This window comes from Rattus rattus, chromosome 2, assembly GCF_011064425.1.
Source record: "Rattus rattus isolate New Zealand chromosome 2, Rrattus_CSIRO_v1, whole genome shotgun sequence".
Classification (NCBI taxonomy): domain Eukaryota; kingdom Metazoa; phylum Chordata; class Mammalia; order Rodentia; family Muridae; genus Rattus; species Rattus rattus.
The window spans coordinates 43368252-43487564 of record NC_046155.1 but is presented as its reverse complement, the minus strand read 5'-3'; the positions used below and the strand labels follow the sequence as shown (position 1 = coordinate 43487564).

General features: G+C 47.8%; 1 protein-coding gene across 2 annotated transcripts; it reads left to right on the top strand.

The window, feature by feature from the left end:
- Positions 1-14868: 14868 nt before the first annotated feature.
- Dnmbp (dynamin binding protein) lies at positions 14869-108695 on the top strand. Of its 2 annotated transcripts, XM_032892025.1 has the most exons (17): positions 14869-14948; positions 44074-44229; positions 45871-45993; positions 53406-55394; positions 82812-83005; positions 83562-83661; positions 87565-87712; positions 88381-88398; positions 88970-89169; positions 90317-90447; positions 91193-91297; positions 99363-99491; positions 100775-101107; positions 101548-101727; positions 103196-103394; positions 105068-105618; positions 107247-108695. In XM_032892025.1, the coding sequence occupies exons 2-17, from the start codon at positions 44085-44087 to the stop codon at positions 107430-107432; spliced, it is 4731 nt and encodes a 1576-aa protein (XP_032747916.1). In that variant the 5' UTR covers positions 14869-14948; positions 44074-44084; the 3' UTR covers positions 107433-108695. The 2 variants fall into 2 exon arrangements, with proteins under 2 accessions (XP_032747916.1, XP_032747917.1); XM_032892026.1 differs by lacking the exons at positions 14869-14948; positions 44074-44229; positions 45871-45993; positions 53406-55394 and adding an exon at positions 66472-67795.
- The last annotated feature ends 10618 nt before the right edge of the window (positions 108696-119313 follow it).

The window sequence follows — 119313 nt, the reverse complement described above, 5'->3', positions numbered from 1 at the left end:
CTGAGTTCAATTCCCAGCAACCACATGGTGGCTCACAGCCATCTGTAATGGGATCTGATGCCCTTTTCTGATGGATCTGAAAACAGCTACAGTGTACTCATATACATTAAAAGAAACTAAATAAATAATTCTAAAAAAAAAAAAAAAAAAAAAAAAGAATGACTGCGGTGCTGAGGTGATCCAGAATGACCTAGGACCATTTCCACAGTGGCCAGTGGTTTCTAGCTTTACTGACCCTCAGGGCTCAGTTCCTCAATAGAAGCAGACCTCAGGCTTCTGCCAGGATGCAGGGGCCATGTTAGGATTCTCCAGCCACTGGAATCCCAAGTCAAACCTCTCTGCTTTATGGGTTATCCAGCCCCAGGGACTGTGTTATAACAACGTGAGACAGAGAAGGCTGGTGTGAAGTCATTAAGGGTGGGAGTGGTGGGCAGGGCTGACGTAGTAAGAAAGAAGACCTTCTGACTTGGCCTTGCATTTTCCTGACTGGTTTTATAACCTAGAGTTTTAGAGAGGAGATCTATATAGGACACTGCTGCCAGGTGCTGGAGGGCCATCACAGTGAAAGGCATGGGTTTTGAACTCTGACAGACCTGAGTCTTAATTGTAGCTCTGTTCTTTATTTTCTATGTGGCTATAAGTTAAAAAAAAAAAAAACACAAACAAGGAAACAAAAACCCACCTTGTCTTCCAAACAAGACAACAACAAAAACCACGACATATTGTCTGCCTAGCCCAGAGTTTGGGGAGACTAAAGGTGAGTCTCATAAAACATCAAGGAAGGGAGAGCAACCCCTGCCCGTCCTTCCTCAGAGGACGGTCCTTCAGGCAGGCCCAGTGCCTGGCACTTTGTCAGCACAAGCATCTGGACTCTGAGTGTGGTGATGAGTTTGGAAGAAGCAGTCTCCTGAGAGGCTACGCTGAGACCGCCCTGCCTAAGACAGTGGGTCAACCCTGTATGTGCTAGAGAGCCCGGGTTGATTTCTTGGTCTTGTGGCACTTTCCTCCTGAACGAATTGTTCATGGTTGAGTGATCTGCCTTCCCACTTGAGGTGGGAGGACGCCACATTTTAGACCAGGATAGCATCCCAATCCACGAGGGGTGATGAGCGGAGGGGGTGCCTTAGTGGGTCCATACTGAGGCATACCCCCCTCCAAGGTATCAAGGTTGTTCCTATACAACAGGTCTAGTATAAAATGAAGTTTATTTGGGACATGGGAAGGGGGTCTGGGAAGGGAGTAGATGCGGAGAAAGAAAGAGAAGGACAGAGACAGGAGAGAGAAGAGGAAAGGCCAGGCAGAACACATGGAGAGGAAAATGAGGGGGGGACCTAGTACCTGGCTATTGCTAAGCAACTGTTGGACAGAGCCTAGAGGAAATGCTAACAACCGCCATCCCCAAAATATCACAGAAATAAAATGCACAGATTGAAGAAAATATTTGGTTACCATTGTGCGTGCATATACCATGGCATGCATGTGGGGATCAGAGGACAGCTTGTAGGAGTTGATTCCCTATTTCCACCAAGTGGGTCCTGGGACTTGAACTCAGGGCCTCAGGCTTGTCAGCAAGCTGCCACCACCTCTGAGCCATCTCAACGGCACCATACAACAGGTTTTAAGAGATCAGGTGTAGTGAACTTTACCCAGAGGTTAGAGCGAGCAGGGGCGAGGTTAGAGCGAGCAGGGACGCCAGTGTTCCCATGTTTGCACTAAACTGTCAGTGGGCTGTGGAATGCCTTACGAGTGTGGATACTGAGTGTCCCAAGACTGGAAGGTCTTTAGTTCTGTCTTCCTCAGGGCTAAAGTCACTAACACAACCCTGAGAAGAAAATGTGAGCAGAAATCCTCCTGCCTCTGTCTCTAAGGTGCTTAGATTAAAGGCATGCACCACCATGCCTGGCCTGTTAACACATCTTAAAGGTTTTGCATGAAAGTTGAAAGGAAATTCTCTCTCTCTCTCTCTCTCTCTCTCTCTCTCTCTCTCTCTCTCTCTCTCTGTGTGTGTGTGTGTGTGTGTGTGTGTGTGTGTGTGTGTGTGTATGTGTGTGTGTGTGTGTGTGTGAATCCAAAGGACTCAGATACCCCAGAGGTGAAGTTACAGGCGGTTGTGAGCAACCTGCTGTGGGTGCTGGGAGCTGAATTCTGGTGACAGGTATGTGCTCTTTCCTGCTGAGCCATCTTTCCAACCCCCTAAGTGTGACCTTTCCCTCCAGGGTAGGGCAAGGGAAGAGTGTCTTAGCATATTTTCCTGTTGCTGTGATTAAAGAAGAGGGGGGAGGGGGCTGGAGAGATGGCTCTGGGGTTGAGCACTGGCTGCTCTTCCAGAGGTCCTGAGTTCAAATCCCAGCACCCACATGGTGGCTCACAACCATCTGTAATGGGATCTGACGCCCTCTTCTGGTGTGTCTTAAGACAGCAACAATGCATACTCATTGCATAAAATAAATTTAAAGAGTGGGGGAGACCTCTCACAGAAGCGATTTAGGGGAGAAGGGGTTTACTCTGCCTCACAGGGGAAGTCACAGCTGCTGAATTCCATAGCCGAGGAACAGAGTGCAATGAGAGCAAGCACTGGGCTCCCTTCCACTTCTCATTCAGTCCCCAAACAGAGAGATGGCTTAGTGATTAAGAGAGCTTGCTGCTCTTCCAGAGGACCCAAGTTCAGTTCCTAGAAAGAACTTAGTGTCCTAACAGAATCAAATTACTGGGGACCCAGTGTGTGTAGAGTATAGAGGGCTGAAGAACTGGTTGTTGGTGTGCAAAAAAAAAAAAAAAAACAAAAACCACAGATGACTCTGAGCCCTAAGAACACCTGGTGCTCGTCTAGGGGACTTGGGTTTGGTGCCTAGCGTCCACATGGTGGCTCACAGCCCTTGGTAGCTCCAGTTCCGGATGATCTGATACCCTCTGGTCTCCATGGATACCACACATGCACACGGTGTTCAGACATACACACCAGGAACACCATCCAGACACGTACAGAGAAGTCTGCTTTCAAAAGTGTTCTATGGATCGACAGGAACAGAGACTGTAGTACAACAGTGGCATTTGTTCATCTGGTGGACAGTCGAGCTGCGTGTGTAAACCACATCCTGTTTGCGTGGTGGAGAGAGAGACAAACCAGAGAGACACGGTTTCTACCTTTTTGGAGTCAGACAAATGTGGAGGAAACAACAAAAACTAAAACAATTTACTGTATAAAAACCTAAGAAGAGGGGTTGGGGATTTAGCTCAGCGGTAGAGCACTTGCCTAGCAAGCGCAAGGCCCTGGGTTCGGTCCCCAGCTCTGAAAAAAAAAAAAAAAAAGAAAGAAAGAAAAAAAAAAAACCTAAGAAGAAGAATCTTTATCTGAAATGTGAAGCCCAGAGCTCAGGAGCAGGAACCTGCAGAGTCTGGATGGTTAAGGAGGATTTATCAGAGCAGACGATATCATCCGGGCTGATATGGAAAGGAGAACATGGGAGGCTTACCAAGAACAGACCCGTAATCAACCCAGGCCAAAGGAGTCATGAGCCCAAGGATCCTGTAGCAGGGAGCAGCCTCTCTGTCTCTAGCATCTCTTGGATGCAAGGGCACATGGGTGACCCTGGTAGGTGAAATGGAAACTTCCGGTTTCTTTGGAAAGTCAGTTGTGTCAAATGATGTTTTGCTGGAGCTCCCAGAGGAAAGGATGTTTTGCTACAGCAAACACGTGAAAGAATGCACAGTGAAGGTATATAAATATGGGGCTGGAGAGATGGCTCAGGGGTTAAGAGCACTGACTGCTTTTCCAGAGGTCCTGAGTTCAATTCCCAGAAACCACATGGCGGCTCGCAGCCATCTGTAATGGGGTCCGATGCCCTCTTCTGATATATCTGAAGACAGCTACAGTGTACTCAGACACATTAAATAAATAAATAAATTTTTTTTAAAAATTAGGTACATAAATATGACCCCACGGACGCTGGGAGCTGGAGCTGTGGTTTGCTTGTTCCCAGCCTTGCTAACGGCACGCATATTGGTTCGCTTTTTACTGTGAGGTTCCCTGAGGCTTTTGCCTCTTCCTCAGACTCCAAGCCGGTTGTCAAGCCTTGTGGTTTCTTCAGGATTGACCTGAAGCTGCTGGTTCATGTGTGATGTCTTCCTGATGAGAGGACGGATGGCAGCTGCTGATTCGTATCTGGTGTTTGATACGGGACCGAACTGCTGTCTCGGGACATCGAAGATTGGACTCACCCCCAAAGAATTATTTCTAAAAAGGTCTACCTCCCTGTGCCCTTATTAACGGAGGTTGGGAAAAAAATGTGTGCCCACAGGTGGATGCTCTCACTTTCCCCCACACTACAAGTCTAACTCAGCATAGGATGACATAGCATCCAAACCACAGAGTCTGGTCAGCAATGAGCAGGAAGGACCCACTTTCCATGGCAACAGAACACCCAGGAGGACCTGGGTTCTATTCCCCAAAACAAGGTTCTATAAAGTGGGGCAACTTGTCTCTGGGCAAGTCTGGCATCAGACCTGGAGAAGCTGAAGTCTCTGTGTGGAGAGGGTCTTCCTCCATGATCTGTCCTACTGTGTTCCAGGCCCAGAGCCAGCATGCTAGGGGCCCACTCCCACCTGGAGCGTGACTTCAGGGCAGCTGCAACACTGGTTCATTCAGACTTTCAAACCTTGAAAAATGTTGCTGGGCAGATGCCTAAGCAAACGTGTGTCCTCTGCTCCTCCTAAAAGTTAAACTCCACCATTTGGAAAGGCCTCCCCTCACCTGTCATCTGCATAATGATCCTTACCCCTCCCCTTCCCTTCCCTACCACGCCCCTTCCCCCCTTCACCACGCCCCCTTCCCCACCCCCCCTTCCCTTCCCCCCCCACGCCCCTTTCCCCGCCTCACCACGCCCTTCCCTCACCAAGGGCGCCCTTTCCCATCTTGGGTCTTTCTCTACTTCTCTTTCCCTCACACTGGTTAAGCTTCTCCCTGACTGGGTACAGCTAGAGTTGGCAGAAACCCTGAACACCTGCAGAGAGCAGCTTCAGGGTGGGCTGTGGCTTGTCTCTCTGCTGGCCCTCTTCACACAGTCCTGGGAACAGACAAATAAAACTGCTTCTTGGCTCCATGTTCCCCTCATGGGGAGGGAAAAGACCTCTTTGACTTCCTTTAGTGTCTCCAGCCAGGCCTTAAGCCTGGAGAAACCATGCTGAGTTTGAGATCAAAGGAACTGATGAATCTCCTTAAATTGTCTCCAGAATCAGATCAAGCAAAAATAAGAAATAAGAGGACCACAATTCCATTCCTTTCCCAAAATACCTAAATGTTTATATGCTGTGGTTTATAGCTAACCAGTAAAGTTATTTTATTATTCCATAGACCAATAAAACATTTTAATGACAAGTTAAAAGATCCACTATTTTGGAGTAACTTACTAACTTTCTAATAAGGCCAATTAGAAGAAATATGTCTGCCATCCTCCACCTTCGTGAACTCATAACGGCTTTCATGTCCCAGGTTAGGAAATCTATCATTTAACATTAAAAGTCACGATCCGGGCTGGAGAGATGGCTCAGCAGTTAAGAGCACTGACTGCTCTTCCAGAGGTCCTGAGTTCAAATCCCAGCAACCACATGGTGGCTCACAACCACCTGTAATGAGATCTGATGCCCTCTTCTGGTGTGTCTTGAAGACAATGACAGTGTAGTCATATACATAAAATAAATAAATAAATCTAAAAAACAAACAAAAAAAACCCAGAAATAATTTAAAAAAAAAAAAAAAAAAAAGTCACGATCCAGGGCTGGAGAGATGTGTTAGCAGTTATGAGAGCTTACTGTTCTTCTAGAGAACCTGGGATCAGTTCCCCCAGAACTCATCTTGGGAAGCACTTACACACCTGTAACACACACACACACACACACACACACACACACACACACACACACACACACATACCATACAAACACATAAAACAAAAAGTTTGAGCTGGACATGGTGATACAGGCCTTTAATCCCAGCCATTGGGAGGCAGGAGGATCTCTGTGAGTTCAAGGCCAGCCTGGTCTATACGGTGAGATCCTGTCTCAAATGAAATAAACAGACTAATAAACAAAGTGCAATCTTTAAAAGTATACTAACCCGGGCTGGAGAGATGGCTCAGCGATTAAAAGCACTGACTGCTCTTCCAGAGGATCTGAGTTCAAGTCTCAGCAACCACATGGTGGCTCACAACTATCTGTAATGGGATCCAACACTCTCTTCTGGTGTATCTGAAGACAGCTACGGTGTACTCATATATATTAAATAAATAAATAAATAAATAAATCTTTTTTCAAAAAGTATACTAACTCCTTTTTCTCGTTACGCTACAGTAAAAGTTTCATTTCTGATTAGCACTAGTGTCTTAAATAGCTAAGTCTTTGTGCATGAGGACTTCACACACAGCTGGATCCTGCTACCCCACTCTGTATCCTAAAATCTCTCTACTTTTTATTTCATTGTCTGTGGTGATAGCCTCTTTCTCAAAGTCTCTCCCAAGAGGGGACAAGGTGACTGACAGGTCTCCAAGCTTGTGTTCTCCCAGCCTAGACGCAGCCTAGCTATAATTCTGTGTCATGGTGGCATACTCGTGGGAATGAGTCATTTGTTGGTCTGTGCTGCATGGCTGGTCCGTCCAGGTGTAGGTTCATCCTGCTTTCTCAAAACAAGTCAAATGCTGCTTCTCTACTGGAGTCTCCCAGAGCAAGGCACCATCTGAGTACCCTAGGTTTACACAAAATGGAGTAAAACCACAGGGCAGCCTCACGTCCAACAGTGAATAGCTTTGTGCTTTGTTTGTTCATGTGTTTGTTTGCTTAACACTTGAAAGAGCAGCCCTCACTCTCAGGAATGAGAGTGTAGTGTCAGCCTTGTGTCCTCTGCATTTATTCTGATGATAACTTGCTATGATTATCACGTATAGATGTAATATAGATATGTCCCTTCCTAACAAGTTGTCCCTTCCTAAACAAAGTGAGTGAATTTAAATAAACACATAAACAAAAAGTAGAAAGGCGAGTGTGCCACCTCGTAACAATTATTGTCTGGGGCCGTGAGTCACTTGGTAGAGTGCTTGCCTATTGTCTTAGTCAGGGTTTCTATTCCTGCACAAAACATCATGACCAAGAAACAAATTGTGGGGGAAAGGGTTTATTCAGCTTACACTTCCACATTGCTGTTCATCACAAAAGGAAGTCAGGCCAGGAACTCACACAGGGCAGGAACTTGGAGGCAGGAGCTGATGCAGAGGCCATGGAGGGATGCTGCTTCCCCTGGCTTGCTCAGCTTGCTTTCTTATAGAAGCCAGGACACCAGCCCAGGGATGGCACCACTCACAATGGGCCCTCCCACTCTTGGTCACTAGTTGAGAAAATGCCTTACAACTGGGTCTCATGGAGGCATTTCCTCAACGGAGGCTCCTTTGGCTGTGATAACTTTAGCTTGTGTCAAGTTTGACACACAAAACCAGCCAGGACAGGGGACTTGCAGGGCTTTCATTCTGCCATCTATCAAATCCCAGTGGGTGGGAGATGGGAACAAGAGGTTCGGAAGTTCTAGGACATCTTTAGCAACATGGTGTTCAAGGCCAGCCTGGCATGCAGGACTCCTTGCCGCATACATACCATGCTTTGCTGATACAAACCATATGAGTGGTTATGTCGTGGAGAGCTTAGGAAGACGAGAGGAGCCCACCTCATGGAGCCTCTGCTCCTCGTTTATAAACTAAGAGTGACAGTGACCACCTGTACGCTCATCATGGTGTGTGCCAAGGAGAGCAGCCGAGGTTATCTAGAGAGAAAAAGACGAACTTTATCATCGTGTCCCACTAATGTGAACAACCGCCACAGACAGTGGACCTGTAGTTGTCGTTGTTGCTGTTGCTGTTGTTTTTATTGAGACAGTGTCTCACTGGGTAGCCCAAGCTAGTCTTGAACTCAAGACCCTCTTGTCTCAGTCTTTCAAGTGTTACGGTTTCACTGCTGCGTCACCATGCCCAGCTACATTTTAAAATTTACCTCTAGGAGCCAGCAAGATGGGTATAGATGCCCCTGCCAGGTTTGATGACCAGAGCTCCGTTGTCAGACTCCACATGGTGGAGAGAGAGATCTGATTGACATTTCTTGCAAGCTGGTCTCTGTCCTCCATGGAGCCCTGAACATGCAGGCAAAAATTCACACACACACACACACACACACACACACACAACCATCAAGATTTTTTTTTTTACCAAAAAAAAAAAATAATTCTACTCAAATAAGGAATCCTGGTTCTGTTCCTCGGAGACTTTTTATATGCTGTGGTCCTTACAGAAGGCCAGGTTATAATAAATATTTTCTATAAAATTCTCTTCAGGGCCGGAAGAGATGGCTCCGTGATCACTGCCTGCTCTCTCAGAGGACCTGAGTCCATACCAGCACCCACACAGCAGCTCACAACCATCTCTAATGCCTAAGGGATCGAGCACCGTTTTCTGGCCTCCTTGGACACCAGGCACACAGGCATACGAGTGACGCACAGAGATACAAGCATATAAAACACTCATACACATAAAGTAAAAACACAGTTGTCCTTGGTATTTTAGCCTCTGTATTACCAGTTTCTGATTTCCTTCACTCTTCCAGAACCCAAATACCTTCTCCCTTTCCTATCTCTATGGAAATAGGAAGAAAGACCTCTTTTAAAAGGTACATAAAATGGATAGGTTTTAAAAGAAATCCTGCTTCTGGGACTGGATAGATGGCTTAGTTAAGGGCTCTGACCACCCTTCCAGGGGTCCTGGGTTCAATTCCCAGCACTCACATGGCAGCTCACAATTGTATAACTCAATTGTAGGGGATCTGATGTACTCTGTTGGCCTTCACAGGCATCAGACACATGTGTGGAACCCAGATGGACACGCAGGCAAAACACCGATACTCATAAAAATAAAATGAAAGCTAAATAAGTTTTAAGAATATTACTCGAGTTCAGCATCTGCACATTGAGGCGAGCTTCATGTGCTACGATGGGTGTTTGTGTTAATGCTTTAGTTTTGTCTACTTTTTAAAAAATGTCCTTTGTTTTCTCACTACATAGCTGAGTCTGCCTGGAACTCTCTATTTAGACCATGCTGGATTCAGACTCACAGAGATCCTCCTGCCTCTGCCTCTGCCTCTGCTGCCTCTGCCTCTGCCTCTGCCTCTCCGCCTCTGCCTCTGCCCCCTGCCCCTGCCCCCTGCCCCTGCCCCCCTGCCCCCTGCCCCTGCCCCCTGCCCCCTGCCCCTGCCCCTGCCCCTGCCCCCTGCCCCTGCCCCCTGCCCCTGCCCATGCCTCTGCCTCTGCCTGCCGGGAGAATAGGTCTGTGCCACCACCATTGCTGGCTTTGTTTTTATTTTTAACCGAGATGGACTCTGAAGCCACTTGGAACTTCCACAGGTAGATGAGAAGCGGGCCTTCTGCATAGCATCAAACACCCTACAAAGACACTGAGTACAGTTCTTGTGGTTGTTTGTTTGTTCCCACAGGGAACTTTCCTAAGAACAAAATAGGAAGTGCATTACTCTAGAGCCCCCAGTGGAGCCTGCTATCTTTCTCTAAGACAGTGATTCTTAACCCTCCTAATGTTGTGACCCCTTAACACAGTTCTCCTGACGTGGTGACCTGCAACTATGAAATTATTTTCGTTGCTACGTCATAGCTGTAATTTTGCTACTGTTATGAGTGGTGATGTAAATATCATTTTGCAGCTAGAGGTTTGTCGAGACCCTCAGGTTGAGAGTCCATGCTCAGAGCTGGCCCTGCCTTGGCACAAGTCCTCCAAACAGATGTGGCTCTGTGAAAACCATCCTCCTCCACCCTGTGAGGGAAAACTGCCCTCCCTGCCCACTTCCATCCCTGGTGTGCACTGGTCTTCCACTGTCTCTGCCCCTGGACCCGAGATGTGTTCTGACCCCTTTTAATGAATAGTTGAAAGCTCATCTTCCATATTGTACCACCAGGCTCTGGACAGCTTCTTCCTTAGTGAGAGTAAGCATGGGCGTCGGGCTGTACTGAGCAGAAGGAGTAAGCACGGGCATCGGTCTGTACTTCTCACCTTCGACGAGGCCCCTGGCTGCCCCCAGGATTATCATGGATCCTGTGTGAGGCCAGCTTCAGTCAGCAGCCTGATACTCTAATCAGCTTATGGCCGGGACATGGTACATTCAAGAGAAGCTCTGCTGTGGGCCTAGCCATGGACCAGCTGCCGTTTTTTGATGCTGTCCACGATGACAGTGAGAGTTCAGACCTAGACCCACAGGGCCCTGGCAGGTAGGGTTGCCCCCTGTCAGGAAGGGTTCCCTTTAGATCTGAGATCAAAGGCTGACACATCCGAATAGTTTAAACAGCTGAGATTCACCAAAACTGACAAGAATTCTGTGTTTGGGTTTATTGGAAATTACTGAAGACGGAAGGAAGCATATATTTATACAATTTAAAAATTTTTGTTTATCTTTTTATTTTATGTGTATGAGTGCTTTGCCTGAATGGATGTCATTGAGCCATGTATGTGCCTGGGTTGAGTAGGGGCCAGAAGATGTCTGATCCTACAGCACTGGAATTACAAATGGTCGTGAGCTATCACGTGGGCACTGGGAATCAAACCCAGGTCCTCTAGAAGAGCAGCCGGTGCTCTTACTTGCCAAGCCATCTCTCCAGTCTTTATTCACAAGTTTGTTTTTTTTTAAAATATTTATTTACTTATTTTATGTAGGTGAGTATATTTAGTTGTCTTCAGACACACCAGAAGAGGGCATCGGATCCCATTACAGATGGTCATGGGCCACCACGTGGTTACTGGGAACCGAACTCAGGACCTCTGGAGGAGCAGTCAGTGCTCTTAACCACTGAGCCATCTCTCCAGCTTTATTCCCAGGTTGTAATGTTACACTACTAATCTCATGTCTTACAAGGCAGGCCCCACCCTCTCTATCTTCTCTCCCCCTCTCTACCCCCACCTATCAGGATTGTCTGGTGTACACAAGGCTGAGTTTGAACCCATTATGCGGCCAACGGTAACCTTGAACTTTTGATCCTCCTGCCTCCTCCTCCCAAGTGCTGAGAGCACAGGTGTTTGCCACCTTGGCTCGTTTACCTGACGCTGGGACTTGTGTCCGAAGCTTCATGCAAAGTACTCCACCACTGAGCTGTACTCCCAGCCTCATCTAGATTTCTTTTGATCAGTTTTATGGCGGTCCTCTCAACTACAGATATTGATCCTAAACCTCGGTCCGTTTTTACTGGAGTCCAGATGATCCTCACGCCGGGGCGTTCACTTCCTCTTTGCTCTTTACGAGCTTCGTTATTTACTGTCTGTGTGCACGTGTGAGGTCAGAGGGCAGCTTTCTGGGGTGGATCCTCTCCTTCCCCCGACGTGAGTGCCCTACAGCGCACTCAGTTCCTCAGACTTGGTGGCCGGCGAGCACCTCCACGTGCTGAGACGCCTCGCTGGCCTCTGTGTGTTTTCTAGGCTCACAACTCTGTAGTTACTCGCTCACACGGTCCTCTCGGGATTAACGAGTTGCTTTTGCTTTCGAAGCCTTGCAGTTTCTTCTCCCTGAAATCACTGCCTTAGCTCTTTGCACCGCTACTCCTTTCTCCTCGTTTTGGTCTCGGAAAAACATTGGGTTCACAGAGAGGCCTCCCACCACCTTTCCAGTCAAAGAAATCGGTCATCCTTTATTTTGGCTGGAGTCCCTATGTGAGCTCCCAAACAGGACAAAGAAGGAGGTTGGGTGAGGGCTTTCTCCGTTCCTTCAAGGACCGTCCTACCCGTCAGCCCTGTTGTGTCTGAGAGAAGTGCCGGGGTGTTAGGGGTTAATCTGCTGTGTCCCTGGCTGGTTCTCTTCTTGCTCTCTACTCCATGCTGACCTGGCATATGATTTATCTCCTGACACAGGATTGTGGAGTACGACTTTCGGCAGGGAGCCGGTCGTCGGCTGGACAGGCTGAATCCCAAAGGCCCAGCAGTGCTCCATTTTGTGTCAAGAGTACGGTGAGTTTCCCTCGTTCAGAGGGTGTTTGAACATTCTCGGCCTCTTATCCGAAGGATTGAGAGCAAGGGCTCACACTGATTTGCAAAGGAAGGAGGATAACTTCACTTAGAGCCAAGAGTCACGATTTAGAGAGGGGTACACTGCCCAGATTGTCAGTGGGCCCCAGGAAAGATGGTCCCCAAGGGCCCCAGGCAGTAGCTGACTCCTAGTGGCCTAAAGGAAGGGAGGGTTGGCTACCAAAGGGTGTCGTTTGGGCTAGCTTCTATTTATTTTGACTGATAGGTTAGGTTATTAATTTTTCTTACTGCCCATGTCTGCCTCCTCCTGAATACACCCAATTTTAATCATTATGCTCACTTTAATCATTGTGCACAGGCACCAGTTAATAAATAGATTGATTCTGAAAAGGGAGGACCAGCTTTCCCTTACTGGAAATAGATACAAAACCAGTTCTGGCCAGATCAGCTGGTTTTTTTTGTTTGTTTTTTGTTTTTTTAATGTGGATACCTTGGGAATATACCATTTGATTGTTGCCAGTCTGGTTACCAGTTCCAGGTGTGGAAATGTATACTATTGTTGAGAGACAGAAGCAAGTGAATTATTACAAGAGGGTGCTGTGTAGCCCCCCAAGCTTAGCAGGAGTCTCAGGGCAGCAAACCATTCCTATGACTGTCTGGCTCAGAAGAATGGTATTATACCGTTCATGATTTATTTTAGACTCTCCATGATGCCCTCAGTCTCAAACTTTAGTGCAACCACCAAAGAGTGTGCCTCTGAGAGTCGGTGACCTGCTTATTCTGAACTGACTCTTACGTGAAAGGAAAATGTTTAGATTAGGGCTTGAGAAGTGGCCCAGAAAGACACGTGCTGTCAGGCCTGAAGGCCACATGCTAGGAGAGAATTGGCTCCCAGAAGTTGTTCTCTGACCTCCTCATGAGACCCCTGCCTCAAGTGCCCCCTACCGCGGCAAATAAATAAATAAATAAATAAATAAATAAATAAATAAATAAATGTTTGAAAAAAATAGAGGAGTTTAGACAGAGCTAAGTCATGGTAAACCGTTCCAATGTTGTTTTAATTTCAAAATGAAATCTTTGCTTCGGGCTCATCTTGCTTTCATAGGGACTCCTTGTCTGCAAACCACATTAGAAACGCATATACACAGAAAATAAACTTGTGCTTGGTTCATAATAACAACTGTTAGCACCGGGTGTGGCCGTGCACACCTCTCATCCCTCACTTGGAGGTGGAGGCAGAGGCAAAAGGATCTCCGGGAGTTTGTGGCCAGCCTGGTTTACATAGTGAGGTTTAGGACAGCCAGAGCCACGTAAGAGAAAGGAGACCCTGTCTCAAAACAGAAAAGAAAGAAGAAAAAGAAGAGAAAGAAAGAAAAACAACAATAATGGTCATTATCTCGGTAATAGATCATCAATTTACTTGAAAGGGGGGAGGAGAGCTCACTGCTTCACAGGCTACTGAAGCATTTACTAAATTTTGTAAAAAGCAAAATCTGCATTATTTATGTTTTACTAAGAGAATGCCTTCCTTCAGTGTTCAAACAGCAAAGGAGGAGAACCATGTAAGTGAGGCAGCTGTTTCGCCGCTAGGTACAGGCTCCAAAGAACTAGAAGCAATGACTCCAATAGACGTGTGCATACTTTGGGTCAGAGCCTCATCCACAGTAGCCAAAAGAGAAACTCCACCCAATGCCCACTGAAGGACAAACGCAGCAACACAACGTAGCATGTTTAGCAGTAAAAAGGAAGGAAATTCTGACACATTGAACAGCACAGACAGAGAGCATTATTCTAACCGAAATAAGGCAGACACCAAAAGAACAAGTATTGTGGTTTCCATTCATGAGGGTCTCCAGAGTAGAATTCTTTTTTTTTTTTTTTTTTCTTTTTTCCGGAGCTGGGGACTGAACCCCAGGGCCTTTTGCTTGCTAGGCAAGCGCTCTACCACTGAGCTAAATCCCCAACCCTCCAGAGTAGAATTCTTAAGGACACGGAGACGAGGAATCGCTGGGAGTGGAGTCCCTGTTCGAAGGGAGCAGTTTCAGTTTGGGAGGATTAAAAGGTCCTGGTGCCGGACAAGATGATGGTTCATCTACTCTGATGAACTCCACTCTTTACAACGATTCAAACGATACATATGCTATGTCTAGTTTACTACGATTTTTAAGTTGTTAAACAACTTAATGAGATTTTAAAATAAAGCTTTATCTCGGCTATGTGTGCATCGTGATATCAGATTCCTTCATTCTTCCAATCCGCTAGGTAGGTCCTCTGATCGGGAATCCCCAACACGTGCTCTAGCTCCTCAATGCACTTTTGAGCTTTAACAATCAGAAATCCTGGGGGACTTTCAGAAACCCAGGCGTCTGGTTCTTGTATTCTATGATTCCTTGCTTTTAAATTCTCACAGTTGTGCTGTTAGACTTTGCTCGGGAGGAAAAAAATCGAAGGGGAGTGGGCAGTGACCTGTTGGTGCTCCCCTGTAATCTGTAATCCAGCACTTGGAGGAGGGGGCAAGGATCGAGGCTAGCCTCTACCGCGAAGAATTCGCTCAACGGAGAATGTTGTTTTCTAGGTTGGCCGCAGCGCGGGTGCGTGGGGATCTGGATCCTAGCCTGAGCGAGGTGTATCGCTAAACGTCCCTAGCAGCCCGTGCCTCAGTTTCCCCCTAGAGGCCCTGGGAGCGCGAGCCCTGACGTGGCGGGGCGACGGGCTGGATGGCCACCAGGGGGCGCGAGTGCGGGAAGCGGAGCCCCGGGGGCCACGGGGCGGAAGAGGCGCGGAGGGAGGCGGGGCGGCGCGGAGTCACCCGGATCGGCCCGCCCGCCGCCGCCGAGGGGAGGTGACCGCGGCCCGGCTGGGCCACCAGTGGCCGTGCGCGGAGGGAACGCCGAGCGCAGAGAGCAGGTCGGTGCGGGGCCGGGCTCCGGCGGGGTGGCGGGGTGGTGGGCACGGTCGCCTGCGGAGTGCGCAGGGCTTACGGCGCTGCTCTGGGTCGCGCTGCGCTGCGCTCCGCGGGACGCGAGGCTGGGGCGGGAGGCCCTCGCTGTCCTCACGCACGACCGAGGGGTTCAGGGGGCCCCCCGCAGCCCTAGGAGCCGTCCCGGGGTGCGGACGCGGGGACGAGGTGCCCAGCCGGGACGCTGTCACTGCGCCGCCCTGCCTTTGGCTTTGAGCTGAAGAACTGAGCACCAGTCCTGCCTCTGGTCACCGCTGCAGCTGGTGGGCATGTGAGGCCGGGATTCCGTGACAGCCAGGCAGGGATGGTTTCCCAAATAACCCAGGACTATTTATATTTAGCCGGAGGTGCAGCTTTGGTTTACTGGAGTTTCTAGGTACCCAGGACGATTGCTCTGATGCCAGGCATGTGTGTGTGTCAAAGGAGGATGGTTGTCTGTCTTGTCACTCGAATAAAAGGATGTTGGGGTGACCAGATAGGCCGGCATCTGGTGTGTATTAAGAGCTGAGAAGAATGTTTGGGGCGCAGAGAACCAAGTTTAAAAACCAACTTGAAAAGCAAGGTCGTATGTGGAATTATGGACAGCAAATTTTGTAACCTGTCTTACAATACTTCTTTTATAGTCATGGGAGCACCTCGTGGAACCTCCTAATTAATAATGGTGACAAGCTAGTGATGACACCGATCATACGATATCGGGTTGGAGCGTAGTTTAGACTCCACTGGACTTAGTCGAGTTACATGACTCGGATAGAGCTGACTGATCAACAGTCGGTTTTTGCAGCGCACAGACCTAATTCCTCCCTCAGTTAGTGTTGCATTTATAAAACAGTCGAAGGAAAAGCAGAGCTGAGGTCTAATGTTCAAGTCAGTGTGTCCATCAGGACTCATTCCCCTAAACTACTGAGTCTCGTGGTCTCTCGGGCTCTCTCAGGCCCTTCCACCACCACTCAAGCCATTAATTTGTATGTCAAGTTACTTGAAACAGATCCCTCCTGGTGACAACGAAGTTCTAAGAAAACAAAATTAATTGTCCGTATGATATAGCTGATACTCAACTTCACTGTCGCTCCCAGCTCCCCCACTCACATGATGAGTTTCAGTCTGAAGTGAGTGAAACCTGTTCCCCTCCCCCTCGTGTGTGTGTGTGTGTGTGTGTGTGTGTGTGTGTGTGTGTATGTGTGTGTGACTGATGTTTCTGTGTTAATGTCACCCAATGGCGTGCCTGGCATGGAAGTGACGTACATGTCGTCACAGGTAATTTTTCCAATAAGCGGAGAACATTCTGACTCAAACTGCGCTGACTATTAAGCTAACATTGTGCATGGCTTGGGCTGACATGTGGTAGTTATCTTTATAGACGCTGTTCAAATATGTATGAGCTATTCGCCCTGTAACCCACAAAGCAGAGCCTCCTAACCTCTTCATCCCCCTCGCCTCCTCTTTTCTGGCCCCATGCTCCTCTGAGCACCCCCTTTGCCTGCTTGACCCACTGCACATTCCTCCTTCACCCACATGGCAGGGTAGGGTCTCCCCCAGACTGCCCACTGAGTTTGTACTGCCAAGGACGCTCCACTCCCGCCGAGGGCTCGGGCAGACTGCGTTCTGAACGTTTATCTCTGTGTCTGTAGAATCACGGGGGATGTCTCCAGAGCACAGCTCTTTCCCTCTGCCTTAGAAGGAAACTTTTTCTGCATGGTGCGTTCCAGCGCTTCGAATTCATCACCGTTCCCAGCCTTCTGGGCCATTTTGATTTGTACTGGGCTAAAATAAATGCAGAGTCATATTTTAAGCTGCAGATTGCTTTTGCTCAAACTGGGCAGGGTGGGAAGGCGGATTCTTAAAAAGGATTCAAATGGTTTACAAGCAGAGGCTTGCTACCTATGGGCAGGTACAAAGCCGGCTTACTTCCCCAGGTTTATTATTTTTCCCTTTGGGACAAAACACAAGTCAGTTAACGTAATTGCCTGTGACTTTGTCACTGTGACTCTGTCACTGTCACCTGGGAGGTTCTCAAGCTTTGCTGTTGTTAATAAGACATTCTTGAGATTCATTCAGAATACTCCTCAGAATTTTCCACACCAGTGAGCATGGAGTCGTTTCTTATACACCCAGCCGGGAAAGCCTCTGAATAAACTAATTTTCAAGACTAAATAACTCAGTCTTGCTTTTGGAAGTGCATTATGAGGTAGCTTCTCACCCGGAGAGCAGGGAGATGGACCGTCCCAGCCGTAACCAGACCATCTTCCATCCCCCACCCCCATGTCCCATCCCCATCCCCCACCTCATTCCCCACCCCACCCCCATCCTTCATCCATGAAAGAGCTATCCTATCCAGTGACTGCTAACTTAGGCGCTTCGTTCTTGATGCTAAAAAAGAAAGACGTACTGACTGGTACTGACTGGTGTGTGTGGTGGCTCACGACTTTAATCCTTTAAACTCAGGTAGATTTCTGTAGATTTCAGCCAAGGTTATATAGTGAGACCTTGTCTTAAAAAGAAAAGAGAAAAGAAAAAAAAAAAAGCGCAGGGTGGCCTAAAATGAATCATTTTATCTTTGACTTTGTAAGTCTTTTCTGTAGGCTGAAGATATGTGGCTACCGAGAACAGACAGCACAATAAAGTGTTGTTCAAGGAGTTGGAGTCTGAGGGTTGTGTTCTGAGGCCAAGTGGTTCGTCAGTTCATTCATTCATTCGTTCATTCATTCATTCCGCAAATACTTTTTGGAGCAGTTGCATGATCCAGGCAGTACTGTAGGAGTCAGGGCGGAAATGTGGGCAGAGTGGGCAAAGGCCTGACTCGTGCATACTCCAGTGGGAGCCTGAGCGACAGTGGGTGTGTGTGAGCATAGCGGATCCGGTCATCAGAATACAATGGAAAGTTCCAAGCAGTTAGATAGGAAAGAGAGTACAGTATGTGTGTGTGGGGTGGGGTGGGGGGTGATGTTACTGTTCACACAGGGCGATGGGGGAGACCTCTACTGAGATGTCTGCTGATCTCTGACTCGAGGGGAGAGTAGGACACAGAGAGAGGCTGGAGCAGGAGCATGCTTGTCAGCAAGAGGCCTGACAAGGTCACAGCAGCCAGGCAGGGCAGACATGGGAAAAGTGGCAGATGAAGTGGTCGGAGTCGGAAAGGACACCTCAGAATAGGCTGGATGTCAAAAATCCAGCTTCGACTCTGAGAAGTGGGGGGGCTTTTCAGGGTCTTTCTCTGTCTGTTAAAAATGATTAAGAGTGGATGCTGGGCAAGGGGGCATGTTGGGAGCAGGGGGACCATGGTGGGGTGGGCCAAGGGTAGAATTGGAGGCCTTCCTTTTTACATTAGTTGTGTGGCCCTAAACCAGAATTCTTCTCTGGCCTTTCATTTCCTCATCTGCAGAACAACTGGGTCTCCTCCAGCTCCAGAATTTTAAGATTTCAGGTCACGTGGAGTTCAGTTCTTGCCGTCCTTCTTCAGGGAGGCAAGAACAGGCAGCATGAGGTTCTCAGGTAAAAGCTTCAGAGGACCTAAAATCTTGACACCAGCCCACCAGGATCACTCCCAAACCAGAGATCACCCCAAATCCAGAGATCATCCCAAATCCGGAGAGATTGGGTCAGGTCTTTTCAGTCAGGCCACAAGAATGAGAACCAGAGCTGGACATGGTGGCACATACCTGCTTTAATCCCAGTGCTGGGGGCGGGGGTGCTGGGGAGCAGAGAGAGGTGGATGGATGAGTTTGAGACCAGCCTGGTCTACATAGTGAGTTCTAGGCTGGCCAGGGCTATGTAGCTAATTCCTGTCTCCAAAAGTAAAAAAAGAAAGGAAGGAAGGAGGGAAAGAAGAAAGGAAGGAAGGAAGGACAGTTCTCTCATTTCCCTTTCCGCTTGAGACAGGACCAGAGCCGTCATTCATCCACACATCTGGCAGCCAGAGCAGCTTTCGTGGTCAGGAAACCCTGGAACTTTCCAGAAGAAAACAGACCTACTCTCTGCCCACCACAGGCCATTCGAACCTCCTTGCTATTGTTTTTGAGGAGCCTACAGATTCACCTGCAGAGTTCTGCCTGCCTCGGCCTCGAGAGATTAAAGCTGTGCGCCACCAGGCCTGGGTCTCGCTTGAGTTATCTTATCACAGTCTAAAGATTTCTTTTGCGTTCAGTTCTTTTATCCCACTTACCTGCCTTCAAGTGCTCTTCAGACCATTTTTTAAACACACACACACACACACACACACACACACACGCGCGCGCGCGCGCCCTGGACAGCCTGAACTTGCTATGTAGACCAGATTGGCTTCAAACTCATCCATCCACCTCTCTCTGCCTCCCCAGCACTGGGAGATAGATATAGATATAGATATATAGGTATAGGTATAGGTATAGATAGATATAGATATAAAGGTATAGGTATAGATATAGATATAAACACGTTTTACCTGCATGTCTATATGTTCACCATATGCAAACAAGCCTAGTGCTGGATCCCATGGCACTGGAGCTAAAGATGGTGGTGAGCCACCATATGGGTGCTAGGAATTGAACCTAGGTCCTCAAGAGCAGCAGTGCACCTAACCCGCTGAGCCACCGCTCCAGCGCCCCACCCCCAGTGCTGTCTTCTGTTGCCCTCCACTGTGTGCTTTGTTCGTGTGTGACCCTGCGAGGCGGGAGTGTTTGCTTTATGTGTGTTAACTTTGGTGCTGCAGCTCTCCTGTCCCCAGGCACTGTCTAAGTGTGTACCCGTTTCTCCTCTCTGACACTCTGGATCACACACCAGCTGCCTGTCCCTGTGTAACCGTGGGTGCTCAGGTTAACCTACCCCCACCACAAGTAAGGGCAGCAGTAAACACCCTCTTCTACCTTCTGTCTGCTGGTAAGGCTGGGTAGCATTTCCGTGGGTGATCCCAGACTCATTTCTAGCATGGCTGTACCCGTCTCTGTCCCTCAGAATTTTCTGTGCTCTCACGTTTTGCCAGCATTTAGCTTTGGGCCCTTTGTGATGTCATAAGTGCTAAGTGACAGCTGACTATTTTAGTTTGTATTACTAGTCCTTTCGAGCATCTCTTAGGCACGCAGCTGCTTGTAAATGCCTGTGCATGCGTGCACTCTCTCTGTGCAGCTCTCTCTGTGCTGTTCTGTTTGAGTTGAAGTCTGTGGGGTCACTGATCTGCAGAAGGATGAGAAGGTGGATACTCTCCAGAACATTATACCTTGGCCCCGTCTTCTTCTCTGACCTATTCTATTTTCATTTGGTCAAGATAAACCTTTAGTTTTATATGACCAGATATGTTATTTAATCTAGGTTTATGCATCCCAAATTTTGTTTTTAAAAAACTTCATCCTGGAGATGGCCCAGTGGTTAAGAGTACTTACTGTTTTCCAGAGGACCCAAGTTCAGGTCCCAGGACCCACATCAGCTCCTGAGTACCGGGGCTTCTAATGCCTTTTCTGCCTCTGCAGGGGATGCACTCAATGTACATGGATATACACACATGCGCGCGCGCACACACACACACACACATACACACACTCAGTGCACACACACACACACATGCACGCATACACTCAATGCACAAACCATACACACACACACACACACACACACACACACACACACAATTAAGATATCTTAGAGTCTGGGGCTGGGATTTAAGATATCTTAAAACTCAGGCCCTCCCCAGCTCCGAAAAAAAAGAACCAAAAAAAAAAAAAAAAAAAAAAGAATTAAGGGGGTTGCAGTAGACCATGCTGAGTTCCCCCTATACCCAGGTGTTTCTATTTGATGAGCTATGTTTTCTGATAGCATCTGGGGGTCAGGGACAGGAGTGAGGCAGGAAGGGAGATGGGGGGAAACCAGAAGAAGAAAATTTCACAGTTTTTTTTTCTTCTTTTTTTTCTTTTTTCTTTTTTTTCGGAGCTGGGGACCGAACCCAGGGCCTTGCGCTTGCTAGGCAAGCGCTCTACCACTGAGCTAAATCCCCAACCCCAATTTCACAGTTTTTAAATTGAGTCATGGTACTCTTTCCCCTCTGTGACTCCCATGGCGCCGTGTTCTCTGGGCTCACTGCCTGTCCCACTGGTCCGGAACGCCACACCTCTTTTGTCCCACTGCTCTGTAGCTCTCGCTCCAAGGTTTGTTGTCCAGGTTTTCATTACAGTGACATCCTAGTCATCTTGTGACAACCAGCACAGTGTCATTCATTAAAGTTAATGTAACTGTTCCTAAGCCAAAGTTTACATTTCCTTATAAAATTTGGAGTAAATTCATTAAGTTGCTCAGAAATTATATTTTGAGAGACTTTTAAATTGGAATTGCATTACATTTATAAATTACTCTGAGTAGGCGTAACATCTTTTTAATGGTAGCATTAAAAAAAGTTAATGGTAACCCCAAAAGCACGTGGGACGTCTTTCCACTTATTTGTCTTATTGTTTTTAGAGCTTGGAAATAATTTAAAACCAACAGAAGAGGCATAAAAAAAGTATGAAGGGCTCCTGAGTGTCTCCTCTGTGGAATCACCGTCTGTTAGCATCCGGCCATCATTGCGGTATTGGGTCCTCTGTGTGTTTCTATGCCCTTTTGAGTCTCCCTGGCCCTTTTGAGTTGAGCACAGTCTCATCAATATTTATCTCTAGGGGCTTCACCACTTCGTTTTGTAAGTCCTTTATGTCCCTATCCCCAGGGTGTGGGGTCAGACCCAAGTCCTAGCATGTGCTAGCTTGGTGAGCAACTCTACAGAGCCCGAGTCCTCCAGTGAGCCCAGAGGGGAGAGCTTCTTCTTCCTTGTATTGATCCTATTGTGGATCTTATTTCTCTCTGTTATTTTCTAGATGGCTACTTGCAGTTTAAGATGCTTAACACAGCCTTTTCTCTCATCTTCGCTCCAGCTATTAAATTCTGACCCTGTTCTGAAGCAGTGTGCAAGGACTCAGAAATGTATTTCCTTAGGAAAACATATGGACATTCTTATTAGAAGAAATCTCTCTCTCTCTCTTTTTTTTTTTTTTTCCAGAGCTGGGGACCGAACCCAGGGCCTTGCGCTTGCTAGGCAAGTGCTCTACCACTGAGCTCAATCCCCAACCCCAATATCTCTTTTTTAATACTGAAACTTGGCCTACTTTATGGTGTTTTATATATATATACATATATATGTATATATATACAGACACATATATACATATATATAAAATTAGGAAATATTTCTCAGATCTGTATGTTCTTTCTTTTTAAGCCAACAGCATCATTAGGTCTCCATTCAGGTACTAACCAAGCCCAAACCTGCTTAGCTTCCACAGTCAGATGGGATGAAGCACATTTAAGGTGATGCTGCCACAGCTAATTCTGTATTTTCTTGAAATTGTATTAATGTTCCACACACTATGTATTGTTACCAATCTTTAGTAAAAAGACATTCATCAACACTAGAAATGTATTTGCAATCGGTGCACATTGTATGTTAATGTCATGAATATTACAGAGACTTGGTGCAGTTCTGATCAAGGAGCGACCGTGCCTTCAAAGGCCCCTCCGTGTGCCGTGCGGGCTCTGTGCCGTGCAGTGCCTCCCAGGGCTAGGATGAAGGTGTGCAGTTTGTGTGTGTGCCTTCCATCAGGGGAAGGTGCTTCCTCTGCTTATAATCCATTGAGCTTTTGCTGGATAGCTGTTAGTTAGCCCTGAGGGAACAAGATAGCTGCTTCACTCCCGCTGCAAACCCAAACCTACGGTGAGCCGTTCCTAACACAAAGAAGAGTCCTCACTATTTCTGCACTCTCCTTATATTAATGTATGGTCAGATCCCAACGGTGCAATACTAACTTACTTCACGATAAGGCCACGTTTTCCTTCTGCCGTTGAGAGTCAAAATTTAAATAGCCGCGAGAAGGGGAGTCGTGTTGTAACTGTAGTGGTCAGCGTGGTCATCGATAAAGACGCAAACAAAGTTGTGCCCTTACTCTGGGTCAGTTTCTACTCTAGGTGTCAGTCTTAAGGATACCCTAAGGAGCAATGCAGTTATGGAGAGACATGGGTGGCTCTTCAGTGACAGCGGCTGGGCACGTAGTTACCACTGTCCCTGCTCTCCCACTTTACACCAATATATATATAATAATTATATATGTATATATTATTGTTATTATCATACATGGAAAGTTTGCAAAGTATAGAAAAGCAAACCCTCTCTGTTTACCCTTTGGTGCCCACCTGGTAAACAGACGATTTCTCCTGTCGTGGAGGAGGGGATGCTCTTAACACCATGGTTTCAAGCCTTCCTCCTTGTGCAGGGTTAAGCCTTCAGCTCACCGTGGTCCTCTGGGAAGGACGGAGGAGGGTAACAGGCTATAATTGCTGTAGGCGTAGGGAGAAGCTTGCTGGTCACTTGGGCCAGGCTGAGCCTGAAGGAGCCACAGCATATGAGCCTCAAGCCCTAAATCATCATTTGTGTTCCGGACCCCCAGTGGAGCAGGCCCCAGCCCCGGAAGCAGGGAGGCGTGGTCTGGACCCCAGCCCCGGAAGCAGGGAGGCGCTTGCTGGATGATTTGATGTCCTTGATCATTGGTTTAGTCCCTCGATCTTCTCCTTCAGACCGCAGTTTTCCCTTTCACAAGGTAAACGGAGTGAAGAGAATGGTTTTTGTCTCGTTTTGTTTTTTTAAAGTAAAGCATGTAGCCCTGGCCTCTGGACTGGAACTGGCTATGTAGATCAGGCTGGCCTAGGAATTTCAAAGATCCTCCCGCCTCAGCCTCCCAAGGGCTGGAATTGCAGTATGCAGTAGCACCCGCACCTATTTTCTCTTGACACTGAAATACGCCGCCACATAATCCTTTTGTTTCCCTAATCTCCGTTTGCCTTGTGCTGTGTCCCATGGACATGTGACCACATAAACAACAGGAAGTGAGCTAACTCCAGAGTTAACATTCCTACCATCAGCATGTTCAATTCCACACAACTGTACTTCCTCCTCAGGCCCATCCCTTCATCCTGATCGGCTGGAATGTGTGTCCCCAGTTTGCATTAACCCTCGCCACCTTCTGGAATACAGCTGACACTTTACTCATCCCTCAAATGCCAGAGTACCCAGGCACCTTAGCGCACCCCTTCCAGTGGATCCATCTTGTGACCCACACAGGAAGCCTGCAGGGGTGGGGGATGAGAAAATACAGTTCTCAGCCTCCTCCTAATTCGAGGGAGGGGTGAGGTAGTAGGATCCCATTTATTCCCTGACGGTATGAGCAGAACTTAGCACACTGTCCACCCAGAGAGCCAGCCTCTGCTGCGGGGCGAGGGGTTGGGGGGAGGGGGGCATGCTGCATTTTTCTGGAGGCAGAGTGAGGACCTGTGATGCTGGTAGCCATGATGGGAGTGGGACCAGGAGAGAATGCCTGGTGCTGACCTCCAGCCATGGGGTCTGGGCCCCGTGCAGGCCAGGCAGGCATTGTTCTCGCGCTGCGATTCTTTTAGCACAAATGAGCCTGCCCCGTCAGCAGAAAAAGTTGCAATGGATGTGCCGAGTTGTACTTCACTCCCCAGCCTCACACCCGTGATCTCCCCTTTCCAGTTTGTTCTCTCCTCCCATCTCTAGTAAAGTAGACACTTTTTTGCCTTTTCTGTTGTTTCTGAACAATAAGTAGTGTTCTGGATCTGACTCTGGGCTGTTGTTCCTCACAGACCAGACCTCCTATTCACAGCAGTGTGGGATAGTTGACTGACAGCTGCTACAAGGACCGGGAAGTGCTGACCTGAGGCCAGTGCTGTGGCCCTTACCTAGGGCTCAGCGCTGGGGGCTGCTCAGTCCCAGTCAGGTCTCGAGTGGCGCTGCCCTCCAGTCTGGTCCAAAGCTGCTTCTGTACACCCATTTCTTCCTGTGCCTTTGCTTTCTCCCAATAAACAGGTCCCGCTCTCTCCTGCAACAGGGAATGGAGCAGTAGCGTCTGTTGTAGTTATTGGTGTGTTGTCTGTACATTCTCCTGAGTTCATTGACTGTCCAAATTCAAGTGACAGGAAGTTGGAATCGATGGTGGCTTGGAAGGAGGTTTGCAGGGTCAAGGCTAGCCCAGCTCACGAGGGGAGAGCGTATCTCCAGTATGAAATAATTGATAATCATGGGATATACCAGCCGTCAGCTTGTTAGCCATTTCCATGGGCGCTCGCTCATTTAATCTCCAGGATGACTGCAGGGGGAAGATACTGGTTTGGCTCTCAGTTTAACGCAGGGAAGCCTGATGCATAGTGCGGAACCTTCCTCAAAGGTCTGTTGCTGACTATCACTGAGCTCCCCCCATCACACTTGAACTAGCCTTAAACTCATGGTGGTCCTTCTGCCTCAGCTTGCCTAGTGCTAGGATTACAGTCACACACAATCATGTTTAATTAATTAAGCTTCAGGCGTTGGTCTTTGCCCTTCTTCCGTCTTGTTCAAGGCAGCCTCCCTGCCTCTGGGTAACCCAGGCTCTCTGGCCTGACAGCTTCTCCCGTCTCCAATTTTGCCTCCCTGTTGTTACATGTGGGTACAGATGTGTGTACCCTGTATGGAGTCCAGTGGGCTCTGGGGATCCAAAGTCAGGTCAGCAGGCGTGTGCGGCCTAACTGTGCCATTTCCTTAGCCCCTAGAAAGCACCTGAGGGTCCTGAGAGGGTTGGGTAGAGGAGAGTGAGTTTGCTTTGCGACCAGAGTCTGCAGCTGTCTGCTTTGGTCCTGGACACTGGAGCAGCTCACAGGACTATGCATCTGGCTACTAATAAAGAAGGTTCGGAACCCATAGCATTCAATAGCACAGGTTCTTACTACCAGTGTCCAGTATCTGAGTCACTGTGGGCACAAGGAGATCCAGGTTCATTTATTTATTTATCTTATTTTCTTCCTTCCTTTCTTCCTTCCTTTCTCTCTTTCTTTCTTTCTTTCTTTCTTTCTTTCTTTCTCCCTTCTTTCCTTCCTTCCTTCCCTCCTTCCTTCCTTCTTTCTTCCCTTCCTTCCTTTCTTCCTTCCTTTCTCTCTTTCTTTCTTTCTTTCCTTCTTTCTTTCTTCCCCCTTCCTTCCTTCCTTCCCTCCTTCCTTCCTTCTTTCTTCCCTTCCTTTCCTCCTTCCTTCCTTCGTTTTGGGAGGGGTGTGCTACATTTGCCCATCCATCACCGATGGCTCTATAGGAGAACAAAGCAGTGTTAAAGTAACTCGGACTGATGCCGTGAAGTTTGCTGTGTTTGATCTGTCGCTGATTCAAAGGTTCCAAGAAGAAAATAGCTCAGTGTCAGTCTGTTCATCTAGTTTTAAAGCCAAATAGTTAACCTAAGACCTGGAGAAAGGCATCAGTGAGTGGATCATAGCCCTAAGGAGGGTGATCATTTTAGTAAGAGTTTTGCTTTGGTTAAATCATCAGTTGACAGTCACTGAAAAGCCTCCATGTGAATTTGACCAATATTTATTTAAAGTTTATTCTTATATTCCATAAATGAAATTCAAACCAGGTTAGTTGTCTCACTTTATGACTTGACATGCTTAAAAATTAAAATGAATTATTTGCAAGTGGAGTGTTAGTCGGGATGATCTGTTGCTTTACTCTTTCCCCTTGCAGTGTGAACGAAAAATATCAAATACTTCAGGTGGGCATGGTGGTATGTGCTTGTACTCCCAGATTTGGGAGACTGAGGCAGGAGGAGTGCCAGCAGTTTGAGTCCAGCTTGGGCTATCCAGTGAGTTCCTGGCTAGCTTGGGGGTACAGTATGAGACCTTTGCTCAAATAAAATCTAAAAATTGAAATCCCCAAATTAAGAAACACTCCTTCTCCATCCCAAGCAAGGGAAGCAGCCATTCACACAGAAGACAAGGACTTGAAAAGCAGCCTCCACTTGTGGCCGTGCAGAGAGCTGCGGCATGGAACTGGATTTGGCCGGAGATGGGGTGCATTGAGGGTGGCGGGGAACGAAGCCAAACCTGTCCTGGAGACTAGATCTTAACAAGGTCTGTCTGCCCTGAGGAGGAGTTTTACTGCAAGTGTGGGAGGAAGAACTCCAGGCACAGAGAAGTGTGAGGTTTGCTTTTTCCCAGCTACAGTGTGGTAAACAAGGCTGAGGGAGGTGAGACCTGTGGGCAGCTGGAGTCCGGGGCAGCAGGTCCTCAGAGAAGGCAGATGGAGTCAGACCGCTGTGTTTAAATGACTCAAATGCAGAACCTATGGGTTTTTTCCCCTAGACGTACAGGGCTATTTATATATATATATATAAAAGTAACTAAATTCATTTCAGGTCCTCCTTTTATCCCCAGAAGGTATTTGGCAAAGGTTTTCCTGGGCCTATATATAGGGGTCTCCTTTGTAGACGACAGCCAAATCTGTGTGGGTCTGCTGCGAATTTACTTTGCTGTACGATCGCTCAGTGTGGTAGAAAGGGGTGTCCGTTGCTCTTTCCCCATGACCAGTAACCACAGGACTCACAGTTCTGCCTCTGCTCAAGAGCACAGTTGCAGTTCAGAGAAGTTAGCTCCGCCCAGAAATGCTTCACCTCTGTTGTTTGTGCTGCAGTTAATCTGGGTGATGATGATCCCCCCCTTCCCTCCTCCCCCCTGTCCCCCCATGACGGTCATCATCGAGGCCATTGTTTTCTGAGCGTCTGCCCTTCCTTAGGAGGTGTTCCAGAAGTTTATGGACAATTCAGGTTTAATCCTTGCCATACACCATGAAGGATGTTACCGTTATCTTAATTTATAGATGAAGAAGCCTACACTCTGAGGAGTTGCCAGTTGGACTTTCCCAAGGTCACAGAGTTGGACAAGTTCATCAGAAGTTGAGACTGTGGCTGAGAATATGGCTCAGTTAGCTGTGAGTTTGCCTAGCACCAGTGGAGCCTGATTTGGATCATGTGACATACACGCGTTGTGGCACATGCCAATGGCTTCAGCACCTAGGATGTGGAGACGGGTGGATCAGGTGTTCAAGGCCACCTGTGACTGCATAGTGAGTTCAAGGCCAGCCTGGGGTACAAAAGACTTATCTAACACACACACAGACACAGACACACAGACACACACACAGACACACACAGACACAGACACACAGACACACCACACACACACACAGACACACACAGACACACACTCACACACGTATACAGAAGAAAAAGAAGGAAGAAACTGAAACTAATACTTTTCCCCTTAAGGGTCAGATCCTGTTATTTATATAGTTATTAATTCAATTTAGGAATAATTGTGATTTCCCATTTAAAATTTACTTATTATTTCATGGGTAGAATGCATAAAGCTCTGGGATCAGTACTTAACAACACACATACACACACACACACACACACACACACACAAAGCGATCCTTTTAAAATATTTATTTATGTGTATGTATGCATGTGTGTGTGCATACATGCATGTTCATCTGTGTCCGTGTATTGCTTGTTATAGCACATGTGTAGAGGTCAGAAGAAAATGTACAGCAGACAGTTCTCTCCCACCAGGTGGGGCTCAAGGGATTGAACTCACGACCTTAGTCAGATGCTTTTGTCTGCTGAGGTAGCTCACTGCCCCAACAGATTGTTCTGTGATGTCTCCCCACCCAGGGAATGTGCAAATCACCAGACACTGCGGCTACCCTCATTTCTACCCTAGATCAGGTATAAGTTGCAAGACTAAAATATTCATTAAAATATGAAGTTCAGAGAGTGCGGTCAGAGGTGGGGCTGAATAAGCCATGTAAACGTTTGCCAGTTTCAGGTAGAATGTTCGTGTAAGCCTCTGACAGTTGATTAAAGTACTGAGATTGCTGAAATGCAAGAGGCACTCATTTTTAAAACTTAAAATAATGACATACCATAAAGATCCCAGCGAGTATGTGAGTCAGTGGCTTCTGTGCGTTTCCAACCATGCCACCACTAATTCTAGAACATTCTCATTCCCAAAGGAAGCCAGCACTTATTAGCTCACCCCCTTCCTCTTCCTTAGGCTCTCTCCTTTTATTTTAAAGATTTGTCTTACTTTTCCCTTCATTTTTACTTTATGTGCATGCAGGACCAAGAAGGCAGAAGTGGGTGTTGAATCCCCGGGGCCTCTAGTTACAGATGGCGTGAGCTACCATATGGGTGCTGGGAGTTGAGCACAGGTCCTTTGCAAGAGAAGCAAGAGCTCTTAATCACTGAGCTGCCCTTCAGCCTCAGAATCTTTCTTTTTTTCTTTCTTTTTTTTTTTTTTTTTTTTTTTTCGGAGCTGGGACCCGAACCCAGGGCCTTTGCGCTGAGGCAAGCGCCTACACGCTGAGCTAAATCCCCAACCCCAGAATCTTTCAAGACCTTGTAACACCTCAGTGCTATGAAAAAAAGACTTTGAGGCCAGGCCTTTAGTCCCAGATGGGGAAAGCAGAAGCAGGTGGAGGAGTTGGAGGCCAGCCTGGTCTGCAGAGCAAGTGCCACATGGTAGGACCCAAGAGAAAAAAGATATTTTTTTTCTTTTTTCTTTTTTTCGGAGCTGAGGACCGAACCCAGGGCCTTGCGCTTGCTAGGCAAGCGCTCTACCACTGAGCTAAATCCCCAACCCCCAAGAAAAAAGATATTTAGAATATCGCCCAACAATTGACTCTCCCCAGCACAGATAATCATATCTATATGAGGTGCTGGTCTGAGTGATTTGAATATATTAATCCATGTAGATGTCACTGCAGCTATTAGAGTAAAGTCATTGCACATAGGAAGAAGGGAAGACACAGCAAAGTTAGGTGGCTTGTTTGACATCCTGTAGCTGCAGTGAGAGATAGAGCTGGGATGGACACGGAGCTGGCCTGGCTCTGTGGTCTGTGCATAATGGTTCTCTATGCCTTAAACAGACAATTTGAAAATGACATGACGATAAGATTTACTTATTGTTTTTATTTAATGTATGGGTGTTCTGCTTTCTTGCATGAATTTGCACTGCTTATATGCCTGTGCCCTGGGAAAGTCAGGAAAGAGCCACGGGTCCACTGGAACTGAGGTAGGACTGTCGTGAGCTATTGTGGATGCTGGGAACTGAGCCCTGGTTCTCTACAAGAACTGCCTAACCTCTAAGCCTTGAAAACACTGTTGGAAAGAATGACATGGAGACCTCATAGTGTGTGGGTCAACCGAACTTGAAATGTGCCAGCAAGACAAAGCTGTACAGAAAGTAGACTAGTGTTTGCCAGGGGCCGGCGGGGAGGGGCCTGCAGAGGGGAGGAGGGGAGAAAGGTACCTTCCCCAGTCAGCTTATGGGGCCTGCCAGGCTCCTGTATGTTAAGTCTGACAAGGTCTCCTACAAGAAAAGAGGCAGGTAGGCTGGGGAGGTAGCTTGAATGTATGAGGTTTGATCCCAGTATTGTGGGAGAAAAGGGAGAGAGTTGGGATTACAGATCACTATCGCTTGGGAGCATAGTATAAAGTTTCTAAATAGTTGCAACTTAAAACTTTCAATTTAGGGCTGGAGAGATGGCTCGATGGCTAAGAGCACTGACTGCTCTTCCAGAGGTCTTGAGCTCAAATCCCAGCAACCACATGGTGGATCACAACCATCTGTAGTTTCTATATAATAAATAAATAAACCTTTTTTAAAAAAAACTTTCGGTTTGAAAAGGGCTAGCTAGCATCCAACCTAAGAACTCAAAATGTTTAATGTTTGAAAATATAATTACCACATTCCCAGAATAAGGGAGGCCAAGTGCTCATCTTGATGGATACAGGAAAAAAATTGCTAAATATCGACCATTTATTCATTTTTATCTTTTAAAGTTTTCTTGAAAGATTTACTTATTGTTTTTATTTAATGTATGGGTGTTCTGCTTTCCTGCATGAATTTGCACTGCATACATGCCTGTGCCCTGAGAAAGTCAGGAAAGAGCTATGGGTCCACTGGAACTGAGGTAGGACTGTCGTAAGCTATCGTGGATGCTGGGAACTGAACCCTGGTCCTCTACGAGAACTGCCTAACCTCTGAGCCGTCTATCTCTCCAGCCCCCTCACTTGTTTTGTAAAAGCAAAACAAAATGGTATGTAGCGCTAGACAGAACAAAACAGTGAACTCTGACCTCAGTGTCTGAGGAAGCATCCCTGTGCCAGCTGCTAGCTGGCCCCAGAACAGAACTCTGGAAGCTTTCAGACAGTGGTTCTCAACCTGGGGGTCGAACGACCCTTTTACAGGAGTCACCTAAGGCCATGGGAAAACACAGATATTTACATGATGATTTCTAACAGTAGCAAAACTACAGTTATGAAGTCGGAGCAAAAATAACTTTCTAGTTGGAGCCACCACATCCAGCGGAACTGTATTAAAGGGTCACAGCGTTAGGAAGGTTGAGAACCACTGCTCTAGGACCTAAGTTAACTATTTGGCAGTGAGTGTATGCATTTGCAATTTGTAAGGCAATTAGCTCTCCAGCCTATGTCAACTGCCAGGCATCACCACTGGTATCTGTAACATAATTAAAGCACTTTTTTTGGTTGTTCTCTATCATGGCAGTCTGTGATAGAAATCTTTCCCTGTTTCTAGCTTGATCTTATCCCAGCTGCTATTAAAATAACGTGGTAGCTGGGAAGATGGCCCAGCAGTTAAGAGCACACTGCCTGCCCCTCCCTTCCAGCCGATCTGGGATAGATTCCCAGCACTCGCAACAGTTTCTAATTCCAGTCCCGAGGGATCTGACGCCCCCTTCTGGTCTGTGCAGGCACTATATGCATGTGATGCACAGACTTACAGGCTGACAGGATACCCAAATTCGTGAACTAAAAGCAAAGGTTTAAAGGAAAGATTAAGAAAAAAAAAATGCTAGCCCCAATTTCTTGCACATTGCTACCCACTTTGAAACGACCACTTATGTGAGGTGACCCTGCCCCAACTGTTGAATCCCCTCATCCCCCAGGAGGGTTAGACTTTGTCTTCCTCTTCAGTTCTTTCCTTTTCTGGAGGGGGAAAGGGCGTAGCTTGAGACAGGATATCACTGTGTGATATCCTGGGCTGGAACTCACTCTGTAGACCAGGCTGGCATCGAACTCCCAGCCTCTGCCTCCTGAGTGCTGGGATTAAAGAAAGACACATGCCTTCACGCCTGGCCCTTCCTTGTTTGCTGCTCACTCTCCAGGCCTCCTCCGTATGGGACTGTCAGACCCCGCGTGACTGTTTTCCTTCTCCATCAGACGCCATTCTGCATGGTCTGATCTTGCAGTTCTCTATCAGACTCTACAGTCTTCCTTATCTTTGTAAAACGTAGCTTAAAGTAAGTGCAACCATCTCTCCTTCCTTACTCTTACCAAATCATATTGCATATTGCCACCTCCTGTGTGTTTATTGTTATTACTAATAACTAAAACAAATTAAAATTGTAATAAATGAATGTGTTCCAAGACTTTGAAATAGCACAGCTTTACTCACTTTCCCCGCGTTCTTGATAAGGCGTGGCCCCTTTGTATGTTTGTAGGGAAGGGCAAGGCCGATCGTCCTGTCTTAAGACCGGACCTCGTTCAACTCTCTAAGCTGTTCACTGGGTGTGTTGCATCTTGGTATAGTTCTTTGTTCACCTTGAAAGGAAGCTACCGGAGACTCCATGCTTCCATCCAGTGTGGTGACTTTAGCTTCTGTAAGAGGCCAGTGGCCATTCTTGTTGTTTGTGTAAAACTGCCAGCCTATTTTCCAGGGCGTTTGGATATCGGTACTCTTTAAAATGACCTAAATTCCCTACCCTGGGCATAGTCACAGTTATTTTTAACTCTAGCCAGACAATTCTGGTTTTTTTTCTGTCCAAATCTACAGTTTTCTTAATTCCTTTATTATTTTTCCCAAAGCATCAAGAATACTTCGAAGGCTGACATGGGCTGGGGGATAAAGAAATTCCCTGTCTTTTAAATCTCAGGAGGCTGAAAGGCTAGCTCACCTTGAACCAATAGATAAGAAAAGAAACTCGATGCCTGTGTCCCAGATCTCGGTAACGGGTGCCCTCCTTGCCTGGAGCCCTGGGGAAGACGTTCTCTGAGCCTCTCCTGAGAAGTCACTCTGAGATGCCTGTTCTCACTTGTGCACTGTGCGGTGATCTGCGGCCGCACCCTCAAGTTTCACCTCAGAGTTTCACCTTAATCTTGACTTGTGCAACCGCTATCACACAGATTCTATGTGTGTTCTATCTGCACCGTTGTGGAACCTTGTCGTTAAGCTGTCCAGCTCAGACATGTCCCTTTTATCTAGCTATGAGTCAGTGGTTCCTAAATTTCCACTCATAAATGAGGTTCACACATGATTTAAGAAACGTCAGCCCGAGAGCCTGCTTAAGGAGCTCCTACGTTAGGTCATTTGGAAACAGTTTTCCCCATAAATGTCTTAAAATGTAGGTTTCAAAACTTAACCGTGGGGCCTCCATTTACACAGTTTTATTCAAAAGAGAATATCGATGCAAAAGGGTAAGGGCAGTTTCTTTTTTAAAGGAGATTAAAACTAGAAAGAGAGGGACGTGTCAGCTCGCGCAGTGTGGGGTGGAAGCCTGGGGGGACAGCTTTCAGGGGACCTTAGAGGCGTTCACTTCAGATGTGAGGACCGAAGGGCCGGCAAAGCTCAGCACCTTACCCCATCCCCTTGGCTGAGAATGCTGCCTTCCTCCTCGGGACAAGCTGAGCTGTGACAACTGTGGTAGTTGACCTGTTAGGATGGGTCCTGCCTTAGTCTCTTAGTCATCCCCTCCCAGGCAGAGTGTGGGTCCTTGGTTTTTGAGCATCACACAGACTAGAGCCTGAGTTCACTAGAGCTGCGGTGGTGTTGAGGGAACACAGTGACACTCCCTCCCCCACCCGGTGGGGTTCCCACAGTTGTTTATAACTTTTCCTGTTCAACCTTTGGTGCTTTCCTCGAGGAGGCCTGCCAGCAAGCGCTGGCCTCCTATCCAGCATCAGCCAGCACTGGTGACGCCAGCTCTGGTGACGCGGGACAATGGAGGAAACTGCTTTCCCAATGTCTCTCATTTCCTTCCTTCCTGAAGCTGCTTTGGGCTTCATTTTCTGACACCTCGGATCCTGCCACAGAGAAACTACACTTGCCGGTGTTGTCAGGAGAGAAGCTCAGAGCTGCTCACGAGGGTGGACATGCCTCACTGCAGGCCTGATGTCATCGTCTTCCAAGTGGGTTCCCTGAAGGTCATATTTCCTGGAGAATACAGTTATAAAACTTGGGAAAACTCGAGATCTCCCTCCATAGAGCATCCCTAGTCAGGGAGGAGCAGAACAGGCCTTTCAGTCAGGGAGACCCCTTCAGAGAGGTTGCTCTAGATGTAGATGGTGCCACCTGCTTTCCGAGAGAATGAATAGACTGGCTAAGTTTTGAGGGAAGAGTGAGGAAGAGCCTAGGCACTAATTTTTTTTTTTAAAGATTTTATTTAAAATTTTAATTTGTGTTTGAGTGTGGTTATTTTTTAACACAATCTCAATTGTTCAATGAATGCTGGGGTGAAAGCCTGTTAGCTCAGAGAGGCAGAGAAAGCACCCAGCTGACCTTCCTCCTGAGCCAATGACCCACCAGGAATGGCCCTCCAAAACACCTCCTTCAAACTGAATGTCCCTCCCTTCTACATCCTGTGCGTCTCTCTATCTGTCCTCCTGACTCCCCCTTCCTCTCTATGGTTTTTCCTTAACAATCCTATGCTTACTTCCTGTCAACTGGTTGCTTGGGTCACCTCCTGACCTATGTTGACTTTATTTAGTCCCATTTATAATATTCAAGCAGAAAGCTCTTGGATTAAAGGTGTGTGCAAGGGCCAAGCCACCCCATAAGTAAATACAGATTTTTCCAGTAAATAATCCACGATCTAGGGTTCACAGTGCGATCCTGTAACCGTGTTTTGCCTGCGTGTATGTACACGGACCACGTGCACGTGGGCCACCTGTGGAGACATTGGGTCTCCCGGGACCAGAGTTATAGGCAGTTGTGACTCACCACGTGGGTGCTGGAAATCAAACCTAGATCTTCTTGCAAGAATAGCAAATGCTCTTAGCCGCTGAGCCCTCTGTCCTGACCTCTACTGGGTTTTTAAACCTTCAAAATTGATGTCCTTGGTGTCTCTCTCTCACTCGGATTTATAGGAGTGGAACCGTGAGACTGCCCCATGCTTTCTATACTCTAGGTTTCCATTCTTTCCGATACACAGTCTCCACGGGTAGTGCTCTAGGAATCCTTTGGGCCTGTCTCACCCTGGGCCCAGCAGAGTTTTGAGGAAGTCTAACTTAGAATGCACAGGTTTAGGGAAAATAATAAGGGATTGAGACCAAGGCTAACGGGCAGCCACTCTACTGCAGAGCGAGGGGATGGGATAGTTACTTTATTGGGCAGAGGCGCTGTTTGGAGGTCTCCTGCCTGTAGCCTTGAATGGGGCTGCCTCACCAAGTCAGTCCAACAGGGAGGGAAACCCAGAGTCTCCTGCCGCTGTCTTTAGATCCCTGCTATCCTATTGGTTGGACCCAGCGTTTCCTTGTCTTTCCAGCCTCTGTCTTGCCCTTCTCATCGGTTGAAGCTAGCAGGAATCCAGAGTTGGTGCTCGAGGTCGCCTTGGGGCGCAGAGCAGGCCCGAGGACAGAATTGGAAGGGCTGATGTTTTGTATCTGCGGTGTGTACTCAGTTCAGACCTTTACCCCAAAGGCCGTGTTGGAAATTAATCATTAGGCTGGTTGATATCAGTATCTATCTGGGTGAAAGTCTACAGCTCAGATCTCAGAGTTTTAACAGTGTGTCCAGACTTGCAGATATGTTGCCTATTAAAACTAATCAGTCTCCCAGGCCTCCCTTTCGCATTCCATCACGTTTTACAACATTTTAAACATGTTGATTTTTCTATCGTGATAAATGAATATAATATCCCCTTTGCCATTTTGAACATTTTAAGGGTGCAGTTTCCTACCATTGATTCACTACCATCTGCCTCCAGAACTTTCTCCTGTTTCCCAACTGAACGGCCATACCCACTTAATGCTAGTTCTCTGGCCATTCCTGCCTCTGTGGCTCTGGCTGTGCGGAGGGCTTCGTCTGAGTGGGATCCTGCCGTGTTTCTCCCCTGCCTGCCCGTCTCGCTTAGCATAGCATCTTCAAGGTCTACCGTGAAGGGTCAGATAATAGTACGTGTTGCATGGCATGTTGTAAAATATCTTATTTCTGAATATTTTCATCATTTTACGTTTATAGGTTTAATGTTCACATATCCAGGGCTGGAGGGATGGCTCAGAGCTTAAGAGCGCTGGCTGCTCTTCCGGAGGACCTGGGTTCGCTGCCCAGTGCCCGGGTGGCACTCCCAACCTTATGTAACTCCAGTCCCAGAGGATCCACTTTCTTGTGGGCTTTGGTGCGTAGGCAGACAAGCAAGGAAGACATGCCCACACATAAAATAAAGACTTACGGGTGTCTTGTGTTCCTTGATTATTAGAATCACACACAGGTGAGGTATTCAGTCCAGTGTTTCTATCCAGTGAGACCTAGCTAGCCTTGAGTAATTCCTACCTTGTTTTCCTAAGATACTTTTATGCTTAGTGTACCATTAAAAAACGCCCTACAGACATTCCTTTTTCATCCTCCTCCCTTAACAGTTGGCGTTTAGCGCTGCAACAGTTAAATCCTATAGCATAAGCAATAGCTGGCCTAGGAAGTAAAAAGGAACACTGCAAAAGGAGAGCCAATTCTTTTATTGAAAGTCTGTGCTTGCTTGATTTTTCTTTTTTACAATCTTTCTCTTAAACTGGTATTTTCAAACAATAGGAAACGGTCTTTCCGTTTTACAGTTTAGTGTGTGTCTGGCTTGTACACTCAAGACTAAATCTTCAGTTTGCTAAATGTGGTCTTTGCCAACTAAATCGTAGGCACAGCGATGTTTTTCTGCAGTATTGTTTGATGAGATTTAAATAAAGTCACAATCGCTGTGCATTTGGGAAAAAAAACTGTTTACGTGCCCGATCTAATGTCGCGTAAATCTTCAAGATGATAGACAAGCAAAATCCGTGGGAGTGGGAATGTAGAAGACGGAGGGGCCCTGCCCAGGAGAGATGGGCACCATTTGGAGGGAACAGCGATGGTAAGGGTTTAAATATGTAGAAATATGTAACCTGCTGTTCATAAAGAAAATGGCGTGTGAACACGGAAGTGAGCCAGGCAGGAGACTCCAGCCCAGGGCCCTGCCCTCCTATTGAGCCACGCCCCTGGCCTATTCTGATTGGATGGGACCACCTCAAGGAGGGTGGGGCAAAGTTTTAAAAAATTAAGTGTGGCCAAAGGTCCTGGTTTGTTGTTTGTTTGTTTGTTTGTTTGTTTGTTTGTTTGTTTGTTTGAGACAGGGTTTCTCTGTGTAACCCTGGCTGTTCTGGAACTTGCTCTATAGATCAAGTTGGCCCAAACTCACAGAGATCTGCCTGCCTCTGCCTCACTGAGTGCTAGAAATAAAGACATGTGTCATCACACTTGGCCCAAATTTATTTGTGAAAATGTATTTGTTTGTATGTGTGTATGTGTGTATGTATACATGCTCTTAGATGACCAAGAGGCCAGAAGAACATGTAATTCCTCTGGACCTGGAATCACACAGGCTGTGAGCCACCTGACAGGGGTGCTGGGATTCTGACTTTGGTGCACTGCAAGAACAGCAATTGGTCTCAGCCACTGAGCCATTTCTCCAGTCCCCAGACAACTATATTTAAAGACATATAGTTAAAGATGCTCCTTTCCCACCTGCCATGGTCTTTATTGTACCAGGATGTCTGTGCCCCTCCAAGAGGGGTACAAGCTTCATAGCCTCCTTGAGTTCGTGACGGCTGTAGTTCACTGTTTTGAATCACCAAGATTAGCATTCTTAGAGCATGTTTGGGAGGGGACAGCTGGGGACCACTAAACTAAGCTTTTTGGGTTCCAAGACCAGCACGTCTCCTGTACATTTTGAATGTCCTTGGAATACCATTAGGGCAAACCTGAATCAAGAGGCATTGGCCCATAATAAATGTTAGACTATCCACAGGGAGCGTGGCCCCAGTTGTAACGTGCTTGTGGTACAAGCATAAGGAGGACCCGAGTTCAGATCCCCTTCAACCACATAAAAAGCCAGGGGCATGCATCGGCAACCCCAGCACTTGGGCTGGGGGTGGGGTGGGTTTGCAGGCCAGCTAATCAAGCCTAATCAGTGAGCTCCAAGTTCAGAGAGAAACCTTGTCTCAAAGATAAGGAGAAGAGGGTGCACAAGGCGGCTGGGAGGGTCAGGGTGTATCTCATCAGGCCTGACAACCTGAGTTACATGCCCGGAACCCACATGATGAAAGGAGAGTAGTAGTTCCTGCAAGCTGTCCTCTCACATGTGTATGTGGCATGCACATACACATGCACCCTCACATACACATACATACATGCATACCACACATTCACATTCAATAAATAAATAATACATAAAAATATACTAAAAAATAGGACACCTGACTTCGACCTCTTGTCTCTGGCACATGTACACACACATACATGTGCATATGCACTTGCACACATAGCACATGTATGCACACGTATGCATGCAGACACAATTACTGCAGAATTAAGACATAGTCTCCTCCTAGATCAGAAAACAACCTTTTTAATGTTGTAACCCTTTAATACTGTTCTCATGTTGTGGTGACCCCCCCACCATAAAATTATTTTATTGCTACTTCATAACTGTAATTTACTGTTATGAATTATAATGTAAATATCTGATAGGCAGGATAGCTTAGTGAACCCCTGTGGTGGTTGAGGTCCACAGGGTGAGAATCAATGCTGGATGGATAAGACATTCCTACTGGGGCAGTGCATAGGGTCTCTCAGCAGGAAGCTTCTCTGGGATGGAGGTTACATTGTCTGCCATAGCAGACTGCAATCTAAATGCTACTTAGCCCCTCTGTGGCCAGAGGAGCACTGTTTCAAGAATGGTGTTAAAAGGCTGTCCCCTGACTGGTCTGCCTGCTGGAGCCAAGTCTCTATCTTGCCTGGCTAGATAAATCTTTGCTGACTATGTTAATAAATCATAGAAAAGACGAAGAGTTTAAATTCTAAGCAACTAATGTAAACATTGAGATTTTGGAAAAGATTCATCACTGATGTTTTAGTGGGCAGAAAAGAACTGTAAGTTTGGCTGAGAGAAAAAGAGTCCTTAATTTAAGAAAACAAACAGTAAACAGATGTAGATGTGGGTGCGGTGGCATAGGCCTATAACCCTAGTCTTGGGGAGCCTGAGGGAAAAGGATTGTTGCGAGTTCAAGACCAGTCTAGGCTACAAAGCAAGATCTTGGTGTATCTAAAAATAATAATAATTTTAAAAATTAAAAATAAAACAATAAAAAAATTCTGCTTATGACACACATGCCCAGGTTTGATGGGTATTTCTTTGATTTTTGTTTTTTGTAATAATAAAAGTAACAAATGGCACGTGAGTAAGGGACAGAGAGTAGATGACAAAGTCCCTGTGGTAGATGTGCTATAATCATGGCAGCGAGCGTACAATTCTTTCTACTTCAGTTCCTGACAAAATAGTGAAGAAGCCGAAAAGGGAAAGGGATAGATTGGCGGGTGTTGAAGGAAAGACAGGTGCGACTTAAGAAAAGCAATGTTTTTAGTTTAAGAACATGAGCCTAGGAGCCCACACGCTTGAGCCCTGGGGAGTTGTTCGTTAGCTGTTGAGTCTGGATGAATTGCTTAGTGGCTGTGCTAGGATTCGAGCCTTACTGACCACAGTGTAGTGGACGGTGCCGGCTCCTGGCTCAGTGTGGCGCATGTGACATGATGGGCACTCAGGTGGTGGCTGTTCTTGGTATCCTTTGGGCTATTCAGAACAAGGAGCCCTGGGTACCCATGCTTGACCTGGGGGGCTCACACTGTCCCCACTCCCCCTTACTTCCTCACCTCCCACCCCTAACCTGTTAGACGTAGACAAACTGGAGAGTGAAACTATTTACACTGGAGATGGCTGGTTTACCGTTAGGTGAGCAGAACTACTACAGGCTGAGGTATAAGTGGTTTCAGTTATTCCAACCAACTTCCGTTAGCTGCTTAAGCCTTCCCATGCGTGCACTGCTGCCTGCCCGCAGTCAAATAGGCAGAAGCCGCGTCCTTCACAAACTCCTTTGGAGTTTACCTTCCAGAAGGGTTTGGAGAACCATCTTTCTGAGGATGTTTATGTTTTGACTCTTTAGAGGATAATATAGGTATTTGCTGGTAGGGAAGGATAGGGTTCTGCATCTTCTCGATGTCCCCAGCTTTCCCTCAGCACATCTGTCCTGTAGTTCTTCTGCAAACTTCCATCTGGAGCTGGAACAGCTTACAGAAGCCACTAATGATTTAAGTTCTGAAACGTACCCACAGGCTTCTAGATGGCCCCAGCATGGGTGACAATAGGTGCTTCTTAGATTGTGCACGGGGGCGAGATCAGCTCCGGGAGTGTCCGTCATCTGAGTAAAGTGGGAGACAAGCCCCACCTCCTAGCTCACGCCTGAATCACAGAGCTGTGACTTCTGTACCCTTGTAGGGTGTGTGTCTCTTGGGATTACATATTCCTGCAGAGTAGGAGGTCAGTCAGTAAAAGACTTTATTGAGCCAGATTCTCCTCTACGTGTGAGTCATTTTCCTGTACAGTGAAAAGGAGCCAAGGAAATGCTTAACTCTTTCAGCTCACGAGGCTAAAGGGCAAAGAGATCAGTGGGTCGAGGCCAGTTCCTTACCTAACAGCTCAGAGAACGAGCCATACATTTGGTCAGACAGTGAGAACTTTGAGAAAATGTACAGGAAACTTCTGTCCATCTTGACCCAATCCTGAGGACTTGACTTAATAACGTAGACAGCTAAGAGGTTTGCCAAATATTATGCTTGGTTTTCTGCTTAAAAGCAAAACAAAACAAAACACTACCCTTCTGCAGAAATCTGACATCTGGCAACTTCAGATGCCTGGAAGACAGCCAGAAAATAAGACTCAGAGTGTACGAAAAATGTTGATAACCCTTCACACACACACACACACACACACACACACACACACACACACACACACACACACAGCGCCAACCAGTGTCCCTTACGTCTGCAGAGGTGTGCCAGTCTGCCATCCAGACGTTGTCTACTTTATCTATCTGGGAACTTTTCATGATGCTGGCGCTGTAGACTGTAACTAGAAGTTAGATTGAATTGGACATGGTGTCACACACCATTAGCCCGACACTTGAGAGGCAGGAGCTGGTGGATCTCTAGGAGTCCAGTCTAGCCTGGAGGGTAGGAAAACTGAGTGGGTAGGGTGGCTAAGAAGATAATTCGGAGGTTAAGAACACTGACTGCTCCTCCAGGATTAATTCCCAGCACCCGCATGGCAGTTCACAACGGTCTAACTCCAGTCCCAAGAGATCTGACATCCTTTTTTGGTAGGTGCCCAGGCACACATGTGACATACATACAGGCAAAACACCCATATGCGTAAGATAAAAATATATAAATCTTTTTTTAATGAAGCTGATGGATGAGATCAGCTGACCCGGAAGCAGGCCACTGTAACTGTCCAGGACTGCCGCCGGGATTAAATACAGCACAGTACTGTACAGGCTGAGCTTGCTTCCAGCAGCCCGAGTAAACCCTGTTCACTCTGGATCTGTGGACGACGTCAGGAAGACACAAGGTGTGTCTTGCTCTCGGGTGCTGGGATTGACAGGCATGTGCCGTCACACGTGACCCCGTGGGCCTATTTTAAAACCTGGTCAAAATTACATTAACCACGTTGAAATAAAGAAGGTCTAAGTGTTTATACTCGAAGATAGTTTCTTCTCTGGTGGCCAGGGATACAGATTTGAACTTGGAGTTAGCTATGGACATGAGTTTTAGTAAGCTAACGTTTACTGAGAGGCTGTAACTGCCAGTAACTGAAGACAGTTAGGTGCCTGTCATGTCCTCGACACCTTCACACAGCATCCTGGGTAAGGCTTTGGGGTCAGACAGATTTGGATTCCCATCCTGTGTCCGACTTACTGTGTGACTTGGAGTTATCACTTCTTCGAGCCTGTGTTCTCATCTGCCACATGGGAACCAACAGTGCACAGGCAGGTCGGTTGTTGGGAGGACTCACTGATGTGGAGCACAGTCCAGTGTGGCATGAGGAAGCACTGTAAGAATTGGTCACTGATCTTTATCACTACAGTCATCTCATGGTGTCGCTGTGAAAGTATCAATGTCCTTGCTTCTCAGATCCGGGAAACGGGAGACCCGAGAGTACAGAGTGTTCAGGGTGAATGAGCTAAGAATATGAAAGTAGGAATTTGAATTTTGCTCCAAGCCTAGTTAATGTTTTACATGCACACTGTGCTGTCTCTTCAAAGTATATTTATGTAAATGTTAGATTTGGGTTTTGCTTCTTTCTTTTGGAACAAGTTCTCACTATGTGCCCCTGGCTCACCCAGAGCTCATTCTGACCTCTTATCACAGAGATTCCTGCCTCTCTGCTCCCTGAGTGCTGGGGTTAAAGGTCATATACCCCACCAGGCACGGCTAATTAAATGTTTTAATCCAGGTTCGGTAGTAGGGCGCTGGTCTAGCATGTGTGAGGCCCTGGGTTCTCTCCAGAGCACCACAAAAGGAAAGCGAAAGTGGGAAGCCTGTGGTAGGAAGGGGACAGGGACTGCAATAGCCACTTCTCTATTTGGCTGTGGTACCTGTCATCTCACTATTGAAAAAAACAAAACAGTAACACAAGAGCAAGTACTTTGACCCGACAGAACAAGTCAATTATCTTTATTGTTTTCTTTCCTTTAGACGTTTGGTTCTTTTTTTAAATATTTATATATACTTATTTACTCGTGTGTGTGTGTGTGTGTGTGTGTGTGTGTGTGTGTGTGTGTGTGTGTGTGTGTGTGTGTGTGTATGGTACCCTAGAGGTCAGAAGAGGGCTTTGCATTCCCTGGAGCTAGAATTAGAAGTGGCCCTGAGCCGCCTGACATGGATGTTGGAATCAAGCTCATGTCCATTGGAAGAACAGTAAGTTCTTAACTTCTGTGCTGTCCGTCCAGCCCCTGCCCCCTACTCTCTCCTGTCATAGGTCTTAGGAATCAAACTCAGGTTACCAGGCTTGGTGACAGTCACCTCTATCAGCTGAGCCATTTCACTGGCACGACTTGGTGCTTCTGATGAGGTTAATCATATGTGAGATGAAAAACGTTTTCCGTATTCAGCAACACCAAGTGAGTCTTTGAGAAAATTAGAGAAACACTTGGGCCCTGGCCAGTGTGGAAACTCCTGGGAAGGCATTTGGAGAGCCTGTGTCTGGTCATGGCTGAGCGCTCCCCGGTGAACACACCCAGGCCCCTTGTGCCCTCACTTTCTAGTGTGCAGACACAGTTGAAGTCTCCAGCCCCCCACAGGCAGGCAATGGACCATTGCAGTGCTGACTGGAGATACTGATGTTGGCCACAGGCTTCTTCAAACCAGAAACAAAACTCAATCTGCTGGTACCAAATGTCCCCTGGAGACACCATCGACGCAACTTTCTCATTCTTTTTGCGGACTTCTGTTTTTCTGTGGGTTTTAAATCTTGGTGTGTGAGTGAGTCCTGGCTCTGCTGCTGGCCTCAGACTGTGTGATGCTGGTTTGCATGGGATGCCCCAGTGAACCCTGGCCTGCCGCTAACTCTGTGTCCTTGGGCAAATTCGATTGTCTAAATTTACAGAGCCTCATCAACCTACTCTTAGGGTTATCTTGGGAAGTGGGTGAAATGCTGTATGTAATGTAAAGTGTTTTTAAATTCTGTATTTTTAAAGTACTACAGTGCCTAGAACTTCAAACATGTTAAAATGTTATTTTCCCTCCCTCCTCCTCTGCTGCTTTGAAAAAAAGCCCACGCTCCTAGCTCAGATCTTTGCTGTCTCTACACTTTGGGTGTGTTGTTAGTTTTTGCTTGTTAGTTTTGTTAATTTTGGGTTGTTATTGGTGTTTGTGTCCCAATTCTAGAGTTACATTGAAAATCGGATGAAAATAAATGAGATTGCTCGTACTTTAAGGAATCATCTTACGTTGTTATACCTTAGCCTTACGTTACCTTCCTGTTTTTAGAGTCACGGTAGTGTTATGTCTTAAGTAGCACCACACTCTGATGCTCCTGCCTTTCCTTTCCAGCACCAGGAAGCATGGAGCCTGGGTCCGTGGTCCGTGCCATCTTTGACTTCTGCCCTAGCGTCTCAGAGGAGCTGCCACTCTTCGTGGGGGACGTAATTGAGGTGTTGACCGTGGTGGATGAATTTTGGCTTCTAGGGAAGAAGGAAGATGTTACAGGTGAGAGAGGCAGGCCTTCTCATCAGACAACATACAGTCACGGTGACTTAGTCCTCACGCACTGTGTGCGCTGTGTGGGCTGGAGCATGCGACACAGTCCTGGTTCACAGGGCTGTGAGCACTTACCAACTCTGGGGAGGTAAGAACATTGTTTTCTGGTAGAAGCGATGCTCCTGTTCAGGTAAAACCTAGGAGCAGGTGTGAGAGAGAACTGCTTGCTCGGTGGCCCTGACCTAAGCATAAACACAGGAACACTGAGGAAACATGGGCAGGGATCCAAGTGGCCGAAGAGTGTAGTGGGGCTACAGAGGTCAAAGGTGAGGAGTTGAGGAGGCCAGGAACTTCGTTTCTTCCCACACCATCAAATCCTGCTGCTGTTGTTTTAAGAATGGTGGGATGGAGGCTGGAGAGATGCTCAGTGGTTAGGAGCACTGACTGCTCTTCCAGAGGTCCTGAGTTCAAATCCCAGCAACCACATGGTGGCTCACAACCATCTGATGGTTGTGATCTGATGCCCTCTTCTGGTGTGTCTGCAGACAGTGACAGTGTGCTCACATACATAAAATAAATATACACAAATTAAAGAAAAAGAATGATGGGATGGGGGACTGAAGAGATGGATGGGTGGTTAAGAGCACTGTCTGCCCTTCCAGAGGATCTGGGTTCAATTCCCAGCACCTACATGGCAACTCATAACCATCTGTAACTCCAGTTTCAAGGGATCAGATGCCCTCTTCTGGCCTGTACACGGTACACAGACATACAGGCAAACCACACATACAAATAAAATGAAACAATAAAATTTTTTTTAAAAATGGAAGAGCAAGATGAAGGCAGGAAGGCAACTGAAGAGATTTATTGTCACCAGAGGGCGCTGACGATGGCTCAAACCAGGATGGTGTGTCTGGGAATCTGTCCTCTAGCTGACATGCCCGTCTTTCTACACCACCTCTAAGACCCTATCCACCTGCATACTGAAATGCTCTGCTTCATAACAAAATTATCCTCTTCCTGACCCCTATCGGCCTCCTCAGAACCACCATGGCTGTGTGGACAGCTGCTGTGGATGGCTTTCCCAGGTCCTTGGTTTCAGTGGACCAAGGTCTTTGAAGACCAAGACTTCACGACTTACGTTTTCCTTTGTAGTGAACCTGCTAGAGTGCTGGTGGTAAATGCATGTAGTGTGTGTGTGTGTGTGTGTGTGTGTGTGTGTGTGTGTGTGTGTGCACGCACACGTGTGCATGTGTTTGTGTATGTTCATGAGTGTGTGTGTGTACGCGTGCGTGTGCATATACCAGTGCATGTGTAGAGCATGTGAAGAGCAGACAACAGCTTGCAGGACTCATTTCTCTCCTCATATCTTGGCGGACCCGGGGATCTAACTGTGAGGCTTGGCAGCAAGTGTCTTTACCCGCTGAACCAGCTCACTGCCCGATGAATGACTTTGAATTGTATCCTTGTCCTCCGTGTGCCTCTGGTTTTGCACCTTGCACTTCCTCTACAGTAAGCTCTCTAATTATTAGCATTAAGTCAGTTTTCAACTCAGGGCTTGTAAGTGGACTCAGAAAAGAAAGGGGCCTTGCACTCAGGCTGAGAGTAAAAGAACATTCTGTGTTTAACACTTGCACTTCCGTTTCTCAGGACAGTTCCCCAGCAGTTTCGTGGAGATCGTGACAATTCCCAGTCTGAAAGAGGGAGAGAGGCTGTTTGTTTGCACCTGCGATTTCATATCTCGAGAGCCGAATAGTCTTTCCCTCCATCGAGGTAAGCAGAGCATGGGAGATTTGCAGAATCTTGCAAATGGAGGTCTTTTAAAGTGTTCATTCACACTGGGCCGTCAATCTCTGCCAAGTCCTCCCCACCGACATGATGGGGTGAGGGTGAGGCCTATGATGGGGTGAGGGTGAGGCCTTATGCTAGAGTGCATTGGATAACTTTCATAGTGTTTTCCTCAGAAAGGAATTCTACTGTTTTAAATTTTATTTATTTATTTATTTTTGAGGCAGAGCCTCACTATATACCCCTAGCTTGGAACTTCATCTGTAGACCAGGCTGGCCTCAAATTCACAGAGACCCACCTGCTTCTGACTCCTGAGTGCTGGGATTAAAGGCGTGAGCCATTGTGCCAACCTATCTTTATTTTTAATTGTGTGTGTGAGGGACAGGGGTGGGGGTTTGGCTAGGAATACGTGCATAGGAGCTGCAAGAACCTGGGGAGGGGACAAGGAGCACAGGCTCCTCTGGTGCCGGGGTTGAGAGCTGCCTGATGTGTATGAGCGCCTGTCCTCTGAGTATAGGATCTGCTCTTCAGTGCTGAGCCAACTCTTCCTCCCACAAAGGTATTCTCATCCTCAACACTCAGCGTGTCAGCAACTGCACAGCACACATAATAGCGTAGTTCGAAAGCCATTGCAGCTATCACCTCTTCAGGTGAGAAGTGTGGCCTCAGGATGGCCCCTGTCAGTGTCCTTGTCCAGTGTTTCCTTTACACTGCTGTGCGGTGGACACTTTGGACAGTGTAATCTCTTCCCCATGTACAGTTTTGGGGGTGCGTTGCACTTACTAATGTACAACAGGGAAACGGTCATTTTGACAAACAAGAGACTTGCAAGCTGTCTCCGTGCTTCCACCGGATGCGTAAACGTTCCCGTGAGAGCCACTTACACAGATGGTGCTAGTCATCCCCAGGTTGATTCAAAGATTTCTCACAGTGTACTCCATAGGCAGGGACTCCCAAAGATGCACAGGAAGCCCCTGCCACGCATCCACTTGGTTAAGTCCATGCTGTTCTACACAAACACGGAGACCACTAGTGCTGCAGACTAAGGCTTGTGATCCAGACTCAGTCATCAAATCAAAATGGAAGGGCTGACGAGCCGGTTGTTTGTGTTGTAACTGTTCTTTTCATATGACATTGGAGGCAGAGGCCACACACACACACACACACACACACACACACACACACACACTCACTCACACACACACACACACACACACACACACACTCACACACACACACTCACTCACACACACACAGTGAGTCAGACAGAGACACTGAGTCAGTCAGAGGGAACTGAGACCTAGCAAACTTCTCTATTCTCTAGTCAATAAGAGGGAAAGAATATTGAATTTTTTTCTTACGTTCTTCCTCAATGTCATGGGAGTTTCGTGCATGTTAGCTGTGTTGGGAAGTCAGTGTAGCCGGTGAGATTACAGCAGGACCTTTGTCCTTGCTCATAGCTAGCCCAGCAGCGGTCTGGACTCCAGGACAAGCTTCCCCAGGTAGGATGGCAAAAGGACAGAAGCCTCTTGACATCTCTCCGGGCCATGCACAGGATGTGAGCAGCATGGCCTTGTCAGTCAGTCAGTCTGTCTGTCTATCTGTCTGAATGTTGGAGGTTGAACCCAGGGCCATGAACACACTAGGCAGTGAGGCAAGCACTGGTCCACCCAGTCACATCCCCAGCTCTGGAGTAGTCATTGTCTGTCCTAATCCTGGCTCCCAGTGAAAACCAACATACACACAGTGCCTGTGACAGCCACAAGGGGGCGTCAGCTCCACTGGACGGAAGTCACAGGTATTTGTGAGTCACTCTGTGTGGTCTCTAGGAACTGAACTCTGATCCTCTGCATGAAAAGCAAGTGCTCTTAACCACTGAGCTTTTTCTCCAGCCCTGAATCTATAATCTTAATTTAAAAACCAACAAACAAACATACACTTTTATATATGGGTTTTGTGCCTGTGCGTCTGTGCACCACGTGCACACCTGGTGCCTACAGAAGCCGAAAGAGAGCATAGAATCCCTGGGAGTGGAGTTACAGATGTTGTGTGCTGCCACGAGGCTGCTGGGAAACAAATTCTGGTCTTTTTCCAGAGTAGAGCATGATCTTAACTGCTGAGCCCATGAATCTGTAGGTCTTCTCTTGACTCCTTGTAACCTGTTAAGTCTACAAAGCTTAACATGGAGTCCAGAAGAAGAGGATGCTGGGATGAGAGTCCATAGGAGAGGGAGAGGATGCAGGGGTGAGAGTCCACAGGGGAGAGGGAGAGGATGCAGGGGTGAGAGTCCACAGGGGAGGAGAGGATGCAGGGGTGAGAGTCCACAGGAGAGGAGAGGATGCTGGGATGAGAGTCCACAGGAGAGGAGAGGATGCAGGGGTGAGAGTCCACAGGAGAGGAGAGGATGCAGGGGTGAGGTGCAGGGGGGAGAGTCCACAGGGGAGGAGAGGATGGAGGGGTGAGAGTGAGAGGCCACAGGAGAGGAGAGGAAGGGGTGAGAGTCCACAGGAGGGGAGAGGATGGGATGAGAGTCCACAGGAGAGGAGAGGATGCAGGGGTGAGAGTCCACAGGAGAGGGAGAGGATGCAGGGGTGAGAGTCCACAGGGGAGAGGGAGAGGATGCAGGGGTGAGAGTCCACAGGAGAGGAGAGGATGCAGGGGTGAGAGTCCACAGGAGAGGAGAGGATGCAGGGGTGAGAGTCCACAGGAGAGGAGAGGATGCAGGGGTGAGGGTCCACAGGAGAGGAGAGGATGCAGGGGTGAGAGTCCACAGGAGGAGAGGAGAGGATGCAGGGGTGAGAGTCCACAGGAGAGGAGAGGACAGGAGAGGAGAGGATGCAGGGGTGAGGATCCACAGGAGAGGGAGAGGATGCAGGGGTGAGAGTCCACAGGGGAGGAGAGGATGCAGGGGTGAGAGTCCACAGGGGAGGAGAGGATGCAGGGGTGAGAGTCCACAGGAGAGGAGAGGATGCTGGGATGAGAGTCCACAGGAGAGGAGAGGATGCAGGGGTGAGAGTCCACAGGAGAGGAGAGGATGCTGGGATGAGAGTTCACAGGATAGAGAACTAGAAAGAGAGATGAGCTATCTCTCAGGGCTTTCACCCCTCACCTAGCATGTCTCAGAGTTTAATATGGCTGATTTGAAAAAGTCAAACTTTCTTGGAGGAAGAGGTTAAATTGTGCCTTGTCCCTTTCTGTGACCTTGACACACTGAAATTATGTTTCACCCTGTTGTTTCTTTATATGGCACCTCACATCAGTCAGAACTCGTTTTGCTGTTTGGGAACAAAGTTACTACAAAGTGAAGTATTGTTTCAGACTGCTCACAGCTTACCAGATGTAGGTCTGAGCTTCCCTGGTTTTCAAGTCTAGGCCTTGACACAGCCCTTCCACTTAAAGGGAATTTGCTATGAGACCAGCTTGGAGCAGAATATGCATTCCTTTAGCCCTGCCCTCTACCGTTGTTTATCCAAATCCCTGCGGGCTGTTTTGATCTGTCCCTCGGAACCTTTATTCTAGTCATCTTGGGGTTTCTATTGCTGTAACGAACAGCAGGACCAGAAAGCATGTTGAGGAGGAAGGGGGTTATTCAGTTTACACTTCCACAGCCCAGGTCGTCAGTGCAGGATGTGAGGAAAAGACTCAAGCAGGGCAGGAACCTGGAGGCAGGAGCTGATGCAGAGCCCACGGAAGGGTGCTGCTTACTGGCTTGCTTCCCCTAGCTTGCTCAGCCTACCTTCTTAAAAAACCCAGGACTCCTAACCTACGGGTGGCCCCACCCATAAGACCTAGGCCCTCCCCCTTCAATCGCTAATTAGGAAAATGCCTTACAGCCGGACCTTAAGGAGGCACCTTCTCAGTTGAGGTCCCCCCCCTTCAGATAACTCTGGTTTGCCCGTGCAGCTGACTTGAGACCAGCCAGCACGGTAGTGGCACAGCTTCTCTTCTGTGTGCACAGAACTTGGCTGATAAGTGAATCAGAAGGAGAGTATTGGGTGCTAAGAGTGTATGTAGTTCAGTTGGTAGTCTGCTGGCCTAGCATCCACAAAGCCCTGGCTTCAGTGTTACTAATCCCAGCATTCAGGAGATAGAGGCAGACAGATCTGAAATTCGGTTGTCTTCAGCTACACTGCCAGCCTGGGCTTGTAGCCATTCTGTGTTCTATCACTGCCTTTTTAGTTGTTGTTAAGTTACTTTTAAGAAGTATCACTAAGATTAATGAGAGCGGCTGGAGAGATGGCTCAGCGGTCAAGGGCGCTGGCTGCTCTTCCAGGGGATCCAGGGTCACTTTCCAGCCCCCACACGGAGGCTCACAGTCACCTGTATTTCTATCTCTAGACGTTCTGGCCTCTTTGGGACTGCACACACGTGGTGCACAGATACTCATGCACACAATCCATCTATACACACGAAAGAAAAATAAGTAAAATTGACAAAAGAGAAAAACTGTGTGTGCGTGTGCGTGTGTGTGCGTGTGCGTGCGTGCAGACAGGTGCATAATTTGTGTTTGTGCTATGAGTAGTGTGTAAAAAGTGGGTAATATGGCTTAGAGGATAGATTGCTGATGACCCTAGGTTCAAATCCAGCTTTGCCACCACATAGTAACTGTGATGTCGGGCTAGTTATTTGCAACTTTCAGACCCAGTTTCCTTATGTAAAAGTTGGAAGTGATGACATCCCTATATCAGGGTAGCTGTTAGGATTGCTGGGTTGTAGTGTAAACCAGGCAGAGAGAAGCTCTGTGGCTGCCTGGGTTTTGATGTGCCCAGGCCTGTTCGCTCCATCATTCTGTGGAGTTGTGCACTGGGTGTTTCCCCTGGAATTGGAGTCATCAGTAACTTTTCCAGCAGGTGTCGCCCTTGCCCCCTTCCCTGAACCGAGCAATTGTTTGGGGTTCAGAAGCAAAACTGTCTTCCAGAAAAGTCAGTATGAGTGGCTAGAGTCACCAACTGTCCAAAAAGTAAAGAATAGAAAACAAAAAGTGAAGTAAAAAAAAGAGGGAAAAAGAAAGGAAAAGAGAATATGACAAGAAAAAGACATAAAGAATAAGACTAAGAAAGGCTGCATATTATGGGATACCACCCTTCATTCTTCCGATAAGAGAATGAATTAATCCTTAGATTCTCCAGAAAAACCAACTCCACCATTCTGGGCCAAATTTAAAATAAGCTTTATTAAATAGTAAGCTACTGACCGGGAGCTGGACTTTGGTCAGGACTGTTTTAGAATTTCCCAGCTGGAGGGCCATCCAGCTCAGTGTCGTCACAGGGACGTGTAAGGACAAACCTGTAGGCCACCACAGTTACCAAGAACTACAATTCCCAACATTCCAGGAAGTTACCTGTTTCCTCAGCATTATAGATGTTTATGGCTGTCTAAGCTTTGCATTCTAGGCTACCTCCTCTCAAAAGGCTAATAAGGTAAAGTGATAATTAATAATGCTGGCCGATCTTTATCACACAAGAACCCTAAACCTTAATGCCATGTATTGAAGCATTAGGATGAAACTCTAGTTAGGTTCCTTACATAAACCATGTGGCCTGCACAGGGCACACAGTCCCCTGGGCAGTTAGTGCCATGAGTGTCCTCAGGGAGGAAGGAAGCCAGCCCTGCAGAGCCAGACTGCTTGTGACAGAGTCTAACAAGACCTGCATTCCTTCCTCTACTCTCACTTCCAACCCTCTTCCTGTTCAAATAAAAATCGCGACCAGAGAAACCAGCACCATGGCTGGAAGGCCACGTTGGAACCAAGGGCCAGAGCGGCCCTGAGGGCCACCATGGTTTCCACAGTCCTGTTCCCAAGCCTGGGACATCATCCCAGGACTCCTTTACATTGGTGGTTTTGAAGTCTAGAACCACCAGGCATCCTCTATTCCTAAAGAATTACCCAGGACTCTGGAGGTGTAGTTTGTTTGACTAATTAAAAGAAGATTTTTTTTTTTTAAAAAACAGAGAAACCAAACCAACCAACCAAACAGGCAAAAATCTAAGAATCCACTCCAGGAACAGTTAGGCCTATAAAATAAAGGCAGTTACCAGGGATGGGGGAAAAAGAAATCAAAAAAACGTAAGCCGGGGAGTGTCGGACTGAGGTGAAGTGCCATCTAAATTGTGTGTTGGGGGTGGGGAGCAGGGCGTCATCTTGTTTTGAAAGTCCACCTTTATTATCTGTGAATCACTAGCAGAATGACAGTCTGCCCGGAAGTGAAGCTCATCAAAACCGCTCTGTTGGAATAGAGAGCAGAACAGCCCCATTGTCCAGGCTCACGGAGGTCTGGCCAAACAGACGGCACCGCATGAAGCGAGCCAGGCATTCAAAGCTGGCCGAGTGGGAGTTATAGCTTTGATTCCCTGTTCACCAAGAGACCCATTGTGTCTGAGCAGTCATGTCACCAGTGACTTCCCTCTGTGACCTGGGTGGCAGGCAGGCCTTAGGGCCATCGGGGCTGGGGAGGGGGTACTTGTAATTCTCAGGACCCAAGGCTTTGGCCAGTGAGTGTGGGTTCATAATAAGGACTACAGAAATATGGGAGCAGGACAATAAAAAGAAGTGGAAAATATACGAGGTGTCTGCCACTAAGTGTAAACTGTGTGTCAGGTGACGTGCACTGTAACGAGATAAAAACACCAGGATTGAAGGGACAAAAGTGTGTGTGTGTGTGTGTGTGTGTGTGTGTGTGTGTGTGTGTGTGTGTGTGCGTGCGCACGGCAAACAGCAGTGCATAGCCAATAAATCTCTTTTAAAGGCCCAGGAGCATATAACAAGTCAAGCCCACCCTCCAGTGTGTTTGACTGGGAACCATGTGCTGCTGCCCCCGTCTGTCCTTCTTCCTGCTGCTCTACATCTCCCAAGCGGCTCTGCTCAGTCAGTTGACCCAAGCACTGCCCAGGGGGAAAGCAAAAAGTACAATTAAAATCAGTAATCCACAGAGTTAATATCCACAGTTACATAACCCAGCGTTTGTTATAAAGCGACCGGTTACAGAACCCTGCAATGTGTTTTTGAAACTGGTAAATCTAAACACTAAGGCAAATGCAACTTTTGGTTTATGTTTTGTGGAGATAACCCGAGATGCTGGTTATTTGAAGAGCCGGTTTACTGGCTACTGGCTACTGGTTGCTGGTTACTGGTTGCTGGTTACTGGTTGCTGGTTACTGGTTACTGGCTGGTGAAGGTACTTGCTGCTAACCCTGGGCTCTGTCTTCAGGACCCAGGTGCTAGAAGGAGAGAACCTTCTCAGATGCACATGCAAGCCTAACACTTGGGATGCTGAAGCAGGAGAATTGTGGTGACAGCCTGGGCCCCACAGGGCAGTCCTTTCTCAACAATAGCACTGTTGGCCATGTGTTCCCCGGGGTTCTGGCCAAGGTCCTGACTTCCGCTTCTCTTTTTCAGGAGACCTGGTGATTATCGAGGGTACTCCCACAGCAGGATGGCTGCAGGGCCGAAGCTCCCTGGGCGCCAGGGGTTTCTTTCCGTCTTCGTGCATCCATGAGCTCTGCCTCTCCTCTCAAAGCCGACAGTGGCATTCCCAGAGCATGCTGCTGCAGGTTCCAGAGTACTCCATGGGACAAGCACGGGCCCTCATGGGCCTCTCTGCCCAGTTGGATGAGGAGTTAGACTTCAGGGAAGGAGACGTGATCACCATTATCGGGGTGCCTGAACCAGGCTGGTTTGAGGGAGAGCTAGAGGGCCGAAGGGGCATTTTCCCAGAAGGTTTTGTAGAGCTTCTGGGGCCCCTGAGGACTGCGGATGAGTCGGTAAACGCTGGGAGTGGAGATGACTCCACGCTCAATGATGAGGCGGATGTGTCTCCAGAAGAAGTGGAGAGTGAGGGTGACGAGGACGGCCAGCAGGCGGGGACCTATGGGATTGCCCTCTACAGGTTCCAAGCCCTGGAACCAAATGAGTTGGATTTTGAGGTAGGGGACAAAATTCGAATTCTGGGGACCTTGGAGGATGGCTGGCTGGAAGGGCGTCTGAAGGGCAAGACAGGCGTCTTTCCCCATCGCTTTGTGAAGTTATGTCCTAGCAACAGGTCAGAGGAAACCATGGCTCTGCCCCAGGGAGACAGCTTCCCCAAGAACTCTGAAAGCTCAGCGGGCGAGATGGGGGACTCCGTGGTGGAGGAAGCAAGACAGGATCCACAGGAGTGTGAAGAAGAAGCACCTGACCCTGGTCTCCCAGAACAAACCTCTGAGGAGCCCCTGGATCATGTGGCCCCCGAGTGTGTAGTAGATAAGATCTCTGGTCAGGATGACGATGCCTCAGGAAGCTCCCCAGATGTGGATCTTGAAGGGCCTCGTGTTGAAGACCCTTCCACACCTGACCCCTCCCAGGAAGTCAATGGCATTTCTTCCCCGCCTCAGGTACCTCTTCATCCCGAAGAGGAGAAGAGCCAGCATTATTTAACAGCAGGAGGGAGCCGCCAACGCCCAGACACATTCTCCAAGCTTTTCCCTCTAGAAGCCAAGACCAGGAACTACTCCAGCCTGCCTCCAAGAAGAACATATACCCAGGGCTGGTCGCTTCAGAAGCCAGTGCCCCATCTCCACAGGGCCTCCTCCCTCACAGCGTCAAGAGTAAACAGGCCTGGCCACTTTAGCCACACAGCCATGGCCAGCTGTGCTCAGAAGCACCAAACATCTGCAGAAAATGCTGCCAGCCTCTGCTGTGCACCCGAGAGACCAAAGAGGAGGCCTGGCCTACCAGACAAGGAACCCGCCACAGAAATAACCCCAGCGTCACAGGGGGACAACCTGGACTTAGATTCCAAGTTGACCCAACAGCTGATAGAGTTTGAGAAGAGTCTGTCAGGGCCCAGCACAGAGCCAAAGAAAATTGTACGCCGCTTTTCAATCATGGACTTTTACTCAGAGAAGGATATCGTGAGAGGCTCCTCAAACTCACTACCCTCACGGGATTTCCCTGAGAGGAGAAAGGCCCTGAGGCCACCGCCGCCCAGACCTCGTACCCCAACATCCACTTCTCCCCATTTGCTGGTTGACCAGAGCCCAAAACCTGTACCCCCCTTGGTTGTGAGGCCATCCCGCCCAGCTCCCCTGCCACCTCCTACCCAGCAGAGGCTGAACACAGCCTCTCCCAAGCCCACCTCCTGTGCCCTTCCTGGCTGGGAGGCTCCAGAGAAGGAGGGCTCTGAGTGCACAGAGAAGAGCCCAGCCCAGCCTTTTCCGTGCCCATCTGTGCTGGCGAGGATTCAGGATGTGGAACACGACTTGGACATGCACACCAGGGCTCAGGAAGAGCTGAACTTGCTGTTAGAGGAAAAGCAAGATGAATCGTTGAGGGCGGAGACTCTCGAGACTCTCAAATCCTACGAGAGCACCATTCAGAGTCTGAACCTGGAGCTCCAGCAGCTGAGAGGTAGGTGAGACTGTAAGTCCTGGCAAGGAGGCTCCCTGAGGGCCTCGCTGTGTGAGAAACATCCTGATCCACACAGATTTACAGCCTCATTACTACTCCCTCGTCCCGTGCCTAATGAGATTGCTCTGCCTTGCTGTATCTGTGACCGCTGTGTCCTCTGACTTCATTTACTGCTCAAATAGAGAAGCCCACCCTCGGAGATGTGCACTTTCCGTTAACAAAGCACCCTCTCTACCGCCGTGGCATCCAGGGTGCACGCCGATAGGAAGTCCCTAGAAGAAACTGTCTTAATGAGTTTTGAAAGAGTTTTGAAAAAGTCTCCCAGGCCAAGTCTCCGAAGAAGGCTGAAACCCATACCTTTCTGATCAGGGTATTTCAGTAGTAATAGCTTGTATCTCTTACTGTTAGTAAGCATTTGTTCTTATCATTTGTCTACATAGTCTTCCCAGCCCTGGTAGAGGACTCAGATGGCCACTTCATAGAGGGAGAAATTAAGAGTGGGCGCCATTAAGCAGCCTGCCTGCCTGCCAAGAGGGCTGAGGTTTAAGCTGGCGTATTTTCACTACTATTAGCTTCTACTTCCCAGGTGTGTAGGCATGCATGCATGTGTGTAGGTGTGTATAGGTCAGAGGTCAACCTTGGCTATTGTTACTCCACTACTGTCACCTTGTGTTTTCGAGACAGGGTCTCTTATTGGCTTAGAGCACGGACTCTCAACCTTCCTAATGCTCGACCCTTTAATACAGTTCCTCACGTTGTGGTGAGGAAATAACATTATTTCCGTTGCTACTTCATAACTGTAATTTTGTTACCGTTATGAATCATGTATCTGATATGTAGGATCTCTTACATGTTACCCCTGTGAAAGGGTTGCTTAACCCTCAAAGGGGTCATGACCCACAGGTTGAGAACCACTTGCCTAGCACTTGCCGGTTAGGCTAGGCTGGCTGGCCAGTGTGCCACACCTGTCTACTTCCCCAGTGCCGAGTTAGAGGCCTGTGCCGTCATTCCTGGCTGTTTACCTGGGAGCTAGGGATTGAGCGCAGGTCCTGTGCTGATAGCAACAGGCTCTTTAAGCCACCTCCCCCGTCCCCTCTGGAGACTTGCTATCCATCAGATTCACAGGAATAGTGAGATATATATAACAGAGATGGCGTGCTGGGATGTGCCTTTACCCTGAGCACTCATGCGGCTGAGGCAGGAGAACTGTCACAAGTTCAGGGCTAATCTTGGCAACATAACTGTGCCCCATCTCAGGGAAAGAGGGAAAAGGCAGACGAAGGGTGGTACAGACCTAAATCTCTAAGACAGGATGCCGAGAGGATGACTTTAAAGTTCCCTTAAACGGCAGAGCAGTGGCTCAGGGTTTGCAAGGGGACCTGGGTTCTGTTGCCGGCACCACAGTGTGACTCAGAACTGTAACTGCAGTTCCAGGGAACCCAGCACCCTCTTCTGGTCTTCGAGGCTACTAGGTATGCATGCAGTACACATGCATGCAGGCAAAGCACTTACACAGGTAGGTAGGTAGGTAGGATGGTAGATACATACATATATACATACATACACACACACACATACATGCATGCAAGCAAAGCTCTTAGATAGATACATACATACATAAACATATGCATGTAAGCAAAACACACACGTAGATACATACATTCGTATATATATGTATATATACATACACACACATATATGTATGTAGGCAAAGCACACAGATAGATTCATTCATACATACATACACATGCATGTAGGCAAAGCACTTACACAGGTAGATACATACACACATACATACACACACACATACATCTATGTAGGCAAAGCACACAGATAGATAGATAGATAGATAGATAGATAGATAGATAGATAGATAGATAGATTCATACATACATACATACATACATATATACATACATACATACATACATATATCTATGTTTTGGGGTTTTTTGTTTTTGTTTGGCTTTGGGTTGTGGTTTCTCCATATAGCCTGGCTGTCCCAGAATTCATTCTGTCGACCAGGCTAGCCTCACAGAAATCTGCCTGCCTCTGCCTCTGAGTGCTGCTGGGATTAAAGGTGTGCAACCACCATGCCCAGCCCTAAACACACCTTTTAAGGATCCATTAAGAAAAAGTATTACTGGAAGCCCCAGCATTGAGTCATTTTCTGAAGGGCAGAAAGCAGAGGGAACTGAGAAAGTAAGGAAAACCTTTATCCGAAGGGTATGTGCCAAGGAATGTAGCCCAGTTCTAAGATGAGGCAGTAGGGAGGGCCCTGGAGCAAGGTCAGTGTAACTGGGCCCCAGGCCGCCTGTTCTGAGTGAGAGCATTTGCCCCTGAGCCATGGGATAGGTGCTTAGCTGTCTCCCAGTTAAGTGTTCCTGTAACAGCCACTGGAGTGCTCGGAATTCCTGCCTCCTTGGTCACTCGCTCCTGCCATTTTGAGCTTGGACGCCTGGGTCCTGCAGACCACCAATGCAGAACTGCCAGCCGCTTAGCAGACAGTTCCTGCAGCAAAACATCCAGCCCTGTGCAGACCACACAGCTATTCCACTGTGGCTGCTGCTCCCAAGACCCTGAACTGTGATGTCATGAGAGCATTCCTAGCAGCCCCGGCTCTCTGGTTGTCTTGTTTTCCTATCTGATGTTACCCATCAGTCGTTCTCCATGCCTCAGGGCTCCTTTCCATCGCTCTCATTTTACCAGGTGTGGTGGTGTGCGCAGGCAATTGGAACTCTGTGAGTTCAAGGCCAGCATGGTCTACAGAGAGAGTTCCATGACAGCCAGGGATACACAGAGAAACCCTGTCTCTAAAAAAAAAAACATTTTTTGATAGTTTTGAATGGTTCAAAGATGCTAAGACTTAGTGGCACTATTTTTAAGATATATTTTTATTTCTATTTATATGTACTTGTGGGGGTGTGTGTAGAGAATATGAGACCATGCCATGGGTGCTCTTGGAAGTCAAATGAAAGGAAAGCTGCAGATCCCAGAGCTGGAGTTAGAAGATGTTACAAAGTGTGCATAAATCATGCAGTGCAAACGAGCTTACTAATATGTGCTTTACTTGTAAGTGAATTGTTATTACGACCATGCAGGGCCATGAGCATATGGACTCCCAGGCACTCTCTTAACAAGAGCTCTGAGCCAAGCCCTTGGGCCCTGAGCCCATGTTACTGTCTGAGCGCTCCCCCAGGGTATGGGGTGTCACCGCCTGCTCCCCCACCCCGCACCCCTGTCCCCTGGTCTGAGTGTCCCACTCCTGGTTAATCATGATGGTGGGTTCCTTCAACCTGCATCTCTAGTGTTAGGCTTTATCCTCAGAGGAGAAGCCTAGTCTTTTCTCTCATTTTCTAGATGCTTCACCTTGGGCCTTTTTATTGTTTTTTTTTTTTTTTTTAATGTATTTATTGTTTTGCGTGTGCATGTCTGACCCCTGTTGGTCAGAAGGTCATTGACAAAGTTCAGGCTCTAGGTGGGGGGAGATTAGCAAATACCTTCACACAATGTTTTTAGGATTCTAGTTTTCCCCTGTTGTTGGTTTTTTTCAGGTTTTATTTTTTATTAGTGTTAATACTCTGTGTGTGTCTAAGACTTCCTGAGGCTGGAGACACAGCTGTTGTGAGCCCCCTGAAGTGGGTGTGTGGGACCCGACAGACTCTAAGAGTAGCGCATGTTTTGTTTTTTTTTTAAAGATTTATTTATTTATTATATATAAGTACACTGTAGCTGTCTTCAGATACACTAGAAGAGGGCATCGGATCTCTTTACAGATGGTTGTGAGCCACCATGTGGTTGCTGGGAATTGAACTCATGACCTCTGGAAGAGCAGTCGGGTGCTCTTAACCGCTGAGCCATCTCTCCAGCCCCAGTAGCGCATGTTTTAAGTGCTGAGTGCTTCTACTGCCTGAGGCGCCTTTGATAACATAATTATATATTATTAGATCAGCCTTTGGATACTTTCTAAAACGTTTTTGCTATATCTTCTAATTTCTTACCTCTTTTTTTTTCTTCTGTGAAGGGTCCAAATAATTTAGACTTCATTATATGAAGTCCACAGGCTAGAAAACAGTCTTTAGCTCTGACTGGGGATTGGGAGTTTTACGTTTCAGATTACCATATACATTAAGGTAGAGCGCTACAAGGTAGTTTTAGATTGTCCTGAGCAGCCCTGTCATTTGGCGTAGGCTTGGGACAAGGCAGTGTCATCTAGAAATCGTCTTTATTTTTGCTGAGAGTAGGGTATAACATTCTAGAAGTGCTGTCTGCCTCATGGAGTTCCAGTCACGTGGGTTGAGGATCAACTAGTCAGGGGCCACGTCTAAAGTGTTAGACACATGTACACACACACACACACACACACACACACACACACACACACATGCATCTCTGGACTCCCTGGGCAGCAGACATAGTACGCTCAGTCCTCAGACTTGGGTTTCTGTTTTCTCCTTTTGGCTTTTTGAGACGGGATTTCTCTGTGTAGCCCTGTTATCTTGGAACTTACTATGTAGACTCGGTTGGCCTTGAGCTCACCGAGATCCTCTTGTCTCTTCGTGTGAGTGCTGGGATGAAAGGTGTACACCACTGCCACCCAGACGGCACTGGGTTTCTTAGAACTTGTTACATTTAGAAGTTCCAGTGGGAGCTGCTGAGTGCTGGAGGCCTGGGACAGGTCCTTTCTCGTATGTCATAGTCTTTCCCCATCTCTAGGTGAGGCTCTCAGACCCGGATTTGACACATAGTCTGCATGTGCATGAATTCCCCACACATGAACGCTGGCATTCAGTGTGAGCCAAGCAAGGGCTCGCACGGGTTAGTAAGGAAGGCACATTCACGGTATTGTTCACACGCACATCTCGGAAACGCTAGCGATCCTGCTGACAGCGGCCTCTAGTTAATCACACTTTCTGTCCGGCAGCTTTTGAATCATGCCTACGGCCTACAGGGTTACTCTCGGTGCTGGAACGCCACTGTTTGCCTCACCACAGAGTGAGTCAGCCTCCCACTTGGCACAGAAAGCTTCTGTCATTCTTGTCTCTAACATAATGTGAGGAAAGAGGGCAACAGAGGCCCAAGACTGTGTGAGACAGGGTCTCACTGTATAATTCTGGCTGGCTAGGAACGTGTGTGTGTGCGCGCGCGTGTGTGTGTGTGTGTGTGTGTGTGTGTGTACACATGTGTGTGTGCTTGGGTGCATGCACAGCGTATGCATATATATACTCCCGTGTGCCTAGGCACATGCATGTCAAGATCTGAGGATGCTGGGCGGTTCTGCCATGGTCTGCTTTTTCCCCTTGAGACAGGGTTTCTCACTGAACCTAGAGTTCACTGTTGTTCGGCGAGGCCAGCTGGCCAGCAAGAGCCAGCGATCGTCCTGCCTCAGCCTACCGCACCCTCCCCCCCCAACTCCCAATCACACCTACACACAAACCTTCAGTCCTCGGGTTACAGGCCCATGTGACTATGCCAGGTTCATTTGTTTGTTTAAGCGGGTGTAGAGGACTCGAACCCAGGTTCTTCTGTTTGTACAACAAGCCCTCTAACCACTGAACCATCTCTCCAGCCCCTGGCCTTGAACTTTTGAGTGTCCTGCTTTAGGCTCCTGGAGTGCTACCACACCCAGTCTCAGAGTGATTGTTAGTGATGACTTGTAAACGCGATCAGAATCTGTTTTTTAAGGAAACTCCTGTTTTCAACAAAACCTTGGGTGGGATCTAAGGCACACTGAAGAATGCCAATAGGTTAACAATCGGGAGATTCCTGATAAGGAACAGCAAAGCAATCTATAATATTCTAGAGATAATCAAAATATGTAATGCAGTTTTTGTCTCTATAAAAAAATTATCATTCTAAAAACTGCTTGAAATGTCTCTGGTATAATATTTCTTTCTCCAAGTCGTAGAATGGGATAAACTCTCCAAACCTGGGCCAGTTGTGGGGCACACACGGATAATCTCAACACTTGGGGGACAGAGGCAGTGGGATCTCTGAGTTCTAGGCCACTGAGGCTACATAGTGAGACCCTGTCTCAAAAATAAATAAGTAAGATAGTCAAACCGATTTGTGCTTTTTTTTAAAAGATGTTAAAAGTCTGTGTAGAGCCAGGGTGTAGCTCAGTGGAAGAATGTTTACTTAGGCAGGACAAGGTCCTTCCTTCAATCCTGCTATCACCCCACCGAGGAGTGAAAAACTAGACAGTAATAACCCTCCCCTTTTTCTAGTCAGTCCGGGCACGGAAGAGAGCGAGTATCCTTAACCCACGTGGCAGCTGCTTCAGGGTGTTGGCTCAGTACAAATTACCTCGGTTAGGTCAACTGGATTTTATCCTGGTACAGAAGAGCAAACATAGCCTGAACCTTTGAATAGTCTGTTAATCCAGAATAGTAACTGGTTCTTCCTTTTAGGGCTGACGGTTTAATGAGCTTGGGATTGTTTCTTTGGTTATGATTGACCGTTGAGTCACAGTTCTTTGCAGTTTGTAGGTGACTTTGCAAACACTTATTTCCTTGTGCTCAGGGCCAGGCACAGGGTGGGAAACTGGGGTAGATCCAGGTACTTCAGAGTTTACAGACTTTGTAGGACATAGGACATAGCAAAAGAGCTCAGCTGGCCTGAGACCCTGTCATGCTGTCAGTCCCTGAGTGAGTCCCTGAGTGAGACCAGCCTACTTACTACAGGCGGCTGTGTTGAATAAGTAGGAACCACACTGTTGATGGTATCCGTGTGTGTCCATGTGTGTGTGTGTCTGCGTGTGTGTGTGTGTGTGTGTGTGTGTGTGTGTGTGTGTGTGCGCGCACGCGCACGCGCATGCTCCAGCACAGGAACAGGAGTTTGGAGGGCAAAGGTCAACCTTAGGCGGTCAGTGCCTTGTTTTCTGAGACAGCACCTCAGTGGCCTGCAGCTTTCCAATCGGGCTGGGCTGGCAGGTAAAGAAGCCCAGCTATCTGGCTTTCTCCACCTCCTGGTTTTAGAAGCCTAAACTTTAGCACCCAGCTTTTGTTGTGTGTTCTAGGGGTCAGACTCCGGTCCTCATGCCCCATTGACTGTCTCTGCCACCCCCAGCTCCATCTTTCTCGAACACGACCACGGGGGTTGGAGAAGATTATGGTCCAGGGCTTAGTTTGACCAGAGCCCTCCCAGTGTGGAGTGTGGGGCACCAAGGAGGTAAACCAGCACAGGATTGGGAGTGGGGGAGAAGGAAAACGAAGTAAAGAAAGACTTCCAAAGAAAGTTAACCAGTCAAAGGTATGGGGAAGCCAGCTATGGCAGCTCACATCCTTAAACTCTGAGTTCTGGGCTCGCCTGGCCTATACAGCAAGTTCCAGTCCAGACATAGACACAGGGCTGGGGCTGTAGACCACTCAGTGGCCGAGTGTGGGAAGCCCTGGGTTGAGCCCCCAGCACAGACCACAAACAGCACAAACAGCAGTCCACCTACTTCCCCTGTGGTAGGCAGCTTCGTTTCACACAGCGTCTTCCTCTGACCATCTGTAGGTCTCGGAGTCCCTTTCTCTCTTCCCTTGGCCAACCTACCAGCTGCTTTCCTTACCATGACGGCCTTATCTAAGATACTGTTGCCAGAGAACTTTGTTCTCCCAGCACAGTTTCTCTCTCTCTCTCTCTCTCTCTCTCTCTCTCTCTCTCTCTCTCTCTCTCTCAACCCCCACTCTCTCCCCTCTGTGTGTGTGCTTGGCAGTGAGAGTGCACGTGCATGTGTGTTTCTGCTTGTAGAGGCCAGAGGTCAAGGACAAATTGCAGAAGTTGTTTCTCCTCCCACCTTGTGGGTTTGGGAGATTGAGCCCAGGCTGTCAGGCTTGGTGGCAAGCACCTTTGCCTGCTGAGCTAGCACCCCCACCCCGTTTTCTGAGATTTAAGAATTACATTCGTGTATGTGTGGGTGGAGGTCAGGGGACAGCTCAGGAGTCAGTTCTCTCCCTCAGCCTTGCGGGGTTGAACTCAGGTAACAGGTTGGTTGGCAGATGCCTCGGCCGCTCCCCATTTTAAATTGTATCTCACATGTAGCGCTAGCAGGTCTCAAGTTTCAGGATCTGCCCGCTCCCAGCACCACTTGCTACAGTTATTATAGGGGAAAACACGGTGGCCAAGTAACGTGATTAACCTTTTTCTCCATGTTTTGACTTGTTTTTAACTCTGAGTCTCCCTGTGTAGCCCTGGCTGGCCTAAAACTTGCTATGTAGACAAGGCTGCCACAAACTCCTGAGTGCTGGGAGAAAGGGCACGCGCCTTTCTGAACATGGAATTAACCTTTGTTTTCAGTTGGATCAGAAATAGGCAAGATCATCAGATTTTTAGACTTAAAAGCAGAGAGACCATCAACTTGCCCATTTCACACATAAGAAGGCAAGAGCTGCGGCGAAGAGACGTCTTCGCAGTTAAGGACACGGATTGCTCTGGAGGAGGACCCAGGCTCTGTTTTTAGCACCCACATGAGGCTGGAAAACATAGGTGCCTGCACTCAAGTGCACACACTCACACCGAGACACACGTGTATACACGATTTTAAAAATAAAGCAAGTCTAGAAAGGAAGGAAAGGAGGGAGGGAGGAGGGAGGAGGAGAGAGGAGAGAGAGAAAAGGGACCTCGGAAAAAGCAGTCAGTGCTCTTAACCGCTGAGCCTCTTCTCCAGCCAGCAGATTATTTCTTTATGTGTGGTAAAAATAATAATAATTGCTTGCTTATTTTAAAGGATAGTGAAAATCAAATCAGGCTTTTCTTTTCACCTCTAGCACCAATCACAGCTTGCACATGCGTGCTCATGCTCACTCAGATGCACACAAACACACATGCACCCAGGCACATACACACACACACACACACACAGCACACACATACACACACACTCCACACACACACACACACACACACACACACACACACACACACACACACACACACACACACACACACACCCCCACACACACACACACACACACACACACACACACACACACACACACACACACACACACACACACACACACACACACACACACACACACACACACACACACACACACACACACACACACACACACACATACACACACACACACATCACACACACTCACACACAGGCACACACACTCACACACACAGACACACACACACTCACACACAGGCACACACATACACACACACACACTGTCACTGTTGCTGCTGATGGAAAGATTCACAGGAAGAAAATATATGGGTTGAATCTCAGGGGAGGATCCCAAAGTGGACAAAATCCAAGCATGATGGCACCAGCCTGAAAACTCAGCTTACTCAAGAGGGCGAGGAAGGAGGCTTATAAATTCAAAGTCCGTCTGGGCTACAGAGTGAGTTCAAGACCAGCCTGAGCAACTTAATGAATCCCTTTCTCAAAAAGAGAGGAGGCAGAGTGATGCTGCACACCTTTAATCTCAGGTGGTAGAGATACGACTCTCTGAGTTCAAGGCCAGCCTGGTCTACATATCGAATTCCAAGACTGTCAGGGCTACACAGAGATCTGTCTCAAGGGACAACAACAAAATCGAAGGGAAAGAGAGGATTGGAGATGCAGCTCAGTGACTGCATGCTTACCTAGCGTGTATGCACCACAAACCAGCAAAGGAAGTCACCACGGTTTTCAAGGGCCCATCTAGGACGCTGTGAGGGAAAAGTAGAACAAGAACTGTTAGAGCTAGAAGGTTCAGAGGAGTCCCCGCAGCCATCTTGTATGGACCAGTTAGTCCTGGAGAGAATATGCAGTCTATAAGAAAGAGAACAAACACTGAATTACGGACAGGGCATATTACTCTGGTCTCTCACTGCAACACTGCAAGTTAGATGAAAGCTAAAGATCTTTATATCTAATGGTGGAGCAGGTAGCTGGAAGAGCGATCCATTTGAGGCCAATGTGAAACCTCTCCCATGAGGGCTTGACTCTGTTGCCGTCGCCAGCTGTGTTTGTTGTACATGCCACCACGTGCCTTTGCTTTATTTTTTTAAGAATTGTTTATTTCGGGGCTGGGGATTTAGCTCAGCGGTAGAGTGCTTACCTAGGAAGCGCAAGGCCCTGGGTTCGGTCCCCAGCTCAGAAAAAAAGAACCAAAAAAAAAAAAAAAAAAAAAAAAATTGTTTATTTCATGTATATGAGTACACTGTAGCTGTCCTCAGACACACCAGAAGAGGGCATCGGATCCCATCACAGATGGATGTGAGCCACCATGTGGTTACTGGGAACTGAACTCAGGACCTCTGGAAGAGCAGTCGGTGCTCTTAACCTCTGAGTCATCTCTGCCGTGCCTTTTGCTTTATAGCATATGGTTTTTGTGATGTCCCAAGTGAGCATCCCTTTGTTTCTCTTCTCAATGTTCATGTATAAGACCTATCTTCTATCTGCGTGTCTGTCTGTCTGTCAGAAACTTGCTGGATTCTCACAGGCACTTTCACGCCATCCTTTATGAGTCTAGCCACATTCTCTAGTTCTTAAACATAGTGTATAAACTGGATGGAAAATAATTTTCGAAAATGGATGGTGTGATGCTTTCTGATAAGAGTATCTAAGGAAAGAGAACATAACTTTCTCAGACAAGACATTTCACACCATGATTGCCTTGACAGAGAAAGTGATGGGACAACCTATTCTTCCTTCAGTGCGGTGGCTTCTGTGCCAGAGCTTGCGTGCCTGTGGGTTTGAGTGTGTACTGCCTGGCTACTGGAGTCTCACAGGAGCGAAACCCTCAGGCCAGGGGAGTGTGCTTCTCCGAGAAGAGAACCTTGGCTTTCCTTGGGGTCTAGAGGCCCCATTGGAGCTGCATTTGCTTTCATTCGGTGGCTTCCTGAGCGTGAGTCTGCAGTTGATATAAGACCCTCCCCAGCCTGGCTCGGAAAGGGAGCTCTTTCTCACATCACCTTTTCTACAAGACCTTGAGGGCATCAGCCTGCCGGTCCCTTCAGTGCGTAAAGCAGCTAAGCCAGTCCGACCAGCTCAGGGAAACACCAGCAATGCTGCCAAAACCAATCGCATGGATTCTAGTTACTAATTATCTCCTGGCCCCTGAGGAGAAGATAGGTAGCTCACTGATTGGTTCCTGAAGTTGAAATGACTCTACCGTGCCCTGTACTCCAGCCAGAGCAACTGGAAGACTGCAGAGCTGTGGGAGACATTTTAAGGACAGAGCCAGCCTCAGGCTACACTGCACCTGTTGAGTTTCGGCCCAGCCCCCGGAGCCCATGGGACAGAGAAGCAAAGCCCATGATCACACTGACCATGAGTGAGACACGGGGGATTGGGAAGGAAAGGGTCGCAGAGCGGAAAGGGCCTCGGGGCTCCAGCTGGGAATATGAAGACTGCAGGAGCCTCCGGAAGAGGAGCCTTACTGAGCCAGGTGGGCTCCACCCTGAAAATGACCTGGACACTACAAGCCGGGCCAAAAGGCGGAATCGGCCCTACAGAAAAAGGGATTGTGGGTACTGGGATTTTGAGCAGAGTGAATCAGACTTTATGGACTCTGGAGAAACAAATCGAAGTGGAAAGGAGGGTCTCTTCCCAGAAGGCTTTGCTGCTTACAGGAATGGAGAAGACATAGAGTGTATGAATGTCAGGCCTGGGACAGAGGAACATCTACTTCTGCGAAGCCGGGCTGGGATCCCGGAAGCTGGAGAATGTGAACCGGTGAATGGCTATGTAAATTGTAAGGACCTGATTTATAATCCTGAGGACCAGGAAAAAGCCAGACACAGGAATGGCTACAGGGATCTGGGTGACTCTTTGGAGAATTTATATCAACCTCGGAACTGGTACATGGGCCTGAGGAATTTTAATTACAACCTTGAGGATTGTGAAGGAATTAACTTAGATCACAGAGATCACACCGACTCGTGTCACGTTCCTGGGCCTTATACCAACGGTGAGTCTCTGGAGCCTCCAGATTTGAATGGGGTCGCCGGAGGTGAAGAATTTGTTAGGTACTATGAAGGAGACAGGAAGGTTTGCCAACGTAACAAAATCTACCTGAGAGCAAAGACTGACTGTCCCGCGGATCTGGCTAATGATACAGAAAATACAGACCATGATACTCTCTCTTCAAACTCTGAGTCTCGTGAGTACAGACAAGCTGGTTCTCTCCATCGAGGAGAGGATTTGGAGTATGAGGACATCGACACGGGAATGAGGGTCCCTGGAAACGGAGGAGCCATCTCCGAGGGTCTGCAGCAGCATCCTGAGGGCGAGCAAAGAGAACATGGCTTTGGGATTGCCCGGGCCCCTGCATTAGAAAACACCTGGCACTTGGGGGAGATGAGAGCTTTAAGTGGTTCAGAGCCCTGGGGAAGGAATGGCTGCTTCCGCCGCACAGCTCCCAGCACCCTGAGACGCTCGGAGTTCGTGCAGAAGAGGAAGAAGCCTCAAGGTAGGAGTCCAGCCGGCCTTCTGGGGTTAAAAGTGAATCCTGGGAATAGGTGACATGGATGGGGTGGCGTGACCAGGCGTGCTGATGTATGTTCAGAACCTGGCCCCCTGAGTGCATCTGCATATGACCGACCTGGAGCCGTGATCCTCAGGGATATCTTGCAGAGTGACATTACATAGTGTCCCAAGTGATGTGCCGTGACCTTCAAACAAGACAAGCTCTCATGGGAGTGCTTTTCTCTCTTGTTAGCTGAACCCAGTTGCAAACCTCTTTCCATCCTTATGATGATGTTTTTATTCTTGCAGGGACAGCGCAGTTGTCATCGTGGTGTTAGGGCTAAGAGTTACCTGTCTGGCAAATTTCTCTCAGTCCCTAAACTTGTTTAGATTTCAGTGGGAAAGAATTGTTGGTTACACCATCAGCCGTTCTTTTCTCGATAGTACAGCCAGCATGATAAACTCCAGTGGGATCCAGGAGTGGATTTCAGTTTGTCACACCTTGCGCCTGATAGGTCAGGTATACATACACCATCTCATCCTCACAGCCTTTCCTCAGTGATCTGCAAAGTGGGAATGTTAGGAGTCTGATCACATGATCTCTCTCTTGCTTTGTGTCTTTAATGCTTTATTTGGTAAGCTTGTTCATACGTTGTGTCTTCTCAGGCTAAACAGCCTGTGCTGTTCTAACCAGGTGTGGTACAGGGGCCTTGGTTATGGTTAGAGAGGATCAGGGGTGGAACTGGAGAGGGGGAATGATCTGGAAGACTCCCTCATACCCTCCTACCTCCTTCCTTCTCACACAGGGCTCTCACAGAACGGCTCCCGCTTAGCTTTGTCCAGGGCCATCAAAGACCAAAAAGATAAACTCCTGTTTCAAGCCCAGATGCCATCATTTTACACACACACACACACACATACCACATACACATACAGACACACACACACACACACACAGACCCACACACACAAAGACATACACACAGACACACACATACATAGACACACACACACACAAACACACACACAAACACACACAGACACAGACACACACACAGACACACAGACACAGACACATAGACACACACAGACACACACACACACACACACACACACACACACACACACACACACACACACACAGACACACACACACACACAGACACACACACACAGACACACACACACACACACCCAGACACACAGACCCACACACACAAAGACATACACACAGACACACACACACACACAGACCCACACACACACACACACAGACCCACACACACACACACACACACACACAGACCCCCCCCACACACACACCATACAGATACACACACACACACACACACACACACACATACAGATACACAGATCCCCCACACACACATACAGACCCCCCCAACACACACACCACACACACACTGTCCTCCTGCACAGTCTTTATCCCATGCTCCTCCGCTTGATAGCACTTAAAATTCCCAGGTCACGTTTGCCCGAAGCTGGCCCCACCCATCTACACTTAGGAAGATAAAAAGAGATCTAACCAGGCTTCAGCCAGGAGGCTGAGGAATTCAGCAGACTAATCTTTCTTCTTTTCTTTCTGTGAGTTTATTTTCCCTGGGGATTAGGTGACATCTAAATTCCTCCCAACTCAAAGAGAAAAGTCTGACTGATTCCTCCTGTGGGCTCCAATATGGCTCCTCCTCCCTCTCCCACATCCGTAGGTGAACTTTGTTTCCTACCTGCAGTTCCTTATTGTTGGAAGCCTCCTATCACCAGGGTGTTTGTTACTGTTTAATGTGTTGTAATGTGCACACTGATCTCTCTGAAACTGGCGGGGTTCCACCGCGCCCTTTGCACTTTCACAGTTCCGTCCTTGTATCTGCCTGTGAGGATTCCTCGTGGAGCTGTTGGCATGTCTTATACTCCTGATGCCCCCAGTCCTCAGGGCCCATCCTCCATAGAAACCTCCAGGCTCCAGATTGGGCTGGTAGCTGTCTTTGAGTACCAGCCATGACCTTTACTGCCTGTTACCCAGCAACCACAGGCACTTCGGGAAGAACAAGTGTTAGAGCGGGCGTGCCTTGGGTTCAAATCTCAGCCCCAGTATTTACCAACCATGTCATTTTAGGCAAACTGCTTAGCCTCTCAGCTTTAGATTCCCTATTGGCTAAGCCATGGTATTTTCCATGGGGCTGGCTCAGTGGTTATGAACTCCTGCTGCCCTTGCAGAGGACTTAGGTTTAGTTCCAAGCACCATCATGGCTCATAACCTCCTGTTACTCCATTTGCAGAGTAACAGGTACCCTCTTCTGGTCTTCATGAGCACCAGGCATGTATGGAACACACATATACATGCAAGCAAAACATGCATACACATTTTAAAAAATGTTTTTAAAAGATATTGCTCCGGGTTGGGGATTTAGCTCAGTGGTAGAGCGCTTGCCTAGGAAGCTCAAGGCCCTGGGTTCGGTCCCCAGCTCCGAAAAAAAGAACCAAAAAAAAAAAAAAAAAAGATATTGCTCACATGTCTGGAATATAGTAACTGCTTGTATACTAGTGTGTGCATGCATGTGTGCATGTGTGTGTGTGCTTGTGTGTGTGTCTGTGCGTGCATGTGTGCACATGTGCGTGTGTGCATGTTTGTGTGTGTGCACGTGTGCATGTCTGTGTGTGTGCACGTGTGCATGTCTGTGTGTGTTCGTGTGTGTGTGTGTGTGTGTGTGTGTGTGTGTGTGAGACCCACTGATTCCCTTTCCCCTTACAGATCACCCGCCCCACTAGACCATCACTTGATGGTCCCCAAGGCACAGGTTCATAGACACTGCTCCTGTTGGACATTTGTAAACACTTCAGCTAAGGGTAAAACGTTCCATCTGTCTCTCCAGGTCCCATCCCTCCCATCCACGCACCAGAGAAGCAGTTACTCTGTGGCTGTACCCAGCCCCTTTCACAAGCCAGAGGCCAGGCCTTTCCCCTGCTTTCTCTCTCCTCACCTCTCCCCAGCCTCACCCACTCCTTCTGTGTACATCTGTCCTGGGTCGGTTGGGCTGTGTCTGCTATAGTTTTGGACCTTGGCCCTAGGGTGTGGTCCGTGGACTTAGGAGGCCTTCTCTCCTAAAGTGTCAGGTTTCTGTGAAAACTGAGTGACGCTCCTCACTGGGAGGCCGTCTTCACCCGTGTGCATAGGATTTGAGGGGACTTCTCCATAGGTGTTGGGGTCTTCCCCTCAGTGGCTTCCCTGTAGGAGTTCTCCATTAAACCTAGCCCTTTCCTGGCCTTCAACTTGATCTGTAGCTTCTGGTCCAGGCTACCTGTTGGCTGTCTTCTGGTATTTTATTCCCTTACTTGTCAAAGGCCGGAAATGGTCTCGGGGAGTAAATGGATGAATACAAATGTGGCCTAGCTGCATTTTCTTGCTTTGAGTCATGTCCTCTTCGGTTTGCGCTGCTTTTGATAGTTTCGAAATGCCTACACATAATTATGGTCTTAATGCCGTGTCTGGAGCTGCTAATTAGTAATCAGTAGGAAGGTCAGCAGGACAGAAGCCACCAGTTATCTTTAAGGCTTTATGCTGCTAAGAATGTTAGTGGTTATGACAGGAAAGGATCTGGTGTGTCGAATCCTGTGTTTCAAACTCCATGTTACCTGGGCTGGATGTAAGTGATTTTAGGGTCTGGAGAGGAAGGATTCTCACAGAGAAGAATCTGAAAGAACTCTGGTGGGGGCCGAGGCTAAAGGCTCCAGGTTGAGTACGTGACAGAGTCTTTTTTTTTTTTATCAATTCTAACAGATCTAATGTTTCTAATAAATAATGGGTAATTTTCATAGTTGGGTTTTCTTATTACTTTGTATGTATGAGTGTTTTTCTTGCGTGTATGTCTGTGACTCATGGGTCAGAAGATGTCAGATCTCCTGGGACTGGAGTCACAGGTCGCTGGGAGCCACCATGCGGATGCTAAGAAGCAAACCCAGGTCCTCTGCAAGAATGAGTTGTCTTAACTGCTGAGCCGCTCTCCAGCACTCGTGATTGGGTTTTAAAGTATATTTAGTGGGTTGCAACCAGCATTTCTGAAAAATAAAAGTTGTGAGCCCCCTTTTTTTTTATTTGTTGCTTTTTATTTATTTGCTTGTTTTGAAACAGTCTTTCTTTATAGCCCTGGCTGGCCTAGAACTTGTTATGTAGCCCAGGCTGGCTCCTCTTCTTCCTGCTTCTGCCTCCCAAGTGCTAGGATTAAATCCATGCCACTGTGCCTGGCTGTTGTTGTTGTTGTTGTTGCTGCTGTTGTTGTTTCTTTACTGTTGTATTGGGATGGTCTCTCTCAGATTCTCAGGCCAGGTTAGCCCTAGAACTTATTGTATAGCCTCGACTCACATTAAACTCAAGAGCAATCTTTCTGCCTCAGCCTCCCTCCTCTAACCCCCAAGTGCTGGGGTTACAGGTGTGATCCACTACATCTAATTAAAGTAAGTTAATGGTAAAATTTAAAAATACAGCTAAAATTGTCAAAAGGCATGTTTTATGTATATGTAAGTATACATACATATATATGCATTCATTTTATAAATGTATACATCCGTACATTGAGGAAGATGTAGTTCACATTTTAAAATGTTTAAAAAGCTCTTGAATTCAAAGTACTTAATTTATGGGAGAGGAGAGAGCACACAGAGAAACTGACAGACATCCAAGGCAGCTCAGGCGAGCCTAGATCTGGAGGGACTCGTAATTGCCCGGACTGCCACGTCTGCTGCATTGAAGCCAGAAGGCTGGGTCCATTCATTCTTCTTAAACAAATGTAGAAGAGAGGGAGGTACTAGGGGTAGAACGCATGTCACACAGCAGAGAGGCCGCTGTGAGCTGAGTAGGTAGATAGTAGGTAGGGCACAGAACAGCAGAGGCACGGTGTACGTTACCAGAGTGTGGGTTTCTTTTCTTGTTACTGGGATAAATACTCTAACGAAAGCAACTTTAAAGAGGAAAGGTTTACTTTAGCTGGCAATGCAGGTACCAAACTGTCAACACAGGGAAACTGAGGCAGCAGGAGCTGTGCGGTCCCATTGAGTCCACAGTTGAGGCTGAAGGAGACGGTCACATTCCGTCCACGGTCAGGAGAACAGTGCATGCGCTGTACTATGTACCCTACTCCCTCTGTTATACGGTGCTGAATTCCCAGCCCGGGAATGGTCCTGCCCGCAGTCATGGGTCTCCCACACCGATTAATAGGGCTGAGATGCCAGAGGCCTATTGTCCCACACAGTATACCCTGTCAAGCTGATGAGTAACACTAACGGTCACAGCCCCACCCTTGCCAGTTGGACACCTACATGTACCACGTCTTTTTAAAGGTTAACAGTCTATATAATTTCAGATTTATTGGTAGGATGGCATGTGGAAGTCAAAGAACAGCTTTGTGAGGCCGGTCCGCACCTGCCGCCTCTCTGCAAAGCCAAGGGATCCAACTCGGATTTTTACTCATGGGGCCATTTCTAGCCTACTCACATCCCTTTCTGGCCATAACTCTCCACCCCTCGCTCCCACGGGCTCAAGACCACGTTACAACATAAGCGGTATTCATCTTCCCCATCTCCAGATCATGGATGTGATGTGACTAGAGGCTCTAAGTTCACACTGCCTGGACAGCCCACCAGACTGTTAAGAAAGGCACAGCCATTCATGAGATGGATCAACAGTGGCACATGCTTGTCAGCACTGTGAGACGAAAGCCCAAGGAATACCGCGTCCCAGGCCAGTGCGGGCGACATGACAATATTAATCATAAAAAGTTTTCTTTTGCAGTACACAGTGCTGCGTGTTTGTAATTCCTGCACTTGAAAGATAACGGCAAAAGGATCAGGAGTTGAAAGCCACTTAGCAACTTAGTAAGTCCTTGGCTAGCCTAGGCTACACGTGGCCAGCCTAGGCTACATGTGCAAACAAAAAACCAAAATAATAAAGAGAAAGAAAAAAAAATTATTAGCTGACAGAAAAATTTTATTAAAAATTGTTTTAAAGATTTTATTTGTATTTTTTAACTATATGCATATGTGTGTGGGTTTGTGCACGTGACCACAGTACCAGCAGAATCCAAAAAAGAGTCTGTGTCGTCCTTTGGAGTTGGAGTTATAAGGACCTGGGAGCTAGCAGGAGTGCTGGGAACTGAACTCAAGTCCTCGGAAGAGCAGTGTGTGCCCTTCTCTTAGTGGAGCTGTCCCTCCACACTCTCAAAGTCCTCGTATTAGGCAGTGAAATATTATATTAATATTTCTAGTTAATGATCTATCTTTAACTTATTGTTTTACTTCTGCCCAAAACCAAAAAGTAACCCAGCATGAAGCTTCCAACAGCTCTGTGTGGTGTTCAGAAATGCTGTCTCAGTTGCCCCTTGCGTTCTTTGGTGATAAACTGCAGACTTACAGACTAGCATGGATTCTAGATAGGAACGTGGATAAGGGCCTGGAGAACAAAGTGTGGATAGGGGCTTGGCTTCTAGCTAGCTCCGAGAATCTGTCCCTCCCAGCAGGGATTTTCTCCCAGCTCAAGGCCTAAGCCCGCAGTCCCTGACTGACAAACAAAGGTGGGGTGGGGGGCGGGGTCTGGTGCTGTTGGGATTTAGGGGCCTGAGGATTCAGCACTGAAGTTCGGCGATCTCTAAAAAGTTTCCCATGATCCCCGAAGAAGACAGCAAGCCCAGTCTGACAGTCTCACAGAGAAAGGGCAAGCTGCCTCCAGACAGAAGTGAAGTGGGCACTAGAGGAAAAGAATGGGGGCTGGGTCGGTGGGCTGGGGCAAGGCACGGGAATATAGAAAACCAGGATTTATGACTCCTGCCGGCGGGCTGAGGTAAGGAAGGGCAGATCCTGAGGCTGCTTCCTCTGGGGGCTTGCTTGCTACTGCACAGGCTGCATCTACACAGAAAGAAGCTAAGGAAAGCAAGGATGGCCAGCCAAGATGGCTGCCCTGCTGCCTTCCCCTTTACCGGGTGTCATCTTTATTGCCTGATTTTGTCATCAGTTTAAAGAGATTAGGTCAGGAAAGACATCGCAGATTGTTAAGTGAAAAAGAGTTTGAGAAAGATTTACAAAGTACCTGACTGTTAGTGGTAGAGCACACTTGTATTACAGCAAAGATCTTTCCCCCACTTTACAGAGTGTGTGTGTGTGTGTGTGTGTGTGTGTGTGTGACATTAATGTTACACATACATCAAAAAGTCACAATTTCCACACCTTCCACACTTTTTCAAATATGTGCATTTCAAGTACCTTTCCTGGGAGCTGGAGGGATGGCTCAGTGGTTAAGAGCACAAAGGACCCAGGTTGGGTTCCCAGCACCCACGTTGTCTGGTTCACACCCACCTGTGACTCCAGGCTCTGACATCTGGTCTCTGTATACATCCATGCACTTGGTGAACCTGTAGAACAACACGCACACTCACACACTCACCCTTCACACACTCACGCACACACTCACGCACACTCTCACGCACAGAGAGAGAGAGAGAGAGAGAGAGAGAGAGAGAGAGAGAGAATAAGAATCAATAAATTGGGGTTGGGGATTTAGCTCAGCGGTAGAGCGCTTGCCTAGCGAGCGCAAGGCCCTGGGTTCAGTCCCCAGCTCCGAAAAAAAGAAGAAAATAAAAAAGAATCAATAAATTAAAATTTTAATTAAAATAAACAAATCTCCCTTTCAACCAAAACCACAGTTCTTTCATAAGCTGGTTTGTATACTGATTGTTTTCAACAACACACATTAAATATCATTGCATTTTAGTGCACAGGCACCTATGCCTCTATATATCCCAGCCCCTTTTCTATCAAAATGAAGTTTCATGTAGCCCAGGGTAGCTTCAGATTCACTGTGTAGCCGAGGATGACCCTGAACTTCTGATTCTCCACCCTCTGCCTACCGAGGGCTGGAATTTACAGCTTTGCACCAGCACGCCTGGGTCGGGAAGTGTGGAGATCAATGTCAAGGCTTGTGCGTGTTCAGCTAGCGCTACTCACTGAGCCTCATCCCATCCCTGCGGATAAATAGTAGTGACTGGAAGAGTTCCCGTTACATGAACACGCCATCATTTATTTAACCAGGCTGCTTTGGAGGAACGTTCGGTTGTGTGTTTAGTTGGTTTCTGTGCTTGCCGTTTTGTTTAAGCTTTATTTTTTTATTTAGTTAAAAAACAAAAGAAATGAATGTGTGTTGGTGTTTTACCTCTGTGTATACCTTGGCATCACATGCTTGCAGTGCCCACAGAGGCTAGAAGGGGGCGCCAGAGCCCCTGGAACTGGAGTGAGGGGCTGTCAGCCACCCTGTGAGTGCTGGGGACCCAATCTGAGTCCCCTGCAAAAGCAGCAAGTGCTCTTAATGGCTTACATCTCTGGTAACTATCTCTGATCACAGATGTATGTGCACTCGTCCAATTATTTACACAGTAAGTTCCTAAGAGTGAACCCCGTGTTAAAAGGTCTGTTTGAACTGTCGGAACTGGTAGAGTTTGAGGTTCTGGGCTCCAGTTCGAGTACTTCTATAAATAAACAAACAATAAGCCTTCTAAAAGTAAGAACCAGAAAAAATATATCTACTGTCCATGTTCTCTTTGCTGACCTTTTAATTTTTAAAATGAAAGGCCCCTCCCTTCGCCCCTTCTCCCACACAGTTTCTGTCATAATCCCTGGAATGTCATTGAATATTCACTGTGCTCGATAATCAGATTTTTATCTGATGGGTTTTCAGTTTGCTCTATACTTGGGGCTTACCAGACTGACATTTGAGTACAGCCTTTGTACCAAGGGCATCGCTATGCAGTTGTGATGGCTGACCTGGGACTGTGAGGACTGTGTAGAATTCGACTTTAAAACTGCCCCCTTCGTCCTTAGCCATTAGATGGCTACCAAAACCAAAAATGGCATCTTGGTCCCAAGTGGCAGGAAAAGCAGCCAGGGTAGAACCAAGACAGCTCTGGCGGGGAGCTTGGCTGCTCCCTTTCTCCACCACTGACATCAGAAGTGGTGGCAGGAGGTTGTCAGAGGAGGCAAGCGCTGTAGCAGTGTTTGCCATGCACCCTAAGTGCCATCTAAATATCCGTTTAAATACATTTTACAAACTCGAAGGTGCCCCTTCAAGGGTGGAGGGAAGCAATGGCCCACCATGCAGCCTGGGAAGGGGAGGCAGGTACTTGTCAGCTCTGGGAGGGGCCACCCCAAAGGCAGTTGCCTAGAGTTTCACCCCACAGAGGTATCTCAGGTGCCACTTTGTTTGTTGGTTTTGTTTGTTGGTTTTGTTTGCTTTGTTTTCCCCCTAACGATTCATTATGCTCTTTTTTAACACCAAAAACTCCCTACTGGGAGCTGGCAGTGTTGGTGGAGTGCTAGCTAGAAGTGCACCAGGTCCTGGGGTCTGCCCCTAGCACTCAGCAAAATTTCAAAAGTACCAGTTGGATTCAGATATCAACTTCCCTGAGGCAGACTCAATGTGATTTTATACAAATGTATTTAGAAATATATGGCAGTGTTTCCGAGTTTTTCCTTCATCCTCTCCCCCACCCCCACCCCACCCCAGTTCTTTTCCTCTTTATTTATTTACAGAATGACACATTGAAGGTTTCTTCTCCCTAGATTCCTTTAAAGTGTAAATGTTTGTAATGTGAAGGGGCTCCAGGTGCCGCTCAACCTAGTTTTGGCTTCTGACTGCCCTGACACTGGCCTCTCTGCCTCCTGAGGGTAGCACCTACAACAGAGCTGGGTCCTCTTGGCAAGACCAGGGCAGAGTGAAGGTATCACCCGGGCAGACAATGCAGCCTAGGTGTCTGTCACTCCGGGGAAAGGACGGCCTCCCCAAACGAAGTTTAGCAGATGGCTGAAAAAGCCAGAGCTAAGAGTAAGCTGGAATTTCCAGGGCTTCAGTACTAAGCAAAAGCGACCAGCAAGGAAAGGGTTGCGCGCAGGCGCGAGTGCTTGGTCCAGCGGGGATTAAGTCCGGCTCCATCCTTTACCACCAGCCCCGCGGCCGTGCCTGCGTGCCTGGGGCGATTCAGAGGGAAAATCGGGAAGCCGGGGGATGGGCCAACCCTGTTTGGTGGGCCCTGAGGGGCGGGGGACCAAGGCGGTTTCTGGGTGCTGGAGAAGGTTCAGCTCCTCTGCTGATCCTCGCACGTCGGCGCGTGGGGCCTCGGGGCTGCAGGTATGGTGGGGACCCCGGGTGCAGGGAGCGTGCTTGGGACCCGAGGTGAGGGCGAGCGCGCTGGGCTTCCCCTCCCGCGCACAGCCGACCTCTCTCTTGGCAAGGGAACAGGGCCTGGCTTTGCCTCTGACTTTGTCTGTTGGACGCAGCCATGGGTCCACCCGCTGGTGGAAATGATTCTGCGGGTAGCGCGCGGAGCAGCAGAGAACTGGCTTTTGTTGGGGGGAGTGGCGGGAAGCGGAGCAACTACCCGCAACGCCTGCAAACAGTTTGCAACTTTTTAGCAACTACCCGCAACGCCTGCAAACAGTTTGTTTTGCCTTGCTTTAAATCACTAAATTCCTGCAGTCAGCTGCAGCCCCTGAACACCTGCAAGGACATGGGGCCTCTGGACCGCACTTGTTAGTTTTTGTAGCCTGATGCAGAACCTCACTTTCTCCATGCGCTTGCTTCTCTCCAGCTCTTGTTCGTATAGGAAAGTAGGGTTTCTGAACCAATGCCCAGGGCATTTTTTCTAATTTACGTACCCCACCCTCGTCTGGTGCTGACGGCAGTGTCTCACCCACCGTGGGAAAAGAGCTACCTTTTGTTGAGTTACCGTATTTAATTCCACCAAGGACTGAGCAAAACAGGTGTTCTTCTCCTCATTTTACAGAGGAGGAATTTGCCCAGAGGTGAACTTCTGTGGGGCTCCCAGGGTAAGAGTCAGATCCTGTCACACCGCTGCAGCTAGTTGAAAGTGAAGTCCTTTCTCACTTGGTTTTCCGAATACTGAATTTTTTTGTTCGCTCATTTTGTGGTGTTGATCAGTGTCCGGCCTCCAGGGTCCTAGTCTAGAGCTCTATCCTGGAGTGATATTTCCAACCCTAATGGTGTATCGAACCTTCTCATAGCAGGTATGTGGGTTAAAGGGATACCAGTTTTACATTTGAAGTGATTTCAAAGCAGACACTTCTGTGCGGAGAGTGGTTATCAGTGGAGCGGGAAGGTCTCTGGGGATTTGTTAAAAAATCAGATTCCTGGGTCCCATCCAGATTTGCTGCTGAGTCAGATTCTCAGGAGGGGTACCCAGGAAACGGCAGTTTTTGCAGACAGTGTTTTTTTTATCTTATTAAAAAAAACAGGGTTTGGTGTTTTGTTTTGTTTGTCTTGAGTAGCCAAGAGCCTGTCTGAAAAAAAAAAAAAGCATTCTGGAAGTTGGGAGAAAAATGTGTCATCACCATTATGGAAGAAATGACTAGGATACGGTTTTCTCACTTTGATATAAATAAAATGTGAGTCTCCTAATGTGGCTGGCAGCTTCTGGTTGATGAGTGAGTTCTTGCCCAGTGCTTGTGCTTCCAGTCAGTCACTAATAGATCTTTGATTCCCAGGGGAGAAAGTTTCCAGGGGAGGGTTAAAGACTTGCAGAAGGCCCCGCCCGGCTTTCTCCACCTGAGCCCAGAGTTAAAGTGGCCCTGGGTTAAATGTTCAGCATTTGGACTTCTAGGATATTCTTAGAGCTGGTGTGTCCACAGAACCTTGGACAAGCCAGTCACTCTCCCCAGTCTTAGGTTTTTAATTTGTTAAGTGGGAGAGATAATTATCACAAACCTTAAAGCTTTGGCATGCTAAGTGAGTCCAGGGATATAATGTGTAAGTTAGCTCCCATGTGGTTGGAATTAGGAAACGTTCTCTTAGGAATTTTATAGTCTTGTGTTAGTGAGTTTCTCTCGTCAGTTTGCCACTAATGAGATCTAAACTACTTGGGGATAAGAACCTGTCACTTTGAATCTGAGCGGTGGAGGCCTTAGCCTTTAAAAAGGATCTCTGTGAGTTCGAGGCCAGCCTGGTCTACCAATCGAGTTCCAGCTCAACCAGGGCTACCCAGAAAAACCCCTGTCTCTCAAAACAACAACAACAACAACAAAACAAAACAAAAAAGCCTAGACAAGTACACAAAGTCTGGCCACCAAGAGAACTTGAAACAGTTTCATTAGGATTTTCTTACAAGGTTGGAGTAAGAAAGCATCTGTCTAACCTGTGCCAGACCCTGGGCTCCATTCCGAGTGCAGCAATAAATGAATGAGCTGTGTGTGTGGTGCAGGGATGTCTGAATGAGAGTGATGAATGAGAAGGATGTCTGAAATGTCACCACTCGTAATGTAAAGTTCAAGAAAGATGTTAGCTGTTATTGGCTGTTGTTTTTAAACGTATGGAACAATACAATTTCTAGAAAGAAGACTGTCAAGGTACCAGGAACTCCCTGTGCACTCTTTGGTTGGTTTCCCAGACAGGGTTTCTCTGTGTAGCCCTAACTGTCCTGGAACTCATTGCGTAGAGTGGCCTGGAACTCAAGAGATCCGCCTGCTTCTGCCTCCCTGGGATTAAACGTGTGTGTGTCACTGCCTGGCTTCCCTGTGCACTCTTAAGTGTAACGTTTTTTATTCTCTCTCTATGTTTTTCTGAGAGTTTATTGCATGCCTTACGTGCCTGGTAGGGGATAAATCTTAGGGCCTGGCACAAGCAAACTATCAGCATAGTAAGTATGGGTATAGATTGTGAGACCGTAAAGGATTCGCTGCTGCAGGAGATTTTACATTGATGTGGTCACTTTCTAATCTACAGCTGCTCTTCAGCCCTGCCAGGCGCTGCTGTGTTTGGAACTTTTCTCCTTCAAATCACGACCCAGCACAGAACGGCCTGTTAGGTTGGAAAACTGTTCTCACAATTCTTTTTCTCCATGACAATGGCCTTTTGAAGAATATACCTTCTCGATTTGAGTTTGATGTTTCCTCAAGACTCATTTCAAAACCAATTTACGACTAGAGTACTGCAAAAGGGGGTGTATGATGTTTCCAGGCATATTTGGAAGCCCTATGGATGACCCTGATTTTGATTACTGGGTCAAGGTGTCCTTTCTCCACTGTGTAGTTATGGGTTTTTGTTTGTTTTCATTTTTGAAATTAACATGTAATGTATAATAATTAATTCAAAACTATGCAAATATCCCGATCACCCCAACCCCACCATTATCACCAGCACTATCTACTGATGACTTGGGGTTTTTTTGGTGTGGTTGTTTTTGGCCTGGAATTCTATGTGTAGACCAGGCTGGGGTCAGAGACATGCGTACCACACCTGTCCTCTACTGATTACTTATGGATGGCTTGAGAAGGCTTTTTTAATCTGTCATTTTTCTGATTCTTGCAATTTGACTACCCAGAGAGAGACTTCTTCCCCGTCCTGTGTGCTAGGGGCGTGGGCTCCCAGTTCATGTTTGATTCACTGGATTATAATGCATTGGAGCTGACTTAATTTTGATACTGAAGTTGTCCCTGTTGGGCCCGCTGCCCTTCCCTGGCTGCCCTTCCCTGGCCTCATCTTTGTGAGGATCTCCCCTCCCCCTCCTCCCCCTCCGCCTGGACCTCCTTTCTTTGCAATGCAAGACTTCTCCCACCCCCACTTGTAAACATTGACATTCCTAACTCTTTAGGATTAGGGGCCCGCTGGAAAGATTTTTGGAGAATCCGGTCTGCTGAAAGGCTAGCCTTGTGAACTGTTTGTTTCTGCTGCTTTGAACAGCGTACTGTACTGACTTAGCAAATCTGTCATTTTCAAATTGGTCCCAGAATATAAAGGAAACTCAGCAGAGGTTGCTCCGCAGCCGTCTATTTCTCCACGGCCACCTTCGGTTCATTTTTATTTCGATTTCTTAAATGAGCAAACACTTCCTCATTTCTTCATGCGTCCCCTCCTGTGCATCCAAGTATCAGGAGATGTTAAGTGCTAATATCGGATTGTTTTCCTTCTACAGAAAACCTCCCACCATGGCTAGCCCTGGATGGACTGGAACTTGCTCTCCAGAGCCAGGCTGTCCTTCCTTCAAGCTCCCAAAGATCCCCACCTCCACCCCGCTTTTGTCCATAGAGTGTTGGGGTTAACGCCAGGTACCACCACACCAGGCAGGATGTTTAAAAATGAAATTTGATTAAAGAACTTAATGTCTATAGTGTTTTATATCTGTCTTTTAGGACCATGTGAGTTAACCATCTTCATACTGTTTGGCTAGGGGGACAAATCTTTCCCAAATCTAACAGCGTGAATCCCAGTAACTCCTCACTTCCCAGGTAGATGATCCCTCTCTCTTCCCAACTTGGCACTGTTAGTGTTCCTCATGATAGTCTTTTTTAAAATTGTTCTTTTTTTTTTTTTTTCCTGTAATTTTTCTCACAATGTTTAAAACTTTTTATCGCATTTATTTCTGTGCTCTGTACGTGCACGTGGGTGGTGTGCATGTGTCATAGTAGTAAGCATGTAGAGTTCGGAAGACAGCGTGAGGGAGTCGGTCTCTCCCTTCTACCTTGTGGGTGCGGGGGGGGGGGGACTCTCAGGCTCGGTGGCAAGTGGGATTACCAGGTGAGCCACCTCACTGCCCCAGATTAATATTCTCAATGAGCTGTGTCATCAGTGTCCTCATCACCCAGCCTGGTGGCTTTGCTGCACAGCTTATAGAACAGGTGTTCTATCTGATTAAATAAAATTAGTTCTCGAGAAGGCCGGCATTCCTTCAGACTTTACAGAGCTAGTAAACAGTGCATTGTCCCCTTAGGGTGATCAGCTTCTTTGGGGGACAAGATGAAAAGGATCCTACATACTTGGGAGGATATCCCTGCTGAGAGAGTTTGCTGAGCTCCCTGCCAGTGTTTACGGTGGACGGACGCAGATGGTTTGATCAGATTTCCTGGCTGTCCACAGTCCGGAGAGCCCTGTCCCTCCTATGACACTGCTTCCTGGTTCAAAGTGCAGGAGAGCCCTCCTTTCACACAGCTGCTGATGACTCTCCTCCTTTCCCTTCCAGAGATGACGCTCCTCTCCTCCCAGTCTTCATCCCTGGCGGCCCCCTCTGGGTCTGTGTCCACCGAAAAGCCTGAGCAGAGGATGCTGGAGAAGAGAGCCAAGGTGGTGGCTGAGCTTTTGCAGACGGAAAAAGACTACATCCGGGATCTGGAGATGTGCGTCGAGAGGGTCATGGTGCCCCTGCAGCAGGCACAGGTAGGAGACCGGATCCTGTGACCCTGTCGCTGCGATCCTTTACGCCGGAAGTGTTGGGGTTGGAGGCTGTAATTGCAGACTGAGCGGCTCAGTGGCGAGGGAATAAAGAACGAACAGAAAGGAGGACAGACTTACCTTGGCACACTGTCTCAGGCTTTAGCTTGCAGTAGGTTGAGGCTGTTGCTCTTGAGCCTGTGACAAGGATAGCGAAGGGATATTGTGCAGGGATAGCACAGTAGAACAAAGCTGCTCCATCCTGGCATCCCGGAAGCCGAAGGGGCAGGGCTTCAGCTAGCTCCTCAGTGATGTAACTTCCTCCAAATAGTCCCCACCTGCTGAAAGACCCACCTCCTGGTGACCCCAGGTCTTTAACAAGCGAACCCTAGGGGGACACTGGAGCTAGGCCATAGCTTAGTTAGGGACAAAAAATGACACCAAAGATGGTTCTGGATACTTTTGTTCTAGAAACGAGGCAGGTTAGGGAGATGACCTTGGAGAAATGTTCTAACATGAGTGATGTCTCCGTGCATCTTGACACTTTGTTCCTCTTGCTCAGGTACCAAACATTGATTTTGAAGGACTTTTTGGAAACATGCAAACGGTGATTAAAGTCTCAAAGCAGTTGTTGGCAGCCTTGGAAATCACCGATGCTGTAGGTATGAGCTGGTGCAATTGTTTTGGTCCCGGGTGTGGTGGGAGAGGGGGCCCTTCTGAGGCTGGGTAGTATGAAAGGGAGATGACATTTTACACGGTGCAGAGGTTGTGACCTCCCTGGCTTCTCTTTTTACCTCAGTCAGCTTTGATGTGGTTAGCAATAGTTCGGGTGTCATACAGGATGATGTTTTCAGACTGGAGGGTTATGAAATCAACTTAGTGGGCCACATTCACTATTTTTCAATAAGATACATAGAAAATATCAGAATACACTATAGTAATAGCTACTTAAAAAAAAGCTTACATTTCAGTTCTGTGTATCTGTCTCCCAGGTAGTGATTTGCAATGCATTTGTTGCTAAATGTTACACACACATTTGCAAACACAGGTGGTAGTGGCAGGAAGATCAGAAGTTCAAGGTTATCCTTAGCTACACAGCAAGTTTGAGGCCAGCCTGAACTACATGAGACCCTGTCTCAAAATTTTAAATCTTTTTGTGGATAATTTATAAAAAGTATTCAAAGAAAATTCATATCATTCTCATAACCTAGGGCTATCCGTTTCCTGTTGCCCCACGTTCGTAAGTGGACACTTAGCAACTTCACATTTCGAAGGCCCTGTGGGTAGGGACTACAAGTGGCTAAGATGAATGGCCCTAGCTTAGTATTCTCTTGGGGCTGGGGCTGGACCATTGGCCTGACCTGCTGTCTTCTGGGTCTCGGGCTCCATTCCTTGCATGGGAGCCTCTCGGTGGACTCCTCTCCAAATGACTGGGTCCAGGAGTCACCAGAAGGAGCCAGGCGTGGGTGAAGACCTGGGATGGGACATATCTTTACAGCCTGGTCTCAGAAGTGACCCTCCATCCCTTCTGCTACCCTCTGCCGGGATGTCATGATGGAGACATACTGTAATACTTTCAGTGGAGAGAGACACGCCCTTCACAGTTGCAGCAACTCCAGCAAAGGGGACCAACCCTATGCCAGTTTAGCTGGCCACGGGGTGCACACCTGCAGTCCTAGCACTCGGAGGCAGAGGACAGAAACCTGCTTCTGGCTAGCCTAGTCTACATAGTTAGTTTCAGGCTAATCAGAACTACATAGCAGGCCCTGCCTCAAACAAACAAACAAAAAATTCTTTTAAGTTTGCAGACTTTTTCCAGAACTCCATCTGCTTTCTCTCTATTGTTGCCTGGCGGTAGCTGCAATGCCTGTGTCTGAACTGACGGCTAGAAGGAGAGCAGGGTCGTGCTGCCAGCTTAGATGATGCTACCTTTACCTGACTCCTAAGGGGCCATCAAAGCAGGGTCAGGGCCTGCCTTCCTCAGTGCATGGGGGAAAGACCATGGGCTGAAGCCAGTGCATGGCAGCCTGCCTGGATCTCAGGCATTCCCACCAACACCCCTGTGAAGCTTAGGTGGTCTAACAGACAATGGGGAGGACGTTTGCCCATGGTCATAATTCACTGGCCTGCCGTTCAGACTCCAGTACCTATGGTCACTCAGTCACACACAGTATGTGCTAGGTGAGCGCTGTTGTCATTATCGTCGAGCAACTAGAAAGCAAAGCCTGGGTGCCTTGGTCTTACGGAGGTGAGAACATGCTGGAGTCATGGAGACCCACCTTGGACTCAGTCATGAGGCACGAAGGCAGGCTGGTGGGTAAGATCATGCAGTGCGTTTAAGGACCTGCAGGTAGGTGGTTTGTTGAAATGAGGAAAGAAGCAAGAGATTTAGCTGACATCTCAAGAGGATTAATCAGTCAGTTTTCTTCCATTATGGGTTATGTTTGGGCCCTCGGGGTGGCCCAACTTAACAGGCTTCACCAGGGTGAGTTCCCCTCTGCTCCCACTTATGTCGGATTTGGCTTAGGTACCAGCTGGTGTTTGGGACTTGAGGGGCAGCACTCTTACAAGATGGCTGGTGGGAGCATGGGGTGACATGGGCAGACACAGTCAGGGCTCAGATGACTGCCTGGTCAAGAGGTCCCCATAAGAGTATCGCGTCGGACTGTGGAGCCTCTTCCACCTTCTTGGCTGCAGGGGAGGGCAGTGAGTGGTCCTTTCATTAACTGGTGTTTAAGTTCTTGCAAGGGGGAGCTTTGCTTTAAGGTTTGCGAGGGTTGCTTCTGGCGTAAGGTGTTTTTGCCTCCCAGAACTTTCCAGGTGAGGAAGTCATACTGTTAGTGACAGGATTGACCCCACAAGGTGCTTGAGTGAATGCCTCAGCTACTATTAGTCCAAGAGCCAAGTGAGGACTTAGAGTAGCCAGCCCCCACCTGCACGGTACCTGCACTGTTCGTTTGCAGTTCTCCTTTTCGTTCTGGTGAGTCAAACAAGTTAGATGGCGGGCTCAGATATGCTGAAGGCATCTATGGGAAAGTAGTATGGCCTTAGGGACAGAAAGGCTGAGATCCAGGCAGGAGGTTTAGCCTAAGGAAGAGGAACAGAGATGGCGGTGGTAGTGAGGAAGGGAGCCAGGGGCACAAGAACATCACAGCTCCAGCATCAGACAGCCTCAAGGCCAGCCTCCCAGACGGCCTCAAGCCCAAGTCCTCAGTAGGTAGTGAGTGGACAAGAGATTGAGCATCCTATGAGGGGAGGGTCTGAGAGGCTAAGAAAGGTAAATTAAAGCGTTGTGAAGCCATTAGCAAGTTCTACAGAGAAGGAGTGAAGGAGAGAATACTTCTAGTAAGGCGGAGAGTTGAGGCGGCTGCTCTTTCATTGTGGGCGGGAGAGATGGCGCCGCAGGTAAGAACAATCCCTGTTCAGTTCCTAGCGTTCATGCTGGTGGCTTACAACTGCTTCGAACTCCAGCTCCAGGGGATCTGATGCCTTCTGTCCTCTGTGAGAACCAGAAGATACACACACACACACACACACACAACACACACACACACACACACACACACACACACACGATTAATAAACCATCGTGTAGAAACTTACCTAGGGGTCAGTGCTCTGCCTGACTGGCTGTAGACCTGTTAGCCTATGATTGTTGATTGTCTGTGAATCTGTAGAGGAAAGAAAGAACATATTTGCTTACTCGTTCATTTATCTCTACTGATTTCTAGCTGAAATTTAACACCCGCTTCGAGTGTGGCTGTAGGGAAAACAGTAACCTGAGATTTTTGTCACTGACATCAGCTCAGGTCACCTCAGACTATTCCATTTACCTTCAGTTTCGATTCCACTCAGCCAGACATAAACACTGATTCTAGTTGATTACCTGTCACCGAGCGACCGTGTGGCGGTGGCCAAGCTCATCCCGCACCGTTACCTATCACAAAGCCCACTCAGAAAGCCCACGCGAGGGGCTGCGTGGAGTGGTAACTCAGGGGCAGACAGCACTTGTTTCTGTAGAGAGAGGACCTGGGTTTGATTTCCAACATCCATATGGTAGCACAACTGTAACTCCAGGTTCAGGGGATCCCATGCCCTCCTCTGACATCCATGGGCACCAGGCACACACAGGGTGCAAAGCACGAGCCTAGTACAGATCAAAGTAGTAGATCGCTGTGCCCTGTGGTACCACAGAGTTAGAGACCACTGCTGTGGCGGCATTTCTTCATCCTCGTGTCCATGTTCCTGGAGAGTAGAGAACTAGAAGGTCATGTGACCTGGTCACGTGACGCCTCAGAGTGTGTTTGCAAATGCCATTCTCTGCCTTCCTAAAGAGGGCTGGAAGCCGGATAGAGGCAGAGTTTGTAAATACACGTTCTGAGAAAATAATCACCTGGGTGACAGTTCTCTCACTCGTGGCTATCACAGGGGCCTTCATTAGTTTGATGGAGTATCCTACTGCTTCTTGTAGCAGGCGAACTTGAATGGCCTTACATTTGTTGGCACGCTTGGCTAGGATGCTGAGAGTAGCCCTGACGTCATTGCGTGTCTGTGTGTGCCTAAAGGACCCGTGTTTCTGGATCACCGGGACGAACTTGAGGGGACGTACAGACTTTACTGCCAGAACCACGACGAAGCCATTTCGCTGCTAGATATCTACGAGAAGGACGAGAGGATCCAGAAGCACCTCCAGGACTACTTGGCAGATCTCAAGTAGGAGATTTGGTCGTCTCCCCCTGCTTGGCTCCCACAGATGCCCCATGTTTATTTCTCCCTGTGATGTCTGCCCGCAACAGTATTTCACACATAAGGGATTCATACGGAGTGTCCTGTGCTGTAGCTTGCTAGTTTCCATTACGTAATGGAGATCTTAGGTGACTTCCCGATCGTGCCCCTTGTAGAGCAAGCCAGGGACGGTGACACGTGCCTCTAATTTCAGCACTAGCCGGCTGTGGCAGGACTGTAGTGAGTTCAAGTCTGACATGTATACACAGTGAGTTTCAGACCAGCCCATGCTATATAGTGAGACCTTGTCAGAAGGAAGGGAAGGGAAGGGAAGGGAAGGGAAGGGCAGGGAAAGGGAAGGGGAGGGAAGGAAGGGAAGGGAAGGGAAGAAGGGAAGGGAAGAAGAAGGGAAGGGAAGGGAAGGGAAGGGAAGAAGGGAAGGGAAGAAGGGAAGGAAAGGAAAGGGAAGGAAAGGAAAGATGTACAGAAGAAGGACTTGTATTTGTCTCAAACTGAGTCAGCCATTTTTGGCACGAAGCGGCCAGGAAAATGGTAGCTCACTGTCTAATTAGTGTCCAGAGTTTTCTTCTGTCCCGTGTGGCTTTTGAGAAGGTGGCTGCTGTCTCTAATGCATTCTCTCTTTTTCCCTTACGCAGGAGCCTGTACCACGAATGGTAAGTCCCCTCCGCCTGGTGCCGGGTGCACACACCATTTACTCAGTGAATTTCTTCTAGCTCTTAGAGGTCTGCTTTTGTGTCTCTGTAGACAGAAACCTAGGCCTACTTTGCCATTTTCTGCATAGCACTTACCACCAGATACCACTTTGAATATTAATTTGCTTACTGCTTGTTTTCTTCCCACCACAAGGATCTTTGGGTCACTGTTAAGCACCTCGAATAGCGTTTAATAATTATCAGGTGCCCAGTAAATACCACCACCACGGAGCAACTTCTCAGTCCATGGTTAGCCACCCGTATGACAGTGGGTCCCAAAGCTAATACCAGCGAGGGCACCGTGGCTGGCTCACTGTGCGGAGTGCATTCTGTGGGATCAGTACAACATAGTCGCCTAATGTCGAATGTCTCAGGGCCCAGCCGTTACTGTGTGGTACAGGACTGTATGGTTGACTGAACGCAACCCAAAGGCAGGGCCAAAGACCAAGCTGTCTTTAGGAATAGCAGGTGATGCCCAGAGAGGCCGTGGTGCTGGCTGTTGACTGGAGTCCTCTTCTGCTTGCTTTTCCAGGGGATGCACCAATTACATCAACCTGGGCTCCTTCCTCATCAAGCCCGTACAGAGAATAATGCGTTACCCGCTGCTGCTAATGGAGCTGCTGAATTCCACCCCGGAATCCCACCCAGATAAAGCGCCTTTAACCAGCGCAGTCCTGGCCATCAAGGAAATCAATGCTAACATTAATGAATATAAACGTCGGAAGGATCTAGGTGAGTAAGGGCACAGTCACTGTGGGCTTTTCTCTAAAGAATTGCTTCCCAAAAGCTGGACAAGGCAGGGCCTGGTGTGGTGGGGCTGGGTAATGGACTTTGGGAGAGACGGGGAAGCGATGACGAGGATGGCTCTGGACAGTTGGACACAAGGCAGGGATGACTGGGCAGTGAGCAGTGGGGCAGAAAACGCCTCTGCAGGAGGTGTGTCCGTGACTGGGCCGTGATGACGGCAGGTTCTTCCCCCTCATCACCACCTGTGCCCAGTGCCCTGTCTCTGCTGTGAGCCCCTCACCTCCCCTCCCAGCCCTGGGCAGTCAGCTAACAGACGCCACTGTTCCCCCATGGAATAAGGAGCAGGATTGCTTTGCTCTCCCGTGCGCCATCTCTAACTGCACGAATGCTCTACAGACACAGCATGGAGGTTGCACTGCGTCAGGTCCTACAGAACGGCAGCTTGGCCCTCTCCCTACTCTTGTGCACTGGGCTGGAGTCTACAAGAAAACAACACTCCCTGCCCCTCCCCTCTCCTGTCACCGCAGTACTGAGCGGTGCAGTGGCTCTCTGTCATGGTGGCCCTTCGTTTAGGTTTGGCCTCCTGACGTAATGTCCTCCTCCGCAGGGGCAGGGTGTCCTTTCTGCTCCACGGCACCATTGCCATCGACTGCAGTGTCCAGAGGTTTCTGTGAATATGCCTGAAGTATGGATGGCACTGGATGCACTGTGTGAAATGGTCGTACATCAATACCTCATGTATACCAGCCATCATATACTAACCCTAGGTGGTTCACAGGGGTGAGCCTGAAGAGGTGCTGTGGCTTGATAAGGCTGAGCCTCGATTAGTGGCAGGCCTGAGCATGGAACTCGGGCGTCCCCAGCCCCAGCCTTCTGGCTCTGCTGCCTTTCCTCACTTCCCCGGCCACCAGTCTCTCTCTGTGGAGGGAGCCATGTCTCTGTTCAGTCTGGTTCCTCAGACTAATACTTGGCTCAGTTATAAGTTACCGAGGACAAGCACTCGTTGCTGTTTGGGTTAATTTCACGTTGTGTTCGGTTTTAGAAAAACCTCCATGTTTCTGGGTTGTTAGGTTCATTGAATTCAGGCTTGGGGAGGGGCTCTTTTGACCGACGGCCTTGGCTTGCATCCTAGTGCTTAAGTACCGCAAAGCGGATGAAGACAGCCTCATGGAGAAGATCTCCAAGCTCAACATCCACTCCATCATCAAGAAGTCCAGCCGGGTTAGCAGTCACCTGAAACACCTCACTGGCTTCGCTCCCCAGGTGAGCCCCAAGGGCAGCCGTTGGCACGAGTTGCCGGTTAGTGCAGACTGGGTCCTGCAGCTACCAAACTGCTTATAATCTACACAGAGGCAAATTAGGAGACCTGCTGGGCCAGCATACAGTAGTTACTGTGGCCTCCGTACCTCTAAGATGCTTATAATCTATTTGGGGAACCTGATCCACAAGGCAGACATACTAACTAGAGGGGATTTAGAAGATCATCTACAAAGAGGAAACCATGAAAGTAGGAGATTGAGCAGTGTGAACCGCAGCTTGGCAGTTGCAGACCTGGAAGTCTCCATACACCGTCCTGTGTGCCGCACGCAGATAGTAACAGCACGGAAGGTACGCGGCAGGGACTCACCTGCCACGACTCGTACTTTGTTTCTGAGCACTGTCACACTGTTGTTAAACAGTTGGGTGAAAACGTGCTTCTGGACCTGAGCTCATCTGACCGTTTGTGGAGGGAGCTGGGGGGGGGCTGCCAGGCTGGAGCAAGGACAGGGGAAGGGCTGGTGGGCAGATGTGGCTTTGCCAGGATTGGAGAGGACAGCGCCCCACCAGGACACGGGGCTGTGAAGTCAGTTCAGAAGTGGGCAGGTCCACGTGTGTTCCAGAAGTCAGAGCCACAGAGGCAGGTATCCAAACTCAGCTTGATGTGATTCAGGGAAACTAACTACAGGTTTACAGTGTCGAGCGGAAGTCCAGGGTCTCTAAAAGCACTCCTCCTCCTCCTCTTGAACAGCTAAAAGATGAAGCATTTGAAGAGACAGAAAAGAACTTCCGGATGCAGGAGAGATTGATTAAATCTTTTATCCGAGACCTGTCCCTCTACCTCCAGCACATACGGGTGAGTCAGGAACGGTTTTCCACCGTGCACTCGCTCACCCTGCACATTGTTTAGTGAAAGCATTCTGGGCTGAAGTGAACGCTTTTCCACGGGGCACTTTTTATTATTTTTCTTTCAGTTATTCACTAGTTAGCACATTCTAAAGTAAGCACTTTATTTATTTATTTATTTTTATTGAAAATAGAGTGTTGGGGTTGGGGATTTAGCTCAGTGGTAGAGCGCTTGCTAAGGCCCTGGGTTTGGTCCCCAGCTCCAAAAAAAAAAAAAAGAAAATAGAGTGTTTTTTCCTATACAATATATTCTGATTATAGTTTCCCCTCTGTCTACTCCTTTGGGCTCTTCCTCCCCTCCCTCCCTTTCCCTCCCCTTCCCTCCCATCGGGATCCACCCCTTTCTGTCTCTCATTAGAAAACAGCAGGCATCTAAGGCATGAAAATAAAATGCAAAAAGATAAAACAAAATCAGACAAATCGGAATAGGACAGAAAAGACAAAAAGACACAAGAAACTAAGATAAAGAGATCTTGTTTGCACGTCCAGGAATCCCATAAAAATGGGCTTAAGGGTTGGGGATTTAGCTCAGTGGTAGAGCGCTTGCCTAGCAAGCACAAGGCCCTGGTTCGGTCCCCAGCTCCGGGGAAAAAAAAAAATGGGCTTAAGATGATGGTGATGATGATGGTGGTGGTGGTGGTGGTGATAATGATGATGCCGCCAGGCTGTAGTGGCACATACCTTTAATCCCAGAGGCAGAGGCAGCCAGATCTCGTGTGAGTTTGAGGCCAGCCTGGTCTACAGAGCAAATTCCAGGACAGAAAAACCCTGTCTCAAAAAAACAAAAACACGAATAAACAAATAACTAAAATAAAAGTAAAGCAAAAATTAAAATTGATTTCTTAAAGCCCTGACCTGATATGGCGAGAACAGGACCCTCCACAGCTGCCACTTAGCTCTGTTGGCATCAACACTAAGACTGGGGCGGGGTGGGGGGGACGACTATCAGGGACGGGCTATGTGTGTACTTCCTTAGTCCGGTCTGGGCCAGACCCATGTCGCTCGCTCGTGGGGACCTGACTCACAGTGAGGCACGCTGCCTCCGCTGTGTTTAGAGCACCTTGTTCCCTTGTCTCTCCTCCATCCCTGCTGTCTCTTACCCTCTTCCCACCTCCTCTTCCTCAGGGTTCCCAATCCCTGAGGGGAGGGACAGGGCTGGCGGATCCGAGCCTCTCACTCCCTGCATCATGTCTGCCTGTGGGTCTCTGTGTCTGTGCCCCTCTGCTGCAGGAGAAGGGTCTCTGATGGTGGCTGAGCAAGGCGCTGATCTCTGCGCATGGCAGAGTGTCCTCAGGAATCGTTGCTTTGCTGTGTCCCTTTTGTAGAAGGGTGTATTTGATGTTCCCCTAAATCCCCGGCTGTCTAGTCTTAGTTCTTGTCACCCAAGCGTCGTCGGGGGTGGGCTCTGTCTCATGGAGTGGGCCTTAGGTCAGATACTGGTTGGTCCCTCAGACAAGCTTTGTGCTGCCATTGCACAGGGTGTCTTGTGCAGGAGGCCATGGATCAGAGGGTTTGTGCGGTTGGTACTTACGGTTCTCCTTTGGGAGCATGCAGGGGACCTTCCGAGAACACTAGCCAGCAGCAGCGAGGCTCTCGCAGGCACCAGCCCTGCTCCCCATGCCCAGTGGGTTGTGTAGACGTCATTTGCAGCAAGGAGGTCTCACCACCACTCTGTACAGAGTCTTTCAATAGTCTGGGTTGTTTGGGGGATCCCAGGGGACCCCTTTGGCCATCAACTCAGTTAGATGCAACCCCTTCCTAGGACTGAGGCTTTGTTTGGTGATGAGAGCTGTCTGTCCAGCTGGGGCTCTGTTTTCCCTGTCCCTTGGTGACTTCATTCCATTTGCCTTCATTATACATAGTTTAGAAAGCTTCCACTGTATTAGGTTCGCCTGTGACCCCTCAGGTGACCCTTAGTTTTAGCCTTCCCTCCCTGTCCCACTCTTCCCTCTCCCTTCATGTTTGATCTTCCCATCCCAGCCCATCCCCTTGTCCCTGCCTCCTGTCCCCAGTCCATCCATATCTAGTCTATTATTCTATTTCCCCTCCTAGGAAGATGGATCCCTCTCCCCCGTCCCATACCCTTCACCTAGCCTGAGGGGGTCTACAGACTGATTGAGCTCGTTTATCTGACTCAACAGCCAACATCCGCATATAAGCAAACACACACCGTGCTTGCCTTTATGGGTCTGGGTCACTTCACTCTGGGTGATGCTTTTCTAGTCCATCTGTTTACCTGGGAATTTCCTGATTTCATTTTTTCAAACAGTGGAGTAATATTCCATTGGTAGTGCACCGCGTTTTCCTTATCCACCATAGAGCAGCAGTGGACGTGGTGTCCTTGTGGTAGGATGAACCCTCCTTTGCGTGTATGCCCCAGACTGGCGTAGCTGGATCCCATCTTTCAGATGAACTGCCACATGATGTCCACAGTGACTTTATGAGTCTGCAGCCCCACCAGCGATGGATGTGTGTCCCCTTGCTTCACATTCTCCCCAGTGTGAGCTGTCTTGTTTTATTGATCTTGACCGTTCTGACTGGTGTGAGACGAAATCTCAAAGCAGTTTTGATTCACATTTCCCTGATGGCTAAGGATGTTGAACATTTCTTTAGGCGCTTCTCGGCCATTTGAGTTTCCTCTGTTGAGAATTCTGTTTTGTTTGTCCCTGTTTTTAAATTGGGTTATTTGTTTTCTTGATACCCAGTTTCCTGAGTTCTTTATGTATTTTGGATCATCAGCCCTTTTATCAGATGCGTAGCTGGTGAAATCCTTTTTTTCATTCTGTAGGTTTCAGTTCTGTCTGAATGATGGTGCCCTTTGCCATGCAGAAGTGTCTCAGTTTCTCGAGGTCCCAGTTAATGTGTTCAGTTCGGAAAGTCTTCTCCTGTGCCAGGTTCAAGGCTAACCCCACTTTCTCTTCTGTCAGATTCAGTGTTTCTGCTCTCATATTGAATTCTTTGATCCATTTGGAGTTGAGCTTTTACAGGGTGACAAGTGTGGATCTCTCTGCATTCTTCTACATGTAGTCATCCAATCTGACCAGCACCTTTGGTTGAAAATGCTGTCTTTTCCAGTGTGTATTTTTGATTCTTCGTAAAAAATCAGGAGTCCATAGATGTGGGGATATATGTCTGGGTCTTCAGTTGGATTCCACTGATCACATGTCTTTTTGTGCCAATATGAAGTTTTTATTACTAACGCTCTGTAATACTGTTTGAAATTGGGGATGGGGGTACCTCCAGCAGGTCTTTGATTATTCAGGATCGTTTTAGCTGAGAATTAACCTTTCAAGATCTGTAAAGAATGGTGTTAGAATTCTGATGGGGCTGTGTGGAGTCTGTAGAATGGTAGGATAGCCATTTTTACTGTTAATCCTGCTGGTAATAGTGTGAGAGAGCTTTCCGTCTCCTGCTATCTTCAGTCTCTGTTGTCAGTGTATTAATGGTTTCAGTCTTACGAGCCTCTCGCTTGCTTGGTTAGAGTCACCCCAAGAGTCCTTCTCTGTTTATTATTTGTATATGGGGGCCACGGATTTTCGTGAGTTAATTTTATATTCTGCCACTTCACTGGAAATGTTTATCAGCTGTAGGAGTTTTCCAGTGGAATTTTTAGTGTCACTTATATAAACTATCATATCATCTACATATAAGGATACTCTTTCTATTTGTATCCCGTTGTCCTCCTTCATTGTTTTATTGCTCTGGTTAAGATTAGTTGAATGGGTACAGAGAGAGTGGGTAGCCCTGACTTGTTCCTGATTTGTTTCCAGAATTGCTTTGAGTTTCTCTCCATTTAAGTTGATGTTGACTGTGGTCTTAATTCAAACTGCCTTTATTGTTATGTGGAGGTCTGTCCCTCCTGTACCTAATCTCTCCAAGGACGTTTATCATGAGGTGTTGGATTTTGACAGAGGCCTTTTCTCCATCTGATGAGATGACCGTGTGGTTCTTGTCCTTTGGTTTAATCACATGCTTGATTACTTTTATCGATTTACATATGCTGCCCATCCCTGTACTTCTGGGATGAAGCCTACTTGATCATGGTCGATGATCTTTTTGATGTGTTCTTGGAGTCTGTTTGCAAGTATGTTGTTAAGAATGTCTGCATCTGGGGCTGGGGATTTAGCTCAGTGGTAGAGCGCTTACCTAGGAAGCGCAAGGCCCTGGGTTCGGTCCCCAGCTCCAAAAAAAAAGAACCAAAAAAAAAAAAAGAATGTCTGCATCTGTGTTCATAAGGGAAACTGGTCTGTAGTACTCTTTGATGGATCTTTATGTGTCAGGCTTAGATATCAGAGTGACCGACCTTATACAACAAATTGGAGCGATGCTTCCCGTGTTTCTATTTTGTGGAATAGCTTGAGGAATGTTGGCACTAACTCCTCTTTGAAAGTCTGGTAGAATTCTGCACTAAAATCATACGGCCCTGGGCTTGTTTTGGTAGGGCGACTTTTAAAGACTGCTCCTTTCTCTTTCGCTAAAGCTTGGAGGTCTGCAGAAATTGTGTATCTGATCTTGAGTTAAGTGGAGGTATGTTTCAAGAAAATTATCGTTTTTGTTTGTTTGCTTAGATTTTCCAATTTGGTGGCATGCAGGTTTTTAAAAGTATGTTCTTAGGATTGTCTGGATATATTCGGGGTCTGCTGTTCTACCCCCTGTTCACTTCCAATTTTGTTAATGTGGATGTCCTCTCTCCACCGTTAGTTAATTTGCATAAAGGTTTGTCAATCTCACTATTCTCAAAGAACCAACTCTGTTTTTCATTGGTTGTTTGTTTGCTTTAGTTGTTCCTATTTTATTCCTTTTAGACCTGAGTTAATTTTATTTCTTTTTTTTTTTTTTTTTTTTTGAGCTGGGGACCAACCCAGGGCCTTGCTCCCCTAGGCAAGCGCTCACCGCTGAGCTAAATCCCCAACCCCTGAGCTAAATCCCCAACCCCTGAGCTAAATCCCCAACCCCTAATTATTTCTTGACATCTATTCTTTCTGGGTATGATTCTTCTTTCCTTTATGTAGGCACTTAGTGCTGTGACTCTGCCTCTAGAACTAGAACTGTGTCCCGTGAGGTCGGGTAGGCCGTGTTTTCATTTTCTTCTAGAAAGCTTTTCTTAATTTCTGCCTTGACTCATTTCTCATTCAGTGGGGAGCTGCTCAGTCTCGGGGAGTTTGTGAGCTTCTGTTGTTTCTGTGGAGCTTGGCACCCAGCTTTAATCCATGGTGGTCAAATAGGATGCAGGATGTTATTTCAATGTCCTCGTAGCTGTTGAGACTTCCTTTATGTCTGAATATGTGCTCAGTTTCAGAGAAAGCTCCGTGGGGTGCTGAGAACAAGGCTTATTCTTTTGTGTTTGGGTGAAATGTTCTGTAGATGTCTGTTGGGTCCATTTGGTTTATAACGTCTGTGAGTTCTAGTATTTCTCTGCTCAGTTTTTGTGGGGATGTCCTGTCCATTGCTGCGAGTCCAGTACTGAAGTCTCCCACTGTCCGAGTGTGAGTGTCTGTACGTGATTTAAGTCTAGCAGTGTTTGTTCCTTTTGTGAACTCGAGCGTCCTTGTGTTCGGTGCATGGATGTTAAGAATCGCAATGTCCTCTATTTGGATTTTTCCTTTCGGCATGCAGTGTCCTTCCCTAGCTCCTCTGATGAGTTTTGGTTTGGAATCAACTTTTGTCAGATCCTAAAATGGCTACAGCTAGGTCCATTTGCTTGGACTCTCTCCATCCTTCACCCTGAGGCGATGTCTGCCGTTGGTGTTGAGATGTGTTTCTTGGCCGCCTCAGAAGGATGGATCCTGGTTTTGTGTTCATTCTGTTAGTCTGGCCTTTCTATATTTTTGGTTGTGAGCCTAGTCTTTAATGGCTGAGCCATCTCTCCAACCCTGTTAGTCTGCCTTTTTATTGGGGATTGAGACCCTGGTTTTGAGAGTTGTCAGTGAGCAGTGTTTGTTGATTCTTGTTTTGTTCCTGTGTGCTTTCCTCCCTGTTCCTTTCCTGGCCTGAGATTGTTTATTCCTTGTGTTTTCTTGGGTGTGATTAACTTCTTCAGCTTGAAGTTTTCCATCTAGAACTTTCTGTAGGGCTGTACTCATGGATATTACTGCTTGTGTTTGGTTTTATCTTGGAAAGTGTTTCTGCATCCATTGTGGTTGAACGGTTGCTGCATTCAGTACTCTGGGATCTGTGGGATCTCTCAGAATTTGTAGGACACCTGTCCAGGCCCTTCTGACTGGTATTTATTCTTGTATTTGGTCTTTCTCTCCTGTCCCAGATTTCCTGCATGTTTTATGCCTGGAGTCTTAAATCTGACATTGTCATTGACCGAGGTACCCATTTCTCTATCTCGACTTCAGTGCAAGTCTTCTGTGCGCTGTTACCTAAAAACACTAGGAACTATAAATGTGTGAGACATAGATGGGTTTTGCTATGGGAATTTTTGTTGACTCTTAGAATAGACTCATGGAGATTTTAGGCATTTGGGTTTCATTTCCATTAATAACAAAACAGTAGGCATTCCCTAAACTTTAAAATGTCAGATGGCGTGCCAAGTAGACAAAAAAACAAACAAACAAACAAACAAAAAACCCAAACCCTAGCTCAAGACTCAAAAACAGACACAGAGAGTCAGGGGCCTCTCCCGTTCAGTTTCTTCTCCAACAACAATTGAGCTAGCAAACACGACTTTCTGCGTTCTTGGAGCTCACTCTCAGTGGGTGTGGATGAGGGGACAAGGACATGGCTTAGTGTGTCACATCATCTGCCGGAAGATACTCGTTGTAGTGGTGGGAAGCCACCAGGGGAGCCAGAGTCAGTGCAGGAAGCAGGAAGGTTTGTCAGGAGGGAGGGTGAAACAGTTGTCCGAGGAAGGGAGCTGATTGCTGTCCAGGGACCGTTGGTCCTCAGTTGGTTCACTTACGGTGAATTAAGAAACTGTTGGGTGCTTGGTTTGACAGTTTGGTACTTAAAATCTGGACAGGACAGAAGAGATTAACATGGCTCCTGCTCTCGGATGACACACAAATTCGGGATGCCTCCCATATTTAAAAGAGGAAAACTTTCGGGTTCATGCTCTTCCAAAGAATTTAAGTTTGGTTCCCAACCACGTTGGACAGGCAGCTCACAATCCGTAACTCCTGCTCCAGGGGACATGTGTCCCTTCTGGCCTCTACAAGTGTCCACAAGCACATACACATATAATTTTCCTTTTCCTTGTTTTTTTTGTTTGTTTTCTTTTTTTTTTTTTTTTTTGGTTCTTTTTTTTTTTTTGGGAGCTGGGGACCGAACCCAGGGCCTTTCGCTTCCTAGGTAAGCGCTCTACCGCTGAGCTAAATCCCCAGCCCCGTTTGTTTGTTTCCAAGACAGGGTTTCTTTGTGTAGTCCTGGCTGTCCTGAAACTTACTAACTCTGTAGACCAGGCTGTTCTGTAACTTCGAGATCTGCCTGCTTCTGCCTCCCAGTTCCTGGGATTAAAGGTGTGCACCACCACCACCACCATTCAGGATATTAAAAAAAAATACCCTGATAAATTCGCCAGTTTTTCTATAGTTCTACAGTTCCTTTCTCTATGCCCCATACATCATTTATAAAGGCAGGCTTGTTTCTGAGTGAAATTCCTACACGAGACGGGGGAATTTGCTTGGTGAGATCATCAGCACAGGCTGTGCAGGGCGACTGGTGAAGACCAGGATGTTCCATAGGCTGTGCATGGCGACTGGCGAAGACCAGGAAGTTCCATAGGCTGTGCAGGGCAACTGGCGAAGACCAGGAAGTTCCACAGGCCGTGCAGGGCGACCAGGAAGTTCCACAGGCCGAAGAAGACCAGGAAGTTCCATAGGCTGTGCAGGGCGACTGGCGAAGACCAGGATGTTCCATAGGCTGTGCATGGCGACTGGCGAAGACCAGGAAGTTCCACAGGCTGTGCAGAGCGACTGGCGAAGACCAGGAAGTTCCACAGGCCATGCAGGGCGACTGGTGAAGACCAGGAAGCTCCCTGTGTTTCACTCATGTCTTTCTCGTGGCTCCAGGAATCTGCTTGTGTGAAGGTGGTGGCAGCCATGAGCATATGGGATCTGTGCATGGAGAGGGGACATCATGACCTGGAGCAGTTCGAGAAGGTGCATCGATACATCAGCGACCAGCTCTTCACACGGTTTGTAAGTGACTTTGGCCTCCTTTCAAGGCGTGGCTCCCTTCCCAGGGTCCTCTCACAGGACACCTCGCACAGAAGTCCCTTCCACAGAGGCAGAGGCAGGAGGCATCAGAGCTAAAGGCCACATTGCTTAGGAACTTCCAAAGATCGGTGGGGCCACGTCATTGTGTGGGCTTAAGCGTTTGTTAGAGCTCTTTGCAGGGAGTAAGCCTAAAACAGGAATGTCCACAGGGGGAAACTTTCACCGCTTCAAGGGGAATCCTTTTAATAATATGCTGCTAGAGCTGAAAAAGGGCTTGAGGACCTCAGTTCTTTTTTCTTTCTTGTTCTGTTTTCTGTTTTTGTTGTTTTTGTTGTTCAGACAGGGTCTCGCTATAGAGCCCTGACTATCCTGGAGCTCACCAGGCTGGTCTTTACCTGACAGAGATCTTTTTGCCTCTGCCTCCCGAGTGCTGGGATTAAAGGGGTGCACCACCACCGCCTGGTCTGAGAACCTAAGATCTACGCCCTGTACTCTTGTTAAACAGTAGCTGGTGCAGTGGTGCACCCTTGTTCTCGGCACTGGGGAGGTAGGGGCAGGTGGCTTGTTTGGCCAGCCATCCAAGCTTACTTAGTGCATTTCAGGACAGCAAGGGCCCTTGAAGCACAGCACCAACCCTGTCCTCTACACGCATGCTCCTGCATGCATCAGACAATGCGATATTGCGTACCTGTTTGTTTTCAGGTGCATAGTGGCGTGCCGTCTGTGTCTATGTCTGTCTTTCTAGAAGGAATAAAAGAAAACTACCTTTTGAAAAGCAAAAGTGGGCCTTACCACGCAGTGATCACCGATTAGTGGTTCCTAATGCTCTGACCCTTTGATACACTCCGAGTGCTGTGCTGACCCAGCCATAACGTTCCCTTACTACTTCATAGCTGTAACTTTGCTACTGTTATGAGTCATAATGTAAATATCTGATGTGCGACCCCTGTCAAAGGGTCATCTGACCCCCAAATGGATCACTAGCCACAGGTTGAGAACCACTGACCTACACAGTGAGGGAGAGGATGCAGTCCCAGACTTGAGCACTCACACTGAGCTCCTAGACAAGGAGACAAGGGTATGTGGCAGGGTAACCACAGACTAATCACTCATTGTACTGATGTGTTCTTTACCATTCAGCAACAACGCCAAAAAGAAAGAAGCCTCACTGGCAAAGGCCCAAACGTGAGACTTGCCAGGTGAATCCTGGTAGGGTGTGGCTTTGGGTCTGCACAGGGTCACCTTGGCCTCTCTTGTCCCCACAGAAAGAGAGGACCGAGCGGCTTGTCATCAATCCCTTAAACCAGCTGTTGAACATGTTCACGGGGCCCTACAAGCTGGTGCAGAAGCGTTTCGACAAGCTCCTGGACTTCTACAACTGCACTGAGCGAGCGGAGAAGCTTAAGGACAAGAAGACTCTGGAGGATCTCCAGTCAGCCCGAAACAACTACGAGGCCCTGAACTCCCAGCTGCTGGACGAGCTGCCCAAGTTCCAGCAGTACGCCCAGAGCCTCTTCACCAACTGCATCCACGGCTACGCCGAAGCCCACTGTGACTTCGTGCAGAAGGCCCTGGAGCAGCTGCAGCCCCTGCTGTCGGTGAGTCCTTCCTGCGGGGCTGTGTCAGCTCTGAAAACGATTGGTACTTTCTGGAGTTCATGGTAGGGTCATTAGGTCCTGCCTGTTGGTCCATTCACGGTGCCACGGAGCCCATCAATCATCTCTCTCCATCTTAAGGGATGGCTCAAAAGCAGTGGCCGTGCCTTGTCTCTTGCCTAAGCTGTCATTTTAGTAATAATTCAGCCAACTACTGCTGACCACAGCATGGTCGCCTAAGACCATCAGGAAACAGATATTTACATTATGATTCATGACAGTTATGAGATAGCAGTGAAAAGAATCTTACGGTTGGGGCCACCACAACATGAAAGGGTCGCAGCATCAGGAAGGCTGAGAACCACTGCTCTGAAGACTTTGGCCAGGGGTCCTTCATCTGTGCTGTCTGTCTCCTTTCTGGTCTTCACTCCCACGGCCTGCAGCTACTGAAAGCCAGCGACCGAGAAGGCAACCTGATCGCCATCTTCCACGAGGAGCACAGCCGGGTCCTCCAGCAGCTCCAGGTCTTCACTTTCTTCCCCGAGGCCCTCCCAGCTCCCAGGAAGCCCTTTGAGAGGAAAACCACAGACCGCCAGTCATCACGGAAGGCCCCCCTGAGCATGGTGAGTAGGCCCCTAGCGTGGCTCCCAGGACTGACTGACCTGCACACCGGGCCTCTCACATGCCGCCTCAGTCCTCGCCTCCACTCCAGTAGACGTATCTAATACTGAGCGGCCTGCTTGCTCCTGCACGTCAACAGTGTAGTGGGTGGGAGTTTTGACTTTTCATAACAAAGGGAGAACCTGAGGTTAGTGGTCGGGCCTGTTCCGTCTCGGGCTGTTTCCCAGGCATCACTGATGGGGTTGCCGGGTCCACCTGGAGTTCCGGTGTTTCTGGTGTGCATTTCAAGCTGCCTCCCAACTCATTCTTGGATCTTAGTAAAGCATTGGTACACCAAGGAGTAAATTACGGGAAATGCATTGGGCCTGGTTTTTGATCTCGTGTTAGGAGAGCCAGCTAACACAGCCAAACATGAATGACTCCTTTGCCTGGAGTAGCATTGTGGCTTTCGGTTTTTTTTTTTAACACAGGTCTTTCACATTTTATAACTGGGGGTAAGATGCAGCAGATCGTGTGGGCTCCTATGCAGAAGGACCAATTGATCACCCTCCTTCTTAGGCGTTTGCTCTATAAAACCCCATGAGCATTTGTTTACTTTACAAGGGACAATTGGATTTACTATTTTCTCTAGTTTTTCACTTTTAAGATTTTTATTTTAGATTATGTGTGTAGGTACCTGTGGAATCCAAAAGAGGACGTTGGGTTCTCTGGGGCTCCAGTCATGGTCGTGACCTGTCTGACATGGGTGCTCCCGTCCTCTGTAAGGGCAGTGAGTACCCTTGACCCCTGAACCATCTCTCCAGCTCCTACCTTTAATTTAATCCTCACTACTTAGGTTTATCTAACAATAATAGAAGACCTAGTGATAGACTTGGTATTTGGAATTTTTTGTTTTCATTCTAAATTTTATTTTAGAGTCTGGAGAGATGGCTCAGAGGTAAAGAGCACTGACTGCTCTTCCAGAGATGCTGAGTTCAATTCCCAGCTACCACACGGTGGCTCCTAATCATTTGTAATGTGATATGGTGCCCTCTTCTGGCCTGCAGGTGTACATGCAGGCAGATCACTGTAACGTAATAAATAATCTTATTTACGATTGTTTGCTTTTATTTTGGTACTAGCAATTGAAGCCAAGGCCCTATACATGCTAAAAAGATGCTCTGCCTCTGGGCTACTGTACCTCCCCAGCCTCAGAACTTTGGCTGTTTAGTAGCATTTTAATCATTTTGTTGTCACTGTTGTTGTTTTTGCATAAAGTAAGGGTGTTAGCTTGCCTCCTAGCTTCCAAGACATTAAACCATTGCACTGTGTCTTTTACCTAACACAGCCTGACTTGATTATAAAAGTGTCTTTTGTAGGTGGTCGGGTGGCTCAGGGTTGGTGCCTCGCTCCTGCCATGGCAAGCTGAGATTAAACGTGGCTGCCAGGGTGCTGGCTGGTGGTTTCTTATTGTCCCGTTCTGCCTTTCAGCCAAGCTACATGCTGCAGTCAGAAGAACTGCGGAGCTCCCTGCTGGCGAGGTACCCACCGGGAAAGCTCTTCTATGTCCAACGCAACTTCAACGCAGCTCAGGACTTGGATGTCTCCCTTTTGGAAGGTGACCTGGTGGGCGTGATCAAAAAGAAAGACCCCATGGGCAGCCAGAACCGCTGGCTTGTGGACAACGGAGGTGAGCACCCCAGGCACTGGGCAGTCAGGCTCTGAGGAGAAAGACGCGCGAGCCCTGGGTTAGGGGGAAGTAGCTGTAGAATCGTCCTGATTTCTCGAGTGTGGAGCCCGGGTTGAGTGAAGCTGCCTGCTTTGGATTGCTTTTGTTCTGACAGCTTTCAGAGACCGTTGTGGTATTTATCTACCCTGAAGGTGTCAGTCACTGTGTTTGTTCTTTGCCCCCTGATTCTGTAGCCTGTGTGGTTTTGTCAGCTTTCCCCGCAGCGCCGTTCATGGCTGAGTGACCGAAATGAACCAAGTCACAGCCTTCTCCTTTTTGGAGGAGGATTATGGGCGTTAGTGTAGTCCTTTTTCCCACAGTTCTAAATGCAGCAAGTTGAGAAAAACAGGGCTTTTTCAGAACCCTCTTGTTAAGGCCTGAACTGAGTAAAGGAAAGAGTTTATGATCATAACTTACATTATAAAATAGATAAGCATTTGACATTCCTCAAATAAAAAACTATGGGTTCCAAAGACCATGGCCCAAGTATTTTTGGGGCTTAGGCCAATTTTAGCATTTTGGGGTTCCTTTAAAAGCGTCTTTATGAGGTGACTCAGTTGATAATGCTGTACCAGTCTGAGGTTAGAATTCAGAGACCCAGAATCCATATAAAAAGCCAGGCAGCCTCTAATGGAGGGACCCAGGAGAGTCCCTTGGCTCTAGAAATCTGTAATTCCCTCGTGAGCAGAATCCTGGGATGGAAACAAAGGCAAAGTTTGATGAGACTTAAATAATCCTGGCATTTAATTAAAAGGGAACCGTGAGGGGGGCGCTCCCCACTTCAGGAGTCACACGACCAGGGTCCTGCGTTCTCTTAAGACCAGAGACACTTGTGTGCTGAGAGCCATCTGTCACCACCGCGTGCTGGGCACGGCTGTGTTCTTGTCCCAGCATCCCCTGACCCTACGATGGCTCTGATGTGTGGAGGAGAGGAGTGCAGGTGGCCTTTCTGAGGAGCTCGGCCCTTGAAATCCATCTTGGCCAGATGCGGTGTTTTTGAACTTAAGCTCACCCAAGTCTTCTCTCAGTTTAGTGATGCCCTGGAGATCCTGTCACATTGTCTGCTGTGCCACTGCCAAATTCAGCAAGGCTGGCCTTGAACTTGCAGTAATCCCTCTGTCTCAGTCTCCTGAGCGTGGAGGTTACAAGTATGAGCTACCTGAGTTTTGGCTTGCTGTCTTGTCACTGTCCTGTCAGTTGTGCACAGACACCTTATTACTTAGGGCGGTGCAGCTGTAAGAATGGCCTAGAACGTAGGAGCCACGGGTATGGGCGTCTTCCGGAGTTGGATGTTGCAAACCGTGGATCACTCTTGACCTAGCTTTCTGTTTGACTGTGGTGACTTGGCTGCATGTGTGTCCGTGCCCCACATATGCCTGGTGTGCCTGTGGAACCCAGAAGGTGGTGTTTGACCTCCTGGAACTGGAGTTATAGATGGTTGTGACTGCCATGTAGGTGCTGGGAATTGAACCCAGGTCGCTGGAAGAGCAGCCTGTGCTCTTAACTGCCCAGCCACTGCTTTTAAGCCCATTGACCTAGCTTTTAAATGGCACGTTGTAAATTCTTTGATATACCCCCCTCCCCTGCCCAGCCCCTCTTGCTCCATGCTCTAGCTGTTTTCTTTCCTTCTGCAGTCACCAAAGGCTTTGTCTACAGCTCCTTCCTGAAGCCTTACAACCCTCGCTGCAGCCATTCGGATTCCTCTGTGGTCAGCCATTCTTCCACAGAGTCCGAGCACAGCGGCTCCTCCCCCAGCTTCCATCGCCAGAACAGCAGCAGTGCCTTGACCTTCAACTCCAACAGCATGACTGTGTCCTTCACCTCAGGGCTTCCCCAGAAGCAGCCTCAGGACACGTCTCCACTGAGGGAATGTGTCCCCGAAACTCTTGGTGTGTCCTCGAACACGGGGAACCCAGAAACTGGACCTTCCCCATGCCCTTCAGATCCAGGCTTCTCCTGCCAGCGCAGGCCGGGCAACCCTGCAGATGGCCCCCGAGAGATCAGCCAACCTGCTTCAACCTTGAGGGGCTGCCAGCGACGCTCCCTGCATTCCGAAGTGCTCGGTTACCCTGTGCCAGGGCGCAGTGACCAAGGCAGTGACTCCATAAAAGGAACCTCAAGAGCCTGTCAGACCGCAGGAGACAGAGACAGAGGGCTCGGAAGCAGCGAGGCAGAGGGCAACCAGGTACGCACACCCTGCCCTGTGTGGCTCCAGAGCGTGGCAGACATAGAGTGAGTGTGGGAGAGGACCAGGCAGGGCCAGTAAACCAGGTCCTGCCCTACATGGCCCAGGACCATGCTGTCCTAGGGAGTAGCTCGCCCCAACTCCCATACACTCCAACACACACACACACACACACGCACACACACACACACACACACACAGGCACGCACGCCTGTTTCCACAGACACTACCAGGCCATCCCCAGGGCTCTTCTCTTCATCCCTGGGCATTTAAAAGACACCAAGAAGAAGCCTGTTTTTCACTCTTTCAGCCTGCCAGGATGTGCAGGCTGCTGCTGCTTAACTCTGCACCCATGCAGACTTTTACCCACCCAGCTATATTTTTAGTCCTAGAATCTAAAAACAAAAGAGCGGTGCTGGTTCAGTTTTCCCTGGTTTCACCTGGCCTGCTCACGCCTGGGAGCCAGGGACTGCCTTTCTGTCCCCACGGTGGTCCCCCAAGGCTCACACAGCAGCGGGTTTTCTCATCGGTGTCAGGAGATACAGTCTGTGGCGTGTTGCCTCTGTTAGGGTCTAGATGCCAAAGGCCACGTCTGGCTTTCATGCCACAGCTGAGAACGGCAGCCGCTGGCTTCTTTCTGGCTGACAGCTTAGGACAGATGTCCCAGCTCTGCCCCAGAGGGAACTCACTTCTAGCCTAGCTGGTCCTGGGGTCTCATGGCCTCTCCCATCACCGAGCAAACCCCACCTCCATGTTGTGCCCCATTTATGACTTCTACAGGTTGACCTTTGTTGCTTTGAGAATAATTGCATATTATTACATTAGTTTGGTTTAAGTTTTTTCTTTCCTGCTCTGGGAATGGAACTAGAGTTTGGGGCAGGCTAAGCCGGTGGGCTGAGCTATCCTAATAGTTAACTTCTAGGTGGAATACAGAATTGGCACAGCTCACCCATCTTCCATGTGGACCAAATGTCCCTGCCGTTCTTTAAGCCATTCTGAAACCGTGAAAAGCTCTGGGGTTCTGGAGAGGTCTTTGTTTTTTTTTTTTTTTTTTTTTTTTTTTTTTTGGTTTTTTTTTTTTTTTTTTTTTTTTTTTTTTTCGGAGCTGGGGATCGAACCCAGGACCTTGCGCTTCCTAGGCAAGCACTCTACCACTGAGCCAAATCCCCAACCCCTAGGTCTTTGTTTTTGAAACAGTGTCCCCTGTGAATGCCAGGCTGGCCTCCAGGTGGTGGCATTCCTCCTGCCTCTGCCTCCCGAGCTGTGGGATGACAGCACTTGCCACCATCTGAGATGGTTTCAGTTTTCTTTTCCTCCGCCCTGTTCATTGTGGACTACTCGATGGTATACAGCTGTTAAAACTCTAGGTTAAATCAGATTAGAAATTCAGCTTCCAGCTGGGTAGGTAGGTAGGTGGCACACACCTTTAATCCCAGCACCCTGGAGGCTGAGGAAGGCGGATCTCTGGGTTTGAAGACAGCCAGAGCTCCGTAGAGCTATCCTGTCTCGGAAAACCAGAAAAGAAAACTCTTCTTCCAGGCCCACGGGGCACAGCAGCTGTACAGCACAGACTGTTGCCTCCATAGCAACTGCCCGCAGGTTTCTAACCCCCTCTCTCCCTCACACAGGTCTATTTTGCCATCTACACCTTCAAGGCACGAAACCCAAATGAACTGACTGTGTTGGCCAATCAGAGACTCAGGATCCTTGAGTTTAAAGACGTCACAGGCAATACAGAGTGGTGGTTGGCTGAAGTTAACGGAAAGAAGGGCTACGTCCCGTCCAACTATATCCGAAAAACTGAGTACACCTGAGCCAAGTTGCCTCGGGTCCCCACCTCGCTGCCGCTTTCAGTCCACTGAGAGGTTCTGGTGGGCTCCAGGCACCTGCTCTCAAGCAGGGCTCCACCCCACTGCCTATCCATAACGCGGAGCGCACAATAAGCTTTGTTCTGATTGAGTTGTACACTTTGATGCTCGCTAGAATTTGACGTGGGTGGACCCCAAAGGTTTGCCAGTGACTCAGTGTCCACAGGAAGCAGGCCAAGTGCTGGTGTCCGCTTTGGGAAATGAGACGTTCCCAATCAGAAATGCAGTATTGTATGCCGGAAGCTGTACGGCATCAGAGGACGCTGGCATTGGCTGCCTCGTACGCCTTGGTCAACTGAGTAGTCACGGGGTGAGGAGGAGCGGGTTCTGAGAGCTTCTCCATCGCGCCTCCATACACAGGAACAGTTATGTCAGGATCACACCAAACCTGGTGTGTCAAGGTGTCTGAGACACCCCGGTGCCCGGCAGCCTTCTTTCTCTGACACTTGCCCCTCACTCCTAGTTCTTAACACGATAGCCTGTCACTGCTTCCCCGTTGAATGTTTACAGTCTAACTTTTCTTCCACCCGTGAGTCTGGACCATGTGTCTGGAAGGTTCTCTTACCTTGTCGAACATGGTCATCTGCCTCTTCCCTGACACTCATTTTAATTTTATTTGATCTTGATGGTGTCTCCTAACCTTTCTCCCTATACTTATTGACTGACAAGATTTCCCTAGTCTAGCGGGCTTGGCACTCGGGCCAGCCACTGACAGTATTCTGCTGGGTGGAAGCCGGACGCCTGCCCCACCCCCTTCCACCCCAGCACTCTGCTGCGGTCTAGTCACCTCCACACGTGCTCAAGACAAGCCACGTGGCTTATTTTGAAGTAGGTAGGACCGGTGGCCGAAGAAGCTTGCCTTAGAGTTTGGAAATAAGAATTTTCTTTCTCACCACCAACTGCCATACTTCAAGGACAATATTTCAAAGTCAGACAGATGCTAATGTGCCTAATGAGACCTCGAACCCAAGGCTGGAAGGTGATTGCTAAACCCTCATGTGAAGAAACGGTCCCAGAGACTTGACTCAGCATGAGTCCTAGACTGCAGCCTTCCAGCTGCACACGTGGCCTTAAAATCCTGGTGAATCAGGGCAGCCTGTGGACACCCCGGCTGCACCACGGGTCGGAGCCTCTTATGAAGTGTTTATATTTAGAGATGTTTATATTTAAGTCGCTATTTTTTAAATAAAGCATTTCTATTGACTGTAAGTGTGTTTCCTTCATCTTGAATCTGAGCCTTTTTTCTCATCTTTGCCCTGCTGAGTCAAAGAGGACCTGTCTTTTTCCAGTACGTCTACAGATAAATCTATGTCTGGTCATAGATTTGAGTCATTAATCCAGTTTGAGGCTTTTTCCTTTCTCTTTGGGGGGTGGTGTGGGGGTGATCTGTGTAGCCCGCACCTCTCAAATGAGATCCTCTTGCCTCGCCTGGGTGGTGGGGTTACACGTGTTTGTATCCTGACAGCTTTAAGTCAATTTTTTTTTTTTTTTTTGGTTCTTTTTTTCGAGCTGGGGACCGAACCCAGGGCCTTGTGCTTCCTAGGCAAGCGCTCTACCACTGAGCTAAATCCCAACCCCATAAGTGGTGAAATGAGACACCCCACCACCCCACCCACCCCCACCCACACCCACCCCCCCCCCCCCCCCCCCCCCCCCCCCCCACCCCAGCTAGGGACCAAACCCAGGGCCTTGTGCTTGCTAGGCAAGTGCTCTACCACTGAGCTAAATCCCAACCGATTATTATTATTATTTTTTTTTTTAGTATGAGGCGTTGGGCGTGTGGTGTGCACTTTTAATCCCAGCACTTAATTGATTTAGAGTTTTTCATTTCTGGGACTTGCTTTCCTTGCATTTCTAGGTCTTTGCTGAGTTTTTTCATCCAAATTCTTAAGTCTCTCTAGGATTTCAATTCCTTGTTTAGGTTCTTGTAGTGAGAATTTTGGAATTTTGGTTTCTTAACAGCAACAACAACAAAAGAAATTAGAATGTGCTTTTGTTTTAATCTGGCTGTAGAGACGTGGAATTCGGACCTTCCTAAGCAGCTGACCTTGATTTGCCTGGTGCTCTAGCAGAGGCCTAGTTTTGCTAGCTGCAGGTCATTTCTGTGATGGTGTGATGTTTGGAATTCTGGGAACTTTTTAAAGGTATATAAATGTTAGACTGCCCCCCAAGATAGGTGGGTGGGTGTCGGTCATTTAGGGAAGTCGGTTCTGTTTTATTAGTAGCCGTGGTCAAAGAACGGAAAGGAATTAGACTCGGGATTTTCCCTAATTCCTCTCTCCCCTCTGTTATTGTTCATCCAGTGTCAGGGATGAAGAGGGTGGGAAAAAGAACCCACAAAGTAGCAAAGACCAGCTACAGGTTCTGAATCTTTCCTCTGTGAATGTTTCAAGTGTTCTCACCAAAAGGAAATTATGTTCCCATCTGGGTAAGACCATCACTGTTCCCAGCAGCCGGCATTGCACGGCTCAGTGCTATGAAAATGGGCCAGAAATCTGGCTCTGGCTGGGGAGCTCACAGATGCCACCAATGACCCTAGCACTGCTGTTCAGCTCAGTGCACACCAAACTGCCTCTAAATTCTTACCCCTGCCCATAAATTAATGCAGCCCTCAGACCTTATCAGACATGCGTCTTTGTGTGGTGGATAGTGGTTAGCACGGAAACTCACAACAGGCCAGAGCACAGAGAGGAAGTGTCAGCCATTGCTCAGCTACAAATGATACAGATGTTACAGTTAGAGACCGTAAGAGAAGTGTGTGTGTGTGTGTGTGTGTGTGAGAGAGAGAGAGAGAGAGAGAGAGAGAGAGAGAGAGAAAGATTGTGAGGGTCAGAGGTCAGGGAGGGCTGGAGCAAAACTAGACAGGACACCAAGCCAGTCAACATTCTAATTCTAGTGAGAAAGGGTTCATGAGCCACCCCCCACACACACACACGTTAATCGAGGAGCCGTGACTTCTGGGAAAAGAGTCTCGGTTTTCTTAGAGGCTCTAGGAAGTTGGACCACACTCCAATGGATGGCCCCAACCTCACCAGTGTAGGGAGAGCACAAATTGGAGTCGACAGTTATTAAAACAAAAGCCAAGGGTTGGGGATTTAGCTCAGTGGTAGAGCGCTTGCCTAGCAAACGCAAGGCCCTGGGTTCGGTCCCCAGCTCCGAAAAAAAAGAAAAAAAAAAAACAAAAAAAAAAAAAAACCAAAAGCCAAGAAGCTGGGGCTCTGGGGGGGATCTGAGTTGAGTGTGGGCTGAGTATGATCAAATGCATTATGTGAAATGCAATAAAATATTTAAAAGATGATTACATCCAGTTAGTCGTGCGTCGGTCATTCCGCAGTGGGTTCATGAGTTGAACTGTTGTTCATGATAAACTTACACAACTTCTAGCCGCAGGGAAATGTCGGCTAGAACATCACAGTATAAACAGTTGGGAGGAGGCTGGAGGGCTGCATCAAGGGCTTCGTTCGGAGCTGATGACTGACAGCAAAGCCATGCTGGCTTCCTTAAAAGGCATCGCCTGGTTTGGAGAGAGTGGACTCCAAGCGGATGAAGATTATTGGATCCAAGGCAGGAGAAGCAGTCGTGGGGATATGGAGTCTAACTGACTTAGGCTAAAGACTTATTGAGAAACAGAAAGAGAAATACCCTATAAAGAATAGGAAACTGAAGAAATCAGGGTGTCGTTAAGGAAGAGTATACATCTTGTCTCAATACCGGATGCTTTCTAGGCCTCCATTATGTAAGATCACATCGACAGGATCAGCAGGGCTAAACCACCATCCCCGGGAAGCTGTGTGAACAAACACTAACCTAAGAGGTCCCCGGGGAATTTGTGTGCAGTAAAGGTTGACACACGTCTGTCTTAGTCAGGGTTCCCATTGCTGGGATGAAACACTGCGCCCAAAACAACTTGGGGAGGAAAGGGTTTAGTTGGCTAACAATATCCTGAGTTATAGACCATTGAGAGAAACCAAGGCAAGAACTCCAAAACCCAGCAGAGCCTAGAGGCCGGGGCTGATGCAGAGTCCATGGAGGGGTGCTGCTTCTTGACTTGCTCCTCGTGGCTTGCTCAGCCTTTTTATTACAGGACCAGGACCACCAGCCCAAGGAAGGTACCAGCAGGCTGGGCCCTCTCACATCAATCACTAAGAAAATGCTCTACAGGCTCGCCCCACCTTATGAAGGCATTTCCTCATCCGAGGTTCCCTCCTCTTGAATGACCATAGCTTGTGTCAAGTGGACATAAGACTAGCCAGCACAATGTCTGTCCAAGTAATTTTTAAAAGCTATTTAATTTTTTAAATGTGCATCTGTGTGAATGTATGTCATCTGTGTGCGGTGCCTGTCAAACCCAGAAGAGAGGGTCAGATCCCCTGGAGCTGGAGTTACAGGAAGCTGGGAGCTGCTCAGTGTGGGTAATGGGACTCCAGCCTCTGTAAGAGCAGCATGTGCTCTTAACCCCTGAGCCGTCTCTCCAGACTCTCAAACTGAGCTTTTCAAACAGAGTCCAGGTAGCCCAGGCTGGCCCCAAATACATGATCCTCCCATGTGATATATATTCCATGTGTCACCACACTCAGCTAAGCAATTAATGTTTAATAGAATTTTTGGGGTTTTGTTTGTTTTATTGTTTTGTTTTGCCTTTTGGGTTTTTTTTTTTTAAGATTTATTTACTTATTTTATGTATGTGAGTACACTATTGCTATCTTCAGACACACCAGAAGAGAGCATCAGATCTCATAGATGGATGGCTGTGAGAACTGCTGGCCCGTCTCTCCAGCCCCAAACAGATCTATTCTACATAGCCCTGGCTAACCTATAACTCACTATGTCGACTAGGCTAGCTTCAAACTCACAGAGATCCACCTACCTCTGCCTCCCAAGTGCTGGGATTAAAGGCTCACTAGAATTTTATTGGCTGCCAGAGAAGTAGAAGTTAGAGGCTGCAGCCACTCGCACACTAGAAGGGAAGGCACCGAAGAAAGCTTCCACACTCGTGTGCCTGCTTTCCGACTCTCAGGCTTTCTCCATCTGTCTGAAGTAGCTCTTCATTTGTCTCACGTTCAGTATCACTAGGGCAGGCATGGATGTGAGGAGTCTACGTCTAGACAATGGAGATTTGTGGTCTCCTTCTCAAGATTATGACAAGAAGCCCATGAGAAGATGTCTGTGCACACAGGCAACAAACAGGAAGTACATGATTCAGAGGAGGACTGACTACACTTTCCATCCCAGGCTGGGACTCATGTGGTTGCCTGTAAGAACACATCCAAAGATATGCACTTGATTTGAAGCCCTGTGTACCCCACAGTTCCCGTGCACAGGTTCTTAAGCTCTCTCTGTAGCCAATAGCAGCGCCTCTCATCAACACTCTCTTTCCCTTCACAGGATGTAGCCCCAATGATCCTTCCACCGGCCCCAACTCCAGTGTGCTGGGATTAGGAACATATACACCATCTGACTAGAAGCTTTTGCAAAGTACTTGGGTTCCTGCGCCTCAATAGTTAATGAGATGTCCTTTATTTTTCTTTTCTTTTATTGATTTTTTTGAGGCAGATTCTCACAACACAGCTCTGGCTGTCCTGGAACTCACTATGTAGACCAGGCTGGCCTTGAATTCACAGAAACCTGCCTGCTGGGATGAAAGGCATGTGCCACCAACACCCAGCCTAAGAGATACTCTTTAAGGAGAGAGACCAGATAGGATGCTTTCCTGGTGTAGCAGTGACCTGGTGACAGGAGGGAGAAAGTAAAAAGAACACCCTGGTTAGTGGTATCTGGGAATACTGGGGACAGACAGGCTGCGAAGACCTTGCACCCAACCAGAGGAGTCTGAAGACTCATGCAGACGGTGTCAACAGAGCCTCTGGTACACCCCAGAGGAGTCAGACCCCAAGCATTTCAAACCACCCCTTAAGCACAGGATCAGAAAAGCTAGGCACGACAGGCCTAATCCACCATTGCTAAAATTATGACTTACTTTGGCCAGCGCCCTCACTGCAGCTGAGAGCAGGGCATGGCTGGCTCCAAAGAGGATGCAGCTGAGCAACATTGTTGCATTCCAGTTGGAAAGACAAGCGTGCTGATTCCACTGGACAGGACCACAGCCGGCTGGAGTCACCTCACCACAGGTGAACCTCACAGTCTGGCTGGTTTAATGTCTGCAGTGTCCCAGCATACTACACAGCAAACCACACACGGACAAACCCTTCTAGATGGTTTGCCTAACTTAAGCAATGGATTCTTTTCTTGTTGGTGAATTTTAAGAACAATCTCTACTTCCTGAATAAATTATTCAGAAATATTATTTGTGAGTACCAGCCACAACCCCCAAAAGGGCGGTACGTATAGCTTTACATTCCAACTTGGTGTGTGTGTGTGTGTGTGTGTGTGTGTGTGTGTGTGTGTGTGTGTGTGTGTGTGTGTGTGTGTGTGTCTGTCTGTGTCTATGTGTTTATGTGTGTGCTGTGTGTATGTCTGTGTGAGTGTCAGTGTATGTCTCTGTATGTGACTGTGTATCTGAGTGTGTCTGTGTGTGTGTGTCTGTGTGTTCTTGTGTCTGTGTATGTGTGTCTGTGTGTGCCTGTGTGGTGTGTGTGTCTGAGTCTGTGTGTCTGTGTTTGTTTGTGTGTGTGTGCCTGTGTCTGTGTGTACCTGTGTTGTGTGTGTGTCTGAGTCTGTGTCTGTGTGTCTGTGTGTGTGTGTGCTGTGTCTGTGTGTACCTGTGTTGTGTGTGTGTCTGAGTCTGTGTGTCTGTGTCTGAGTTTGCCTCCCATAAGCACTCTTCCACTGAGCCCTTAAAGCTATTTCCCCTGCTTCTTACAGAGATGTTAGAATGCCTTGGCCTAGCTGCCCCAGGATAAGACTTCTATTATAACTCCCCTCGAACTATACCCTATGAAATTCTGAATCTGCCTGTTACTTTCCTTTGGTTTCACAGAACCTTGGAGGTAGTTCTCACACCAGGACCAAATGTTCTGGAACAGGTGCTAAAACCATTAGTGTTAAGTATGATACTTCAAATCCCAAGTACAGAAGGGTGGGGTGAGTTACAAAAATTAAGTGCTCTTTGGAACTCTTGTCAATTTTATCAGAGCCACCAGACAGAGCTCGCCGTTCTTGGTGGCCTCCAGATGACCAACCAAAATCATGACCAAATGAATTAAAGCAAGCTTTTTTTTTTTTTTCATTTATGGATATAGGCTGCCTCCCCTAAGGTGGGGTTCAAGGGGTCAGCTCTGGACGTGGGGAAGATAAGGGGATTTTTATAATATATGTGTTAGTTACAGTTTCATTGAACAGACACCACGACCAAGGTGACTCTTAGAAAGGACAACATTTAATTGGGACTGGCTTACAGGTTCAGAGGTTCAGTCCATTATCATCAAGGTGGGAAGCATGGCAGCATCCAGGCAGGCATGGTGCAGGAGGAGCTGAGAGTTCTACATCTTCATCTGAAGGCTGCTAGGAGAAGACTGACTTCCAGGCAGCTAAGTAGGAAGGTCTCTCAAAGCCCACCCCCACAGTGACACACTTCCTCCAACAAGGCCACACCTCCTAATAGTACCACTCTCTATGGGCCAAGTATATTCAAACCATCACAATATATAAATATAACTCTATTTTTATTTCATGCGCGTTGGTGTTTTGTCTACATGGATGTCTGTGTGAGGACATTGGATGCCCTGGAATTGGAGTTACAGATGGTTGTGAGCTGTCACATGGGTGCTGGGAATTGAACCACAGAGCCAGTACGCTTAACCACCGAGCCATCTCTCCAGCCCCAAGATAAGGGTTTTATAGCTCAGGGTAGGTAGTTTCCAAATGGGGATTTGACAGGCAAATTGGAAGCTTTGCAGAAGCAGAAAATTACAAGGCAGTCATAACAAGGTGGGCCTAACAACAGGTGGTTATAATAACCTTTTAAAGCAAAGGTAAGAGTTTGCAAGATGGTCTTTTAATTTTATTTTCTTGGATATTTTATGTATTTACATTTCAAACGTTATCCCCCTCCCTCCCTGTCTCATCCTCCCCCCCCCCAGGCCCCTCTTCTATGAGGATGCTCCATTCCCACCCGCTTCCACCTCAGTGCCCTAGCATTACCCTACACTGGGGAAACAAACCTTCACAGGACCAAGGGCTTCTTCTCCTACTGATGCTGGACAATACCATCCTCTGCTACATATGTGGCTGGAGCCATGGGTCCCTCCATGTGTACTCATTGGTGGTTTAGTCCCTGGGAGCTCTGGTGGGGTCTGGTTGGTTGATATTGTTGTTCTTCCTATGGGGCTGCAAACCCCCTCAGCTCCTCAGTCCTTTCTCTACCTCCTCCATTGGGGTGCCCATGCTCAGCTCAATGGTTAGCTGCAAGCATCCTCATCTGTATTAGTAGGGCTCTGGCAGAGCCTCTCAGGAGACAGGTCATAACTTTTAAAAACAAAGGCATGGCTGCCACTTCCTGGAACACAAAACTGTCACTGAGGATTCAGGTGGGGCATACGTAGCCCAATTCTTGAAAAACAGATTTAATCACAACACAGAAACAAACCTAGTTTGTCTGCTATAAAATGGCTTTCAACCTTAAGAAGGAGGTAGGGTGGTTCAGCACTTGCTGCCAAAACAAATCACCATGAATTCTGTGGCTTAAAACACATCAGAATTTCAAAATCAAGGACTTGTTCTTTCTGGAGGCTCCCGGGGATTGTGCTCCCCTACCTTCTCTGACTTTGTTCCTCAGCTTGGACCTCCTCCCCTAACTCCACAACCAAAGCCTGTCTCTCAGCATCCAAGTCTCCACTGTCTCCTTTCTCACCTCAGCAAACGCTCTTCCACTGAGCCACACCCCATCCGCCAGCTCTAATTACACTGGGCATCTGAATAAACCGGTGTCTACCCTTTCTGTCCCCAATCCCTTAATTACAGTAGCAAAACCCCCTTTTTGTAACAGAATGTGACATATTGTCAGGTTCTGTGGATTTGATTGTGAGCATCTCTATCGTAAGAATATGTCCGAGGGCTGGAGAGATGACTCAGAGGTTAAGAGCATTGACTGCTCATCTAGAGGTCCTGAGTTCAATTCCCACCAACCACATGGTGGCTCACAACCATCTGTAATGGGATCTGGTGCCCTCTTCTGGTGTGTCTGAAGACAGTGACACTGTACTCACATACATAAGATAAATAAATCTTTAAAAAATTTTTTTGATAAGGTAAATATAAGCCTAAAAAAGGCTTTTGAATAAAGATCTAGGGAGTACATATTTTATGGAATGGAGGTCATAAAATCAGCTATGACTTAATTCTGCATTGTAACATGAAATCAAGCATGGCTAATATAAAATAAAGGAACAGAGCTGTGCAGAGAAAAAAAAGTTGAATATACAAGTCTGTTCTTAAAAATTAAGGTTCAAACGAGCCTAAAGTAACTTTTATTTTCTCTTTAAAGGCCTACCTTTATGTTTCTTTTTACCGAAATGAGATAATGCCTAGTCTACACTCTTTTAATTCTACTCCTTTTCTACTACGTCTTCCTTATTTTTTTTTCTCTATAAGAATTGAACTCTAGCTGGGCAGTGGTGGCACACGTCTTTAATTCCAGCACTTGGGGGATGGGGCAGAGGCAGGCAGATCTCTGTGAGTTCAAGGCCAGCCTGGTCTACAAATGGAGTTCCAGGACAGTCAAGGATGTTACACAGAAAACAATGTCTCAAAAAAAAAAAAAAAGATAGATATATAGATAGATAGTAGATAGATGGTAGATAAATAGATGGATGGATGGATAGATAGAATTGAAGTACAACAATTGCTTATAGGAAGTAGAAAGAAAGGCTGTGAAAATGGAATAATTCTTACATTTGATTCTTTGAAAAAATTTTACAATCTTTTTCTTGTGTCATTTCCAAATAATGTGAAAACTTTTTTAAAAAGTTCATTGATAGTCTATATGGAAGATTAACTTACACTTAAAGTAGGCTCTAGTCTTCGTTAAGTAAATCTAAGCTACCTACGTTTAAATATCTGTACAGTGTTTGCTAATTGTCCCATCAATACCCGATTAGTATGCATTTGTGATTAAAGATATTCTCATTCTGTTGCCTAAATGGAATGTATTTCTTCAGATATTTCCAAAAGCTTGCACACAAAATGAGCTTACAAAAACCCCCAACAACAGCAACAACAAACAAAACAAACAAAACCCTCACATCCGGTTTTATGTGGGGCTGGTCCTCTCTCTGCTGCAGTTTGCTCAGGAGAATCAGTGTGGCTACTTTGTTTCCACCGTAGCTTCAGAGGAAGCAGTGAGAATTGGTTCTGTGACTATCTGAAGGGCCATAAACAGTCAGTATCACCGCTGGTCTGAACTGCTGCAGCCGAGACACTGCTGAGCGAGTCTGGGGGGAGTAGAACAGGCAGGGACAAGGCTTTGCCTCCCCTAGGTCTCTCTGCCTCAGCTCCTGAGAGGAGAAACTCTCAGGGCTAAGATATGATGCAAACAAACAAACAAAAAACCCAACCAAACAAACAGGATTGATAAATCCCAGCCTTGACTTCACAGAGAGGCGGGGGCAGGAAGGCTAGATTTGAAAGAGATAAGACAATAGCTTAATAATGACCTAAGCATCTTTCCGTAGTTATGGGACATTTTGAGAGACGCTGCATAGTTTGCTGCACCTTAGCTGACCTTGGAAGACAAGGGGGAAACTATTCTTGATTTTAACTCCTCTGACCATGTATCTGTAGGTCTCCAGGTAAGGTTACTGAACAGTCAGTGGGTCAGATGCACCAGCTTGGTTTTTTTGTTTGTTTGTTTGTTTGACTAATGTAAAATGTCTAGGTAAAGCTTGAATAGGAACTAAACACCTTAAGCCTTGATTCAACATACTAATACACAGAAGAGTCAGCAAGGACAGGAAGTGGCCAAAAGATCAATGAAGGTGACGGTGGTATTTTGGAGGAATTCCTAGTCCTCCATATTTATCTAAAACTGTCCCAGAAATTAATTTACTAAAATAAGAACTTTTGAGGGGAAGATTAACTGACAACACAGCAGAAGTGAACGTTTATTTAAATAAAATAGTTTTATTTATATTAAATGACTTTTAAAATGATAAAACACTTAATAGATACTAAATAAATAGAACTGGCTGTAAATCTAAGTTCTCTGATGATAACCATACAAGGATCCGCCTGGGCTGATTAGTTTGGGAGATGATCCGGAGGTTGGTAGGGCTCTCCTCCTTCATCCTCAATGTAAACTGTGCCTCTGGTTTCCAAAGTTCCCCTTGTTTCTCCAAACGTTGTATGTCTAGAAACATGTTTTAAGAAACAAACTGGAGAATTGTACAGGTTTAGAGTGCACTTGAGAAGAGAATGAGGGTTGTTTTGTTTAAAGTACAGAACAAGAAACGTCCACTGCTTAACTGATTATCCGGAAGTGAAAAAGAAACTGAGCTAAAGGTTGTGCTGGTGGTGGAGAAAGGGAGCAACAAAGATTGGCGGGGGAGGGAGAGCAAGCACAAAGAACCAACAGAGCTAAAGGCACAACGTAGTTCTGACAGAGCATTAGAGGTACAGGACTATATTAATCAATCCTCAAATGTCGCTCCCCTGCCACCAAAAAATGGGAGTTATCTCAGGCATGCCATGCGGGGCTTCATTCTTCTTTCAGAGAACATAGGAAAATGGGTATTTCTACAACCGTAGAGTGTTAGATTCATGTCTGCTAACTTGCAGTTACAGGAACTTACTTTTTGAGTAAGTTGGTAACAGTTCAAAAACTAGCTTTGAAAACTAGCCACTAATTGTGAACTGTTCGCAATGTATCCAATCT

Bases quoted from the DNA above. Each gene is read 5' to 3' on its own strand.
- Dnmbp (XM_032892025.1), top strand. From the start codon at position 44,085: ATGGAGCCTGGGTCCGTGGTCCGTGCCATCTTTGACTTCTGCCCTAGC. The intron at 83,662-87,564 runs GTATGAGCTGGT...GTGTGCCTAAAG, and splicing joins GGAAATCACCGATGCTGTAG to GACCCGTGTTTCTGGATCAC. The intron at 89,170-90,316 runs GTGAGTAAGGGC...CTTGCATCCTAG, and splicing joins TAAACGTCGGAAGGATCTAG to TGCTTAAGTACCGCAAAGCG.